Genomic DNA, 144,179 nt, shown 5'->3' on the forward strand with positions numbered 1-144,179 from the left:
ACACAGAGCATGAGAAATCATTCTCAGCCCCACATCTGCTTCTCAGCTATCCAATCCCTTCCCTAGAGGAATTCACCGTTTTACTTTCTAAATGTGCACTCCAAAGATAAACAATGCATATTCAAACATAGATACCATACATACTGTTTTTTACATAGAAATAATAATGCATCTATAATATTATAAACATTAATCTGTCTTGATTTTAACAATCTCAGAGATTTTTCCATATCAGCACAAACTGCATCTAACTGTTGTATTCTATTCTATTTTATGAATAAAGAAAATTAACTTATTTGCTAGTGGTGGACATTTAGATTGTTTTCTAATCTTTTTAATAAAGAAGGATTTTTAAAGTCTCTCAGCCTTCCTCAGATATGTGTACTTCTTTAAAACTTTTTCCCTTGAGAAATAATGCTTTTTAAATTCACACACGAAAAGCTTTATTTAATATAATTTTTCTTGAATTATATTTTTTGTTATTTTTTTTTCATCCTGCCAATTCAGTTCTCAGATCTTAACATGACAGTTGTATTGGATTTCCTTTTAAATCTTTCCAAATTATTTTATGTCTATTTTTACTTTTGTTTCTTTTTTAATTTCAGTAAATTTAGGTGGTACAAGTGGTTTTCTATTACATGGATGAATTGCATAGTGCTGAAGCCTGGGCCTTTAGTATATCCATCAACCGAATGGTGTGCACAGGACCCAATAGCACTGTGCACACTGTGTTTTCACCCCTCAGCTCCCTTCCTCCCTCCCCACTCTGAGTCTCCAATGTTGGTTATGTCACTCTGTGTGACCATGCATACCCATGACTTTGCTCCATTTATACACAAGAACATGTGGTATTTGATTTTCTGAGTCGGTTTGCTTGGGATAGTGATTTCCAGTTCCATGTAAGTTGCAGCAAAATGTATTCCTAGTAATCTTGAATGATCTTTTGTATTTCTATGGTATCAATTTTAATCTTTGTTTTCATTTCTGATTAAGATCATTTGAATCCTCTCTCTTCTTTTTTTTTTTAATTTTTGTTAATTTAGCTAGTGCTGTTTTCAATTTTATTTATCTCTCCAAAGAACTTTTTGTTTCATCGATCCTCTGTATTTACTATTCTTTGTTTTAATTTCATTTGGTTCTGCTCCAATCTTTGCTCTTCCTTATTTTCTTCTATCTTTGGTTGTGGCTATTCTTGTTTTTGTGGTTTCTTGTTATTGTTCTGTTTAGTTCATTTTTTCAGTGCTGTCATGTCCTCATTTCCATCCACGATTGTCCTCATTTGTGTTACTCCTAATCCAGGCTACATAACCAAGAAGTTATTTTCTCCCTTCTACTCCTCTCTCCTGTGCTCTGCTCATTCATGCATTGTCTGTGAGCTAAGACATACTATCCAAATTCTTGCATTTGTACTTCAACGTACTAATTTATGTTGTATTTTGTTCCATTTTTTTCTAATTAAATGATAATACATTTGGTCGTAATTTTTATCTGTTTCTTCAAATAATTTTTCTTTTCATAAGTCTTTTATGACTCTTCTTTATTTTTTTTGTTTTCTTCCTTTGTATTCTAGTATTTTCCTGTAAACATAGTGCTGCTTTCTTAATTTGACTTGAGTTCTGGAACCAATACTATACAGAAAAATTGTGTAAGAAAGGAACTTTCTTTAAGGAATTAAGACATCATTTCCTTTCTTTGTCATGGACATAAATTATTATATTCAAAAGGCATTCAATTTTTAATTATAGCATTTAAAATGTCTTAGCTTAGCCATACCTACTTGTTATCTTGACTTTCATCAAGCAATGCTATTTTAAAATAATACAAAGATGTGCAAGTGGTGACTTGAACATGTCTGAGCAAAAAGAGTTGATTGATTCTAATTCAAGGTTAACACCATGTCTCCTGACCCTCAATTAAAAAAAAAAAAGCTACGCACTTCAATGAATAAAAAAGTCTTTAAATTCAACTGGACATAAAAACATATTATGACTAAATATGTCAGGATTATTACCCACAGCACAAGGAAGTAAAATCCTCAGTAGAGTTCTAGTTGAACAAACTATATTGATGTCATTCGGTAAAAATAACTTCAGAGTTCTTATAGTACTCTCTGATTATGCTACCAGACACTGGCATGTCACTTTTAGTAGAACAATTATTACCAATTTTTGATGACCAGCTAATAGCCCTGTAGCAGAGTTCCTTACACTATAACTGTGATACTTACCATTGAGATTCTGGTGAAACATTTCCAACACACTGATTTTTTTCTATCAGTTTTAAAGATATACAGTTTATTATTTTTTTTTTTCAGGATAAGACTTTCTGGGTCAGAATCACACATAATTCCAACCTATACTTCTTTATATTTTTAAGACTTAAAAATTCGATACCACGCAGGTCAGTACCATTTGTGCTCTGTCATTTAAACTAATTGCATTCTCGGTACTGCAAACTGAGTTAGGCAAAGAGAGAGCAGATCTCTGAAGATAAATCCCAATGACCATGCTCATGTGAGTCTGAAATAACATTAAATAGAACAGATAAACATGAACTAACATGAAATGGAGTATTGCTTAGATAATTTTCTGTCTATCACACCTATCTTGCAGAAGAAAGTCTCTGGAATCAAGAAAAATAGCTTTTCTGTGGCAGAGCTCTCCACAATTTCTTAGACCTTATAAGATGTTGAATTTTCACATTGATAAATTAAAACTATATTTAAATATAATCTGTTTCTTTTCCTTTTACTTTTGTCTGGAGAATTTGACCAGAATTTTCTGCCAAAAATCTCAATGTTTATATAATACTGTGTCAGCATAGACTGATAGAAAAATAACACCTTTAAAAAGCATGACAATAACCCAAAATTATATGCTTCTGAAATTCTTTTAGTTCAAAAATAATGGGACATCTTTAGACTACTTATTAATATATGATAACTTATTTTCAAAGAATTACTGGAATTTCTGACATTTATAAAACTGTAACTGTGAGTCATAAAGAATAAATTGAAATAAGAAAACCAATATTAAATTTAAAAAAGTTATTAGATTACAATTTTGGTGATAATAATAATGGATTAGATATAGAAGACAAATATTGAAAAGAAACAAGCACAGAAGAAACATTTCTCAAATTTTTGAGGAAAGGAATATCCTGAGGAATTTTGAGGAAAGGATATTTCTGAGGAAAGGAATAATAAATAATTAAAATGAGGCTAAAGTATGACCGATTTAGGTAATAGTGCTAAGGGAGTTGAGAACAGAGCAGACAGATATGTATATATATATATATGTTGAATATATATATATTCAACACACCAAACAATAAATTTGAACCTGCAGTTTGAAAATGTCCTGGAAAATCCAGGCAAATTATGTAAATAATATTTAAAAATATCTTGGTGAAGTTATATATATATATATATATATATATGTGTTAGTTCCCATGGCTATTGTAACAACACACACCTGATGGATTAAACATCAGAAATGCATTCTTTCACAGTGTGGAGGTAGAAAGTTTGAAATTATTTTCACTGTGTTGAAACCAAGCTGCTAGAGTCAGCCTGTTCCTTAGGCTCTGGGGAAGAATTCCTTCCTGGCTCTTGTAGCTTCTGGTGGCTACCAGCCTTCCTTGGCTTGCGGCCATGTCACTCTAATCCTGGCCTCTGTATCACATTGCCTTTTCATCTTTGTGCCAAATCTCTGCCTTCCTCTTAGAAAGTTACATGTAACTGAATTAGTGCCCACCTGGATAATGCGGTATTGTCTCTCTCTCAGGATCCTTAACATAATCAGGTCTGAAGAATTCTCTTTACAATATAATATTTACAAATACTAAGGCTTAAGAGTGGGATTTTTTAGGGGAGCCACTATTTAGGATACACAAAGTACGTATATATGTATATATAAGTCCTGTTAGCATTTAAACAGAAGATGTGGGTTAAATGCATGAGAACAAAAATCCAATTGCTCTTGGATTGTGATTCTTAGAGAATTTTATGGAGTTGAGAGAACATTTGAATATAAATAAATTTAACCAAGTATTCATTTATTTGTGAAGGCAACCACAAGATATTCATTTATTTTCTCAGCTATAAAAGTATTGGTTCTACTTCCCTGAAAAACTAAATTTCTTGAATCTTAGGTGGATGCAATGCAAATTAAGGTCAGAAACTTAACAGGGAAGTTATTTTATAAAAGTGTTTAACAGGGATTTGAACATCACACTAAGGGTCAGTGCTGTGGTGCCGACGTGCTCAGTCCAGACTCACACTCAGTCTCTCCGTAATCTCTTCTGGTCCTGCGGCTTCATGCACCATCTTTACACAGGAGCCACCTTCATCTGTGTCGATGTCTCCCCTCAACTCCACTTTTATTTAATAAAGTGTTTTCTCTTCTTCTTTCTTAAATATGAAATAGCCATCTATAAGTTTATATGCTCTAAACCAAACTCTTATTTCTCTATTTAGACCTGTTGAACTTATGGCTTCTCTTGTCTCAGAAAATACTAATTCAGTTCAGCCAGTTATTTTGGCAAAAAATCTTGCATTTTCTGTTTATCTCTCTCAGCAAATCCTGTTAGCTATTGCTTACAAGTATAAGAAACGTAGTAACTCCTAATTTTTCATAGCTATAGTAGCTCAAGCCACCATCCTCTCTTACCTGGATTAGTTAAATAATTTACTCTTGCCCCAAACTTGCCCCCTTTATAGCCTGGAATACAAAGAGCCAGAGTGAACCTTCTAAAATAAAGTATGAATGTGATCCTGTGGTGGCTTCCCCCTCTTCTCCTCACCCCTGACTCCACTTCTGACATCCCCCTTCCGGGTTTCTTCCAACAGCCTCGGCTTCCGTCTATTTTCTTTCTTTCTTTTTTTTTTTTATTAAATCATAACTGTATACATTGATATGGTCATGGTGTATCATACATTCACTTCATAGACCATTTGACACATTTTCATCACAATGGTTAAAATAGCCTTCCTGCCATTATCTCAGTTACTGTGCCAAAACATTTACATTCTACATTTACCAAGTTTCACAAATACCCCTGTAAGATGCACCACAGGTATTTTCTAAGCACAGTAAGGGAGGAGAAGCCTTTGGGCTTCTCATTTGGTGCTTCCATCTGAGCTGATGCCCCCAGATATCTGTATTCTTTTCTGCCTCTTTTCGTTCCAGTGTGGCTGATGCACCACCTGTTATCAGACAGGCCACACCCCACTTGAATCTGTTTCCTTCTTCTGTCCTGTGTCATTTATGGTCCTGACAAATCATCATTTATATAGTGCTTGGCTTTTCCTTGTGTGTTCCATACTACTGGAATGTGAGCTGCAGGAGAGCAGGTTTTTTCTGTGTTGAGCACTGCTCTATCCCAAATGTCTGAACTCATGCATGGAAATAATGACAAGAGCTGTGAAATGGTAAGTGAAAATATATCGGAGTATCCTGAGACATATTTTCAAATATATATGTATTTATATCTGCATTATATATAATAAGCATTTTTATAAAGTACAGAAATTGATTAGTAAGTATATAAAGGATTGTTTCTGGTCAATCTCATTTGAGGATTTATTTCTTTTTTCACATAAGTTCTTTTCTTTTTAATCAACATATATTTTTAAAATAAGGACCTATACTGGTAACATTTCTTATAGATAAAGAAAAGAGAAGAGAGGATAATTAATTGATTACATTTACAGGGTGGTCATGAAGTTTGTGTGCAATTTAAAATTGACAACAATTTTATATAGAGAGAAATATATATTTGTGTATCAAATTATTTTGCAGATGAAGGGCTATGTTCCGAAGCAGTTCTCCTCAAAGGCTGCTTTTTTTTTTTTTATTAAATCATAGCTGTGTACAATAATGCATTTATGGGGTACAATGTGCTGGTTTTGTATACAATTTGTAATACAACAAACTGGTTAACATAGCTTTCATAATTATTGTGTTAAGATATTTATATTCTACACTTTGTAGATTTGACATGTACCCTTGTAAAATGCACCATAGGTGTGGTCCCACCAATTACCCTCCCTCCATGCATCCTCCTTTAAAAATCTGTTTAGTAGAAGGTCCTTAAATGAAAAAAGTCCAAACGATTCCACCACAGAATGCCTTTAGATGAGATCCAAGCTAGACTCGTGTTACTGAAATTCACAACCTATGCATTGGAGTGATTACAGTGATGTGATAAATCAAATTATCTTTCATTGGGCATTGGAAGGGAGGGAATGATTCTTACTCAGCTTCTTTGAAAACTTCCAAAATCTGGGAAGAGTGGCAAAACAGTGTTCTGTTAGAATTCTCACTTAATATTTAGCACATGACTTCAAGAGATAACTCCAAAGAAGGTTATTAAAATTTTATCTTTCATAGTTTCGTGAAAATGTTAATTCACTTACCAAAGAGATCATTGTGCACAGAGGGGGGTCTAAAATTGAAATGCCACAGCAGATGTTAATGTTTGAGATTTTCATTTACTTTTACCATGCACAAAGACAGTAACCTCAAAATTATTGTATTACAATGCTGTGAAACAAAAACAGCACATTTTATCAATAGAAAACCAAGGAGGTGGGGCGGCTCCTGTGGCTCAGTGAGTAGGGCGCCAGCCCCATATGCTGAGGGTGGCGGGTTCAAACCCAGACCCGGCCAAACTGCAACAAAAAAATAGCCTGGCGTTGTTCCGGGCGCCTGTGGTCCCAGCTGCTCGGGAGGCTGAGACAGGAGAATCGCGGAAGCCCAAGAGTTAGAGGTTGCTGTGAGCTGTGTGACACCACGGCACTCTACCCGAGGGCGGTACAGTGAGACTCTGTCTATACAAAAAAAAAAAAAAAAAGAGAGAAAACCAAGGAGGTATCTTTAAGAACAGTGAGAGAAGAAGCAGCTTCTAGGTCTAAAAATATTGTCCGTGCCTGGAGCTTAGACTAAGGGCACATTCACAAGGGCACAGATTAGCCAAGTTTTGTGCATCTTGAAACAAGGCCTTTTGGGAACCCTATTTATAAAAACAATGTAACATTACAAATATAAAATTTCATGGAATGCCTTTGAAAGGGTCCTTAGAAGTGAGGATCTCTGAAGTTTATGTTACATGGGCCTTATGATAGATATTTTTCTGGGAGAATTTTTTTTCCCTAAGGTCTGTTCCCAAAGGCCTAAGGGTATAATGACAATGTACATTACATATGTAAATATAATCTTTTAAATCACAAGTGACTTCTAGACTACAAAGCTCTCTGACAATGCTTGCATTAATGGAAAAAGAAAAAGAAACTTTGATGCAAAAAGGAAAAAAAAATTACTCAGAGACATTCTATAAGGAAAACAGTGTAACCATGTAGACTTAAATTTGTTTGATGTAGAAGGGAAGAACATACAAAAGCTCAAAAAAAACAACAACCTAAGAACTACTAAAAATGAAAATGTCAACAATTTAAGATTAAGTTTTGCAGCATGCAAATTATCATTTGCGGCATGCGAATTATCATCTGCTTAGGGTTTAAAATATATTAGAAAAAGATTATCAAAAAATTAAGTATTCAATCCTAATAAGTTCAAGTTCTTCTACGCATTCCATGAGATTGTCGAAGGAATCACGATTTCTTAAGGAATTCTGCTACAGGCAAATATTTTTATATTCCCAATATGGTAAAAGAAAGTTGGTAGGTCAAAGAGTACAGGGTAATAGCTTTGTAAGTGTTGGATTTTGGTTACTGTCAAAGTAAAAACTGCACCAACGTAAAACAGACAAGGAAAACTTTATTCAAGACAATTGCAATAAGAGAGAGAGAGACGGAACTGAACTCCACCAAAATAGGAGGCGTGGTTTGAGGTTCTCAGGTGAGCTATCCAGGAAGTCCTGGAAGGCTGAGCAGTGGGATCTAGGGAGGGGCACCTTGAGTTATCCCTGAGTTTGCCAATGATTTTCTGTATGATTGGACTATCTGTGTTTGGAAATTGGTGACCAGTGAAATCCACCTTTACCTTCTCACTTTAACTGGAAATGAATGTTTACATTTCAAAATGACAGTTCACAGATCTTTGAGAAAGACGTAATTGCCTGAATAGTAAAATGGGCTAGAGGCTTGAGAGAAGATTTATGTGATTTATGTGTGTTCCAAGAAAAGGGAAAGAACTTGCAAGTTAGTCATGAAAAGCCTCTCTAAACTTCAGACAAGCTATGGGAAAGGAAAATTAATGCTATCTTAGTCAAGGTTAATAATTTTGAATTTATATTCTAAATTGGTTTTGATATATTAGTAACATTCTTCTCTGTTTTTTCTTTTAATCTGCTAAAATAGGGAGTGGCTATTCTAGATAGATAGATGTTTTGTGTACTTATTTGTAATAATTTTAGAATGAGTTGAATCCTTAAATAACATGTTTAAAATTAATTCTCCTGAGTAACAAAGTAAAACCCCATCTCTACAAAAAATATGAGCCAGATGTGAGGGGCACATGCTAGTAGTCCCAGGTACTCTGGAGCTGAGGTGGGAAGATATTTGAGCCCAGGCGTTTGAACTTGAAGTCAGTTAGGTGGTGGCCCCACTCTCCAACCTGGGAGACAGAGTAACACTCTGTCCCCACCCCACCCCTGTTTCCAAAAAAAACAGTGAAAGATCTTACTTCAGGAAAACAAGGTAATGCACTTATTTTTTTTTATTATTAAATCATAGCTGTGTACATTAATGCAATTATGGGGTACAATGTGATGGTTTTATATACAATTTGAAATACGTTCATCAAACTGGTTAACGTAGCCTTCACCACATTCTTTTGGTTATTGTGTTAAGATATTTATATTCTACCCTTAGTAGATTTAACATGTACCCTTGTAAAATGCACCATAGGTGTGGTCCCACCAATTACCCTCCCTACTCCCCTCCCCTCCCCTCTCCCTCCTCTTTCAACTTCATCTTGGGCTATAGTTGGGTTACAGCTTTCATATGGAAGTGTGGGTGCCTATATTGGTTTCATAGTAGGGCTGAGTACATTGAATATTTTTTCTTCCATTCTTGAGATACTTTGCTAAGAAGAATATGTTCCAGCTCCATCCATGTAAACATGAAAGAGGTAAAATCTTCATCTTTTTTAAGGCTCATAATATTCCATGTTGTACATATACCACAATTAATCCATTCATGGGTTGGTGGGCAATTGGGCTTCTTCCATGACTTAGCAATTATGAATTGGGCTGCAATAAATATTCTGGTATAAATATCTTTTTTTAATTTTTTTTGTTTTTACATATTCATGTGTTTATTAGGTTTCCTTTTTTTTGCCTTCACAATATTAAAAAGGCTTACATTTAATAACAATAACAATGTTTAAGATAAGGGCCAGAAACAAAAACCTCCTAAAGAATGATCAAACATAAATATATTGAGAAAAGGAATCAGGCAATTGCTACATCAAAATATTAAGCAATGATAATAATAATAATAATAATGCAAAGAAAGTAACATTCACATTGTCAAATAAGAATATGTCTATTACAGAATACTTTGCAGATATCTTTGTTATAAAGTGATTTATGGTCTTCTCGATATATACCTAGTAGAAGAATTGAAGGGTTGAATCGCAGGTCTATTTTTAGATCCCTAAGTGATCTCCAAACATCTTTCCAAAAGGAACGTATTAGTTTGCATTCCCACCAGCAACGAATAAATGTTCCCTTTTCTCCACATTCACACCAACATCTCTGGTTTTGTGATTTTGTGATGTGGGCTAATCTTACTGGAGTTAGATGATATCTCAAAGTAGTTTTGATTTGCATTTCTCTGATGATGATTTCTCTGATGATTTTTTCATATGTCTGTAGGCCGTACGCCTATCTTCTTCAGAGAAGTTTCTATTCAAGTCCATTGCCCCCACTGAGATGGGATCACTTGTTCTTTTCTTGCTAATACATTTGAGTTCTCTGTGGATTCTGGTTAATAAGCCTTTGTTGGAGACATAACCTGCAAATATCTTCTCCCATTCTGAGGGCTGTCTGCTTGCTTAAGGTACTGTGTTCTTGGCTGTGCAGAAGCTTTGTAGTTTGATCAGATCCCAGAAATGTATTTTTGGTGTTGTTTCAATTTCCTGGAAGGTCCTCCTCATAAAATATTCTCCCAGGCTGATTACTTCAAGAGTTTTCCCTGCACTCTCTTCTAGTATTTTTATAGTTTTATGTCTTAAGTTTAAATCTTTAATCCAATAAGAGTCCATCTTAGTTAATGGTAAAAGGTGTGGGTCCAGTTTCTACAGATTGCCAGCCAGTTCACCCAGCACCATTTGCTAAATGAGGACTCTTTTCCCCACTAAATGTTTTTGATTAGCTTATTAAAGATCAAATGATAGTAAGTAGCCGAGTTCATCTTTGGTTCTCTATTCTGTTCCAGACATCTACTTCTCTGTTTTTGTGCCAGTACCATGTTGTTTTGATCACTATCGATTTGTAGTATAGTCTGAAGTCTGGTAGTGTGATTCCTCCTGATTTGTTTTTATTCCTGAATATTGCATTGGCTATTTGAGTTTTTTTCTGATTCCATATAAAATGAAGTTTTTTTTTTTTGAAGTCTTTAAAGTATGACAGTGGAGCTTTAACAGGGATTGCATTACAATTGTATATTGCTTTGGGTAATATGGACATTTTAACAATGTTTCTTCCCAGCCATGAGCATGGTATGTTTTTCCACTTGTTAACATCTTTAGCTATTTCTTTTCTTAGAGTTTCATACATCTCTTTATAAAGATCTTTCACGTCCTTTTTTTTAAAAAAAATTTATTTATTATTAAATCATAGCTATGTACATTAATGTGATCATGGGGCACCATATACTGGTTTATTTACCTTTTGACATATTTTCATCACACTGGTTCACATAGCCTTCCTGGCATTTTCTTAGTTATTGTATTAAGACATTTATATTCTACATTTAGTAAGTTTCACACGTACCCTTGTAAGATGCACCATAGGTGTGGTCCCACCAATTACCGTCCCTCCCCTGCCCTCCCTTTTGCTATTCCCCATATTCTTATGTTATAATTGGGTTATATCTTTCATATGAAAGCTATAAATTAGTTTCATAGTAGGGCTGAGTGCATTGGATACTTTATCTTCCATTCTTGAGATACTTTACTAAGAAGAATATGTTCCAGCTCCATCCATGTAAACATGAAAGAGGTAAAGTCTCCATCTTTCTTTAAGGCTGCATAATATTCCATGGTGTACATATACCACAATTTATTAATCTATTCATGGATTGATGGGTGCTTGGGCTTCTTCCATGACTTAGCAATTATGAATTGGGCTGCAATAAACATTCTTGTACAAATATCTTTATTATAATGTGATTTTTGGTGTCTGGGTATATACCTGATAGAGGAATTGTAGGATCCAGTGGCAAGTCTATTTTTAGATCTCTAAGTATTCTCCAAACATCTTTCCAAAAGGAACATATTAGTTTGCATTCCCACCAGCAGTGTAGAAGTGTTCCCTTTTCTCCACATCCACACCAGTATCTCTGGTCTTGGGATTTTGTGATATGGGCTAATCTTACTGGAGTTAGATGATATCTCAAAATAGTTTTGATTTGCATTTCTCTGATGAGTAAGGATGATGAGCATCTTTTCATATATCTGTAGGCTGTGCACCTGTCTTTTTCAGAGAAGTTTCTCTTCAAGTCCCTTGCCCACCCTGAGATGGGATCACTTGTTCTTTTCTTGCTAATACATTTAAGTTCCCTGTGGATTCTGGTTATTAAACCTTTGTTGGAGACATAACCTTCAAATATCTTCTCCCATTCTGAGGGCTGTTTGCTTGCTTTACTTACTGTGTTCTTGGCTCTACAGAAGCTTTTTTATTTGATCAGGTCCTAGTAGTGTATTTTTGATGCTGCTTCAATTGTCCAAGGGGTCCTTCTCATAAAATATTCGCCCAGGCCAATTTCTCTAGAGTTTTCCCTGCACTTTCTTCTAGTATTTTTATAGTTTCTTGTATGTAGTTTAAATCTTTAATCCAGTGAGAGTCTATCTTAGTTAATGGTGAAAGGTGTGGGTCCAGTTTCAGTCTTCTACAGGTTGCCAGCCAGTTCACTCAGCACCATTTATTTAATAGGGAATTTTTTCCCCACTGAATGTTTTTAATTGGCTTGTCAAAAATCAAATAACAGTAAGTAGCTGGGTTCATCTCTTGGTTCTCTAAATAATTTCCACTCAGATCAGGAATCAGGGAAGTTTGCCCATTGCCTCCACTGCTCTTTAACATTGTAATGGAAGTTTTAGCCATTGCAATTAGGGAAGAAAAGGCGATCAATGATATCTATATAGGGTCAGAAGAGATCAGACTTTCACTCTTTGCAGATGATATGATTGTATATCTGGAAAACACCAGGGTTCCTACTACAAACTCTTAGAAGTGATCAAGGAATACAGCAGCGTTTCAGGTTACAAAATCAACATTCATAAATCAGTAGCCTTTATATATACCAACAATAGTCAAGCTAAAAAACAGTCAAGGACTCTATTCTATTCACAATAGTGCCAATGAAGATGAAATATTTGGGAGTTTATCTAACAAAGGATGCGAAAAATCTCTATAAAGAGAACTATGAAACTCTAAGAAAAGAAATAGCTGAAAATGTTAACAAATAGAAAAACATATCATGCTCCTGGCTGGGAAGAAACAACATTGTTAAAATGTCCATACTACCCAAAGCGATATACAATTTTAATGCAATCTTTATTAAAGCTCCACTGTTATACTTTAAATATCTCAAAAAAAAAAAAGACTTTATTTTATATGGAATCAGAAAAAACCTCAAATAGCCAAGACCTTACTCAGAATTAAAAACAAAGCAGGAGGAATCATGCTACCAGACCTCAGTCTATACTGTAAATCGAAAGTGATCAAAACAGCCTGGTACTGGCACAAAAACAGACAGGTAGATGTATTTCATGGCCTTTGTTAGGTAAACTTCTAATTATTTCATCTTCTTTGGCATTACTGGAATGGAATAGAATCCTTGATGGTTTTTTCAGCTTGACTATTGCTGGTGTATATAAAGGCTACAGATTTGTGAGTATTGATTTTGTAACCTGAGACATTTCTGTATTCCTTAAGCACTTCTAAGAGTTTTGTCGTTGAATCCCTGGGGATTTCCAGATAAAAAATTATATCATCTGTGAAGAGTGAAAGTTTGATCACCTCTGATCCTATATGGATACCCTTGATCACCTTTTCTTGCCTCATTTCCATGGCTAAGACTTCTATTACAATGTTAAAAAGTAGTGGAGACAATGGGCAACCTTGCCTGGTTCCTGATCTGACTAGAAATTATTTCAATTTAACTCCATTCAATGTGATATTAGCTGTGGGTTTGCTGTAGATGGCCTCTATCAGTTTAAGAAATGTCCCTTCTATACCTATTTTCTTAAGTGTTCTGAATCATGAAAGGATGCTGGATATTATCAAAAGCTTTTTCTGCATCAATTGAGAGCATCATATGATCTTTGTTTTTTATTTTGTTTCTGTGATGCATTATATTTACAGATTTATGTATATTGAACCAGCCTTGAGACCTTAGGATAAAACCTACTTGATCATAATTATACACCTGCTTGGTGTATCCTGGAGAGCTGGCTTAGTTACAGCAAATTTCTTCAATATGTGAATGTCATTAAAGTATTTAATTTCTCCACCATAAATTAACTCAGTTTAGCTGGACACAGGATCCTGGGTTGAAAGTTATTTTGTTTAGGAGGGTAAAGGTTGATGATCACCCTCTTCTAGCTTGAAAAGTTTCAGCAGCAAGATCTGCAGTCATTCTAATATTCTTCTTGTAGGTTATAGCTTTCTTACATCTGGCTGCTTGCAGAATTTTCTCCTTCACATTAACTTTTGTGAAGTCAATTATGATGTGTCTGGGAAAAGCCCTATTTGGGTTGAGTTTTACTGGGTCTCTGAAACTGCTATCTGAATTTTAGAATCTCTTGCCATGTTTGGGAAGTTCTCCTTGATTACCTCTTGGAGTAGAGCATCTGGGCTTTTGAAAGCAACCTTGTTGCTTTCAAGAATTCCTATAAGACGAATATTAGTTTTCTTTTAATTATCCCAGAGCTCTCTGAGAGAATGATCTATTTTTAGTCTACACTTCTCTTCCACTTTGAGCATTTGAGAGTGTTCAAAAGCTTTGTCTTCAATGTCAGAAATCCTTTCTTCTTCTTTCTCCATTCTGTTACTGAGGGATTCTACTGTATTTCTCAGATCTTTGAGGGCTGCAAGTTCTTGCCTCAATGTGTCAAAATCTTTGGTGATTTTGTCTTTGAATTCATTGAATTCTTGAGACAACTTTTCAACTGCTCCTTGAATTTCTAATTCCAACTTTACCTCCATTCTTTTAATCTTATTTGCAATCCAAATTCTGAATTTGATTTCTGACATCTCAGCCATTTGTTTATGAATGGAATCTTCTGGTGTGTCCACCTTGTCATTCCTTGGGGGAGTTGATCTACTCTGGTTGTTCATGTTTCTGGAGGTTTTCCACCGATTCCACCCCAGGATTATTTTTCACTGTTTGGCTAGTGAGCAGGTAAGGTGAAATTGGATTGGGGGCTCCTGGAGTAGGGATTAACCATCTCTTTGGCAAGAGCTGGGACTGATGACTGTAACTTTTCCCCTATAGCTTTGCAAAACACCCACACAGTACAATAGCCTGAGACACTGCTTGGTGTGGTAGGGGTAAGTGACTCTGCCTTGTTTTCAGCTGGTCTCTGTCCAATCCTAGTGAATCAGTAACTCTGGGTTGAAGTCTCAGCTGTGGAGAAATACAAGCAACTAACAGACCCCACCCCCATGGGCAACAACTGGAAAAGGAAAATTAAACCTTCCCACAACCACAACCAGGGTACCACCTTAGATGGCCCTCAAGTGATTGGCCCAGGTTAAGAATTCCAAATCAATTGTTCCAGTCAGCACCCAGTCTCAAGTGAGAGAGTTCAAAAAGTCTCCAGCTATGTTAATCACTGTGATAAAATAAATGTGTCAAATGGTCTATGAAGCGAGTGTATGATGCCCCATGATCATATCAATGTATACAGTTATGATTTAATAATAAAAAAAAAATCTCCAGCAACTAGATAGCAAGAGTCTGCTGGCACCTTGAATATGACTCACTCCAGTGCTCCGTGGATTCAGAAGGGCCCACCCAGCAAATGAATTATTTCAGGAAGGCCTCCTTCCCAACCTTGCACCTCTGTCACACCCAGTCACTGGCAACTCCGCAGGGCTGTGACACAGTTTCCTCCAATGAACAGATGCACCATGGGTTTGCACCTGCCTGAGTTACAGGGAGAGCTATGTCTCCTTAGCTAGACCCACTGCACTCTGACACCAGGCAACAGGCAGAGCTGAAGCCTGACTACCTCGAGTGCTTAATGGAAGCTGGGGAGTTTCACTTAGTACCAGTCCCACCCCAGACTGATGTTGCTGCCACTTGTATTCTTGCAGAAATTGCTTTTCTGTCCCAGTTACATTCCCCTGCCGGCCAGGTGCTGTTTAAGTTCACAGAAACTGAGACTCAGCCTCGCCCTGTGCCAATGCTGCTGCATCAGTTCTCACATAGCTGGTGTTTCTGTCTCCATTGCACTCTGTTTTGGGGTGGGTGTGGTTAGAGTTCACAAATGGCTCTCAGGTCTTGCCCCTCACTGGACTGATGTTGCTGCCATGCCTGCTTTTGTCCCAACTATGCTCCTCTTGAGGCCAGGTGCATCTTGTGCTTACAAAAGCAGCAATTCTGACCTAGCCCTGCCCTGGGAATATGCTGCCTCTGCATGGACGTATTCTAGTCTCTGTCCCCACTGCACTCTGCCCAGGCAGGTATCACATCAGGCATACCCTTTGTTCACAGGGCCTGTGCTTCTGTCCCAGATCTGTTCCACCTATGGCTGCCACTGGAGTAGAGGCCCGGCTCCCTCTGTTTGCTAAGAGGTGGGAAGTGTTTCTCTAAAATATCATCAGGTGTGTGAGCCCTTATTGTTCCTGCCTTGCTGCTGCTGTGCTGTATGGCTCTCCCTTATGGCTCCCTCACTCCACAGTCCCTGCTTTACACATATGCCACTGATTCAGAACAGACTTCTAACAGCCCACACCTTGTCCACACTGCTCTAGAAAATGCCCAAGAATCTCCATGGGGCCAGGTTTCCAGACCTCAGGGTGAGAGTGGAGGGGAGTGCTGGGAGTTCAGAATTGCAAGTAGAGTTTATGTTCATTTTTATGACTGGTGGGAAAGTGCCATGGCACACTAGTGGGTCCTCTCTGGGGAAGGAGTTCTAGTATTTACAGGGTCTCTCCCATGGGATAATATAGGAGGAGATCTGAACTCTGCTCACTTTTTTGTAGAATGTATACTTTCAGCTGTTCTTATGGGGGGGGGGTGGCTCCCTTCCACTTGGTGATGAGTTTTGTACCTATTGTTTGTTTCCTTGAGGTTGCAACTTGCCTTAGCAGGGGTGATGTGTGCCCTTCAATCTTCTCTGTTGGCTCAGCTCCAAACCATCAGCTTACTTGTTAAACTTCTGTCCTTTAACTCTTCTTCTGGCTGGGAGCCTCTGTGGAAATCTGGCTCCCATCAGCCATCTTGCCTCCTACCTTGGTAATGCACTTATTGCCACAAGCAAAAAAAAAACCAAAATCAAAAACAAATCTGCTAATACTTTATATATGGAAAAAATATTACTACTAACATACTTAATTCTGTAATAATTAAGTAATTAATCCTAACATTTTGTTATGAGCTTCAGTAGAAGGATTATTCAAATTTATGAGGTCACAAGATAGTTCTTAACACGAGTACATGGGGAAATAGGAATTAAATTTATAATACTTTATGTTGAATCTGAATTGTTGCTATTAACTATAGTCAAGTAAGCAAATTCCATATTAATTCAAATTAAACAATGAATTTCTGTAACAACCACTATTATATAAAGCACCATAAATATTATATATGTATTTCATTTACTCTATCTTATTTTTCAAACATACCTCTCCTCAAGGCAGTAATGTAATGTAAAAGTAATGAAAAGTGGTATTTATAGTGTATAGATGTTGGAAAGTAAGTGTGTCCCTGAAATTTATTATGAGCATTCACCAATCTCTGTTACACTGTTACAGTTTTTTGTTTGGAGAAAAACAATTAGTTTCTGGATAGTGGTAATAAGTGCAATTCCTTCTCACATATAATTGCACATTTTATAGTTATGTGCTTTTGAGTACTGAAATTGTATGGATATCCCCCTAGTTCTTTAAATTAACCATCTCAAATGGGTCATTGGTTTCCAAACTTTATTGCATATTGGAACAAACTAGGGATCATTAAAAAATACTGATGCCTAGATCCCACACTCACTTTGTGATTTAATTACTATGAGGCACGGCCTATATATTGGAATTTTTAATAACTTCACAAGTTATTAACCCTCAAGTGCCTAGATAGCATTTGAATAAACTCAGTTCCAGGTAGCCACAGTGATCATCCCCCCTCTTTCTTCTCTTCCCCCCGGGTCTTCCATCTCTTCTTCTTTCACGTTCTTTTCACTTCATGTTCCCCCGAGATTCACAGTGCAATTTTGTTCACACATGGTACAAGTGGACTCAGCTGTAATTTCAGCATCCCATTTGTCTTCTCAGTCAACAAGCAAAAAACAGTCTATGGCAGCATCGTGCAAGCAGTTTCTAAGTACAAATCCAGAGGTAAATCTTATAATATCAATTGCCTTGAAAATTGATGTGTTTTTTTTTTTTTTTTTTTTTTTTTTACCTGTAAGTGTAAACTAAGCTGGGAAAATGAGCAATGTCTGGAGAAAAAAATCACCCTCATTTTTGGGAGGCGTACAGGATTTTGTGAAGTGTGTATATAGCTATTGGTGTTAGATTTACCTCTAAAATCATCATGCCTCTCCAAAGGCCTTGTGAGCTCATAAATTGGTAACTCCAATGGTGAAATTTTAGATCAGGGACAAGAGAGATTATCAAAAGCTAATCAACAGAAGCTGGGTCTAATTGTGAACAAAAAAATCAAAAAGCCTTACTTTATCTTTTTAGAAATGTGTTAGTTTTTGATGTTTCCATTTGACATAGTATTAAATTTATGGTGTGTCTTTATAGAGTTTTTTATCAGTTCTGCCCCTCCAGTACAAACCCCTAATGCCTTGTCCATATTTTGGTTGAAAATATTCTTTAATAAATTACTGATGACACAATGTAATCTATCTCTCTTAAATTAATTTATAAATACAGTGTTTTTCAATTACAGTCATGCTTGCCAGTGCCATATCAAAAATGACAACTGGCCCTCATTTAAAATATATTATGATATACATATGTCACTTTTAATATTATTTACATGCAATAAATATATATTATATTTATAAATATTTTTATTATTTTATTTAGTTTTTTTTTTCTTTTTGCAGTTTTTGGCCAGGGCTGGGTTTGAATCCGACACCTCCAGTATATGGAGCCAGGGCCCTACTCCTTTAAGCCACAGGCACCGCCTTGTATGGTTTTTAATACTTATTTGGATAATCACATTATGACCATCATAGGTTCTCCCTTTGTAGCTTTCAAAGCACCCTCTCATGTCGTCATGTAGAGAATTTCTTCACTCTAATGTCAGGTGGGACAGTAATAGACTGTAATACATGGGTGTATGATAAGTATGCTTGTGTGCATATATGTCCATGTAGTCCTAAATCTAGAGGTTTTTGATCTATTTTTTGACAATCTGAACATTCCATCAAGATTGTTTTGATAAATAAACTTCTGATTTACCTTTACATTAAGAACATTTAATTTAAAGCGCTTACATTTCTTATTTTCCTGATCATCTTCATTTTAAAAGAAGCTTTATATAAGCAAAATGCTTTTGGGAGTGGTAGATTCGTGTTGTATTTAGGTAAATGCCTCTGAGTAGATCAAGGAGTGTGTAGGTATGAATCAAGAGCAAACCAATTAGTATTATAGTGTATGGAATCTTTTCCTAAGACTGGAAATATGATGGAAGTTAAAGGGTCTGCAAATGCGAGTTCCCTTTTCAAATTCTTGATCTTACCAAGTAAGTTGTTAAAGGGTCTTTAATAATGTCGACAAGGTATCAACCTGTTATTTCATATATATCTACCTGCCATTTTATGTATTTCTAGAGACTAAAGTGATTCAGAGAAACAGACTTGAATCCTATAGAATGGCATTTGAAACCCAGCTAATGTGGTGTAATAGAAATCCTGAGAATTTATCTATTCTTTGTGTGGTTGTTTCATTTGGAATAAGGAAAAAACTAGAAAGCAAAAAACTTTATTTGTAGTAGTACTTAAGTGATAGCAAAACATTCTTTGCTTTCATGACAACTATCTCTAAAGTACCAAGAACTCTGAGACTCCTTGAGTGAAAATGGTAGACCCATACAGAACTGAACTGTAGATAAATTTTTATGGCTGTGTTCAAAGGGACATACTTTAACCAGCAGCAGACAGGCCTATAGACTACTTTGTCCTATCCTGGGTGTAAATTGTTAATACTTAATTAGCATAATCAAAGGCACTCCCCTTTCCTGAAACTTAAAATCCCCAAAGTTCTTCCCTTGAATGAAACACTCAATGAATTCATTTACTGGGATATGTCAGACATGCTATTAAACATAGCTTTGTAATTGCCTAAATTGCAAAAATAATTTTTCTGCAAGAAATATAAGCATCTTTCTCCTGGAATTAAACAATTTATTTATTAAAATTTTAATATGTAATATTTCTGGGTCCAGCAGGGAATACCCCAACCCATACAGTACATTACTTGTACCTTTAGACTTCTCCTCACCCACTTTTTTATTTGGGGGTCATAGGAAGGGTAATCACTTATGTACATGTTTGGGGAAAGTTGGAATTGGAGAAAGTGAGGAGGAACAAGAGTTGAATGCATGAGGAATAGAATGTGAGGACTCTAATCCTACATATTTTAAAACATATATATGGCTATAACTATATTATTTTATATTGTATCTCTTGGTAGTGATATTTTGTTTCTATTATAAGATGTTCCCAAGTGACTGAGTCTCTTATATTAAGATCCTTTATTTCCTTTATATAAAAAAGTGACAAAGTGACAATGATTTTCTGTGTTTATTTTAATAGCCCTTATTTACATTAAATTTAGAAGTTAATTAGAAGACACAATACTGTAAATTATGGTATCTAGTGCTCAAAGGCTTAATTCACTTAAAAAATACCTTTTTATGAGTGATGGTAAAAAGACATATGTGACTAAAAGCAGAGCACTGATAATTTTTAAGTTTTTATTTTATTTTACATTTTTTTCCTGAGACAAAGTCTCACTCTGTTGCCTTTGGTAGAGTGCCATGGTGCCATCATCACTCACAGCAACCTCAAACTCCTGGGCTCCCGCGATTCTCCTTTCTCAGCCTTCCGAATAACTAGGACTGCAGGTGCCCACCACAACGCCCTGCTAAAAGAACACTGATCATTTTTAGAAGAAAACAACAAAAGAAATAAGAGAAAAACGTAAAGTTATTCAAAGGAGAAGAGATTGAAGCAAGAGGCCATTTAATATGCATATAATTAACTGTTGAACTTTATATTGTGAAATTTAATGAAACATGTTATAGCCATTGGGCTCTGACACGCTGAGTGAAATACTAAGAGAAAGTGTGAGTGATCAATATTATCCTTTGGCATTACTATTTCAGCTGTGATCAATATTATCCTCTGGCATTACTGTTTCAGCTATATAATAGCTTTCTTTCTAGGTATGGGAGAGAGCTACTGATATTTTTACCTTAATCTACAGGAAAGTACAGATTCCAGAAAGGGTAAATCTATTAATTAGAGACCCACGCAGCTTTCTTTCTTGCTAGTGTAATCGTTAAATTGATTTTTCCAGTCCATCATGTAATTGCTCCAGCGATGAAATCCTGCTTTCCACTCCTGTTCTGCTTCATCAATATTTCCTGTAAAACATGGAATAAGTTGCATTAATCTAAATTTTAATTTCTGTTTACATTAATTGAAAAATAAATTTGATTACAGATGTCAGTTTCTCCAAGTACACTTCACAGTAAATTTTTTCTGTTTTTTTTTTTTTTCTTTTAGAGACAGAGTTTCCCTTTATCACCCTCAGTAAAGTGCTGTGGCATCACAGCTCACAGCAACCTCCAACTCCTGGGTTTAGGCGATTCTCTTGCCTCAGTCTCCCAAGTAGCTGGGACTACAGGCACCTGCCACAACGCCCGGCTATTTTTTTGTTGCAATTTGGCCGGGGCTGGGTTTGAACCCACCACCCTCCATATATGGGGCCAGCGCCCTACCCACTAAGCCACAGGAGCCGCCCAATTTTTTATGTTTCATTTCTTCTTCATTGTTCATTAACAACTTCCCTCTCTACCTGAAAAACTTTTAATAAATGTTTACATATTGTATAAAATGCAAATAGTATACATGTATGAAATATATAGGTAGTATGCAAATATACAAAAAGATAGCTCATATATTACCTCGTGTAAAATTATATTTTATTATGTTTTTCTTTAGTTTCCAAGAAGGTACTACAATAGATATCACTTTCTTCTTTTTTCTTTTTTTTTTTTTTGTAATTTTTGGCCGAAGGTGGGTTTGAACCCACCACCTCCAATATATGTGACCTGCACCCTACTCCTTTGAGCCACAGTCACCACCCAGATATCACCTTCTTTTATCCCCCCCTTTAACGTAACAAAAATTTAATTAAATGCATCTCATTCACGGACATAATTATATAGCAGTATATTACTTCTGATGAAAATTTTATATAAATACAGTTGACCCTTGGGAGCCATGGCAAATTGGTGTTGGGATTGTCACAGATACCAGAATCCCTGGCTGCTCTTGTCCTTGATATGAAATGGCATAATGTCTGCATGTAACACATGCACATTCTCCCAAATATGTTAAAACATGCCCCAAATCATTTAACCTAATATAATATACATGCTATGTGAATAGTTGTTATTTTATATTGTGTAGGGAATACTGACAAGGAAAAAAGTCTGAATGTGCTCAGCATAGATGAAATTTTTTAATCTAATATTCTGAATCTGCAGTTGTTGAATCCATGGATGCAAACTCATAAACACAGGAGGCCTGTGTTGTTTACTAAGGCATAAGGATAACTTTGTAGTTGTCATTCTATATAGATTTTTCCCTAATTAAAATGTATATTAATTCCAAACAATGCTTACTCTTTGTTTCATTCACCTACCATGCAGTTTCTTAACTGCTTGATAAAGTATGAACGTGACTAAAACAATCTCAGCTTCTACCAGTTTGCAAAGTATATGTATGAATCTGGATAAAGAAGTGATTAGCCAGAAATAATGTGAGGCAGTAAACTAAAAAAGGCCTATATCCTTCAAGAACCTTGAAAGCCTGTTTTACTTAAAACTATACTATATTAAAGAATATAGTGTGTCAGCAATAGAGACTATAAAATTACAAACTTTTAAGATATATATTTCTAGTATTTATATAAATATATATCATAAGGTTAGATAATGGTTTAAATCATTTAAGTCTATAAGCATCTTGTACACTTGTGGTTCTCTTTTAAAACTTATACAATATTAAGCTATAGTCACTAAACTAAAAACAAAATTTTAAGTAATTTCAAGTACCCTAAAAATAGGAACTTGCAATTATTTTTATAATAATATACACTTTAAACTTAATTGCAATCTTGTAAGATATTAATTTGGAGTATCAGTGATTCATTTTAAGTTTATATGGAAATCAAAATATTTAAAACTTTTGCATAGCCATTAAAATATCCTTTGTAATTTAGGGTATATTTAGGTTTGAAACATTCAAAATGCTTGAACATTGAACCAATATTTGCAAATATATATAAAATATCGCACTTTTAAATAAAAAGGTTTAAAAAGGTTAAAAGCCTTTAAAAAGGTTAATGACTATAATTTTTTATGAATAATTGAACTTTTCTAAAGGGTCAAAAAGTATTACATGTGGAAGAAAAGTGTTAACTAGAATGCCAAATTATTCATTTTTATGATCTTTTAAAATTATAATTAAATATTTTCTTGATACACAAAATAACAACTCTAAAGCTCAGGACAAAACAAAAGTATTATATAGCAAAAATTATTAGTAGTCATCATTTAGATCATGAATTTTATTATAGAAAAAATCTTATTTTTTTGTTCATGAAATGATACAAAATCTACTTAGTCATATAAATGTAGATTTATTTTCTATATGTCATAATCAGATGTCTATACAATTTAGTGTTTTTAAAACACTTTTTAGTACACACTTTATAAATCTGAGTTCTCTTCTCCTTTAGAACTAATAGTCAATGATAGAGATTATAAAACATAAAATGTTTAATTATTTTTAACAAAATCTGAAGGAAGTGAATACACCAAATAAAGAAGAAAATAAAAGTTTTGAATCCCATGAAATAAATCAAATCTCAAATTAGAAGTTTTTCTCCTTCCTCTGCTCCTTACTTTATTTTTTTCTTTAATTGTATATTGGCTTGTATATTGCTAAAGCAAAAGTTTTTCAACAGTCATTACAACATAATTATATCTTAGAACAGAAATGTAATGTTTAAATAATGTGAGTGTCCTAGACTGTAATCTTACCCTGCCATAAAATGTCTCTTCACGCCACTGGGGTCTCAAAGTTCACAAATGTAGTGATGGTCATATGAACATTGATTAATGTTGCCTGAGTGTAAATATTCCTTGTGAGAAAAGATAAAAAGATTAAAATGCTGATTAACTGAGAGAAGAAAAGGAAATGCGTAGAAATGACAACTAGAAAGTAGGGGGTTGATGCTAAATTCCACCCTCAAATATTGATCAATCTCATCAAATATAGAAGTGACATTTTATTCAATTAGATTAACCCTCGTTACCTTTTAATTTGTTTTAGAAATAACTTTAAATTATAATAAATGATCTTAGCATTATTATTATTTTATCTTCTTTCTTGTTGGTAATATTTTGTGTTTTGGACACTGTCAACAAAATAGAATGATTAGTAAAATATATTATGATTTTAATTAATTTTTATAAAGGATAATTGTGAATCAATAGATAGTCCTTTCTCAGTTCTCATATAAAGAATATATACAAGGTTGTCTTTATTCATACTCTACAATGGTGATATAATATAATGATATGTATGAAAAAGTTTCTTTTTATTTATAATATTAACAATGGAGCAAATCTAATTATCCTTTGCCCTTAGTTTATGGCTTTTAAATAGCGTATGTAACATTGACTAATACAGAAAAAGGAAAAGTAAAAGAACGGGAGCAAATATGTAGCACAAACATAAATAAAAGCATCTCATTCATATTATTTTTGTAATAAAAATAGAGCAGATATAAAAAAAGGATATTGAGAACTTTATTTATATAACTACATAGTAAGGGCTTAGTAGATTTTAAAAATATTTAAACTTACAGACAGATGATTTTACCTTTTGCCAAAAAAAAAGTGTTTTGAAAAGTGTTAAATTAATTACCATGTCCCAAAAAAGTCCTCATGTTTTTATTTTTTACAATAAGAAAGGTGTGCAATCTATTTTTATAAAATAACAATTTACATCGAATGATCATACCGATATATAAACAGAAGGTTTTTCTAATAGTTAAGATAGTGTGTGAACGTTCACAACACGTGCACAGATGTATGGAAATATTTAAAGAAAAAATTTCCCCAAAGCAAATTTCTGCATGTAAGGGCAAAGCAAACTTACAATTGCACATATTTTAGAAGAAAAAGGAAAGAAGTATATACAAAGTTGGTCCTTGAACAATAGGGTTTTGAGCTGTTCTGTTCCTTTTTTTTTGCAGTTTTTGGCCAGGGCTGGGCTTGAACCCGCCACCTCCGGTAAATGGGGCTGGCACCCTACTCCTTTGAGCCACAGGCGCCGCCATTTTTATGTGGATTACCTTCTGTCTCTCCTGCCTCCCCAGACAAGACCAGCCCCTCCCTGTTCTACTCAGCCCACTCCTTATAAAAACAACAAGAATGAAGACCTTTATGATAACCCACTTTCATCTCATGAATAGTAAATATATTTCTGATTCCTTATGATTTATCAATAACGTTTTCTTATTCTAGATTACTTTTTTGTAAGAATACAGTAAGTAAATACATATACAAAATATGTGGAACTCAACTATTTGTCAGTAAGCCTTCTGTTCAAGAGAAGGATATTAGTAGTTAAGTTTTGAGGGAGTCAAATGTTGTATGTGGGTTTTGACAGCACAGGACTTGGTGTCCCTACCCCTTTTCTGTTCAGGGTTCGACTCTGTATGCAGATTCGTGGTATATTTCCAAATTTATATTCCAAGTCATATTTATTGTTAAATACTTTCATAATGAAATAAGACAAAGTGATCTTAGAATAATTTTAAAGAATAAATATAATAAATATAAATAAAATATACAATATGACTAAAATAAATAAAAGAGAAGCTATTAAGTTTCTAATAGAAACGAATTAACAAACGAAAGCAACTGTTTGGATGAATGGCACTACTTCTGAAAACTAATTATCACACTGATAGCATGTATTACTCTTAAAAATGCTAAAGAGAGGGCAGCACCTGTGGCTCAAAGGAGTAGGGCGCTGACCCCATATGCCAGGGGTGGCAGGTTCAAACCCACCCTAGGCCAAAACTGCAAAAAAAATAAAAGAAAAGAAAAAATGCTACAGAGACTATGTAGAAAAAACTCTATTTTTCAGTGAAAACTAATACTTTTATGAATCAATCACCAGAAAATGTCAGTCGCCCATTTAAAATTACTAAATGACTTTGCTTAAGATAGAATTTAAAATCCTTATTATTACCCACAAAATAATAATCTCTGGTTCCTGCTTATCCGGCTTCTCTTCATGTTGCCTTCATATCAAGATTTAGGGCAGTATCTTCTCTTATGAGCTTTCTATTGTTCTGGGCACTGTTCCCACTACCTAACTGTATTTTAGGAGACTCTGCCATTTTTCTTTTTAAATTTAATATGAGAGTACAAATAAGATTAATATAAGAGTACAAATGATTAGGTTACATGATTTGAGTTTGTTCAAGTCCAAGTTGCAGTTAAGCCCTTCACCCAGGGGGATGTGGGGTACACCCCTCACACTGTGCCTATGAGGTAACATTTTACCAATGACCTTCTCTCCTCCTTCCTCCCCTCTTCCTCCTCCCTCCACCCCCTCACTTGAATTTAACTATGTTTTTCTCTCTTGTGGGCATGTAGTTGTTCACATGTTGGTTTCATATCATTATTGAGTACACTGGATGCTTGCTTTTCCGTTCTTGTGATACTTTACTAAAGAGTCACTTCTGTAACTTTCTTTTTTGGAATAAGGAGGAGATATTGTGCAGATGTCCTCTTCGTGAAAATTTGGCTTAGATAACATTTGAAGCAGGTGCAGGCAATAACAGCACAGGCGTATGCTGAAGTACAGTCTGAAAGTGAAGTGCTAGGAAAGTGTGTGTTCAAACAAGTCTTAAGGATAAATTTATTTGAATTATGTGTGGGTGAGAGCTAGTGTAGGCTGGCTTCCCTTAGATCTTTTGCAGGTTATGGCCCTGAGTTTCAGCTCTTCTGCTGTGATGTACGGCTAAGGTGGCTGGAGTGGGCGGATTTGGGGTGTAGCGGGATTGACTGTCCAGTAGAATAGATGAGCAAATAGTCTTGGATATGTCTAGGTAGACAGCAGCACCTTAGAGACAGGATATAAATAACACTAGAAAGGAACTGATAACTACCCTGTAGCAGCAGGTATATAACCTGTGGGCTGTCACTTTCCCTCTTTAAATCTTACCCATAGTATTCTTTGCTCTGTAGTTCAGTGCTCCTCTGTCCTCCAGCCTGACAGTTTTCTTTCTTGAGCAAAGAACGGTCTATTTAATTGAAACATGAAACTGTTACCTTTTCACTTTGCACCTTGTGTACACACGCCCCCAAGGCCACCAATAAAAGCCTTGAGTATTGGGCCGTAGACAATTGGGCCATAGACAGGCACCTGTTAGCCTCAGGAGCAGCTGACACAGTCAGTCTGTCGGTCAAATCACAGTGTGTGTACAACTTACAGCGCCTTCACCCACTCTGTCTGCCAAACCTCTGACTTTGGGTAAACTCCAGGCAGGGGGACTCATGGTCTGCCGTGCTGCAGCTGGATTCATAGGTAGCAGCAATTATATTTTACATTTACTTTGAAATTAGAAAATATATCTAATATAAAGACTCTTGTGGGAGAATTTTTTGAGAAATAATATGTTGTATATGTTGTCATGATGCACTGGAGCTCACCCCAAGCATGGTGCATGCCCAGAGGTAGGTGCACTGTTTCCATATTGCTCCGTTTCGCTTAAGCTAGAAATGTGTTTAGCATTGTACAGCATGTGCAAAAGCTGGCCCCAAACTTTGGAGTTTATTTTTCACCCTGCTCTATGGATGGTAAGTAACTCAAAATGGAGATATTTTAGAAGTACATTTTCTGGTATTCAAATTTTATTTTATCAAGGCATAAATAGCAATACATCTCAAGGACTTAGTTTGACTTGTGATAAATGAGTCATTTAAAATCATCCACTATTTTCTCTCAAATTATGACCATCATATTTAAGAATATTTTAAAAGAAGATTCTGCAGTCTGTAATATGTTAAATGGCATCTCTTTGGGAGATGAAATGAGTTACTTCATTGTTATTCACATCTGCAGGACCCACAAAATGCCCTGTTGCTCCAGCATGGGACACTCAGGCCCATCTCTGGATGTCTGTCTTATCACGGAACATTTGGTAATTTACAGAGCACTGGAAACATTTCCCAGACATGTGGCATACATAATTATACTTTTGGTGAGTAATGTCTGATAATCAAAAGGCATTTTTAACAATCAAATATATCTCTGAGATGTCCATAATTGCCTGAAACTAACTCCAGACTTCTCTAGAGACTAAAAGCATCTATTATGTTGTAATGTCTAAAACATACCCTGAAAATCACAAAGTACCATGATGAGGAAACTCTGGAGGGACTGGCCAGCAATATGTCTGACGGTTGAAAGTCAATTACTTTTATTTGGAAAACGTAAGTAGCAAATAGACTTAAAGATCCACATGGGATATAAACAGCTGGGCATTTTAAAATTAGGCAGTCAACTGGAGATGTATGTCGTTTTTCTCAGAAAAGACTAAGACAATATGTTTTTGATTACTCAAGTTTATTAAAATTATTCTTAAAAATGGATATTAAGATAATATAATAATCTGAACTAATTTTCATAATATTTACTTACATCCTTGTAAGAAATCACTTCCTGAAAATTAAACAATGAAATTAGTATTTTTATGATATTATGCAATTTATATATAAATACACGTTCTTAGATGAATCTTTTCAAGCTCAAGAATATTTAGAAATATTTGGATTGCATTTTTTAAATATTTATGCTTTGGAGTTTTTTCCATTTGGACTATGTTTTTAACATTTAAATCAGGTGTTCTATTCTCTCTAGAAACCAAGGATTCTGTTATTTATCAACATACTGTTTTCATCTATTTTTATATATCTATGTTTGGGTTATATATGTCTATTTCATATATTTCTTTATTCATTTATCCATGAAATCCATAAAAATCATCTGAATAACAGTAGGGCCTTCCTCAAAATCCCCTACTATAGTTTAGGTTCCTCAAGGGGAAAATTTATATTTTAGTTCCCTTATTTAACTACTGCAGTGCTGCTGATGGAGTAAGCTGGAGGAATGTTAATAAATGATATACTCACTGGAATCTGGTAAGTGTAAAGTCAAAGATTCCAGTATTAACACTACCATGTGCCTTAGATAGGCTGCTTTTTTCTTCTTTTACATCACCCACATATCTATTAAATAACCACCCATTAGAAAACACACACCTGTCATTTCCAAGACTTTGGGGAAGAAAAGTGTCCAGAACCGGCACTGCTGAGCTCTCAGTTTAGTGAATATCCTTGATGACTCCGTATTCAAGGTCAGGTATTTATATTCAGGGCTTTTGAAGACTGGCCATCGTGTGCTATTGTTCTGCATTCCATTTGGATTTCTAAATAAATGAGATAATAAATAAATACTATTTAATAATAAATAATTTCTAAATAAATGAGATAACAAATAAATATTATCATATTGAAATCAATGTTAGATTAAAAAAGAATATTATTCTATAAAACTGTTAATGAACGCTTTTAGGGAAAAATAGATACATGTTGATGATGTCAACCCTGGCGTCAGTGGTCTGAGTACCCTGATGTGCTATGTTAGTTAAGATTATAGGAATCGGAACGGCGCCTGTGGCTCAGTCGGTAAGGCGCCGGCCCCATATACCGAGGGTGGCGGGTTCAAACCCGGCCCTGGCCAAACTGCAACCAAAAAATAGCCAGTGTTGTGGCGGGCGCCTGTAGTCCCAGCTACTCAGGAGGCTGAGGCAAGAGAATCGCTTCAGCCCAGGAGTTGGAGGTTGCTGTGAGCTGTGTGAGGCCACCGCACTCTACGGAGGGCCATAAAGTGAAACTCTGTCTCTACAAAAAAAAAAAAAAAAAAAAAGATTGTAGGAATCTAAATTTAAAGATCGTTTTGTTACATACATCGCTACTTAACATACAGGAAGAAGCCATATTTTTACTGCAAGAAAATATTCCTCCTTCATTCACACTTAAACAATGGGAAATGTTGCTTTTGTTTTCTTTTCGTCTCTTAGCCTTGGCCCCATCTTCTAATAATGCACAAAAATGCCATCTATTCAGCATCCCTTACTTGTATTTCATTCCACATGCTCTTATCCACGCTGCCTGTGTTTCCGACTGATTACACACATCCACACTGTGTAATAACATCCTCCCTCAAAGAAACTGCTTTCTGCCTCACCGTTACTTCATCTTACATTCTTGTAATTCTGTGTTTCATTTAAAAATACTTCAATAATTCACCCACTGAGTTCAGATTAAAGTTAACGAACGTGGTGTTACCTCATTTCCAAATTTATTCTCAGACATTTTATTATTTATTTATTTATCTCTTGAGATGGGGTCATACTCTGTTGCCCAGGGTGGAGTGGGCTCAAACTCAAACTCAAGTGCAAACTCCTGGGCTCAAAGCAATCCTCCCAACTCAGCCTTCCAAAGTGCCAGGATTGCAGGCAGGCATGAGCCAGTGCTCCAAGCCTCGGAGATTTTCCTGATTAGTCAGCCCACAGGAAGTAAGCGTCCTTCCCAACTAATGCCTCCTTTATCTTCCTCCTTGCCTTCGCTACAGCTATTACTTCTGCATAAAATTTCTTTATTCCAAAATCTCCTGTATCTAAGACCAGTCAGAACCTTCATATTATTCTTGATGATATTTCCCATATTTATTGTTGTGACTTTAAAGTCAATAATAATTGACTCTATATTTTAGAAATTTATAATTTTGGGTTCCTTTATGCCTTGGAAACACTCAATAATAGACTATACTAAGGTTATAGAAACTAAAAGAGTTTCTTAACGTCGCTCTAAGTAGTCACTGACAAGTCTATGTATTTTACTATAATATAGCTTTTTGTTATTATTATGAGGTGGATGCTGATCGGGGACCCTTGAAATTAGACAAAAGTGTATATGGGATACAGTTTCTCTCACAGAATGTAAAATTGAGAACACTCATAAACAGAGAACCAACAATATAAGATAACCTGAGCCAAGTCTAACCTGGGCACTACAAATGGTCAAATTGTCAGAAGAAAGATCAATCACTGCATACCAGGAAGGAAATTGCCTGAGGAATGAGAGTCTGGCTGAGGGAAGGAAAGAAAATAAGAAACTGAACCAGAAAGAAAAGTTGAGAGATCTGGGGAAAGAGGATAGAATTAGCACAGGCATTAATAATGAGTCTGCTTCTTATTTCAAAAATGATCAAGAATCTAGTGTTTGTGGATTCTAGGATAGAAGGAGATACTTTTATTTATTTATTTTTTATTTATTTTTTTTATTAAATCATAGCTGTGTACATTGATATGATCATGGGGCATCATTCACTAGCTTCACAGACCATTTACCAATCTTCACATATACCCTTGTAAGATGCACCGCTTGTGAAATCCCACCAATCCCCTTCCCTCTACCCACCTCCCCCCTCCCTCCCCTCCCTTTCCCCCTTCCCCCTATTCTTAGGTTGTAACTGGGTTATAGCTTTCATGTGCAAACCCTAAATTAGTTTCATAGTAGGGATGAGTATATTGGGTACTTTTTCTTCCATTCTTGAGATACTTTACTAAGAAGAATATGTTCCAGCTCCATCCATGTAAACATGAAAGAGGCCCATCGATTCATGAATGGATTAATAAATTGTGGTACATGTACACCATGGAATATTATGCAGCCTTAAAGAAAGGAGATACTTTTAGAGTTATAGATTAGGATTTTAGTGTTATTACCTTAAGATCTGACATCCTAGGAAATTGGTTTTGACTTGAACTTGTATGCACTTACCATCCTTGAAAGACTTTCGATTAAATTGTTATTGTCAACATAATGTTTTAGAAATATTAATATGAAGGCTGTATATAGAATAATTAAGATACTATAAAGCAGTTTCAGGTATTTCTATCACAAACAAAAGACTAAAACCATAAGAAAAACAATTCATTTTTTTCTCTTAATTCAGTCTTCCTTCAGTAAAAACATATGAGGAAATCTTTAGTCGAACTTTTTAAAAATTCATTGCATAAAATTATTCATCATACAAATAGCTTTTTTAGACTGTTAATAGATAGAAATTTGGTAAATGTTTTTCCCCAAAGTTTCTAAATTCAGTAGTGTTTGGAAAGAGAAGTAGATACTCTTCCAGAATGATTATCTAGAGACCAATTTTGTCATAAGAACTTGTATTGAATGAGCACCAGGATTTCATATTTTATCATAGACTTGCTCAACCATGAATTGAGGAGCTTTGTAGATAAATAGTTTCCTGATGGACCAGTTGATTTTATGTAGCAATTGGATGATTTAATACGAATATTAATAACCAGAGCTATTCAGGCTAAACCAATGTCCTAGCAGGACTGAAGCCTTCTGCTTTAGGGGACTATTGGAAAGAGGTCAGGAAGAAAATTTCTCCAGATCACAGATGGCACACTCATCTAGGTAAATTATGTCTTCTTTTTTCTTTCCTTTAAAGCTTTAAATACTAACAAATACAGCTGCGAGAGGCTGGATAATAAACCAGGAGAAACCATTGGTCTGATTTGGTACAGCGATTCTTATGTTCCTGAATTGCACACTTCCCTTCTAATTTACTCATGGTCTCATTTTATCTGCACATTCCTCTCTGGCGTCTGCAGATGGTGGCTTAAATGGAATGACTTGTACTTGAGTCCAAGAGCCAAGCACTAATGACACTGTTAGTGTTCATTTAACAAACGTTGTCCTATGAAAGAACTTACAACATTTCGAATTATAATTTAGAGATAATCGAATTCCTTACCCTATAGATGTAGATAAAGTTTTCAAAAAATGATTGAAATAGATATTGGAATGAAGGAATACTTTATAATTTGAGAAAATCTCCCCCAGATATTAAAATATAATAAGAAACAGAATTCTCTTCCTATCTGTATCAATTAAAAACTTAGAAACATAACATACTTCCCAGCTACACCTTTCCAAAGTGCTATCTGATTTTGATCTCAAAATTATAAGGTAAATTGAAACCTCTTGACTTTCCTATTTCTCAAAAACATTTTCTGTTCTTGTCACACAATATTTTAAAGTAATAATGCCTCTATCTCACAAAATGGAGAAATCTATGCTCTATTTTTACTATCAGATTTTTTTCCTACTTTTTGATATGTGAAATTGCCTAAAGATTATCTGCTAAAATTTTAATCTTAGGTAGGCTTGAGAGGTTTTAAACACATTGTTTAACAAAAAGGTCACAAGGCTTCTTTCCCTAACATCTGTGTTACAGAAAATCACCCACTTTTCACATATTTGACAACTGATTTTATGAACATATTAAAAGAAGAAAATTTTAAATGCCGTAAGATGTCTTGTCATGAATAAGAAGCACGCCTCTAACTTCACAAATAAGGTTTCCTTGGGATGATAGAATCCCGGTCTGGCCTACCCAATCCTAACACAGGAAATAAGATCCCTTTTGGTTATAAATTCAGACATTGATTCCTAAAGTAAGCTATATAGTAATTTTGAAATCAATATTATTTGTCAATGTATCTTAAAATATGGTAAAGTTTCAATATTTCAATGTTTTTTAAAATCTGATAAAATGAAGCTTTAGTTAGTAATTATCAATTGAAAGGCCAGCAGAAATATAACACTGTCATTAGCGCCTTCGGAGGAAACATTGTAATATATATATATATATATATTTTAAATGTTAAAATAGTCATAGACTCATATATGAATTAATTTATTGTTTCAAGCAATATTTGTTGAGTTCCTGGTATCGAAGACATGTGAATGACAAGAGATTCAACAAAAACAAAGTAGAAATTTCTGTACCTTGCAATTTTTACGCAATGAGAAAAATAATAGAGAGTATCCATAAGGAAAATCTGTAATATGTTAGACAGCAACAGGTGTTGAAGATATTGGTAAAACGAGGAATGAGGGTATGAGAAACGGACAGTAAGTGTCGGTGTACGTGGGGAGGGTTAGCAGGAGGAGCCTAATAAGAGATTTGATTGGCCTTTGTCCCTGGTTTCTGCCAAGTAACCTGTAAACCTTTGGAATCTCACATGGTACCTGAAAGTTTATGCTAACAATGGGCCTTATGGTGGGCATCTGATAGTTCAGGCTAATAATAAGATGATTCAGGATGAGGCAGGCTACCCTGACAATTAGAGAGTGAACACTGGCCCTCCAGAGAGACCAACTATGGGACTAGACATTAGGAACCTTTAGCAGCCCGATCTCTAGGGTAGGGAGGGGTCTGAAGATTTATTTCCACTGCATGAGTAATGAATCAATTTATCATGCCTGTGTAAGAAAACCCCAACACGATTTCCAGACACAAAGCTCAGGAGAGCTTCTTGGTTTGGCCATACCCCTGTGTTCATGGCCACAGTTGACCCCGTGAGAGTGACGGGTCTGTGAGGAGAGAGAGACTGAACATTTGGAAGCCTCACAGTTTAAAATCCCAATCGAGGAGTCTCTTTCCTTGGCTGGTTCTGATTTGTATCCTTTTGCTGTTATTTAAGCATTTTTTTTCCGGACTTCTATCAGTAGTTGTAGTGAATTATCAAACCTGTGGGAGGCCCCTGGGCTCTGAATTTATAGGCAGCCAGTCTGGCTGGTCTGATGAGAAAGTAGCCGTGAAGACCCCAAACTTATAACTGGTGTCAGAAATCTGAACTGACTTGTCAGCCAGGGGGATTCTGCACTGAAATGACTTGGGCTAACTCTGCAGAGGGGAGCTTTGTGATAAGTAGAAAGGACGTAAGTAGTAAGAAAGGAACTTTTAAGTTAGACTTAAAGGAGGAGAAGAGTGAGCATGCAGTTGTTGGGGTGGAGGGGGAAGTGTTTTGGCCAAAACAATAGGAAATAACGTGTGTCTGGAGTCTTCCAAAAAAATCAAGGTGTACAGTGCCTCACCTGTACACTAAATTTTACTTTCCAAGTTTAACATTTATTTATTTATTTATTTATTTTTACACAATCATGTTTTATTTTGAAACACGTCTACACTGCGTTGAGCACCAACACAGGTGTGAACAAGAAACCCACAGTCCTGTCCCAGCAGGCACTGGGTCCAGCGTATGACTTGGGGTCTCTGCTGATTTTCACGGTGGGGGATGAAGGAAAGGGAGAAGGAAAGGAAAGAAATGAGCATTATTGCTAACTCCTGTTCAGAAATCTGAACAACAAAACTGAATTCTCTAAAACCTCAAACGGCTCGTCTAACTTCCCTTCTCTCAATCAACTGATGTGCAAATATGGAACCTCGGCCGGCGGGCCAGCTGGATTTGGGGAACACCCAGAGACACTGTTTTAAATAACATCCACACGTGACTGGGAAAAATGGGAGGATTGGGCTGTGCTTCCGACTGACGGTTACTTCCTCCTGTCTTATGCCCTCTCCCGAGTGTAAAGGCTATCAGGACTGCATCACTGTAGAGCATTTGCTCAGACTAAAAAACTTTTTATCTAGGAAAAAGAACTCAATGGGGAGAGAAGCGTTGAGACACATTTGGCCTCCCTCCTGGCCTCCTTTGGTTCGAGGACAACCCCACAGCCATGTGTGATTATATTCGAAGACTGGGGACATCTTCTATTTTTAAATCAAGTCTTTAAAATCCAGTTACTTTTTAAATATTAATATTGTACAAGATGATTTTTTTCTCCCCATATCTTTCCCCGGAGGCAGACAGCAAACATTATTAGAAAACCGGCTAGTTCCCCCATCTGAGGCTCAGTTAAGGGTTTTGTTCTTGGTTTCTGGAAGGCTGGCGTCTCCAGTACCACTGAGCCCATCGGGGCAAGCTTCTTCAGTATCTGGAGCGCTGAGCTCTCCATGTTCCAGGGCAAAGCAGCCAATCCAGAGGCCATAGGGAAGAGAAGGCTGCCCCTCTCCCAACTCCAGCTGCTCATTATCAGAGCCAGGCAGCAGGGGCAGCTGGGAGGAATCCTTGATGAATCATGAAGTCATCACAGGAGAAGGCTCTAGGTGAAGCATGCCTGTAGGCTGCCTGGTGGTGTGCTGAGAAACAAAGCGTCTTCTCCAAAGTATACACTTCCTGTTTACGATTGGAAAATGGATGTCACTGAAATGATGTATCTGGACCAGCTAAAGGCAGTGGCTCATCACGTTATTATCCAAGTTAAGATTTTTCTACTTGATTCATCATACCAGACCAGGCTTAAAAACAAAGCAAAACAAACTAGAATGGAATGTGTACATTTCAACAGATCACCAATTGCAAAATGCTGGGGGCCGCGTACTGACGTGGCACTGGATCCAGGACTCAGTCAGTTGATATAAATATTTCCAGATCCCTTTGCATTTTAACAATAACAGAATGGTCAGAAAGAAGGCATGTGATTACAGTTTCCAAGGACGACTGAGTGGTAACATCTCAGTTACAAGTCAGTCCCACATAAGTGTGCTCTGTGGTCTAGGCATTTTGTCTTTTAAATTATATTTTATAAAATTTATATATTCAAGAAAATTTGTCAAAAGGCAAATGCGTGGAGGAGCAGTCTGATAAACTGTCCTTTCCTGCGGTTGTGTGTGGCAAGGGGAGAGACCATAGCCAGGCATGGTGGCTCACGCCTGTAATCCTAGCACTTTGGGAGGCCAAGACAGGTGAATCGCCTCAGTTAGGAGTTTGATACCACCCTGAGAAAAAGTGAGACCCCCATCTCTACTAAAAAATAGAAAAAATAGCTGGTGTTGTGGCAGGCACCTGTAGTCCCAGCTACTAGGGAGGCTGAGGCAGGAGAATCATTCAAATCCAGGCATTTAAGGTTGCTGCGAGCTATGTTGCCATAGCACTCTACCCAGGGCAACAGAGTAAGACTCTGTCTCAATAAATGAATGAATGAATAAATAAATAAATAGATAGATAAAATATAATCTATGCCTAAAGAGTCTACAATGACAAAGTGAGAGGTGAAGATTTAGTACCTTTAGGAAAAATTAGGAACCAATTAGACAATATTAAACAAAAGTAAAATTAAAAGGGTACATTCGGTTGTTACCCTGATTAGTAGTGGTGGCAGAGAAATGAAAATATTCATAAGCGACTTCTCTTATTTTGACTTATTTGTTTATTTATTTTGGAGACGGGCTCTCACTCTGCTGCCCAGGCAGGAGTACAGTGGCATCATGATATCACACAGCAACCTCAAACTCCGGGGCTCACGCCTCCTGCCTTAGTCTCCCAAGTGGCTGGGACTGCAGGCATGTGCTCCTATACCCAATTATTTTTATTTTTATTTTTTTGTAGTGAGTGACTACTTTGTAACTAGTGTCAGAAATCTGAACCGACTTGGTAGCCAGGGGTGTTTTGCACTGACATGACGTGGGCTAACTCTGGGGAGGGGAGTTAGCCTGGTCTCTAATTCCTGGCATCAAAGGATCCTCCCGCCTCGGCTTCCCAAAGTGCTAGGGTTAGAGGTATAGACAGTCACCTCACACCGCCTTGTCTTGACACACTTACATAAACATAAAGAAAACAAAAAGCAGTATCACGTGTAAACAAATTTAATCTTTGTATTTAATCATATGATGAACATTAATTCACAGAAAAACCTGTTTTGGGAAAATCCGGTGGACAAGTAAAACAATGACACTAAGTTACACAAAATGTAAACATAACCTGTTTCTTCTAAGATCATGTTTTCCTCTTCTCTTTGCATAAATGTGGGCATTAAACAAATTTCAAAGCAGTTTTTTTTTCTCCTAGAGGCATTTTTCTGACTGTGACATATTTTTCAATTTGACCAAGTTCCATTATCGATTTTACTTAATTGTTCTAAAAATAATCTGCACAATCTTTATAACTGACCAAAGATGGCCTTCTTAAATAAATTATAACATTTATTCTTAATTACATACCCAAATAAAATGAGTTTAATATCCCCTGAATTCTATTAAAGCAACTCAGTATTAATTCATGAATACATTACCAATAATTTAATTGGTTCCATTTTTAAAATACAAGGCTATGATCTCGTGGATTGATTTGTTTCATGAAATGTCTCATATTGAACTTCATGGTTTTCTACAAGTTTCCAAGATTAATTTTTCAAATACATTTTTACACATGTAGACAGACACACACAAATACAACACTGGTTTAGAGTGTTTAAGATGCAATAATAGAATAGCATAAACTAGGTGCCTTATAAGTAATGGAAATTGATTTCCCACAATTCTAGAAGCTGGGAAGTTCAAGATCAAGGCACTGGCAGGTTAGGAATCTTGTGAGGGCCTTCTTGGTTCATAAACACATGTTTTCTAGCTGTGTCCTCACATGATGGAAAAGAGAAGGGAGCTGTTGAGATCTCTGGTATAAGAACATTCCATTCAGGGGGCTGTGCCCTCATGTCCTAATGATCTAAGGACCTTGCCTCCTAATATCATCACCTTGGGAATTGGGATTTTAACCTGCGAGTTTCAGAGGAGCACAAACTTTTGGTCTACAAAACACCCAAACATGAACACACACAGATATATATGTCCATGAGTATTCTGAAACTTGAAAATTGGGGAGATCCAGAGCAATTAAAGAAAATATTATTTATATAAAATTATACTTGGTATTATAATATCACATTAGTATAATTCATTGTAACTGTGCCAAATTATATAGATAACAATTATATTTTGAACGTTAGTGAAAGTCACATCTTATATGTATTTTAATGCTCAGACATAAAGTAGACCTAAAGAAATGCTTGCTGATTCTTATGTGTTAAGTTGGAAAAAGATAAAGTCCAGTCAATATCATTCTTCTAAGATTAAAAACTTGAAAAAATCACACTGATTCTTCAAGTGCCCTGAACTACTAATGCATTTGACTTTAATAGCCTGTATCAGCTGATGAGCTGTCATCCTACACGTAAGTTTCTCTTAAACTAAAACTTAACTTTAATTTTCCAAGGCCCATCTGTAGCCTCATTCTTGACTTACTGTAGTTTGTCAGGGAGGTTTTTATAATTATGTTCTTTTATTTCTGGAAGATGTAATAATGGCAAAAGGTTCATTTTATTAAAATAATATGGACTATATAATGCTTTAACTGTGCAAAGCAATTTTTGTAGGTAGATTGTTTGCAATTTAGATTCTACCTGATGCATATATCTAATTCTAGTTCACTTTTATTAGCTGCTTCTTCCCATCTCCTGATTTTTCTATCACAAACTGGGAAGATGAGAAAAACAATTATTAGAGAACAATTCCCCTGATTCATTATCTGTTGTTGTTTTCTTAGCTAAATAATAATGTTTGTTTTTCTGGGCAGGAATCTGAGTATCCAGAGGGACAACATTGTAATAACACACTATAGAAATCTGTGAACATTCAGAAGTTCACTAGTGATGATTTCTTGAGTCTAAATACACTGTTTGATTACAGTCCATGGGCAAATGCTTTATGAAGTGTTTACTGTTTTCTCATTCCTCACAAGTGAGTTGAAATACATTCCCAAGCCCACAGAGAGATGGGCCTGAGGCTTTTACGAGTGAAACGAAAGGAGAGAATCCCAAAGGAACTCTGTTACCTGTGTCGTCCCATTAATACATTTACCCAAAAGGTGAAATGCACACATGTGCTAAACTACCTAGAATACAAAGATTTATTTTCATTTCAGCACTTTTAAGAGAAACAAATTATACTTCATTTAAATAGCTCCTGGGAAGATGAAATATATTTAACTATACATCATCATCAAATATGAAGAACAATTAACAGGTGCAGGAAATGGAGGCATGCAAAATATGGGATGAAGATTCAGCCTTCGCATAACCAAAGGCCAGATCTTTGCTATGAAAGCATACGGCAAGCAAAAAGAAATGTTCACTGTAAGAATGAGAACAAACAAACAAACAAAAACAACACATAAAACTAAAAAACAACACATAAAACTAAAACCTGTACGTAAAAAGAGTAAGACTTGTGGAGTGACCTCTGATGTTAGGAAGCTTATTTTGCTCTAGGCATTTTTTTATTACTGAATCATAGCAAAGAGACTTACAGGTACTATCAGTCATTTAAGAAATAAAATGAAGTGAAAAATGCCTTAAACACACAAAAATATGTTCTCTTTTTAATTAAGATTGACCTTTTTCAATACATTTTCTCCTTTGCTGAGAGGTAGTTGTTTGTTTTTAATCCTAAATTTATAACTGGGAATAGAGTACTCACTTCAAAGCATTTTCTACATTTAGTGAAAACATTTAAATCTTAATAAGTATTTAAAAGAGGTTTGTGCACTTAAATCCACTCTCCTAAATACTTCACTAAAGCAGTTGGATGGAGTCATGAAAACAAATTGATTCCCAGTGCACAGTCCCCTTTAGTAATTAGTCTGCATTGCACATTTTCAGTTATTCATCAGCTGAAAGGGCAAAGTGTTGCCAGACAAAAGATCTCTAAGATGTTTAGTATACTGCTGGTGTGATGGATGAACAACGATTTCATGGTCTGGAAGATTATTCTTTCTTCTTTCCTCTACATTGTTTGCACAGAAGGGTTTGCATAATTAGCTGGAGAGTTAAAGAGGCACACCAGACAACACTTAGCTCCCCCGACTCTGTAAAATGAGCTGCTCTGGAAACTGGATGAATTTAAAGGAAATCAGAGATTTTTTTTCTTTCTCCCTCCCTCCCTCTTATCTTTGCTTTCTTTCTTCCATCTCCCTCCTTCCCTTCTTCTCTTCTCCTTTCTTTCCCTCCCTCCTTCCTATTCCCTTTCCTTTGTTTATGAGCCTTCTTAGACATCTTGACATCTTGCCTAATTTCTACACGGGAAGATGCTTTATTTTGGGCCCTTTTTTGTTTTCTAGTGATGGCAATGTAACTGTTACCACTGGGTGTATTGTATGAATCCTGCAGGAGCTAGAGCTCCATTATCTGTGGAAAGTTCAAGTATCCTTTTACATAATGGCATTAGAGCACTTATTTTAATAAGGGGACAGACTTTTCCTTAATCATTGACAATAAAATAATCCAAAACTCAAAACAAATTGGCTTCTCTCTCTTTTTTTTTTTTTTTCAGTTTTTGCCAGGGCTGGGTTTGAACCTGCCACCTCCAGCATATGGGGCCAGAGCCCCACTCCTTTGAGCCACAGGTGCTGCTCTAAATTGGTTTCTCTTTTAATTACTCTAAATGCTATCTGTTTTGCTCTTACTAAGGTCTGTTGTCTCTTGTCTGTGCCATAAGGTTGATGGCAACATGCCCACAATTTCAGAAAAGAACCTGGAAAATGCCAAGAAGGAGTCCTAGAGATGTAGTTTTGTAATAGCTTGTACAAATCTTAAAATAGATTGATTTTATGGGAGTACTGAAACATTAGAAAGGGTTTGGGAATTCAAATGCTCTAAGAAAATTATAGCAAACCTTAATTATTGTGATTTTTCTCTTTAATGTGTAATTTCAGCATATCAAAGAATTATTTTTGAATTTAAAGTTATTTTTTTTTATATCACTATTCACTGGAGGTCCCCACAATTGACTAATTACCTCCATTAAACCACAAGGCTCTATGACAGCAGATAGCATGTCTGATTTGTTCATTCTTGGAGACAAATGCAAAGTAAGTATTCATAAAAGGCTGCCTGGTAAAGGTTTTACCTACCAGATGATTCACAGGCATTAGACTAACTGTATTAGAATGAACCTTTATAGTTATTGGAATTATACTGTATACACTATAAATTGTAGTCTGTCTTTTAAAATGAAAGATAAACCTTGCGTTTTTTTTTCCTAAACAACTGATGTGGATGTTAATGAAGATATTTTGAGTTTATTGAAGACCTCACACATGAATGAATAAGAATGATGGAACTGAGACCAGAATCAGTCAGCATAAGCCACTGTCAAGGAGACAGAGGGTGGAAAGTTCATGCTCCCCTTTGGATTAAAAGTCTAAGAGAGAACATTGAGAATCAACAGAGAATGGAAGGTGCCCAATGTGAAGGAGAAGGAAGTGGGTGACCCACTTGGCAGAATCGAAGCTGCAGACTGAAGACATCTGCAGGTGGTAGCTGGGAAGAGGAGAGGACCCGGGGCTCCACACTTCCCATGGACATTGCCTAAAGGTGGGGAGGGGAAAGATGAGAGGCCCCAGGGCTCCACACTTCCCATGGACATTTATCCAGGTGGGGAGGAGAAAGAGGAGAGGACCCAGGACTCCACACTTCCCATGGACATTGCATCCAGGTGGAGTGGGGAGAAGGAGAGGCCCCAGGGCTCCACACTTCCCAGGGACATTGCATAAAGGTGGGGAGGGGAAGAGGAGAGACCCCAGGGCTCCACACTTCCCAGGGACATTGCATAAAGGTGGGGAGGGGAAGAGGAGAGGCCCCAGGGCTCCACACTTCCCATGGACATTGCATCCAGGTGGGGAGGGAAAGAGGTGAGAACCCAGGGCTCCACACTTCCCATGGACATTGCATCCAGGTGGGGAGGGAAAGAGGTGAGAACCCAGGGCTCCACACTTCCCATGGACACTGCATCCAGGAGGCGAGGGAATGAGGAGAGGTCCCAGGGCTCCACATTTCCCATGGACATTGCTACAGGTGGGGAGGGAAAGAGCAGAGGACCCAGGGCTCCACACTTCCCAGGGACTTTGCATCCAGGTGGGGAAGGAAAGAGGAGAGGTCCCAGGGCTCCACACTTCCCATGGACACTGCATCCAGGTGGGGAGGGAATGAGGAGAGGTCCAGGGCTCCACACTTCCCATGGACATTGTTACAGGTGGGGAGGGAAAGAGCAGAGGACCCAGGGCTCCACACTTCCCACAGACATTGCATCCAGGTAGGGAGGGAAAGAGGAGAGGTCCCAGGGCTCCAAACTTCCCAGGGACATTGCATCCAGGTGTAGAGGGGAGGAGGAGAGGACCCAGGGCTCCACACTTCTCAGGGACATTGAATCCATTTAGGGAGGGGAAAAGGACAGGACCCTGGGCTCCATACTTCCCAGGGACGTTGCATCAAAGTGGAGAGGGGAAGAGGAGAGGCCCACAGCTCCACACTTCCCATGGACATTGCATCCAGGTGGAGAGGGGAAGAGGAGAGGACCCAGGGCTCCAAACTTCCCAGGGACATTGCATCCAGGTGGGGAGGGGAAGACGAGAGGTCCCAGGGCTCCACACTTCCTATGGAAATTGCATCCAGGTGGGGAGGGGAAGAGGAGAGGACCCAGGGCTCCACAATTCCCATGTACATTGCATCCAGGTGGAGAGGGGAAGAGGAGAGGACCCCGGGCTCCACACTTTCCATGGACATTGCATCCAGAACCAGGGGAGGCCCTTCGTCCTCAGCAGGCTGCTGCACTGACACAGGGAGCTGAATACAGACTGCTCAGTGGAACTGCTCCAGGGACAAAGCACAGCTGAAGCATGCTTACTAGTGAATTCCATGTATGCTGTTGGTGCCATTTTGAGGTCCTAGTTCCATCCTTGAGTGGTGCCTTTTCCCAGAATTCATATCCATTGCTGCCACCAGCATCACCCTTCCTAAACTCAGAAGGAAGTGAGGGCACTCTGTGCTCCTGTATGTGGGTGACAAGCATCTCCACTGCCACTATGGGGCCCAGGCAAAGAATTCACCCACTGCCACCATCTGACAATCACTGCTCAGACTGAGCTGTCATGGGACTGTGGGAGAGAGTTCACCCACTGCCCTGGGTGCAGGTTCCTGCTGTGTGAGAGTTACAATTGCCAATGCTGGCTCCTGAGTAATGCCACCAGTGACAGACCTGGATGGGGAGCCCTCAGTCTACTATGTGCCAAAAAATGCTGCCACTGCCAGACTTGGACAGGGCAAACACTCAAACCAGTGGTGTGCAGACCACTCGTCTCCCCTACTACACACACATTACCTGTGGGAAGAGCAGGCACTGATGCTGTGAGTGCTGACCGCCTGCAACAAACCCTTCTCACCACAGGAGAGAAGGAGTGTTAAAAGCTGATAATGCACCCACCCCTCTGCTGCTGGGCTACCTTCTGAAGTAGGACTCTTTTCCTGGCCACTAAGCAACAGAGTTCCCAGAGAGAATAGCATACCACAAAGCTGTCTTGAGCTGAGAGAAGAGGTTTCAGATGAGAAGGAACCAGTATAAGAACCCTGGTAACACACACACACACACACCACTTTAATGACACTCCTAGAGGATCACAATAGTTTTCTAATGATGGACCATAACCAAAAGGAAGTTGTTGAAATGTCATATATGGAATTTCAAATGGCAAGTAAGATAAATGAAATTTACTAGAAAGTTGAAAACCAACACAATGCAATTAAAAAAAAAATCAGGACATGAATAAAACATTCACTAAAGAGATAAAAAATAGAATTTAAAGAAATGAAAGAGGTATTTAAGGAATTTAAAAAACCCAGTAAAGCAAGGTGCAGTGGCTCATGCCTGTAATCCTAGCACTCTGAGAGACTGAGGCAGGGTGATTGCCTGAGCTCACATGTTCCTGAACAGCCTGAGCCAGTGTGAGACCTCGTCACTGCAAAAACACAAATATTATCAAAAAATTTTTCTGCATCAATTGAGAGGATCATCATGGTCAGAACACTCACGAAAATAGGCTTAGAAGGGTGATTTCTAAAACTGATAGAGGCCATATCCAGCAAACCTACAGCCAATATCATACTGAATGAAGTAAAATTGAAAACATTTCCACTCAGATCTGGAACTAGGCAAGGATGTCCACTGTCTCCATTGCTATTCAACATAGTAATGGAAGTTCTAGCCATTGCAATCAGGCAAGAGAAAGTAATCAAGGATATCCAAATTGGGTCAGAGGAGATCAAACTCTCACTCTTCACTGATGATATGATTTTATACCTGGAAACCCAGGGACTCAACTACGAAACTCTTAAAAGTGATCAAGGAATACAGCAGCACCTCAGGATACAAGATCAGTACTTATAAATCAGTAGCTTTTATATATGCTAACAATAGCCAAGCTGAAATCATAGTCAAGAACTCTATACTTTTATAGTTGTGCCAAAGAAGATGAAATATATGTGAATTTATCACATATATCACAGAGGATGCGAAATATCTCTATAAAGAGAACTATGATACTCTGAGAAAAGAAATAGCTAAAGATGTTAACAAATGGAAAAACATACCATGCTCATGACTGGGAAGAATCAGCATTGTTAAAATGTCTGGACTACCCAAAGCAATATACAGATTTAATGCAATCCCTATTAAAGCCCCATCATCATACATTAAAGAAATTGGGGGAAAAACAAAACAAAACACTACTTCATTTATATGGAATCAGAGAAAAACTTGAATAGCAAACACACTACTCAGAAATAAAAATTGATCGGGAGGTATCACATTACCAGAATTCAGGCTACACTATAAATCTATAGTGATTGAAACAGCCTAGTACTGGAGCAAAAACAGTGAGGTAGACGTATGGAACAGAATAGAGAACCAAGAGATGATCCCAACCACTTATAATCATTTGATCTTTGACAAACCTATTAAAAACATTCACTGGGGGAAAGATTCCCTATTTAACAAGTGGTGCTGGGTGAACTGGTTGGAGACCTGTAGAAGAATAAAGTTAAACCCCCATCTGTCACCATTAACAAAGATTGATTCTCACTGGATAAAAGATCTAAACTTAAGATATGAAACTATAAAAATATTAGGAGAGAGTTCAGGAAAAACACTTGAAAATAATTGCCTTCGGAGAATTTTTTAGGAGGAGGACCCCCCCCCATGGCAATTGAAGCAACACTAAAATTATTTTACTGGGATTGATCAAACTACAAAGCTTCTGCACAGCCAAGAACACAGTAAATAAAGCAAAGAGACAGCCTTCAGAATGGGAAAAGATATTTCCAGGTTAGGCTTCTGACAAAGGTATAATAGCTAGATTCACAGACAGCTCAAACTAATCAATAAGAAAAGAACAAATAACCTCATTTCTATGTGGACAAGAGACTTAAACAGAAACTTCTCTGAAGAAGACAGGCACATGGCCTACAAACACATCAACAAATGCTCATCATCTTTAATGACCAGAGAAATGCAATTCAAAACCACTTTGAGATATCATCTAACTCCAGTAAGATTAGCCCACATCAGAAAATCCCTGAACTACAGATGTTGGGGTGAATGTGGAGAGAAGGGAACACTTATACACTGCTGATGGCAATACAAGCTAATATGGCCTTTTTGAAAACAGCTTTGGAGAATAGTCAAGAAACTAAAAGTGGATCTACTGTTTGATCCTGCATCCTCCCTATTAGGTTTTCCCCCTGATGATCAAAAATCATTTTGCAACAAAGACATGTGCACCATAATGTTTATTGCAGCCCAATTCATAATTTCCAATCATGGAAGCAGCCCAAGTGCCCATTGACCCATGAATGGATTAACAAATTGTGGTATATGTACACCATAGACTAGTATGCAGTCATAAAAAGACGGAGACTTCACATCATTTATGTTTACCGGGATGGAGCTAGAACATATTCTTCTTAGTAAAATATCTCGAGAATGAAAAAAAAAAAGGATGCAATGTATTCAATACTACTATTAAATCAGTATATTATCACTTAAACATTCATAGGAATGGTAAAATATAAGTATAGTCCAGAAAGAAGGAGGAAAGAGGAAGGAGAGGGGAGGTGAGTGGGCAGGCCAGGAGGAGGGAGGGTATTTGGGGGGACTTAACCTAATGTGCATAATACAATGACACATTTCTAAACTATTAATAATAGAATGTGAATGTCTTACCACAACCAATAAGTAAGCAATGAGATGGTTATGTTAATCAGTTAGATGTGAGCACTCCACATTGTATATCAAATCATCACATTGTACACAGCTATTAAATACATTAATGTATACAGCTATTAAATCATTTAATAAAGAATTAAAAATAGATGAATTAATTAATTAAAATTAAATTAAAATCATTAAAATTAAAAATATAAAAATAGCTGGGCGTTTTGGCAGGCACCTATAGTCACGGCCACTTGGGAGGCTGAGGTAAGAGAACTGCTTGAGCCCAAGAGTTTGAGGTTGCTGTGAGCTGTGATGCCACTGCACTCTACTGAGGGCAACAAAATGAGACTCTATCTCAAAAAAAAATACATAAAATAAACAAATAAATAAATAAATAAATAAATAAAAACACAGACAAAAGTTTTAAAAACAGACCAGAAAGAGCAGAACAAAGATTTTCAGAGCTTGAAGACCAGGCTTTCAAATTGATCTAGTAAGTCAAAAATGTAAAAGAAGGAAACAATAATGAATAATCATTCAAGGAAATATGGGATTATGTAAATTGAACAAACCAGAGAATCATATCTAACACTGAGGAAGAAGAAAAAGCAAAAGAGGCAAAGCCTATCTGCAGGATATAATTGAGGGAAACTGCTGGTATCACTAGAGATTTTAGTTTTCTTAAACAGAATAAGTGCCACCAATACTTTGAATTGTGCAAAACTAAGTTTTATAAATAGGAGAAGTAAAGTCTTCCCAGATAAGAAATCATTAAGGGATTTTTTTTGTTTTTGTATCAGTCTCACTCTCTTTCCCTGGGTAGGGTGCTATGACACCATAGCTCACATCAACCTCTACCTCTTGCCTCAGCCTCTTTAAGTAGCTGGGACTACAGTTTCTCACCATTGATATCAAGCTAGTTTTTTTCTACTTTTAGTAGAGAAGGGATCTTGCTCTTTCTCAGTCTAGTCTTGAACTCCAGAGCTCAAGCAATCCACCCTCCTCAGCCTTGCAGAGTGTTGGAATTACAGGTCTGAGCTACCACACCCAGCCCAGTAAGGGAATTTGTGATGCACTACAAGATATGCTTAAAAGTGAGCTATAAAGAGAATAAAACAATTAATAAACTCTAGTGTAAATACTTCCAAAATTTAAAATCCACAGCTCCTATAAAATTGTAAGAGAAAGGGAGAAAACAAACTAATTCAGAAACTATTAACAGGATAAGGAGAACAGTATATTAGATATAAATACTAATATTGAATGTAAACACCTTTATGCTCCACTTAAAATATACAGATTGGTTGAATGGACCAAGAAACACAACCCAGATATATGCTGTCTTAAGAATACCTTTCAATTCATGAAATTCTCATAGGCTCCAGGTAATGGGTAGGAGAGATGTTCCATGCAAATGCAAAAAAAAAAAAGCAGGCAGGAGAAGTTCTTTTCATAGCAGAAAAAAATAGACTTCAAATCACCAATGATATAAAGGGACAGAGATAGTTATTATGTAATGATAAAGAGATTAATTCAACAAGGAGATATAAAAATGTTAAATATATATGCACCTAACTCAGAAGCTCCCAGATTCATGAAAAAAATCCTACTAGATCTAAACAAGGAATGTATAGCAATTTCATAATAGCTGGAGACTGCAAAACTCCATTTACAGAGCTGGACAAATCACTGAGGCATAAAATAAACAAATATTGAACTTAAATGGGACTCTAGGACAAAGGAACCTAACAGACATGTATGGAACATTCTACCCAAAAACTGCAGAATAAGCATTCTTCTCATCAGCACATGAGACATTTTCCAAAATAGATACTATGTTAGTCCACAATATAATTCTCAACAAATTAAAAAAAAAAAAATCACACCACATATCTTCCTAGACCATGGTGGAATAATATGAGAAATCAATTCCTAGAGGAACTCTCAAAACTACACAGATACATGGAAGTTAAAACCATTGCTCATGAATGATCCATGAATCAATGAAAAAATCAAACTGGAATTGAACAAAATTTATGAATTGGACAGCAAAGGAGACACACAAGCTTTCAAAATCTACGGGATAAAAAAAAAAAAAAAAAAACAATGCTAAAGGCTAGTTCATGGTCTTAAATGCCTACATCAAAAAGACAGAAAGATCACAAATTAACATCATAACATCACAGTGCAAGGAAGCAGAAAAAGAAAAACAAACCAAACCCAAAGGTAGCAGAAGAAAATAAATAACAAAGATCAGAGAAGAACTAGATGAAATGGAAATAAATAAAACAACATAAAAATAAATTAAACAAAAGAATTAGTTCTAGAAAACCTTAGAGACTCCACTAAAAGATTGATATAATTAGTAAATAAATTCAGTAAAGTCTCAGGTTACAAGATCAATGTACGCAAGTCATCAGCATTTACATGTAATAATAATAGTCACGCTGAGAATCAAATAAATAACTCAATGCCATTTATAACAGGTGCAAAGAAAACACCTAGGGATATACTAAACTAAGGGAGTGATAGATTCCTACAAGGAGAACTACAAAACACTGATAAAAACATCATAGATAATGTAAAAATATGCCATGCTAATAATAGGGAAGAATCAAAATTGTTGAAATGTCCATATTGTCCAAAGTGATTATTAAACAGATTCAATGCAATTTGCATCAATATACCTAAGTCATTTTTCACAGATATGGAAAACAGTAATGCTAAACTTCACAAGGAAGCAAAAGACAGCACAAAAAGCTAACACAATAGTGAGTGAAAAGAACAAACCTGGAAGCATCACATATTCCCTTATCTAACTTTAAATGCATCACTAAGCTGTCATAATCAAAACAGCATGGTCTAGTATAAAAGTAGGCACAAAGACCCATGGAACAGAATAAACAACCCACAAATAAAGCTATTGAGCTTGACCTAACTGATTCTCAACAAAGCAGAAGCAAACAGATACTGGGGAAAGGACACCCTATTCAACAAATGGTGCTGGGAAAATCGATAGCCACATGCAAAAGAATGAAACTGAATCCCTGTCATTTACCATATACAAACAGTAATGTGACGAATTAAAGACTTCAGTGTACAACCTGAAACCATAATAATTCTAGAAGACAACCTAGAATTCTTCAGGAAATTGGCCTGAGCAAAAATGTATGGCTTAGTCCCTAAAAGAAATAAAAAGAACAAAAATAAATAAAAGGGATTTAATTAAACTAAAAAATTCTACACAGCAAAGGAAATAATGGACAGGTAAAATAGGCAATCTACAGAGTAGGGGGAAATATTTGTATCTATACAGCTGACGCAGGACTAATATCCAGAATTTACAAAGAACTCAAACAAATTAGCATGAAAAAAAAAAAAATAACTCTGCTAAAATTTGAGAGCTAGACATGAATAGCCTTAAAAAAAAAAATAGAGAAATGGCCCCAAAACATGAAAAATGCACAATATCATTAATCATCAGTGACATGCAAATTAAAACCACAATGAAATACAGTTTGACCCCTGTCAGAATACCCTCAGTAAAATGCCAAAAAATAATAGATATGGTTATGGATGTGGTGAAAATGAAATACTGATACTCTCTTGTTGGGAATGTAAACTAGTTTGAACTGTGGAAAACAGTACGGAGATTTCTCAGAGAACTAAAAGCACACATACAATTCAATCAGAAATCTCACTACTGGGTATCTACTTAAAGGAAAAGAAATAATTTTATTTTAGAAAAGGCAACTTAACCGGGATTTGTATTGCAACACAATTCACACATACAAAGGTATTGAACTAACCTACGGGTTCGTCAACTATCAAATGGATAAAGAAAATGTGAGCCATAACAAACTGGAGGGCTATTCAGCCATGAAGGGAACATAACAGTATCTTCTGCAGAACTCAAATGCAACTAGAGACCATCCTCCTAAGGGAAATATCTCAGGAATAAAAAACAAATTCCATATGTTCTCACAGTGGGAGCTAAACAAGGTGCATATATGGTCATAAAGTGGTTTAGCAGACATTGAAAACTAAGAAGGTGGTGAGTGGAGAGGAGTGAGGGATAAAAATCTACCTATCAGGTACAGCATTCGCTATTCTGTTGACAAGTATACGAAAGCCCCGACTTGAGCTTTACAAAATACAAAAAGTTACTTGTATGTGCTAAGATTTTTTTTTTTTTAAAAAAAGATAAAATCCCCAATGTATTTTAGTAAACATTTATTGGAAACTATATCTATTAGACTCGTTTAAATACCTTTTATGCAAATTCATTTAATCTTCACTACAGTTCTTTGAAGGGAGTTATGTGACTACTCCAATTTTATAAATGAGCAACCTGGGGTACCAAGAGTAACTTGTCCAAGATTACACAACTAGAATGCCTAAGTTAGACTTCACACTCAAAAACATGAATTATCTGGTCTCAAAGCCCATGATTGTAAAAGCAAGCATAAGTCTTGTGTTTTCCTGATGGGACCTAAGGTGGCTCTATGGCACAATGGATAGCACATTAAAATTTTAAGGGCTTGGAGAGAAGGGAACACTTTTACACTGCTGGTGGGACTGCAAACTAATACAGCCATTTTGGAAGGAGGTATGGAGAATCCTGAAAGAACTCAAATTAGACCTTCCTTTTGATCCTGCAATCCCATTACTAGGCATCTACACAGCAGAAAAAAAAATAATTATTTTATCATAAGGACATTTGCACTAGACTGTTTATTGTAGCTCAATTTACAATCACTAAATTGTGGAAACAACCTAAACAACCACCAACCCAGGAATGAATTAAGTTGTAGTATATGTATACTATGGAATACTATTTAGCCATTAAAAAGATGGAGACTTTACATCTTTTGTATTAACCTAGATGGAGGTGGAACTCTCTCTTCTTAGTAAAGCATCATGAGAATGGAAAAGCAAGAATCCAGTGTACTGAGTTCTAACATGAAGGCAATAGATGATCTAATACAAGGTGGGGGGGGTAGGGGATTGAAGGATGGGGAGAGGGGAGGTGGGAGGAGGATGGGGGTCACAGTGTATGGTACATCTCTTGGGGAGGCACACAATTATATGTGGGACTTCACCTAACAAATATAATCAGTGCAATCTAATCCTTTGTACCCTCAAGAAATCCCAAACAATAAAATGAATAAATAAATAAATAAGTTCTAAAGGTTGGAGGCATTTGTAACGGCAACTTCGTATCTTAACATGAACATGAGCAAACCAGCCTGTGTAACATAGCAGGAACCAATTTAAAAAACAAACAAACAAACACAAAACACAAAGCAGTCTTCAGGCGGTTTTTAAAACCAGATACTTGCATACAGTGATACAAATGAGGTATAACAAGATTCCATTTTCAGTACAAATACAATGACAAATAATGTAGTTTTTAGCATAGCATGTATGCCTGTGATGATCTTATTTATCTAATATTTGTTCAAATGACCTAACCCATATTATTTTTCAGAATATTTGATAAACTTTATAAATAAAATATTCTTCACCTTTTACGTTGAAATGTTATACCATTTTTTCCTAGTTTATTTGGAGTCTTTACAAAAATCCTATCTAATTTTCAAAACATTTTCTCTTTATTGAGTGTTGCGGCATCTTTCAAATGGCACAGATCTCATCGCGAAATCATGAAATATCAATGCCCTACGTATTTTTCATGCTTCCAGAAAAACTATATGGTATTTCACTTGAACTTCCTTTCATTGCACTTATAAATAATAAATCGAATTTAATATTTTTAAGATCTTGAGTACAGTATAATTTTATGTATAAACATATATAATATCCAATGTGCAACAAAAACATAGACAATATGATGAATATGTTAAATATATCTATTTGTATTTGAATTTGTATATCTATACACAAATGACTTCGTTGCAAGGGAAAGTGAAACAAATGTGCCATCGTAAGGTGTAGGAATATCAAGGACACTATTTTTGGAGGAAATTATCAGCAGAATAAGCTCTTTAAATCAGTTGCATTGCAAGGCCTGCGTGTAAAGACTAGAGCCCAAATCATGTTTAATGAATTTTCCAAAGTGAAGATCAAAGCAAATTGAATTTCTAACCATTAAAATGGTGATACATCCCAAATAATTTTACTTTATTTTAATGGTTGATTTCAGACACTGATATTTGGTGAAAATTAGTGTCCCAAATAAATTTAAATCTGTGTAATGTTAAAGAGGTAACAACAAATATGTTTAGTATCTGCCATAAATAATACCTTATTTCTTTCCAAAATTCCACTCTTCTCATTATTTAATCATTAGTTAATAAGCTTAAAATATATTATGCATATTATCTAAAATTTGGAATGGTTATGATGTGTTATTTTCACCTTTAATTATTTTTCATTGAACCATACCAGTTTCTTAGCATGTAATCAAAAGTATTTTATAATCAAGATTTTCTATTTTAAAATTGTTTCATTAAGTCTTCTTTGGGGTATTACTTTTTTTTTTTTTTTTGAGACAGTCTCACTATTTCGCCCCTCTGTAGAATGCCATGGCGTCACTGCTCATAGCAACCTCAAATTCTTGTGCTTAAGTGATTCTCTTGCCTCAGCCTCCTGAGTAGCTGTACTACAGGCGTCCACCACAACACATGGCTATTTTATTTGTTGCAGTTGTCATTGTTGTCTAGCAGGCACAGGCCGGGCTGGAACCCACCAGCCTCAGTGTATGTGGCTGGCAGCCTATTCATTGAGCTATGGGCGCCGGGCCCCTTTGGGGTTATTTCTTGCTAGCTTTTCTACTACTTAAATAATTTTTACTTTTTACCAAAAATAATATTATGCCCTTCGATAAAGTTGATGTTTCTTTGAATTGCTTTTTTTTCAATCTTTCAATCCCTGTTCTATTCTCTCTAGAATATCTGCCAAGTGCTATTCCAACTTCTTTTTCTAATGGGATGTGTGCTACATTCTGGACAGTCAATTTCAATCCCTGACAACTTTATTGATTACTAAATCTACTTGGTAAAAGAGACCTTCATCTAAGTCAGTGGTTCTCAACTTTCCTAATGCCACGACTCTTTAATACAGTTCCTCATGTTGTGGTGACCCCTAACCATAAAATTATTTTCATTGCTACTTCATAACTGTAATTTTGCTACTATTATGAATCATAATGTAAATATCTGATATTCAGGAGACCCCCCCAAAGGGGTCATGACCCACAGGTTGAGAACCGCTGATCTAAGTCCTAAGATAATTCCAGGTGCTGGGACTATTTTTAATTATTTTCTCAAAAACAAAATGACTTTTTAATGTAAAATTTAAAAATAATATCTTTTTTAAAATTTTACCCAGAGATTCTCTGCTTTAGGCCACATAGAATATAACTGAATTATCTCTTATTACATAATCTTAGTTGTTATTATAACTAGATATATTCACCATCCATTCACTAACCCTGCTTGATACATAACATTATTTTTTGTCCTCAGACTAAGACTATCCTTTCACTTGTGAACAAAATGAATTACTCTTATCTGGAGGTAGATGATACTCAGTATTCTTGTGATTTGGTCTTAAGTCCACAATACAAAACTGAACTGATTTTTTTCCAGGAATCTGTTTATTATTAATTAATTGTATTTTATCACTGACTGTGTGCCAGGAACTTGTATGTGAGCAATGCACGCAACAGCGAATGGAACTTATAAAGTCCTTGATCTTAGAGGACCGCCAACGTAACTAGTGAACAAAAACAAGAAATAAACAAATGAATGGATATAATAAATTAAGGTAGTATAATCATCTAAAAAAACACAAGCAGGAGAGCCAAGTATCTTTAAAAAGCACTTGGTAATTTGGAACTGGTTGTTGAGTCATAGAAAAGAGTTGTGAGCTGAGCTGAAGAAGGGTGTGGAAAGAAAACCTTCCTTCCGGCCATTCTTGGCTCCAGCTTTCCGGCTTGTACTTACAAATGGAAATATGAGAAAGATGAACAGAATGGACTCTGCAGCTCTCCAAGATGCTAAATATAGCTCGTGCAATTCCTTCCAGACTCTTCTCCAGGGACAGTGATGTATGTGATTTCTGAATGGCTTGCTAATTGTAGCTAAGTCAGTCACAGGATTTAACTTCTTCTGAGCAGGGAAAATTGCACTATAATGAAAACTGCAAGAATAATTACTTTACACTGACAGGTATTATTTAATAACTTGTGAATTTCAAGGCAATAAACATTGGAAACTATTTCATGAATTTTATGCAAAAATATCTATTTGAGGAATTGCTGAAGTATGAGAATCATCACGTCTTATTAGTTTTACATTGTTTTATGACTAGGGGTGCAGAAATGTTAAAATATGAGTTTAACATTTTACATGAATACATAATGATGAAATAGGGAATGTATTATAAGTGTGAAATAAATATAAAGATTTTTGAAATTAGGAATCTTAAAATGTATTTCATCTGAGGGATGGGATAAAAGTTATTTACCACCTTGAGGATGACAAATTTATAAAGATGGAAAGTATTCCTGCTGAAAATATATTCATCTTATGTTTCAAATTTTCACTCCTGATTAGAGGAATTATGAACTTTTATTTTAGTTACCATAATTTAAAAACAAAAAACGGCAATAGAAAAGTATTTATTAAAAATATTACTAGTTATATGGTCTTGGGCAAGTTTAGGTAAATTGCCAATGGCTTTATTTGTAGAATAGGAATATTAACGCATTTTACATAGAGTGGTGATAAAAAAAATACATTCAAAATCTACACAAAATGCTTAGAAGCCTTCCTAGATACTAAGGAAACGTTTAATTAATGGAAACTGTAATAATAAAGAGGCAGAAGATGAAGCCGATGGAAACAACAGCGTCGGGGCAGATGGTGATAACACAGTCCTGTCACCACGACAGCCAATCTAGCTCTTGCTGGTGATTTTTCCATGAGTATATCCAGGTTTCTGTATATCCACAATAGCACACGTACTGCCCAGTAGACAAGTTTCCACAATTTCTATGTGAGGTACTTTTTATTACAAAAATAGAGACGCTGAGGGAATAATTAACCTGGCAGCCATCTGGTAAATGTGGACTTCAGAATCCAGCTTACTTTCCTCTGATGCCATCCTCTTTCCAATGCATCATAAAATGTTGGAAATTAAATTAAAAAACAAGAATTAAAGTGAAAAATACTTGAAGAAGTGCATAGTAAGGCGACTATTTCAATTTTCAACTTCCAATCTGAATAATTTCAATATGTTAGGATTAAAATGTAATTAAAATACAATATGTCCACTCTTTACCTTTAAAATTACCAACATTGTGACCCAGTATTCCAGAACCAAAAAAAATCTTGCTAATTAAATGTGGCAATAAATAATATATCAAAACTACCCATCCAGATTCTGAGTATCTAAGGCATCTTCTTGCCAAAAATTGTCTTGCTGCTTTTATCTACTAACTTGACAGATTATTCATTCCTGGTTTAAATTGCTCTTGTACATGAAAAGTTACACTTCCCTCTCCATATTCTCTCTCGGTCCTTTAATCTTAATAGGATAAAAGACATATGAATTTATTTAACATGTATTCCAAAGAACCTTCAGTCTGAAGGGTTGGGTTGAGAGGCTCATGAACCATCTGGAGGTGACATGAAGAATGTGGTCGAGGGCGTGGGAAAAAATAGTTTATGGTGGTAACTCATTTATGGTTTTAGTGGCGTGACAGGTTATGAGAGGGAAAGGAGTAGATTTTGCTAGCAAAGGTGGCCTTGTGACAAGATGAAACCTCAAAGTAAGGAGGCCTCAAAAAGAATGGTTACTCAATGCTCCGTTTCAGAACTTTAAAGGTCTTAGATTCTCAGTTACGCTTTCCTAGGACAAAGGGTGTCCTGGATGCATTAAAATAAATTCTCTACAGATACAAATTTCTCCCACAAAAGACAGTTTTGCAACCAGACTCTGATACTAAAAACTTGTTTGAAGTTGTTTAACTTCTCCAAGCATGTTAATCAATTAATTTTTAATAAGTGGTATAAAAGAGACCATTTCTTAGGTGGCTGGAGTATAGTGAGCGGGGAAGGAATCTCCACAGAGGTTTCCAAACCACATGATATAGAGAAAATTATAATATAATTATAGATACTGAGATAATTATAATAAATTCAGATTTCATTTTAGCTAAAATCAGAAATCACTAGCGGGTTATTATCAAAGCTATGGTAAGATAGGGCTTACGTTTTGAAATAATCCCTCTAATCAGAGAAAGGAGAATTTATTACAGAGACGAGAACAGGACAGGGGAGTCTGGCCATTACACCACTGGAAGAGACAGCAGGTGGCTCAGATCAGACTTGTAGCTCTGAAGATAGTCAGAGCTGAGTTACTTGGAGATGGATTTTTAAAATTGAACTGACAGATTTTGCTAATGGGGAACAGGGAAAGGATTCAAAATAGCAAAACTTGATTATTCAGTAACTTATAAATAAAGGAGACATTTACAGAGTTACAACTTCATAAGCATATACATGTTGTTTAATATGCAAATGAATGAGATTAATTATTAAAGGGTATAGGAACAAGGAAAGGATATCTAAGAACTGAGCTCCTGGGTGATTTAGAGGTTGGGAAGGTGAAAAAAAAATCTATCCAATTATGTAATTATTCATTTATCCAATAATTATTCACTAACTACCTATTCTGTGCCCGACAGCGTTGTAGGTTCTGAGAATATAGTTTGAGCTACATAAACGAAACTCCCGATTTTTCTGTAACTTATATATTAGTGGGAGGGAGATAAGGAGGATGATTAATCAGATAAAAAATGCACCGTAAAGGGATAAGAAGAGAGGAAGGAAAAGAGCGTGGGAAGTTGTGGAGCCCTTCTAACTATTTGTTTGTTTATGCTGTCATATACACTCCAGAACATTGTGCAGGCAAGCAATTCAGTATATATTTCCCAAAATAAAGATGTAGGAATATGCCAAGAAAACGATGTATACCTAATAAAGGAAACAATAATCTCTTAATACTCGCTAAAGTCCAGACTATATTTATGACTGTTTTAGATTACAAAATGGTCATAACAATTATAAACTATGTATACTCTTAAGAAAATTCTGGCTCAGTTATTTGTTTTTTAAGGTCAAGTTGGCAGGATTTACTAATAAACTGGCTATGAGGAATGGTAAAAATGGAGGCAGCAGAGTGAATCTTGAGTTTTTTTTGCGTAAGAAAGTGAAGGAATGATGCTTTGAACTGAAATGGAAAGGCTGTGAGGAGAATATTCAAAGTAAATTATGGGAAGTTTGCGATACTTATTTGAGTGGGTAGGTAGATAGGGCCCAGGGTTCAGGGAAGAGTTCTTGGCTACAGATATAACTTTGGAAGCCATCAATTTATAGATGATCATTCAAGATGTGAAATTGGATGATATCACCTATGTAATGATATGGGAAGGAAGAGATGTTGAAGGGCTGAACTTTGAAACACTACCCTAGTCATAGAGGACAAGCAGAGAAGAATCTGTGAAGGAGGCAGACCTGGTGAGTTCAAGCAAGTTGGACAAAACCTGGTGGTTTCTGGGTGTCCATTACTCAACTGAAGAAGATGCTCCGGGAGGTGAGAGTGTACGGTTGTTGAACTCTGAGGGTAGTTAACTGACATGACTGGGAAATGGTGACATGGTTTGGAGATGTGAGAGTAATCACCAACCGCTATCAGAATAGTTAGAATGGGGTATGGGCTAGTATCACACTTTAAACACAAAATGAAAGGAGAAACGTGGGCAATCGGTAGAGATAAATCACTCAGGGAGTTGTGCTATCAGGGAGATAGAGAAAATGGAAAAGCAGCTGTTGAACAATGTGAGGTCATTTTTATTTTAAGATTAGAAACATTGCATATTAGTAAAGCTATAAGGATAATTTAGTAGAGGGCAAAAAGTTATGAAGATGATAAGAAAATTAATTTTGAAAGCCAAGTGATTGCAGCCACGAGTGGGCAGGCTGTACACAACCCACCTGTAGGTAGAGTTGGGAGGCAAGGACAGAGAGATCTGCAGCCCAGAGGGAGGTAGAGGGCATTTGGGCATGGACATGTGTGGGGGGTTGATTTAGTGAACTGATTGATTTTGTGTGTATGTGTGTGTGTGTGTGTTTTTCTCTGTGTGAGTGTGTGTTGAAAGGAAGTTTATAACTGAAGTGTGAGTGGACAAGGAATTTTTGAGCATTGAGGAGAGAGACCATGGTATAAAAATTCTTTAGAAAAGTTCAGGAAATGTATTGGCTAGAGATTTTTAATGCTAGGCAACATTACCAAAAATCTCGAGTTTAGGGCCTTGAATTTATATCTGTGTACGTGTGTGTGCATAAGTGTTTCCAGACCCTTCCAGCTGTTTAGTATCAATCATATATTTAGACATAAATAAGTTTGTGATTCTTGCAAGTGTGTACGATTGGAAGAGAGAGGCCAAAACAGGAAATAGATGGCTGGTCTGCACACAGAAATAATTTTAAATGTGTACAAGACTGATGGTGGAGAGAAAGAAAGTAAGCTAGATGCTACATCTCTCTAAAGAAGGAGTAGATCTCAGCAGGGTTTTAGCAGGTGACTGCAGTATGGGATGTGAATGGGTTTTGTTTTATGAGTGTTTATTCTGTTGGAGAAAAGAATGCTTTGGAACTGGTAATGAGCACTCAGATACACAGGTATATGTATATAATTCTCTGTTATATGAGTAGTCAAACAAAAATAGCCACCACTTGAGTGGACTGAAGGTGAAATAGAATCTTCAAGATCAGCCAGATACCAGTTACGGTCATGGTGAAAGAAATGTTCATATAGTGAGATTTTCTGCCTCAATGGGAATCCCCAAGAGGATAAGTGAAAGAGTTTGAGAGTCTGAAAATGTGGAAATTTGATTAGTGTAGATTATCAAATATATTTTCAAGGGTTTTTAAAAATGTTTCTTATTGGTATGGGTATTCCGCGATATATTTTGAATATTTAACATGACGTGTGACACTCCTAAGTGTATAAGCAAATGGAGAGAGGTTTCTTTCTTCATATGATCCCATTAGTTCTAAGTTATAGCACAAATCGATGATAGTAATGACCTAACTCTTGAAATAAAACAGTCATAATTTCAGTCTTTGCCAATTTCTTACCTTTCTTTTTGTGAAATTTACTGTTAAACAACATACTTGTCAGTACAATTTAAACAAAACCTTAAATAAAGGTGGAATCACTCTGATGTTGAACTTATTTTTATATAATTTCTTAGTTATTAAATGATCAAATAATTATTTTCATTATTTTCCTATCATAACTTTTCTTCTCTATTTTTTTTCTTTATTCAATGAATAATTTCCAGTTCTTAAATCACTAAAGATTAGAGACACTTTTGGTCTTTTATCATCTTACAATATGTTTATATAGAGAGTAGGTATACAATGGGAAAATGTACCTATGTTATTTCGATATTTTGGAATGTCAATACTAGTTTTTGCAAAATAATTTTATTAATTCTTTTCTTAACCACTTGAAACAGTGAGCTGAGAGTATACTCTGTTTAAATCATAACTTATCCTAAAAAATCCTACACTTAAATATTCCCATAATTTAAAAATGAAGAAAAAGAAAATTAAAACAATAAAAATAAATGTATGAGTTTAAAGCAAATTATCAGCAAATGTTTCAAGCATAAGAAAGAGCAAGGAAAGATGAAGTTTAATTTTATATTTAAAAGTTAATGTTTTTTTGTGTTTTTTTTTTTTGCCGCCACCTCCAGCATATGGGGCCAGTGCCCTACTCCTTTGAGCCACAGGTGCTGCCCAAGTTAATGATTTTTTTTCATTTTAATATTCTTAATGTAAGTATTACAAACATGTAAAAAAGAAATAAAAAGAAAATAAATAAAGATAGAAAAAAATTGGGCGGCACCTGTGGCTCAGTCGGTAGGGCACTGGTCCCATATACCGAGGGTGGCAGGTTCAACCCGGCCCCGGCCAAACTGCAACCAAAAAATAGCCGGGCATTGTGGCGGGTGCCCCTGTAGTCCCAGCTACTCGGGAGGCTGAGGCAAGAGAATCGCTTAAGCCCAGGAGTTGGAGGTTGCTGTGAGCTGTGTGAGGCCACGGCACTCTACCAAGGGCCATAAAGTGAGACTGTGTCTCTACAAAAAAAAAAAAAAAAAAAAAAAGAAAACACTTGATGCCACTTTACTAATTAATATAATTGAAGGTAAAGATTTTTAAAAATGGTCTTAATTTACACTGGGGTGGGGAACATTTCATGTTGGAAGGTTGTGATGATTTAACTGTAATCAGATAAGGTCACATTCAAGAAAAGGTATTATATGTTGTCAAAACCTCACTACTATGTACTGAATATTTTCAAAAAACAAACACTGTTAACTTTAACATTAACAAATGCTTTTAATGACTTTGTTTTTTCTGCTGTTTGTTGAAAAGCATTTGAATATTTGGCTGCAGTGTGGAGTCAGTCATCTGTGATCTTAAGGGCGTCTAGATTTGGATTGGGTAAGAGAATGTGAATTTGCTTCAAGAATGGGTTAAAAAGAAAGAGAAAGCATTATTCAGGCATATTGCTGAAGACTTACACATTCCACTGCATTTTTCCTTATTTCAAATGGCTCTTTCTTAGCATTAACCAATGGCTTGCAAATTTCTTCTACTGAGAGCTCAATCATTTCCATCTGTGGTTCCTCAGGTGCCTTAATATCAACTAACTGAGACTAAAATGCTTATTTGACTGTGATGACATGATTCTCAAGTCAGTGAACCTTTTATTGTATTCCCCACTTAATAGGTGGATAACCGTTGCATATTCATCAAATGATTCACATGTATCATCCTGCTCTTCAGTGACCTTTGCTAAATTTGGAAAATGTTCCTCTGAAATTTCCCACTGAAGAAATGTTTTGGGGAAAAAAACCAACTTTCTCTGAAATGCTTGGATCTTTCTGTCACACATTTTGTGCAGAGTTTGTTTTACCTTGCAAAGAAATACTCAAGTTTTTTTTTTTTATTTGACTTGATATCACTCAGAAATTCTGCATTCTCACAGAAATCTTCTTTCAGTAATCCAAACTTCAGATTCCAGTGTTCATGAAATTTAATTATCTTTCTTGCAGAGATAAAAAATTTTGACTAAAAAAAAGGAAAGAAAGAAATCTGGCTAACATCTGCCCTGTGATAGCCAACTTACTGTAGAGTGATACTGCAGATTCATGCCAAAGACCTCATCGTTCAACTTCAGCTGTTACTGAGCTGATGATGCCATGTCATTTGCATGAATATAGTTAATAAAACTCACAACTTGATGTGAAGTGTCACTTAAAATAGTAGTATTAGCAAAGAGATTTTGCTGATTCAAGGAACAATGAGAGCACCTGGACCTGTTAACATTTTATCTGTGCAACGAACTCTTTGTGTTTTCCTGTCAGGGAAGGTGCACCACATGTACGCACAGAGACTAAACTTACCAAATGCAGTCCAACTTCACAATATTTGTCTTTAAAAGTTGCTGAAGATATCTATTCCCCACGTTATATTCCTAAGTGTCCAAAGCAAGTAACTCTTTGAAATAAAGAAAATCTTCTGTTATGACCCAAATGAAGACTAGAACCTGCTCTGAGTCAGTAGTATCAGATGATTCATCTAAAGTGGTTGAATAATACATTTTTTCCTTTTGAAGTATTGCACACAGCTATTCTGTTAAGTTGAAGGATAATTCATCTTGCTGATCACTTACGGTTGTCCTTGAAAGAGACAGTTGTATTTACCCTGAAACATTCCTGTGGTCTAAGCATCCTACAACTTCAACAATGCATTCCTTCATGATTTCTCCATCACTAAATCCCTTCCTCCCCCCCACCCCCGAGTGTATAAGCTACTTTATAAGCTGCTGTGCTGGCACTATTTCCACACCTTATTGCTGCTTGAAGCGATTGTCTTTGCTTTTGCTTTTCTTGTTTTAATTGCTTCGATACAACAACCATTCATGCCTCTCCATCTATTTTAAAATACATCTGGTCCTTGTGAGTGTTATAAGGCTGGTGAGCCCTGAATTTCTTTAATGTTGATATTACAGTACCACAAAACAAGGCAATAATCTTATCTTTAGCAGAAACAATAGTGCAATTTCCAATCCTTGTTAAACAAACTGTTCTCTTCCTTCTGTGTTCTCTTGTTATTCTTGACATGATGGCTTAAGCAGACAGAATCACAAAATACTGTCAAGCTGTGCAACGATACAGAAGCACAGGGCACAGGTTGAATACCTGAGCCCCATAAACTCCCACCAGCCAGCCTCGTGGGGTAGTGGTGCCAGTCAGGTATGAGAAGTTAGAACTAAATCATGAGCACAGCAGCCGACAGTTTAGCCCTATGGCTCGTTAATGTTCTAACGGTGCTCGTCAACCTGGAAAGGTTATTTCACTGACACTTTATTCTTTGATATTCTAAATACATTAGTTTAAAATAAAAATTGAAATATAAAAGATGAACAAAAATGTGTTAATAAAAATAAAAGCATCTGTCCTGAAAATTTAGATTTAGTCAAATGGCCACACTTAAGGGCCTAGAAGGCCACTGGCTCCCCACCCATTGTCTAATATTAGCCTAACTTGTAGAACGTCTGAACCCAAAACTAATGAAGAAGACTGGGATTTGTACATCTGGAATTTTTGTCATTTTTTAATATTGTTAAGTTTCTTTCACTTCCACAATGGTTTCTTTATATTATAATACATATAGGTACTATCCCTTATATTACAAGATCGGAATAAATAGGTTCTATGTAATTTAGAGTATTGTAAACACTTATTTATAGTATAGATCATTTGAAAACTAAATCTGAGATTGAACAGTCTAGTGGTATAAATAGAATTAGTTTGAAGAATCCACAAATAGCATGTTTTCTGGTTTATGTTATTCTTCCCTCATTCTTTATTTCAGGGTTCATTAATATGATCCAAAGTCTTTATGAATAAATTTTATGAAACATTTATTTCCCAGTGTTTTTTTTTCAGTAGAAAACAATGAAATAAATGCAAGTACACATTCAGAACTTTAGAAATTTAGCATAAGGAAGAAGGAAATCTACTTTTTTAACAATGTTAATAGTTTAGTTTTTGCCCTTATGATTTTAATATTGACTTTCCTCACCTCACTAATCCTTCATGGAGATATGAAAGGTGTATGCTGAGCCCTGCCGACCCCCAGGGCCTGAGAAATGCAGCCCGTTCCTTAAGGCTCCCCATTCTCATTCCCTGCTGGCCTGATCCAGTTGCCTAACTAGCATTCACGTCACTGTTCTAATTTTTACTTCTGGTCTACCTGCCAGGATGTAGGCCCTTGCCTAGACTTTCCTTAACTTCCCTCTGACATACTCCCTAGCTTTTGCGAAACCCCTGGTGCTTGGGGACACTTCCTATACATCATAGGCCATTTACTTGCACTCAGGGTTACTAGACTTAGCAGAAGCTAAGGAAAACAAAGCACCCAGCCAAATGTGAATTTCAGATAACAATAAATAATTTTGTGTATAATACCCCATGCAGACTTATGGAGCATACTTGTACTAAAAAAACAACGAACAAACAAACAAACAAACAAAAACTATTCCTTACGCAGCTCTCCTTCATAATTAACTGAGTGTCTTGGTTTTTTGGGGGATAACCTGCTTAGAGTTACCCCCAAAAACATATTTTACACATAGTTTCTCAGATTCCCATCACAAGCCAGGACAGAGGTAATTAGCACTTTTATCTTAGACATAAACTAAACTCCAACATATGAAAATTCTAATAGAAAAACTTTAGGGAAGACGTTCCTGCATTTTTTCCATCAGACCACAAAGTTCAATTTACAACTCCAGCTTCTACCAACAGCTGTGGGAGTTCAGCAGCTTCAGCTCCGTAAGTCTCAGTGTCTGTATCACCATGTACTGATGTTGGTGAAACTTCCTCAGAGTGGGGCTGTGACCGTGAAGGTGAAGTCCTGAGCCCCTAGGGAACTGGCACATGTTGGCAGTAAACTAATTTAATTGCTGTTGTTATTAATACTAACAATACTATAGGTTTAAAATTATGAATCTGTGAACTAAAATGAAATCTTAAAGCTCCCCGCGAGAGACTGACAGACTGGACCTTCCCTTGGTCCAGTGGTTCCCTGAAATGAGTTGGTCGCCATGAGGAAGATCAGTCCTGCCTCGCCGCGCCCCCTCCCTCCTTGTTAGAGATTCCACTGTGTCTCATTACCAGGACTGATACTATTGGAAGACACACCTGCAGTTAGTTCCTTAGTAGCTGTAACAAACCACGTCAGTCTGGGCATAGGTCCTGTAGGTTGTCTCTGATTAAGAGACCCTCACCTTAACTCAAGCACTCCCTTTCACTGACTGCTGGGCTTTTAGACAAAGCCTAATTCTTTCAGCCAATTGTCAACTGAAGAATCTTTTAACCACCTATAACTTGTGGGCCCCCCACTTTGAGATGTCCCATCTTATTAAGCTAAACCAATACCTTCCTGTCTCCCTGAAACTGTAAAACCAAACTGTAACCCCAGGACAGTAAGTCCACTTGCTCCAAACTATAACCCCAGGATAGTAAATCCACTTGCTCCAAACTGTAACCTCATGATAGTAAGTCCACTTGCTCGAGGCTTCTTGGGTGTGGCTCTGGGTTATGGTCCTCAGTGTTGGTTCTTAACAAACCTCTTTAAACTACAGCTTCTTTTTCATTGGCAAATCCAAAGATGCCTTGTTCAGTACTTTCTTAGGGATATTCTGATCACATGGCAGGCTGTATTATAATATCCCTGTTTATATATTACATGAGAAGTGTATTCCTTAAGAGCTTGGTTATTTTTACTATAACAACATTCGTTTTATTTTAACAAATTAATTTTCTATTCTAGTCTATTGCAGAATATTTCCTTGAATGTTCAAGGACACATAAAGGGCAGTATGTGATGTGTTTTGTGGTCTCAGGGTCAATATTTTTTTACTGCTTAAACCTGTTTGCATATAGGAGGTTTTTCCTGGACCCCAACTCCAGCTTCCTATCCTGCTGTTAGTATGTGACATCCCCCTTCCATTGTTAAGTTGCTTGCCTCCTGCGTTATTCTTTCTTAGACAACTGGTGATTTGCCTCTCATCTGAAAAATTTCTGATTTGCCTCTCATCTTAAAAATTAAAAAAGTAATCCTCTAGAATTTAGGGCACACTGTATGTCAGGCAGTTCCAGTAGGACCTTTCTGTGGAATAAGTATAAAAAACTATTTCTGTGATCGCTATTTTTGATGTTCAGAATATCTAGTTTATTGTCATGGTTGTTTTTTTTTTCCTTTCTTCTTGTCTCCTAAATCCCTTGTTTAAGCTAGATGTAGTACATATTACCAATAGCCTAAGTTCTAACCATGAGGCTTTCATTCTATTTATGAACATAGTTCTCTAAAGAGAAAATAAATAAAAAATTTAAATAGTCATGTTGCTTACACGAAATCAGATTAATCAGATTAATTACTATACCATTACCATCAGCACACAAATATGTTGCAATATTCCTCATGAAAAGCAAAACCAGTCAAAAGCCTCTCCTGCAGCCACAGCCCCTCCTGGAGCTCCCCATTCCACTTCAGAGTAAGCCCCTCTGAAAGAATTCCCTCACGTTGCAATTTCTACTTCCTCTCTCCCATTCTCATTTGAATCTCCATTAAAGTATTAGTTCCTGCTACCCCATCAAAATACCACCTCTTTGCTACCAATAATATCCACATTTTTACACCCACAATTATACACAGAGTCATGTAGTTTTCATTGGGTTCATTCTATATTGATACATATATCCACTCCTTCTTTCTATTTTCTTTCTTTGGTCTTAAATTGATACCATGTCATCCAAATAAAATGGTCCCTCCATTCTTTATGCTGGTTCCTCTTCCTCCCCCCTCTGACTATATATGTGGTCTATCTACGACTCCCTATGAGGGATATAATCCTGTCTCCTGGCCTTAAATACCATCTCCATGCATTAGATACAATTTACATCTCTAGCCCCCATTCTCCCTTGAATTCCAGAGGTCACTGAATAACAATTTACATGCTTCGTATGTGTGCAAAATAGTCCCCTTAAATCGAAATGCCTCAGATCTCTCATTGATGACACTGTCCCAACCAAGCACATCCTCCCACGGTTACCACTGTCACAGAAAATGTCACCTCTGCTCTTCTGATGGCTCAGGTCAAAAACAACCTTGGGGAATCTTTCTCTCCATTTATTCCCCCATATCTCATACCCAATATATCAGCACATCTTGTCAGACTTTCCTTCCTAGTACGTCTGGAATCTGACCATTTCTTTGCACTGTCACCTAATCCAGGACCCCGTCATTCCTCGCCTGGAGTACAGCCGTAGCCTGTTCACTCTTCTGTCTGCTACAGCCCTGGGCACCTGTCAGTCAGACACTTCCTTGTGAAGTTTGAGTCAAATTATGCCAGTCGATTGCCCTGAATCTTTCATGGATTAACACATCATTCAGGGTACATTCCAAAGGCTCATGCAGGCATCAAATTCTGTATACTTTGGCCATCTGTACTTGCCAACCTTGCCCCCTAGCACTTTCCCTTCACATACCTATTCCAGCCACACTAGCTTTCTTGCTGTCCAGCAATATTTCCTTAATACTATAATAGAACCTTTTTTCCCCAGATATTCACATGAATTACCATCACCCTAGTCTAATATAACTCGGTCCAAGGCTTTTCATGACTACCCTAAAAATAATATCACATTCCATCCACATCATTCTCTAGGCTCCTGTGTTTAATACTTTCAGCACCTTCATCACAGGAGGACACGTTATATATGCATTGCTTTATTTTCTTTTTCCTTCCATTGGACTGTAAGGCTCTCGAAGGTGAAGATTTTCTGTTTCCTGTGTTCCCCCAATGTTTTTCATTTGCTTTTTTCTCTTTCCCTGTTTCATTTACTGCTAAATCTCCATTACTTCTGCAATGCCTGATGCCTATGGGTTTTCAAAAATATTAGCTGGATAAATAAATGGAAGAATGAATAAACAAATCACCACAATATTAGACCCAATTATAACAAATGTTTTTAACTTGAAATTAGCAAGTACTCTGTGAAAACTATCGATTTTTATTTTGAGTAGTTGGAGAAAATTTATACTATTCATGCTTCCAGAAACCTTATCAGACCACCAAAATTATGTTTGATGTTATGGCTTTTAATCATGATCTGAAATTCTAACATCACTGAGTTGTTATCTTTATATTTAAAGACTTATTAGAAAAAATGCATTTTCCCGGTCAATATTTTAACACAAGTCATAGAATATTACTATGTTGCTATGAATTCTTACGAACTGATATATCAAAAAACATTCAATTTAATGTATATAAGAGTAAAACCCTCTTGTTTTTACAGCATGAAGTTCCGTTGATAAGTTAACATTCATATTTAATTACAATGTCTGTAGATCATCCCCTGAGCATCTGGTTAACAGTACCTATTACAATAATATAAATGAGTACAGACAAACTATTAGAAAACACAGGAGTGCAATTATACTTTTTGAACTTTGATATTGAGTATTACTGATTGGGCAGAAAAAATGGATCAAGAAAAATTTCTTGGAAATCATCGATCTGAGCAAACATAGTTTAGTCATATCTAATTGAGAAGCCGTCAGAAAAAATTATCCAGGAAATCATTTAGATTTGCCTTTTGGTTACTGCATTTTGTCTGAAGGCCACAGTAAGCTGTTATCTTGTACATGACAGGCCTTTTAAAGCATGTCTGTGTATTATGGGCATTCATGAAATTTTAACATTGATGTCCAAATAATAATTGATTTATTAACTCTTAAATTAGACTAAACTTAATTTGCACAAGTGGACTGAATATTATAATTTTTCCAAATAAAGAAAACATTTAAGGAAACATAGAAGATAGGAAACGAATCCTCTAAAGATGCGTCTCCACGTTTTAATGAGCCTCTTCTACTAAAAATGCATTCGTTTTTTTCCTCCTGCACTGTGAGAGAGGATTCCGACTTACCTGGTCAAACGTATCTTAATTTTATAGCTCTCTTTATGGATTTGGACCTTTGGGGGACATCTGTTTCTCCATCTCATTTCGCTGTCATTGATGGTAAAATACTGCTGCCCTCTCAAGTGCTGCTTCCAGTGGCCCTACGCGTGCTTTAAATTGTCCCATAATGTAATTCTTTCCTTCCAATGCGTTACACTAATGCATACCAGGGTTTTTTTCACTAACATTTATATTCTGTTAAACTTGAGGTAAGTTACAGGAAAGCTGCAGTTAGCATTTCTTGCCTTATTAATTTCTCAGTGATTCCTCACTTTATTCCTAAGGGGAAAAAAAGGATTTGAATTGATAGAACATCAATGCTGTTATGATAGCAGTAAATAACTCTAGAGGTTTTGAGTCCTGACCCTTCTGCCAAGTTATCAAAATGTTCCAGTTGCGTTAATTATGATAATATAGCACAAATAATTATAGAATCAGGGGTAAGGCTTTTTCCCTTCACTTTGGAAACTATATGAACTATTATCTGTCAGAAAATCTGATTGTAAGTTTGATAATAATTGGACTAGATGGCCAGATGACAGTCCTTCACAAACTTAAACTTGTCTCTAAATCTCATGGTATCTAATTTTAGCCTTTTCTCTGCCCTTAACCTCGGTAACATTAACCAGGCAGCTATCAGCATACTAACGTGTTAAAATTACAAGTGTGCAACTAAATGGACTTTCTAAGCATACTTAATGGCTGTATTTAATAATTCATACTGAAGGCAGCCTAGCAAATGTATAATACAAAGAAATGAAAGTTAATAGTTTTGAGTCACTGTTAATCTTTTTTTCTGTCACCCATTAGTAGCAATTCACTTTTCCTCTATGGCCACAATTTTCTTGTCTTATATACTATAGTAGATAGTGTCATCATTTCAGCATTTTTTCATTCTAATAATAGAATCCATCTACTACATACCTTGTCATTTTGACGGTACTGTTAAGAGCACCTTTAACTATACTCATTTGCTATGTTAGAGAGACCTCTGAGTAAGAAATATATTACAGTGAGGTTCTAGAATATTTGTTTTATTAAGTTTTAATATAAAAGAAAAAAATTAAATTCAACTGTAATTTGAAAATTAATTTCTTGGTGGAAGTATTTGCACGTAAGCTATCTAATGAGTACAGATAGAGTCTAAATTCTAACACAGAAATTTAGAATGAAGTAGTATAGTTCCTCCATCCACATTTTCTTTAAATTTTTCTCTAGTTTTGTTGTTGCAATTTGAAAGGTAAGAATGATTCCCAGAGAGAGAGAAACAGGGTAATCAAGAAAACATACCCATTTGGGAATGAGTGGAGTTTAAATATTATTATTTCAATCACGTTTTTTCTTGTGTAATATATAAGTAAACAAGACAGTTATAAGCATTTAATGCTAAATATTATTAAGTTAACTTCATCTTGAAAAAATATGAATAATGCATTACTGAGTGCATTTCTACTTTTTTAAAGACGTTATCGCTGTCTACATGAAGCACCCTTCTCTCGCTACATGCGTGCAAGTGTGTATGCATGTCTAATTAGATCGAAATTATCAATTTTAGAAATTTGTCAAATATGCAATTTCTAGTAATTACAATTACAATTTACAGAAGCACATCTATTTATACATTTTCCAATTTATTTGTTTTAGAAAATTATATACATTTTGTTAAAAATATGGCTTAGAATTTAATTTAATCTCATCTACTCCCATTATAAAAGTCGAGACTTGCCCTTACTAATTTTATCCAGGTCAGGTAATCATGGCACTAAAAAGTTTAATAATACATTTGTGTTACCACTTAAAAAATTATTCCATCTGTGATATATTGACTTAAAGTATAACATCCTTAAAAGTAAAACCCCTGTGATATTATTCATAAATCACTCTGTTAGTAACTTTTTGGCTTTATGATACCAAAGTTGAACACAATAAAAGTGATGTGTTATAATATTTATTTCCAGCAAAAAGCATTAGAAAATACCATTTCAGAGAACCTCGGAATAAATGAATCATCACTAAAATTAGAGAAGCAATTTTTGTAGTTTACCTTTATTTGTTTGAAAACTTAATTAGTTTGAGCCAGAAAATTACACAGTTTTGAAGTTTACCTTTATTTGTTTGAAAATTTAATTAGTTTGAGCCATAAAATTACACAGTTGTACGCTTCTGAAAGGAAGGCATGTTTAATATTAGAGAGAATGTATTGAAGCAGCATGGGCCTGATAGGAAGAAGGGAATTATTTTTTATATGGAGAGCAGCCCCCATTGATGGTAAGGGATATTTTAATATGCTGATGAACTAGGTATTTGTATATTCCAATTTTACAGACAAAACAGAAATCTGGGGATTTTTTTAAATCAGTTGCCTAAATTGCACACACAAAGGATCTGTAGAAAGACCAACACTGGGCATGTTAGGGGGGCCGGGAACACTGGGTAACAGCTCCTGAATGGCTCCCTCTGAGGCTGCACACTGACAGGCTCTGAATAGAGCTGCTACCCAGGATGCCAGAAAGAGGAGACGGTCTGCAAGGGTAGGAAGCAAGCAGAGGGCTGAAATAACCATCTGCTCCCGTTTACATTATACTGCTGATTGTATTTTGACTTATTTTCTTCTTGAGTACGCTAATTTCAATTGTTAGAGTAGTGCTGACAATACATCATTAAGTATCATTTAATTTAGCCTCTTGGGCCATCAAGTTATTTTGGGGATGAATGACCAGCAGCTAACAGTTATGTTGTACTGATGTTTTAACATATGACAGGATGTTGGATATAATGCAGATATGGACTGGGTGCCATTTGAATGTGGTTTTATGTTCATTTACAGATGGGATCACAGAAGAGCAGGACCAAGGGAAGTACATATAGGAAGTAATTCCAGTGTAAAAGGCCTCAGTTGTACTGTGTCTTGTATTTTGTAAGGAATCTTAATGTAACCAAAAATAGCATTGGAATGTCATTTAATATTATCAAAGAATAACTTAATTTTGCTTGGAAATGAACACAATTTAGATGCATCCTTGACAAAATCTTTTAAAGTAACTGAAAAATGAGTTTTTGTATAACTGAATGAGATATATAAAAGTTAATATGCCCTTAAAATACAAATGGGAGAGCACTTTAAGGTTTCACCTTCCTCAATGAATGGGTGATTAAAAGAGAATCAGTACTCTTTTCATAAATGATTATAATACTGCACAAAATTATCAAGGCAGTGATTTTCAGGAAATTTGAGAGAAAGAGAACTACGAAGTGAGTCCATGCTTACTGTGTTTGTTTATGTGTTCGGAGGGCTTTTTGTATATTTTGTTTTTGTTGTAAATGGAAGATAATGTCTAAATTGCAAGGGGCTTAAGCTCAACCAAGGTAAGATAGCTTCACTGAGGCAAAGTGACGGAAATCAGAGTTCTGGGTTACAAAAGAAGCTGGAGACAAGACTCCCTGAAGAAGGGAATGATGTAAAGCGGTAGACTAGAAATCTCTGCAGAGGGATTTTTTAGATCTTTAGCTTGTGGCTGAGTTGAAGATATGCAAAGAGAGCGCTCCAGAGGCTGCACAGAGAGCACATTCCCAGGACAGAGCAGACAGGGGATGGCAACCAATGCCGAAGAAGCTGGACGTCAGGACAGAAGTTTATTATGTTGTCAGGTGGTTTGTTTTTTTACCTATTAATTATATGCCGATAATGCTTGGCAAGCAATCTAGTGGAAGACATACTTTAGAGGTAAAGGATGAGAATGAATTTATCTCACCAAGCATAAGAAATGGTCTATTAAAAATATAGACAGGTTGAAAATAAAAAGATGATGCAAAATATATTATTCAAACATAAACTTGAGAAACTCGGTGTGGCTATCTTACTATGAGACAAAGCTAACTTCAGGGCAGAGAGAGTTGTTTTATAATGATAAAATAGTCAATCAGGAAGAAATAAGTGTAAACGTGCACAGCATACTTAGCATAAGGAAAATACTAAAAGAAAAATTAGCAGGGTTAGAGGAAGAAATAATTACAGTTAGGGATGTTAACACAAGTCTCCCAGAACTTGAAAGAAGTAGACAGAATTATTAGAAAGAATACAGAAGACCTGATAACCATGAACTAATTAATTTACAGAACTCATCCTATCAAATAACACGTATTTTTAAAGACTACATTAAATATTAACCAAAATAGATCATATGCTGGGACATAAGAGAATGCTCAATCTATTTCAAAGGAAGGAATTTCACAGAGCTCTATGCATACTTGCCTACTACACCTGAATTAAACTGTAAGCCCCCAACAACAAAATGCCTAAAAATTCCCCAAATATTAGAAGTTAAATAACAGGCTGTTGACCAGGCATGGGAGCTCATGTCTGCAATTCTAGCATTCTGGGAGGCCTTAGTGTAAATATTGCTTACCCTCAGGAATTGGAGACCAGCCTGAGCAAGAATGAGAACCCATCACTACTAAAACTAGAAAAAAAATTAGCTGGGCATTGTGGTGCACACCTGTAGCCCCAGTTACGTGGGAGGCTGAGACAGGAGGATGGCTTGAACCTAGGAGTCTGAGGTTGCTATGAGAAAGGCTGATGCCACAGCACTCTAGCCTGGGCAAAGAGTGAGGCTCTATCTCAAAAAAAAATAAATGACATGCTGTTATGAACAACCGATGAACAAAATATCAAATTCACTAAAAAAAAATTAAAATTATTTTGAATTCCTTATGATAAACATACATCATATTATACCTTACAGGAAGAAGTTAAAGCAATGCTTATAGGGAAACATATTTTCAATGCCTGTATTATTTGAGCTCTGAAAAAACTATATATTCTCCCTTCTAGTATCCCTCTATTTTTTAGTATTGGGCTAAAAATCCTAGAGAATGCAGTAACAAAATTAACAATAAGAAACAACTAACAAATATTAGAAATAAAGAAGCCACTTGTCCACCACAATTTACACAAAAAATTTTTCCCTACATATAGAGATAAAAAAGTGACAAAAATTCCCTACATAGGGCAGCACCTGTGGCTCAGTGAGTAGGGCGCCAGCCCCATATGCGGAGGGTGGCAGGTTCAAACCCAGCCCCGGCCAAACTGCAACAACAACAAAAAATAGCCGGGCGTTGTGGCGGGCGCTTGTAGTCCCAGCTGCTCAGGAGGCTGAGGCAAGAGAATCGCGTAAGCCCAAGAGTTAAGAGGTTGCTGTGAGCCGTGTGACGCCACGGCACTCTACCCAAGGGCAGTACAGTGAGACTCTGTCTCTACGAAAAAAAAAAAAAAATTCCCTACATATAGATCTATAAAAGTGACAACATTTTATAAGTGAAATTAGCAAGATTGCATGACATGAGGCCAATATAAATGTCAGTTTTGTTTCTAGATATTAGCAAACAAATACATCTGAAAATGAAATTTAAAAGTATGTAATATGTTTAAGGATCAAAAAGTATATGAAAGACTGCTACACATAAATCTAAGAAAACTAGAAAGGGAAAGACATTAATGAACCTAAAACAAAGTTAAGATAACCAGTCTCTTCAAGCTAACCAATGAAAAGCTAGTTCTAACCTTTCTAACCTAAAATAGACATAACATTCTTTTTCAAATTAAAAAATTTGCTTTTGCAAAGTGTATCAAAATATCTAATTTTAAGTCATACTCTGTAGACGTACGACTGAAAACCCTCTGAAATTGGTATAAGAATAGACATTATATGTAACATTTAATGGGAAAAATAAAGTATTCTCTATCATAGCCACAAATATATGATGAATTGATTTCAAGAAAGTTGCCCAGGTAATTCAATAAACAAAGATCTTTTTAATGATTGACGATAGAATATATAAATATCTTTTTTGGATAAAACAAACCTCAACCCTTACTTAAGAAGTTCACAGATATTAATTTATATATATATATATATATATGACCACAATGTAAAAAACTAAAACCATAAAGCAAACACACAAACAAACAAACAAACAAAAGCCCACAAAACACATTTTTACAAATTTTGGTATGAAAAGATATGTTAGAAAAGAGAGAAATAAATTAATAAATTTAGTTTCACTGAAATTAAAAATTCTGCTCTTCAAAATATTAAGAAAGCATTATAAAAAACATTTTCAAAATTAAAAATCAAAATATAGACTAGGAGGAAATTTGTCAAAATGAGTAAGATTTGTATCCTAAATATGTAAGACTCTTACATTTCAATCATAAGTAAACCTAGTAAAAAAATTGGCAAGAGACTTAAGCACTTCAGGATGGAACATTTACAAATGACCAGTGAGTGTGTAAAAAGATGCTTCAGACCATCAGCCACCAGAGATGCAAAGCGGACTCACAACTCATGGCCACCAGAAGCGACACTATTTCCAAGTGTTGCTGAGGCTACGAAACTTCTGAGACTGCAGAACATCTTAGCAGTATAAAGTTCTGGGAGTATAAAGTTCTCAAACAAAGAAAATAGCTGGATAGTTTCTTACAAAGATAAATGTGGGATGATACACGTTCCCGCCACTTTTCTCCTAGTTATTTTACTGAAAAGAAAAACAAGTATCAGCAAAGGCTTTCTGTAAAAATATTGCCTGGCTTTTCCATCATTTTCCTTAGAAAAAAAAAACCTGTAGGGGATGGATGAACAGTGGTATCATCTCTCAAGGAAAATAGTACCCCTGCACTGAGTAACACGTGATCTCCTGACACATACGACACAGGTGAATTCAAAATTCAATTCATCAGCACAAAAGAAGCCAGATACAAGACTCCATCCCATTCGATTCCAATAATACGAAGTTCTAGAAAAGGTAAAACTAATCTATGATAAAAATATACTCAGTGGTTGACTGGGGATGAGGAATAAGACTACAAAGACGCAGAGGGAGTTTTCTAAGACAGTGAAATTATGATTTATTTTGATGTGCTGGTATTTAACAGGTTGCATATGTTTTTCAAATCTTATTGATCTTCAAGTGTAGGTATGTACATTTCTGTATTCAAGTACACTTCAGTAAAATTTATAAATAGCAGGCATAGATTTACTATTTAAGAAGAAGAATAATTGGTGAAAACATTTTATGAACCATGAACTTGAAAACTCAATTTGCTGAATGATAAATACAGCTCCAGTTCTGCATTTTACGTTCTTAATGAGCTATTTGGGGGCTCTGGGGAAGTACAGAGAGGAGACTTTCTTAACCGTGCATTATTAACATTTTGGAATAAATTATTATTTGTTGTGGAGTGCTGTTCTGTGATTTTAGCAGTTTATTTTATTTATTTTTTATTTTTTTATTGTTAAATCATAGCTGTGTACATTAGTGTAATCAAGGGGTACAATGTGATGGTTTCATATACAATCTGAAATATTCTCATCAAACTGTTCGACGTAGCCTTCATGGCATTTTCTTAGTTATTGTATGTAGACATTTGTATTCTGCCTTCAGTAAGTTTCGCCTGTACCCATTTCACAAAGGGCTCCAGATATTGGTAAGTCTCCCCTGGGGTAGAGGAAATGGGCCTCGGGTGAAAATCACCACCTTTGAAAGCCAAAGAAATGGAACACCTATAATATAGCGGTAGATGGATTTCCAAACACGGCAGTTACCTACTTTGTCTCACTGGAGTTCCCTTGGCCACTCCGTGTCTCTATGTTTAGTTATACATATACTTTGATAAAAGACGATGAGTGCCAGGAGTTATCATTACGTTTGCCATCAAGTCAGCTATTAGTACATAGGATGTATCGTTATTTCTATTGAACTGTGAAAATATGGACTATAAAGAAAATCACTTACTAAATACGTTGTTACAGCCTCACCAGTTTACAAATTTACTTTAACCCTTTGTGGTTTATAATCTCTATTATATACAGTTATGATTGTAATTAACATGTTAGCCTTTATCTCTTTTTAATTATAATACATTATTTATAGAAGAAGTACTAGATTACAATTCAATTATTTATTCTATTCAGTGTCAAAAGCTGTGTGTGCCATAAAGAAGATATTTAGAACATCTCGGTGCTCCCCATTGTGACACGAGAAAACATACTATAAATTCCTTAGTGATTTCAACATGCAAAAGATGAAACCCTTTGGAAATTTTCGGCATCAAGGACTTTAATAAATGTGTATATTTAATTATTTGCAATCTCCAGAATTTTAAGAAAGAATTAAAACCAAGCAAATCATTCCGTATGGATTCAGTTTCTAGGGAGAGAACAGAATGAGACAGAAGTAATTCTAATGATGCTCTAAAATTGTGATGATCCTTCTTTTCTTGAGTGGAAATTTAGGCTGATGTTGAGAAAGCACACTGGGCAACTAAGTTCATGAACTTATCCTAGAAAGGGTGCAAAATAACTCATTGCCAACTATCACATCTTCCAGGTACTCTGCTTGGGAAGCTATCACCAATGCCAGCACCCAGTCCACCCTGCAGAGAAATTTTGGAACTCCTTTTCTGCAATGGCTATCAGAGCTGTCATCCTATGATGTCTGACAAATAAGGTCATGGATTCGTCATACCTCATTGCTAAATATATGGAACATTATTCAACTATGGTCGCTTTCAAAGCAGTCTTCTTGGCCATATGGTGGCTGCAGTGATATTCGGTAATGGGGTATGTAGCATTTTTTCTAGGATGAGTTCATGGAATTAATTTTTAACCTCTTAAAATATTTCATAGCTATGTATAATAACCCACATATCTAAAACAAACAATAAACTTACAAATTTTGCTCACACCATCTTTTGCCAACTCTCATTTAATATTAGTCAAATATCTGTGAAGTACCATAAACACTCATTTTAGTACTTTAACGCATATAACAACAAAATGACAGTTTTTGTTTCTAGAACTTGTTTAGTTGAGGAAGATAAGCTTACAGTGAACTTTAGGATATAGACAAGTTACCATAAATAGCTTCTGTGAGAGTGAAAGAGGTTTGAAGAAGTTGCAACTCTGGGAATTAAAGATATGCTATATGAGCCTTTTAAAAAAACAGGACTATGCCGTTAAAGAGGTGAGGGATAGGTGTTCTAAACAGGACCCATGGCAAGGACAAAGCACTCCGGTGCGGTTAAGATTGGAACCTTTGTCATTAGAGAGATAACCAGCTTACCCAGAAATCAGTTGCTGTTGGGGTATGTGGGTTGCAGCAAGATTATAGAAGACCCCTTAATGTTAGGTGCAAGAATTCAAATTTTATACACACTAGATAAGCATTAAACAACATAGATAAGAATTACGTCTTACAACTGATATTGTAAAAATATACATACAGTAACATAAGGGTACAAGGAATTCCAAACAGTGGGCAGCAAAGGAAACCAAAAAGCAATATTACCATCAGCACTGTGTTTAATTATAAAAGGCAGTGTGAGTGGGCGGTGCCTGTGGCTCAGTGAGTAGGGCGCCGGCCCCATATACCAAGAGTGGCAGGTTCGAACCCAGCCCCGGCCAAACTGCAGCAACAACAACAACAACAAAAAAAAATAGTTGGGCCTTGTAGTGGGTGCCTGTAGATCCAGCTACTCAGGAGGCTGAGACATGAGAATCACCTAAGCTCAAGAGCTGGAGGTTGCTGTGAGCTGCGATGCCACAGCACTCTACTGAGGGCAACAGAATGAGACTCTGTCTCTAAAAAATAAAATAAATAAATAAATAAATTTTAAAAATACAGTATGAGCAATGGATTACTGCATCAAGTGATTGATATAAGTAATCCTTACAAAAATAAATTTATGAATTTCTCTGCTTTTTATTATTTCATAGGTACAAACTATTCTGATGCATTAAAAATTATTTTTGAGTTATAAATGTAGTTTTAAAGAAAGAATTTTATTTCCTATAGATGTGTGCATACATTAAGGAAATATATTCCAAATGGCTATTTTCTTCTGACTCTTGAGGGCATATTATCACAATATTTATAACATATGATGGAAAATAAGTGTTTTTATAACGTTTCTGACCATCTCATGTCAGCCGTGAGACTGGTCAAGCGACAACAGCTTATCTAAACATGAGACCCCTCATTTCTCTGGCCAAACACAAGTAATCTGAGCTCTCTGAACAAACCTATTAGCAGAAAAAAATGATAAGATGTCAAATGTGTGTTGGGTAATCTGAGGGCCCATGGCATTGACATCAGACCTTTTCATTTTCCTGAGCTGAGATGTGTTTCTTTCTGCCCAGGGACCACTGCACCAAGCTTCAGAGCAGAAGAAGATATATTCTACTATCTTCTAAATCTGTGACCATTCCACATTTACAGGTTAAACAGGGCAGCCCAATCCCTGGAGTTCTGGAGATAAGCATCTATTCCCATTCAGACTTTGGTTAACAAAGTTAAGTATTTTGAAACATTTAAAAGATGAAATAAGAAAATATGTGTCATAAGAGTTTTATGGTAATCATTTCTTTTAAGCACCAGGTGCTGGAATTAACTTATTAATAAAAAACAAAGCCAGGTTAGGTACACAGAATATAAATAATTAAAATTCTGCTGTGCTTTTTAAAAAAGTCTACATTCAAGACCACATAAAGCTAAGCAAAACCAAACAAATCAGAGAATCATTACAAAACTCAGCACTTACCCATATTTTGCAAAATTTGCCCAGCGTTTCATTATAGATCGACTCAGAACATCCTCTGCGTTGGTGTAATGAGCTCGTCTTTCCAGAGGCAAACCAAAGACAAATTCAATTTCGTAACCATGCATCACCCCCATCCATTCTGGCCAAGGAAGTTTGGAGGATCGATGTTCAAAATAGTAGAAAAAGGCATTATTTCCCGATTCTGAAAACTTCTTGGTGAACTCCAGGGCAGGGCATATCAAATTGTAATCTCCAACCACATCATCCAAGGCCTCCCGGTAGTTTTCTGGTCTCTGATCATCTAACCAGTCTGTGTAATGAAAAAAAATAGACTCTTTTCCAAATTCACTCACTCTTGGAAAAAACAGTTGTAAACCTTCTTGAAATTCTTTCCTGGTTATGATACTGTTGTTATCTTTGCTGAAACCAGGAGCACCATAGACTAGAAAAGCCGTTCCTTCATCTTTGTTAACACCCACCAAAATCTGGGTCTTTTTGAATTGTCCGAGTTGAAGCAGAGAACCTGGTGTGTCAGTGAGAAAATCGCCATCCACCACTGGACCAAAGTTGAATGACAAGGGGGCGGAAGGGGCAACAGACACTTCGTTCAAAAGAATTTCTTGGGGATCTTTACTTCGAAGACACTTTATGATTTCAGTCTCATTCTCTCTAGAGCAACCCGTTAATTTAGCTAAGGTTAGTGTTCTGTTCCTGGCTTCATAAAGAGGTGTTACCGCCCAGGCGGCGTTACAGGATCCACTTTGCAAAATGGCTCTGGTGAACAACGGGTGGCTTTTCGGAGATAGCAAATGAAAGCTAACTGAAGCTGCCCCTGCACTTTCTCCAAAGATTGTCACACTTTTCGGATTTCCTCCAAAGGCTGCTATATTTTTTTGGACCCAATGAAGTGCCATCTGTTGGTCAAATAAACCCATGTTCCCTGGTGCCTCAGGATTTCCTGGTAAAGCTAAGAATCCAAGGGCACCCACCCTATAGTTCATTGAAACTACAATAACTCTTTCAGTACGAGCTAGAAATTTTCCATTGTAACTATGTAAAGAGGAAGTCCCAGATTGAAACCCGCCACCATAAATCCAGACCATGACGGTGGCGTTTTGGGGTTTAGGCGCTGGACTCCAGACATTCAAATATAGACAGTCTTCACTGAGATCAGTATTTGGGTTCCACATCTCAGACCCAGGAAAGCCTGGAAAACTCTGATCTATGATTTGAAAGCAAGAATTTGCGTATTTTGTAGCATTCCAAACCTCAGACCACTTGGTCAGGGCTTGTGGCTTTTTGAATCGAAGTGGACCAAGAGGGGGCCGTGCATAGGGAATCCCGAGAAAGGCTGTTACCACGCCACCAAGAACTGGTAAGCTCATCCCTCGCACTTTTCCATTTCTAGTTGTAATTATGATGTCACCTTCATTTTGAGATTTCCCAATAAGCACGCAGAGCAGAAGACACCACAAGATAAATCTGATGGATGTGACTGTGCCCCGGCTATGCATACTGATGTCTGAAAGAGAGGTGATTAGGAAGTTTTATCAGCCTCTTGTGTTTAGTATCATACTTTATGGATGATAATGAACTAAAAGGTAGTAGTTATTTTGAATACTAAAAATTAGGAAAACACATAAATTAGCCACTGGTAGAAAGGTCCATCTAGAAAAAAGTAGACAACAGTTGAAGAAATTTCAGTTTTAAATTTAGAAATGAGACAAGTGACATGGATAGTAGAAAATATTTCAATGTGAAATTTTCATTGTGGAATCATCCAATATATGTAAAGAAGAACTCGTCGTTTAAAGAAAAAGTGCAAAGTGACAAGAATGCTGCCACTATATAAAGCAAGACTCGGAATAAATACCAATTTCCCTAAAATTTACCAACCATGAGGAGCTTCTCTACCTGAGTTACAAGGACAATGGCGAGAATCTTTAACTGATATGAATGAAAGATAATCGTGGCTTAAAGTTTTTCTGCATTCTGAGTGTAGTCAGTGCATAGGTGTGACAGTAATTTGTTAACTGATTAAAGTATGTGCAGCCAGTGAAGATAGATGTGTCAGCATGGTCAGAGCACTTGTACTTTTATGGGGACAAAATGACTGAAATTTCAGGATCCAAGCTGAGAAACTGTGGATACAAGTGGAGGAAGCAAAAGTAAATTGTTTACGTTGTAAAATCCTAAGTGTTTTCTATTTTTATTAAATAATATTTATTTGATAACATAAAGAGGCTATTAGGGGAAATTAAGGTTTTATCAAAAAATTATAATGCAGATCTGAGTTTCTTTTAAATACCAAACAATTTTAATAAGATTCTGGAGCTCCATTTGACAAAGAGGGACAAAATGTAATGCTTTTTATTTGTTTATTTATTTATTTTTTGAGACAGAGTCTCACTATGTCACCCTCAGTAGAGTGCTGTGAGGTCACAGCTCACAGCAAACTCAAACTCACAACAAACTCACAGCAAAGTCACAGCAAACTCAATCCCTTGCCTCAGCCTCCCAAATAGCTTGGATTACAGGCATCTGCCACAAGGCCCGGCTATTTTTTGGTTGTCGTTGTCATTGTCGTTTGGCAGGCCCGGGCTGGGTTCGAACCCGCCAGCTCTGGTGCATGTGGCTGGCACCCTACCCATTGAGCCACAGGTGCTGAGCCAATACAAGTCATTTAAAAGAACTAACATTTTCATGTACTGGAAGAAACCCAATTAAAATAGATACGAATACTGATTCTCATCCACATAAAAATAGTAAAGGTCCATAAATATACAAAATCATTCCATTATTGTCTTTTCAGATGCTGTAATCATAAATCCAAGCAAGAAACTAATCCTATGTGCATCCGACATCTGTATTAGCTGTTTGTTTGTTTAATTTAGACTGTCTTATAAGGCAGAGATAAGAAATTATCGTGATACCTATATCCTAGAACTAGAATATTCAAATTTTAAATCAGCTTCATTTGCCAATACTCATAGGATAGCTTGTGATCAAGAAGAATTTTTCATATTTCAATCAACTAATCCAGGGTGTATAGCACTTTTTCGGGGCTGGAAATCTAGTGGAATATACCTATATCTAGGTCTATATTTAACTGTATCCATATTCATATCTATGCAAATATATTTATATATAAAATGATGGCTATAATATTTATCAATCAAGTCACAATATTATTTTTTATTCTCAATTTTGATGCAATTGGATATGTAAGTAAGATCAGTAAAATATCAAAGTATATGCTATTTTAACATTATTTCTATATTCATAAAATTTAGTTATTATTATAATAAATGTTGTTGTGCCACCATGCATTGCTTGAAGATAGGGATACATTCTAAGAAATGCATCATTAAGCTATTTTCTCACCGTGAGAATGAACTTACACAAGGGTAGTGGGTATAACCTACTCACCTCACCCTACCTGGTATGTGGGTCTATTGCTTGTAGGCTATAAATCTCTACAGCATGTTACTATACTGAAGATTATTGGCAAGTGTAACACGATGGTAAGTGTAAAGTATATCTAAACCTATCTAACCATAGAAAAGTTGCGATGAAAACAGAAAATAGGGTGGATTGTTGACCAAAATGTCATTATGCAGGGCATTGCTATATTAGAAATAATATTAAATAAGTAAACTCTACCAATGATTTAAAGCACTCTAAAACCTAATATTTTATTTATTTATTTATTTTATTTATTTTTGTTTTTTTTGTAGAGACAGAGTCTCACTGTACCACCCTCAGGTAGAGTGCCATGACATCACACAGCTCACAGCAACCTCTAACTCTTGGGCTTAAGCGATTCTCCTGCCTCAGCCTCCCGAGCAGCTGGGACTACAGGCGCCCGCCACAACGCCCGGCTATTTTTCTGTTGCAGTTTGGCCAGGGCTGAGTTTGAACCCGCCACCCTACTCATATGGGGCATATGGGGCCGGCGCCCTACTCACTGAGCCACAGGCACTTATTTTTTGAGAAAGGGTCTTGCTCTGTTCCCCGGGATAGAGTGCCGTAGCAGCGTGACTGCTCACTGCAGCCTCGCAGTCTGGAGTCAACGTGATACTCCTGCTTCAGCCTCCCACATACCTGGGATTACGGGAACATCCCACCATCCCCATCTAATTTTCCTACGTTTTGTAGAGATGCGGTCTCACTCTTGGTCATGCTGGTGTCAAACTCTAGGCCTCAATCCATTATCCGGCTTCAGCCTCCCAAAGTGCTAGGATTATAGGCGTGAGCCATGGTGACTAATCTAATGAAAATTTTCATTTCTGACAGAATAGTAGTTTTGGAGACACTGCTTTTACTACAATGCTTCCCCCATCCCTGATAATTACTAAATCTTTCTCTTAAATAAGTGGAAGTGGGCATTTGTAGAAAAAGTAGTAGAACGGATTTTTTTTTTTTTTTTTTTGTAAAAACCTTTCTTTGGAAGGAAAAAAAGAATACAATACCAAGTTGGTTTGCTCTAAGCTGCAGTATAATAAATTATTTGCTACCCTCCAGTTTATAATTGTTCCTCTTTGTCTAGCCCAATCAGTTTTCTTCTGAGTCTAAACTAAGGCACATGTCATTTATTTTTTTCTCCCTTTTTTAAACATATTATTTTGTCTTTGAGAAACAAACATTAAATTTTTGGCCTCTGTACCTTTTGATATACAAATAGTTTGTTAATTTTATTGCAACGCATGTAGTATAATTACTACCAAAATATATTTGTTTTGTGTGCAGTCAGTAAGTGTCTTAATTTTCATTGCTTATGTTTTAAAACAACTGGTATAACATCTAAAAGTTTATAGCATCATTCTCATGTCACTTTGACTTAATAGCCATGTCTAACATGCTTTTATTTATACTTTGTGCAGCATAGGTCTCAATGTTATATGACAGTAATTATATAAATTAAAATTTTAATTTTTCAGTAGTGATATCTGAGTTATCACCTTGTAAATAATGTAATTAGTAACATTCAACAATGTGTACTTATAAGCATGCATTCATTGCAAAAGTGAGAATATACTTTCAACCCACATGTACCTGTTGCAGTGTTATACACCATAATATTAAATCTACAATTCAATATGAAAATAAGTAGATGTCCACATATTCCCTGTTAATATATGCTACTGTATTATATTAACATTACACAGCAATACTTTATTTAAATAAGCATCACACTGTCCTTTTCATAGTCTGATATTCTCTCTTCTAACATGTTACTCTGTACTTTTTTCCATTAAAGACTTTATAAGTTTCAACATGTTTATCATATAATTAAATAATCAAAAGATAAATGAAAAAGGGGACTAAGAATGTTGTTAGTCTGTATATCAAAATCTTTATTAATTATTAAATCATGTAATAAGACTTCATTGTTTTTCCTTCCATAAATGTCAATGGGCTACTGCACATTAAATAAACAATTAAACTCTGAAATTATGTAACATGTTTATAATAACGAATAGGGAAAATTTTTCCTACCAAGTTCAACTGGGTATCTGAATGTAGATCATTTAGCTTATTAAAATAGTATTTAATATTTGAAAGAAAGGTGGGAATTTTGTTTATAATGCAAAAAGAGAATGAATGATGTGAATGGGAGGAAAAAAAGCTGAAGAATAAATAAATACTATCATGTTTCAAGTTTATCAAATGTGCCAGGATATAAAAGTTTATCGGCAATTTGTGGAAACTCTAAACTCTCAAAAATATAATTTTTAATATAAAACCATGCAAAAAAAATTTTTTTGCATTTTTAACTAAATTTTGAAAGAAGTATCAAAATTACCCAGTCAATTTAAAAAATAATTGCACAATATTATGATTGTGTGTGCTAAAATAATTGATTAAAGAGCTATTTATTTGTCACTTGTGGATAGTAATCAAATTTTCAAAATAGCGGGTCAGATGGGAATTTCTTTAAGGATGCTCAAAAAATATTCAGAATAGTTTTTCTCTGAGCATAGAGTCATTTTATTGTCTTTTAATAAGTCACTACAAAAATGCATTTTTCTACTTAAAAATAAAGCCTCTTCAAATGATAGAGAAAGAACTATTTAGAAAATACTGATATGATCTAGAATAAGCACCCCTAAATGTACTTGGTCAAATTAAAAAATTAAGTCTTTATAACAAAGCCAGAATACTTTTTTCATTGTGGCAAGCTGAATAGGAAATTGAGGAAGTCTGTTCATAGAGTATACAACTGGCTTTCAGGGACCCTACCAGAATGAAGGACCCCGGTAGAAGACATTACTTAAGGCATGAGAAGCATCTGTCTGTATCTGGCTAGTCAGGAAGGACATTCACAAACTCTTATCCTGTGAATAGTTCATACATTAATTACTAATATTAGAGTCTTGGGTCTTCATTGAAAGATGAATCTGCTTTGGGGTCAATACTTATTCAAGTACAATTCTCTAACATCTCAGAGAGTCTAGTGTTGAGAAGAATAAGCAGATTTTTGTGAAGAGAGTATCAAAATAAAAATACATAATTCAAATTTCTATTATAGTTACAGAAGTGAATCAAAGCAGGAACAAATTTGTAGATAAGACATGACTTATGAAGATGTTATTAGTTTATACTTTATAAAAATGAAATATAGAGTAAATTTGAAGTATATTTTTATAATTAAAGAAGCAGGATTATTGCAAACAACAAAATAAAATCTAGGAGAATGAAACAGAAATTTGGAAATCCAGGAAGAAGATTTAAGTAGCATCCAAACACCTGTTATTTCATATCCAAAGATAATTCTAAAAATTTTCATTTAAATTACAAAGTTGCATTTTAAAAGCTTATGCTTTTTATTGAACAAAAGAACTATTTAAATAAGTGAACTTTAATTTTATTTGTCATAACGCTGAGGTAATTTATGTTAAAGAAGGCATTAGATAGTAACTCTTAATTGCATTTATTGCCATGAAACAGTCATAAAAATGTAGAAAATGTACTAATACATTAAAAAACATAAATCATAAACAAAATCTCTTTGCTCGTATTTCAGGTTTCTCTTAATCACTCATGCATTTTATACCCTTTAATTCTTAATTGTCTGGTTAAACTGGAACCAATGTCTTCAAAATAATGGCAGGGACAGGATGAGCAAAGAGTCAATATTTGCTTTTTTCTATAATAACAAAACTAACAGCGAATGTATGATATTTTGTTCCTCTTTTAAGACACATTTGTAAAGAAAGAGAAAAAAGGGCAGAGAGGATAAGTTTGTAAATCAAGTTAGGAAATAAATTTTCCTTTTACATGAAAGAAACTGACGTTTTATTTGTCAATTTGTTTTGTTAAAGTTCCAAAAGACAAAATGTTGGTTTACTAAGTACCCTGCTCAGCCAAACAACAAGAAAGTCATTAATTTCATGCTACTTAAAAAATAAAGATAAAAAGGAAAGAAAAGTACAGCAATGCTGGTGAAAGACTACTTCTGATGCTCTTTTAGGGAGGGATTCACTAAACAATGCATTTAAGAGTAAAACAGTATAAATCGTTTTCCCTTAGAAAGCGCAGCAAGAATGTACCTCACAGATTCCACAAGTGCCACAGTCTCTCTACGAAGTTTAACAAATTCATGACTTGCTCAGCGCTTCAGGGAATTAGGTCTGCAGTCCCAGAGTATCAGGCAGAGATGGTGCAGCTGCCTGCTCGCTTCCTCTGTCCGGTCTGCAAGGTCAGGGGCTCAACCCCACAGAGCACCCAAGGGACACAGCAGGCACTGAAGGGAACACGCTCCTTCCAGAGAACCTGGGTCGTTACAGGAGGGTGCAAAATCTGAGCAACTTACCCAACTCTGCCACAAAGATGATAAAGTTTGCAAGGAATCAAAATCGTGGAATACTTCAGAGAACTGCAGGACGCAGCTGCTGCTGCAGCCTGTAAATTGGACAGCCCTGATACTGCAATCAACTGTTAGTGACGTAGCTCGCGAGAGTTGGCAGCAGCGACTGGGTCTAGAGGCGGCAGATCTTGACTTTCTGACATCTGTTCCGAGGCTGATGGTCTGAACTCAGCAGTGATTCATGTACAGAAGTATTACCGAGTCGGATTAATGTTTTACAACTGCAGGTGCTCCTCTAAGAGTGAAGGAAAGATAGTTTAGCTTGTTTAACTAAAAGAAGTTGAAGTGTAACAAAAAATTCACTTTGGGGGTAAAACTATCAAAACTTTTAAGATTTTTTTTCATTTTTCATAGAATACACATTTTTTTCCTATCGTCTTAAGATTTAAAGATGCACACATTTTTTTCTAAAAGCAAATGCTGTTATTGAATTAATTCCATTGTATTGTGCCAATGGTGAAGTTAGAAAAAATGGTAAAAGAGAAAATAGGAATCTAAATAATTGCACCATTAGACATCAGCTGTGCAAATCCAAAGATTAGTTCTACGAACTGAATGGGTGTTTCTGATATGTATCCCCTTCGGATTCCCACACCCCAGCTTTTATTTCAGTCATGTGAATGTCAGCCAGCGTTGATAATTCGCTATCCTGGGGCCCTGCCAGAAGTCATGCCCAGGAAGAAGCCACAATTTTCCGGTCAAAACAAGAAAAATACAAGGAAGTCTATAAAGTAACCAAACTCTATAGACAGGCCCATTTGTCCATTAACTGTGTTACACACGCTTCCATATGTATTTGTCTGCCAGGCTTATTTTCCTTAAAATAGACATTTGAGAAATTGAAAAACAACAACAGAAAAAAACCCTTCCATTAACTCTTCAATGCTTCACTTTTCTAGGTGCTACATTCTTAATCTTTTGTAAATGTTACCTTTCACTTTTAAATCTCTCACTTTTGGGCTCACTATGAACTAATAGGGAGGCAAATATTTATAGGTAAGCCCATTTTTGGTTTTTATTTTTTTCTTTTTATTTTTATTTTATTTGTTTATTTATTTTAGACAGAGTCTCACTATGTCATCCTGAGTAGAGTGCTGTGGCATCACAGCTCACAGCAACCTCAGACTCTTGGGATTGAGTGTTTCTCTTGTCTCAGCTTCCTGAGTACCTGGGACTACAGGCGCCTGCCACAATGCCCGGCTATTATTTTGTTGCGGGTGTCATTGTTGTTTGGCAGGCCCAGGCCTGGTTCAAACATGCCAGCCCCGGTATGTGTGGCTGGCACCCTAGCCATTCAGGCACCAAGCCATCCATTTTTGGTTTTTAGAAGCATGTTGAAATTTCAAACAAGGAAATACAAGACTGGCTTTTGTTATAATTCTGAATTGTGGCAGTCATTATAAATGACAATTTCCAGTGCATCTCAACCTGTGGGTGGCAACCACTTTGGACCATTGGAAAACACATCCTACATATCAGATATTTACATTATGATTCATTACCAGTAGCAAAATTACAGTTAAGAAGTAGCAACGAAAATAATTTTATGGTTGGGGGTCACCACAACATGAGGAATTGTATTAAAGGATCAAAGCTCTAGGAAGGTTGAGAACCACAGATTCATACGAATGAGTTTATATTAATCAAACAAATACATGAGTTATTAAATATTATTAACTCCACTTTCAACTGTGAAAACTAAAGCTTATAAAGATAAGAAATTTGGTATATTTACTACCACCAGCAGCTTTTGGAAACAGGATTTTAGCCTTGATTGGTGTGATATCATTTCCTGTCAACTGTTTCCAAGATAATAGTCATTTCTGTGTTTTAAAATTATCTTTTCTGTGAAAATTGCTGCTTAGGCAGTATTGCCTTGATAATAAGCTTCACAATCACAATAATTTGTACTTGGGTTATACTTTCTGTAATAACCTATTACACAAAGTTGCAGAATACATGTCTAAAAGGGGCAAGACTTTTTAAAAGAAGTACTGACAGTTTCGCAATGGTTTTAAAATGCTGTATTTTTGTTTGAAATAGTTATTTTCATGGCCCACGTGAAAGTTCACAGGTTGAATCACATGAGTTTTGAAATCTAAATGTCAAAATTCTTCTCTTCCATATGAAATCCCCTGTATTGATTTCTATGCTAACAATGTGGTTGGTTTTATTGTCAAATCCTGCGATTGTCGAGGGATGCTTTTTTGATATTAGTGAATTCAGGAGCATGTTTTACACGCTTCTAATATTCACTCACAGCAGTATAAATATTTCACAAATGCATATACACATATCTAATTTTCATCATTAAACAGAAAGATAATAAGATAATCAAAAACTTTTCTTCAATTAATTCTTCCTTTCTTATTTTTGTAAGGGCAATGTATTCTTTGAAAAACATATGGATTATAAAAGAAATTATATTTCTACATTTTACATGCCATAGAGGCCAAAGATCACTTCGTATATTACATTAAATTTCTTAAAATCTATGTACATAACCATCTATTAAGTAGATTTTTATTTTTTATTATATGTTGTTTAAACTGCCTGATTACAAGAACTGGGGATTTGTCCCCTGCTCATTGTATTTACTTCAGGGAGCCACCTTTAGTTTTTTTACTCACAAGGTTTCTCAGCTCAGCTGCACTATCAGACGCCCCTTGGCTGCATCCTGACAGCAGGTCTCCTTCCTGTCTGGCTGGGGAGTTTCTTCCTTCCTTCGTGGCTGAGCTTATAGCAGCTGCTTTGCGTCTATGGTGTCAGCATTTTCTCTTTCACATGCAGCGGGAGGATGTGGGTCACACGCAGAGAGCTGGTTTCAGGGTTACTAGGCAAGCGCTATTCCATTACCTCACAGGCTGGACGTTCAGGGATCCTGCTGCTAACGGTGGAGTGTGCCTTGTAAATGATGCTGGTGAAATACCACAAGACACTTTGGGGAGGACAGCAATCCTAGTTTGGGACCTGCAATTGCTTTCAGCTAGCCGGTCACAGTGGCTTTTGCTTTTAAAGTTTAATTATAACTCATTTACCACTGGGCAGGCTCTTGTCCAGCGGACAGCACTCAAGGATACTTGAGACGGTGTGGGAATCATCAGTCTTATACATTAGTCATCTTTGGGTGCACTATTGCCACAAAACTTTTCTTCAATTAATTCTTCCTTTCTTATTTTTGTAAGGGCAATGTATTCTTTGAAAAACATATGGATTATAAAAGAAATTATATTTCTACATTTTACATGCCATAGAGGCCAAAGATCACTTCGTATATTACATTAAATTTCTTAAAATCTATGTACATAACCATCTATTAATTCTTGACAAAAGAATAATAATATGCTAAAAACAAAAATTTCACAAACATAGGAAAAAATATCTATTTGGTAAGAATTGACAATTGATGTTAAAATCACTAGGTTCATGCTAGTTTGACAATGGAAACCCAGATATTTTATTCTCAGAAGAAACCAGACAGACTACAATGAATCCAAGTTTCACAACTTAAGCAAGTGGTAGAATTTAGTCATGAATGGTGGACTTAACAGACTATTCGTTACATAACATTGTCTAGTCTATGTGTAAATTTTTAATTCAAAATTTTTGTCAAGTTTTAATATATGACTTTCATTTTATATGAAAAAGAAAATATATTTAAAAAATCAAATTGCATCACATGACAAAATAAGACAATTCTTGAAAGTGAGATATTCTGTCCTAATCATTTCAACAAAATGTCACATGTAAATGAGCAATCTTCAAAAACTTCATCCTACACTTCATGCTGACATGGTCTAGTAGGAAAATTTTACCCAAAATCATGGAAAAGATTCATTTTTGTCTTGAATTATGATTTTTTACGACCAGAAACAGGCAAACCTGCCAAATTCACATTACTGAGATAATAGAAACTTCATGTCCTAATGAGTTAAGGATAATAAAAAGAAAAGGAAGATAAGCTAAAGTTTGAAAAAGCTTGGGAAAAGAGATTTTTAGGTAGGGTGGAGTAAATGAACTAAGAGGCAAAAACAAACAAACAAAAAAAAAAACAACTTAAACAAGGGCAGCGCCTGTGGCTCAAAGGAGAAAGACACTGGCCCCATATACTGGAGGTGGTGGGTTCAAACCTGGGTCCAGCCAAAAAAAAAAAAAAAAGAAAGAAAGAAAGAAATCAACTTAAAGAAAATGATGCAATTGGGGAGACATCCTAAAAAGTAGAAATGTTGGGGATGTGGATACATAGTAAAGACTTACCGTGATATATTTGTGCTAAGGGATTTATCCGTCCTGAGAATCCTTGAATTTGTTAGGAGAGATGAACACTGTTTTTCAATAGTCTTGGAGCAGATGTGTGTGTGTGTCTGTACATACTAAAAAGACACTGGCTGAAAAAATGTACAGGGCTGGGCTCTGAAAGAAGGAAATAAAGCAGACTTTGATTTAGTATGAAGTAAAATATCCAGCATATTAAAAATAATAAATAAAATGGTCATGCTACTGTATTAGTGAGGTGGGAAATTGTCACTTTTTACATTCTTTCTCTATTTCTATTTGAAAAATGTCCTAATTTGCATACATTTTATTTAAATAAAAAGAATCTTCTTATAAAATAAATTTGGTCAGTGTAACATCACAATTGAGAGTTACTGAGTGACTCCTGAGACAAGAATTAAAGAAGAGCAGCCAGTGGCTCCCTCTACAGCAGGATCTTACCTTCAAAACCAGGATAATCTGGCTCTGTGCCCTAAGAATTTATTTTCCTTTGGACAATTCTTCTGTCTTCTATGTTTTCTTTTTCTTTATCCTTTTGCCATATTTCCAGATACATGTCTTTCTGTCGTTTCTTTGAAACTATATTGTATTACCTCAGAATGTCTCGGCAAATACCAAAATTTAATTCCTATTTCTTGGGGAGTAGAGAGAAATAAAGTCAAAATCCCCAGTGTGTGTCTTGCTGAGAGTTACCTTTGCTGGAACTGGACTGCCAATGTGATGCCAAACAGTTTGACATTTAGCTAAGCACTGGATTGCGGGTCCATTACTGCAGTTACTAAATATAATCAGGCAAATAATAATTAATCTTTGTACATCTTAGTACATGCTGTATCTTAACATTGTTTTTTTTTTCAGTCTGTCCCTATTTTGTGGTTACATTCACAGCATGATTTTATCCTGGAAAGGAGATTTACTCAGAGTGAATTCATGAACACACAAACCCTTATTTTGCTGCCATGAGAAAGCGTCACTGTAACTGTCTCCCAGTAATAGTTCCACTTTTGACTTCCTCCTCCAACCACACAGATGGTAATTTAGCCCTTTCTGAGATCATTCTGAGATCAGGGTTTTGGCTCTGCTGAAATGATCACCATGACAAAAACAAATGGATTAGTGTTAAAAATCCCAAGCTACATGGCTGGAGGGGACAACTTACTTGTAGATTTTACAAAGTATCCTTTTTAAACACACACACATATCTTACTTAAGTTTATGTGAAAATGGTAAAACTATGGCTGTATTAACTTCTGTAAATGTTTATGTCAGTGGACATGGAAATAACATGATGATTCTGTGATAATTAGTTTCACGCTTCAAATTTACTGGGTTAAGGCTGCAGTCCCCAACCCCTGGGACGCGGACTGGTCCTGCTCCGTGGCCTGTTAGGAACCAGGTTGCAGAGCAGGAGCTGAGCAGTCAGTGAGCACCCCAACCGTCATCTGTATTTACAGCTTCTCCCCATTACTCACAGCACCACCTGAGCTCCACCTTCTCTCAGATCAGGTGGCATTAGATTCTCACAGGAGCACAAATGCTGCTCTCAACTGCATGTGCCAGGGCCTAGGGTGGGAGCTCCTACAAGAACCTAATTCCTGATGATCTGAGGTAGCACTAAAGACATGAGCAACACACTTCGGATGTGACTGTCTCGTGTCACCCCAAGATAGGATCATCTAGTTGCAGGAAAACAATCTCAGAGATCCCGCTGATTCTGCATTACGGTGAGTTGCAAAATGATTTCATTATAAATTTGAATATAATAGCAATAGGAATAAAGTGCACAATAAATATAACATGCTTGAATCATCCCCAAACCATCCCCTCACCCAAGTCAATAGGAAAAATTGTATTCCATAAAACTGGTCCCTGGTGCCAAAAAGGCTGGAGACTGCTGGGTTGTGGGGATCCCTCAATAGCTGGTAGAACATTATTTCTGGATATGACCATGCAGGTGTTTCTAGAAGAGATTTACATTTGAGTGGACTGAAAAAATAAGATCTGCCTTCACAACCGTGGGCAGGTATCATTCCAGTTCCTTCGGAGCTCACCCAAATAGAGCAAAAAGCAAGAAGGGACGTTTTATCCTTCTTTTTGAGCTGAGACATTAATACTCTGCCCTTGACCAAAGGAGCTTCTCATTTTCAACTCTGAAACTTCTATCATCCCCCACCCAATCCTCAGCCCTTTGACACAGGATTGGAAATTATAGCACTGTTCAATTCCTCTGGATCTCAGAATTTCAGACAGAGAATTACACTGCCAGCTTTCCTGATTCTTCAGTTTGCTATAGAATATTGTGGGACTTCTTAGCCTCTGTAATCATGTAAGCCAATTTTATAACAGAAGTTCAGGAAAAGGGCAAGAAAATGTTTTACTATTTGTCTCACTAAAACCCACACATTTTGGGTATTAAAATCTGTAATCCTGTGTGAAGCCAGTAATCAGAGGGACAGTAAAATGTTCTTGTTTTTTTCTAGTATTTTAAACAACAGGAGGTGGTTCAACACAATTTTCTGGACAAGGATCACAAGATCATCATCACCAGGGATAAGGATGACCTAAACCACCAATTATCCAACAGCCAAAACCCTCCTTTTAAAAACTCTTCCTTTTCTGTGTAAAGCCAAGGTGGAAGTTTTAAGGTGCTAGTCCATAGCCCTCCTCATTTAGCAGCAAATTATAATAATAAACTTTTCATTCTTTTTTCCTCAAACCATTTGTCCTGTTCTTAGTTCTCACAATTTGACCTTGGGAAAGAACCAAACTTTTACTCACAATTTCCACAACAAATTTTCTATCTATCTATCTCTCTATCTATCATCTCTTATTGGTTCTGTTTCTCTGTTTCACGTAGGAGACTTCAAGAGGGAATATGCATTTCTGATTTAACAATTTCATAAAATTTTATGAAAAAAATCACTTGAAGTAATGCATAGAAAAGCTTCTTATAAACTGTAAAATTATCAAAAGTGCCATTTATCATCCATCCCTCTCTCTCTCACTAGAGATACTTTGTGATACCCATAACTTTCTAAAACATATTTCACTATCGAAGAAATTTATATTTTTGATACATAAAGATAAACTCAAGAGAAACAATTTGATAAAGAGATAGGTGAAACACACACACACACACATACCCCAAAGGAAAAATCACTTACTTCTTGTAGCAAAGCATAGCCAAGTTAAATCATCATAGACAAAACAGCAAGCACTTTAAAGAATTGTTGAAGGATTAAAATGTTACAATACATAAAATTTCTGGGGTTGTGAAGATTGTTTCCTTGGCAATTAGTGTTTTTTTTTTTTTTTTTCTTTTTTTAGTTTCTGGCTAGGGCTGGGTTTGAACCCACCACCTCCAGCATATGGGGCTGGTGCCCTACTCCTTAGAGCCATAGGCACCACCCCTTATTTATTTATTTTTATTTATTTATTTATTTGTAATTAGTGATGTTTTACAGACTAATGTTGGTCAAGGTTGCACAATCAGTAAAGGAAAGAGATGCAATTTAAACCCCAAAACCTGGGGGGTGGAGGAAGATGGCGGGCTGGAGACATCTCCTTGCCAGCTAATCATGGTGAGATGGGGAAAGTGGTCTTCAGGCACCTGTGGCTGGGGGAATCTGCACAGACTCATCATTCTGGGGGCACAGTGAAGCAGCAGGAGACTTCAGGAGCCAACGCAGAATCTGGAGCTGAGGAAAACCGATGCAGAAGGCAGGTGCTTGGTACAGTTAGAGGCTGGCCAGATGGTTGGCTCTCTCACGGAGGTCTGGGGATGGGAATGAGTTGTTCTGCAGTTTTTTGGTTTGACTGGGCTTCTCACTGGAGCAGAAGATGGACTTGAAGAGTGTCCCACAGCCTGGGTTGAACATCAGGCAGGTTGGTTTTCTCATCAGCTTAGCTGCCGGCAGGGCAATGCCATTGTGGAAAGACTGCTTGCATGGGAGGATCAGTCTGCAGGGTCTTACTGCATGGCCAGGTCTGGCCGCTGAGCTCCAGTGGCCATCCTTCGAGTGAGCTGAGTGCCGCACCCCCCCTTACCCTCCAGGGAGGGCTGTTTTGTTGTCACAGGACACACTGTCTGATGGGCCTCTGGGGAAGTCTGGTGACAGTTTTGAGACTCAAGTCTCATGGGGACTAAATGCTGACAAAGCAAAGAAGCCCAGACTGAGGACAAAAGAAGTTAGGAAGACAAGATCAGGTCTTCTATGCAAACAGAAAGCAGTTTCTGACCCCTATGTATGGTTTTACATTTATTATCTCTTTTTTCAATTTATTATTTTTTGGTTTGGTTGTATATTTATTATTTCATTTTTACTTTTCTCAATAGCAAGGGCTACTTCATTTCCTTATGGGTTTTCAGCCCTTTTCTTTCTTTATTTTCTTTTATTTCTCTCTTTCTCTCTTCTGGTAGAGATTTTTGTACTTTTCACATCTTTGTCACATACATGTTCCATACAACATATAAGATATCACTTTGTTCCCTTTCTTTATCTTATATAATTATATTTTTAAATTTTTAACTATTTTTAATTTTTTTCTCTTCTCTGAGGGTTAGAGGACACAACATTAGTCTGGCTGGAGGGTGGGGGTCATGGAATTGGTCTGGCTCAAGGAGGCCATGAGGTCATGGTCTTTTGTGTCCTTCTAGCTTTGGCCTTTGGAAAAAGGTATAGCAGTATGCTGTGACATACTGCTAATTTCTTTCTATATTTGGTGGGGTCTTACTTTTGACCAGGCTGGTATGGAGCTCCTGACTTAGAAGGACCTGCCCAGTCTGGCACCCAAATTACTAGAGCTGCAAGTGTAGTTAAAGCACCCCACTGAGGGCAGCTCCTGTGGCTCAGTCGGTAAGGCGCTGGCCCCATATACCGAGGGTGGCGGGTTCAAACATGGCCCCGGCCAAACTGCAACCAAAAAATAGCCGGGCGTTGTGGCGGGTACCTGTAGTCCCAGCTACTCGGGAGGCTGAGGCAAGAGAATCGCTTAAGCCCAGGAGTTGGAGGTTGCTGTGAGCTGTGTGAGGCCACGGCACTCTACCTGAGGGCCATAAAGTGAGACTCTGTCTCTACAAAAAAAAAAAAAAAGCACCCCACTGAACACAACTATTTATCCTAACACTGTCTTTCTCTCTTGCTATCCTTTCTCTCCTGTTGTCATTTCTTTCCTTTCACCCCCTTCTTTTTTTTTCTTCTTTATATTTTTTTTCTTTCTCCCTTCTTGCTCTTTACCCTTATCTTCCTTTTGACCTCATACCAAAAGACTACTTTAACACCTAAGCTCTGACACAAGGTAATTTAAAGTGAAGTTGATAGTGAGACAGAAAAAGTAGGGGAATGAAGTGAACAAGAAGAAAATACACATGAGGAGGAACGGAAAATTTCTGGCAACATGATAAAACAAGAACAGAGCCACCCCTCCCAAGGTATCATGAGGTTGCTACCACAAAAGATTTGACCTATAAGGAATTAATGGAGGGGCAGCACCTGTGGCTCAAAGGAGTAGGGTGCTAGCCCCATGTGCCAGAGGTGGCAGGTTCAAACCAGAACTGGCCAAAAAGAAAAAAAAAGAATGGAAAAGATAGAAAGGGAATATAAAAATTTAAAATATAGATAGCAAAACAATAAAGGCAATTGATGAGAAAGTGACAAAACAGAATCAAAAAAGGGATGAAAGATATGAAGAATATAGAAAAAATATGGCAGAGCTTAAGGAATAAAAGGAGTAGAAAGTGTCAATAATAGATTAGACCACGGAGTATAAAGAATCTCAGAGTTAAAGGATAAAACTCTTGAACTAACCAAGGCAGCTAAAGAGGCAGAAAAGAAGAGAGAGAAAATAGAATGTGAGAGAATTATAAGACTTCATGAAACATTCAAACATACAAATCAGGTCTTCCTGAAGGAAAAGAAGAACATCTCCAAAGAATTAAAGCCCTATCATAAGTGGAGGATATCATAAATGAAAACTTCCCAAGTATCGTGAAGGATTCTGAAACATTCCTTTTGGATGAATATTGAACTATTGGTAGTCTGAATAGAGCATCTCCAAGACACATTGTCATGAACTTGCTCAAAGTCAAGGTGAAAGAAAAAATTCTGCAAGCAGGCAGGGGTTAGTGCCAATTGACCTACAGTGGCAGATTTATCAGGGTGACAGCAGACTTTTCAGCTGAAAATTTCTAAGCCAGAAGAGAATGCTTAGATACCATTAACCTTCTTAAAGAAAATAATTTTCCAGCAAAGAATTCTGTGTCCTGCTAAATTAAGCTTCAAAATCATTGAAGAAATCAAATATTTTACTGGTATGCAAACACTGGAGGAAATTTGCTACAACAAGACCAGCCCTTCTGGAAATTCTTGGACCTGTTCGCCACACTGACTATCACAATTGACAAAACCCAGTTTCAACAATGACACAAAGGATAAACTAAGCAATGGATCTTCAGAAAATGAGATGAATAGAACTGCACCACACTTATCAATTCTCTCAATAAATGTTAATGGTTTGAATTCTGCACTAAAGGGGCACAGGCTGACTAGTCGAATAAAAAACAAACAAACAAACAAACAACAACAAAAAAAAAACAGCTATTCATATGCTACTGGCAGGAAACACACCTCATCTTAAAAGACAAAAAAAGACTCAGATAAAGGGTTGGAAAACAATATTGTAGGCAAATGGAAACCAGAATAGAAATGACAACTGGGTGCAATTGTATTGTCAGATAAAAGTGGATTTAAAGCAACTAAAGTTGAGAAAAACAGGATGATCATGTCATATGGGTCAAGAGACCAACACATCAATAGAACTTTTCAATTCTAAATATTTATGCACCCAACTTAAATGCTCTCAGATGTATGAAAAAGACATTGATTGGTCTGAGCAATGTGATATCCTGTAACAGCATAATAGCAAGGGACTTTAACACCTCTGTGGTAAGCTGGAAAGATCCTCTAAACAAAAAATAAACAAAGATATGAGGGATTTAAATGCAATCCTAGAAAATATGGGATTAATAGACATATATAGAACACGCCATCCCAAAGCTAAGGGATATATGTTCTTCTCATCAGCCCACAAAATGTACTCCAAAATAGATCATATACAAAGACACAAATCATACCTGTTCAACAAAACTAAATAATTAAAATTATGCCTTGTATCTTCTCAGACCATGAGGCAATAAAGGTGGAATGCAACTCCAACAAAAATTTTCATCCCCACACAAAGGCATGGAAATTAAACAACCTTATGCTGAATGATAGCTGGGTTAAGGAAGAGATAAAGTAGAAATTATTAAATTCCTCAAACTTAGCAACAATGAAGCTACAAGTTACCAAAACCTTGGGGCACTGCAAAAGGGAAATGTAAGAGGGAAAGTCTTAAGAGGAAAATTTATTGCAATAGATGCATACGCTCAAAAGAAAAAAAAAAGAAAGAGAGCATATCAACAATCTAATGAATCATCTTAAGGAAATTGAAACAGAGGAACAATCCAATCCCAAACCCAGCAGAAGAAAAAAAATAAGCAAATGTAAATCAGAAATAAATAAAATTGAAAACAAAAGTGTCATTAAGAAAATCAATGAATCAAAAAGTTAGTTCTTTGAAAAGAAATAAAATTGACAAATTTGCCAGGTTCCTTTAAACCGGAAAGTAAAATCTCTAATAACCTCAATCAGAAATGAAAAGGGGGAAATAACAACAGATACTACTGACATATAAGAGATTATTTCTGACTACTTCAAAAACTCTATACTCAGAAATTTGACAATGTGGAGGAAATGGACCAATACTGAAATTATACCATCTTTCTAGACTTAACCAGGAAGAAACAGATATTCTGAACAGACCAGTATCAAGCACTGAGATTGAAGAAACAATAAAAAAGTTTCCAACAAACAAACAAATAAAAATCCCTGGACCAGAGGGCTTTATATCTGAATTCTGTCAAACCTTCAAAGATGAGCTTGTACCCATCCTGCAGAACCTATTCCAAAACACCGAGAAGGAAGGAAGCTTTCCTAACTGATTCTGTGAAGCAAACTTTGCCCCGATACAAAAACCAGGAAAGGACCCAACTACAAAGGGAGAAACACAGAGGCATTTCACTAATGAATATAAAATCTTAGCCAGTAGAGATTACAGGTACAGATTTAGAAAATTATACATCACAATCAAGTATCTTTCATCCCAGGGACACAAAGATGGTTTAACATATGCAAATCCATAAATGCAATTCACAAGATCAATGGAAGCAAAAACAAAGACCATATGATACTCTTAATAGATGCAGAAAAAGCATTTGATAAAATGCATCCTTTTCTAACAAGAACATTTAGGAATATAGCTACAGGTGGCACATTTCTTTCCTTTTTTTGAGACAAAGTCTCATTATGTCACCCTTGGTAGAGTGCTGTGGCATCATGGCTCACAGCAACCTCAAACTCTTGGGATTAAGCAATTCTCTTGCCTCAGCCTTTCAAGTAGCTGGGACTACAGGCACCCACCACAACATTCAACTATTTTTTGTTGCAGTTGTCAGTGTTGGTTAGCTGGCCCAGGCTAGATTCCAACCTGCCAACTTTGGTGTATGTGACTGGCACTGTAACCACTGTGCTATGGTGCTGAGCCAAGTGGCACATTTCTTAAACTGATTGAAGCCATCTATGACAAATCCATAGGTGATATCCTAACAAATAGAGTAAAACTAATAACTTTTCCACTTACAAGTGGAAACAGACAAGAATGTCGATTATCACCTTTACTATTCAACATAGTTTTGGAAGTTCTAGCCAATGCAATCAAGCAAAAAAGGATATAAATGCATCAAAATAGGAGAAAACAGGTCAAACTTTCACTCTTTGCTGATGATATGATCTTATATTTACAAGACACCAGAAACTCAACCACAAAACTTCTGAAAGTAATCAAGAAATACAGTAATATCTCAAGGTATAAAATCAATGTCCACAATGATTTGTCCATTTACAATGTCCATAACCTTTGTATATGCCAATGACAGCCACATTGAGCTAATGAAAGATATAATTCCCTTCAAAGTAGCTTCAAAGAAAATTGAATACCTAAGGATATACCTATCAAAAAGGAGAAGGACCTCTACAAAGAGAATTATGAAACCCTAAGAAAAGAAATAGCAGAAGATATCAGCAAATAGAAGACCATGCCATGCTCTTGGCTGAGAAGAATCAACTTTATGAAAATATCAATTCTACCCAGAGCAATCTCCAAATTCAATGCAATCCTTAAGTAAATACCAAAATCATACTTTGAAGAATTGGAAAAAATAGTACTTGATTTTGTACGGAACCAGAACAAAACCTGTATAGCCAAGGCAATCTTTATTAACAAAACAATGCTGTTGGCATTATTTTTACTAGACTTTAAGTTATCTTTCAAGTCCACAATAATCAAAACAGCATGGTATTGGCACCAAAATAGAGATATAGACATTTGGAACCTAATAGAAAACAAGAGATAAAACCAGCCTCTTACAGCCATCTGATCTGTGGTAATCCAACCAAAAGCATATGCTGGGGAAATGAACACCTACCTGTTCAATAAATGGTGCTGGAAGAAATGGATAACCACATGTAAATGACTGAAATTAGAACTGTACCTTTCATCCACTTACAAAAATGGACTGCAGATGGATAAAGGATTTAAACCTAAGACATGAAACAATAAAAACACTAGAATAAAGTGTTGGAAAAACTCTTGATTATGTCAGCCCTGGTAAATATTTTATGAAGAAGACTTTGGTGGCAATTGAAACAACAACAAAAATAAACATATAGGAGTGAATTAAACTGAAAGGCTTTTGCACAGTTAAAGACACAATTAATATAAATAGAAAGTCTTCAGGATGGGAAAAGATATTCGCATATTATGAATCTGACAAAGACTTAATAACTAGGATTGATAGAGAACTCAAATTAATGAAAAAAAGTAGAGCAAACAATCCCATCCATTATTCAGGATACATAAACAGAAACTTATTTGAGGAAGACAGATGAATGGCTAAACAAACATTTGAAAAAATGCTTACTATGCCTAATCATCGGGGAAATGAAAGTGAAAACCACCCTGAGCTTAACCCAAGTGAGGTTAAGCCCACACAGCCCACATCATAATGTCCCAGAGTTGCAGGTAGGTGCTGGTGCAGGTGTGGAGAGAGAAGGACACCAATTTAGAAGAAAAAAAATGATTTTATCACAAAGTCATTTTTTACCAGACTATTTATCACACTTCAATTTATAATCACCAACATGTGGAAAGAATGTAAAAGCTCATCAACTCAGGATAGATTAACTGTGGTATACAAATACCATGGAATGCTATAAAGCCATAAGAAAATATTGTGAGTTGACATTTTTTATATTGACCTGGGTGGAGTTGAAACACGTTTTCCTAGTAAAGTATCACAAAGATGTAATAACAAGTCTCCAATGTAGTCAATTTTGTTACAAAGCCAGTAGACAATCTAACATGTGCCCACATAGGAGAAAAGCATACTTCTGTTCAAAATAATGGGAGGCGGAATGTGGGAAGGGGGAGATTGGCGTGTTCCCATTTAAAGGACAGAAGATAAATGGTGAATGGCGCACCTTTTGGGTGTGGGAAACAACTACAAAGGGATTCTACCTAAAAAATTCAAAAATTATGACCTGGTTATTTGTGCCTTCACGATCTCCTGAAATTAAAAAAAAAAAAAAAATGTAGCCTGCAACAAAACTCCACACATTCATATTCTCTCTCTCTCTCATATAGGTATAATTGTTGTCTAAAAATTTGCACACATTTAATGTATCCAACTTGGTAAGTGGTGACACCATCACAAGTAAAGTACCAATGTCGAATCATTAATCTACTCCAGGGTCTCTGTGTGTTTTGGTCAAGAATGACCACACACTGATAGCAAGGCAAGCATGAGGTGAAGTTTACTGAGCAAAGTTAGACACTTTTGTCACAGACAGAAAAGTAACAGGAGTCCCCAATTCGGGTCTGGAGTCTTATATTAGGGTCTGGAATCGTGTATTAGGGCCTGGGGTTTTATATTGCCTAAGCTGCGCCCTCTTGTGCTTCAAACGTTGCTATTGAACCACTTTCATGCACAGTTGAGAATTAGGGATCTCACTGAGACTCACTGTACCCGGGGACCTCCTGAAAGCCTCTCTGAAAGCATTCAGGGTATAAATTGCAATGTGGATTTGTGATGATGGCATGACACTTGGCCTTAGGTCACGGTATGTTACCCTGCAGATCCTATTGCACCTGCACGCCTAGCCCAGAGCTGGGGATCCCCTGCTTTCTTTTGCACTTTCTGCGCTTGGTTCTGATTGGCAGACTGGCACTCGGTTCTGATTGGCAGACTGGCGCTCGGTTCTGAGTGGTAGACTGGCGCTCGGTTCTGATTGGCAGACTGGCACTCGGTTCTGATTGGCAGACTGGTGCTCAGTTCTGAGTGGTAGGCTGGCACTCGGTTCTGATTGGCAGACTGGTGCTCAGTTCTGAGTGGTAGACTGGCACTCGGTTCTGATTGGTAGACTGGCACTCAGTTCTGATTGGCAGACTGGCACTCGGTTCTGATTGGCAGACTGGTGCTCAGTTCTGAGTGGTAGGCTGGCACTCGGTTCTGATTGGTAGACTGGCACTCGGTTCTGATTGGCAGACTGGACCTCGGTTCTGATTGGCAGACTGGTGCTCAGTTCTGAGTGGTAGACTGGCACTCGGTTCTGATTGGTAGACTGGCACTCAGTTCTGAGTGGTAGGCTGGCACTCGGTTCTGATTGGCAGACTGGCTGAGTGTTTCTTCCTCCCCCAAGGTCCTGGCAGCTTTTCCGCCAGGCACCGAGTCTGGGCACCGGCCTTCATCCCCAGGAGAGCTGGGTGTCCTTCACTATCCACCTAGCATTACATATATCCATCATCCCCAAAACTTTCTTGTGTTCTTGTGTGTGTGGCTTGTTCAACAACACTGAATGTGAGACCTGTCCTCTAACATGTTTTAAAATGCACACGTCGTGCTGTGACCTGCAGCTGCTGTATTGCACAGCAAGTTACCGGGACTTACTTATCTTGCATAACAGAAGTTTTATTCCCATGTATTTCTCATCCAGTGCCTGACAACCTCCGTTCAATTATCTCTTTTTATGAGTTTGACAATTATAGATGTGTTCCCCAAAATTCATGTTTTGGGAACTTAATCTCCAATGCAACAGTTTGGGGAGGTGTTTGGGCTTTGGGAAAATTAATGGTCATGACTGGATTAATGCTGTTCTAAAAGTGTGTCCCTTACTTGCCCTTTACTGACTGCTAGGTGAGGGCACAGCCTTCCTCCCCTTGGGGGACACAGTGCTGGAGGTGCCATGTGGGAAGCAGAGAGCAGCCTTTACCAGATGCCGGTGGCTCAATCTTGGCCATTCCAGACCTCAGACTGTGAGAAATAAATTCCTGTTCTCTGTAAATTTCCTGTTCTGTGAGAGCAGCACAATGGACTAAGGCTTCACCAAGTATTTCTCTATCTGTGACTGGACCATCTCGCTTATGTTGATTTACTGTCTTATGACGATTTCTCTTAGCATGACATTCAGCCACATTGACACAAATGGAGTGATTTCCTTTCTTCACCTAAACGATAATTCCTGTGAATCTATCCCGCATTTTCTATGTTCATTCGCATGTCAACGTACCTTTGAGTTGGTCTTGGTCACTGTTCATGATGCTGTAACGATCACAGAACTGCAAATATCTCGCTGAAACTCTTCTTTTCATTCCATTAGATACACACCCAGAAGTGGAATTGCTGGATCATAGGTAATCTGTTTATTTTATTTTATTTTTTAATTCTTGAGTAATCTTTGTAGTGTTTTTCATAGTGGCTGCAACATTCCACATTCCTACCAAGAGCGTACAGGGTTCTCATTTCTCCACATCATCTCCCACTCTTATTATTTATTGTTTTTGGCAACAGCCATTCTAAGAGGCGTGAGGTGATATATTGTTGTGGCTTTGCTCTTCATACCCTTGATAATTAGTGATGTTGTGCACTGTTTATATCTTCTGTGGCCATTTGGCCCTTTGCCTGTCTTCTTGGGAGGAATGCATAGTTGAGGTCTTTTTTTGTAACTTTTGTTCTTGGGTTGTGATTTTCTTCCTGGAGTGTCTCCTCTTTAATAAGGAGACAAATTCTTAAAAGGGAAGCTAATGTTGCTGACACACCTGTTCTTCCTTTTTCAATAAGTGGCTTACATGTTTTAGTATCCTAAAGAGAGATATGGTCCTTTCAGAAAAAACTATGTTACACATCATAGATTTTTTTTTTTTTTTTTTTTAATGACAGACTCTAACTTTGTCACCCTGGATAGAGTGTCGTGGCATCACAGATCACAGAAACCCCAACTCTTGGGCTCAAGCGATCCTCTTTTCTCAGCCTCTGAGCAGCTGGACTACAGATGCCTGCCACAAAACCCAGTTATTTTTAGAGGGGGGGTCTTGCTCCTGCTCAGGCTGGTCTCGAACTCCTAAGCTCAAGCAATCCACCTGCCTTGGCTTCTCAGAGTACGTCACAGATTCTTATCGAAAGATTTTAATAAAGGGCATTGATATCAAAGAAAATAATAAAACACAAGGATTGATAGAGTGAAGAAAATATTTAAATAATCTAATACAAAAGGCATGCTAGAATAAAAATTAACTAAAAAAGTGAAGAAATAATGTTAACATGGAATAATTTTATGAGATTATAATATGCAGCATTTTACTGCTGGACAACAATAAAAGGAATTTGGAAAGTTAATTGGAGTTATATTTTTGCAAGTATTACAAGATCATTATATTACTCTAGAAGGCAGTAGAGATATTAATCATTTTTAGAGTTGATCAGGTGTAGAAATATAAAAATGTAAAGATGATTATTATTATAAATGAGCAGGATATATTACTTCCAAACATTCAGGTAGAAAAATTTAACAGAAAATAAGAAACTCAGTAAAATACCAAAATAAGAAAAGGAAAGAAAAAGAAAAGAAAATGCACTAAATAGATAGCACAAAAGTAGTTCACATAAATAAAACCAAATGTAGTTCAAAATGAATGAGATTAAACATCATTTATAGGAATTAAGTGGATTACATTAAATAAATTTTAATGATTAAGTAGATTAATCATTACAATAAATAGTATATTAATCATTAAAATTAATGATTCATAAATAGAAGTTTTTAAACAATTCTTTGTATTGAAAACAGACATTCCTAAAAAAAATTAATATAAACATTTTGAAAATGCAGAATGGGAAATTTATACCAGACAAATTCTAATTACAATAGAACTACGTAAAAATAGATGCAAAAACTCAGAGCAGGTTTAGGGATAAAGAGGATTTTATAATGATAAAAGTATTGATTTTATCAGAATATACAATCTTGGAATCTGTAGGCACTAGTGACATAAGTTTAAAAATACAAAACATACTTTGATACTAGCTGTGTTATTTTACTAAGGTTCTGTTTTGTCTTCTGCGTTTTGCAGACACTGTCTCTCCTGGATTTCCCAGGCTGGTGTGCACTGGCTCTTCCCAGGCACTGCCGTGGTGCTTCACAGCCTGGACCTCCTGGCCTCGAACCATTCTCCTGTGTCCGCCTTCAAGCTGCTGAGACGATAGGTGTGCACACTCATGCCTGACTTTAGCTGCAATATGTTGACAATAACATGTTTTTATGTATTTTTTTGAGAAATTGACCCCACACAGATTTAAAAAACTAGGAATCAATATGATTTGAAAAAGCATAAATACAAAGCTTATCTAATAGATGTATAGATAAATGTGTTAAAAAATGTATACATATTTAAGAAAGGAAGAAATTGTATTAAAGTTGTAGTGCTCAAATCATGTTTGACTTCTGCAATTATAAGACATATAAGATACTATAAAGAAGATAACAAATATTGAGGGTTATCTTTTCTTTTTTCTTTTTCTTTTTTTTTTTTTTTTTTGAGACTGAATCTCACTCAGTTGCTCTGGGTATAGCTGACACACAATCTCAAATTCTTGGACTCAAGTGATTTTTTTTTTCTTTTTGCTTCAGCCTCCCTAGTAACTAGGATTACAGGTACCCCCCAATGATGCTTTATTTTATTTATTTTTTGTTGTTGTTGCAGTTTGGCTGGGGCTGGGTTTGAACCCATCACCTCGGTATATGGTGCTGGCACCCTACTCACTAAGTCACAGGCCTCACCCTGATGAAGTCTATTTTTAAAGATGAAGTCTAGCTCTTGCTCAGGCTGATCTTGAACTCCTGAGCTCAGGCAACCCACCCACCTCGGCCTCCCAGAGTGCTAGGATTACAGGCATGAACCACTGCACCTGGCCTGAGGATTGCAATTTTACTGCCATTTTTCCTTTCTTAAGACACCCTCTGTAAATTTACCATATGCCTCTATGTAAAGATTCTGAGCTTCTGAAGAAGAGAGATACAAGAATATCTTATCAAATTTAGTTCCTACTAGATTATACAATAAAACGCAGAAACATCAATAGTTTCTAGTGCAGGCCAAGTCTCTGATGGTAATTTAATGCAATTAGAAATAAAAATCAAAATAATTGACTCACAAGGCTGAGGATTTAGAAACCACTTATCAACTATTCTAGGATTAAAAAAAGATTAAAATTGATATTACAAAATGTTTAGTTATTACAATAACACTGTACATATTAAACCTTGGTAACTTGAACCTGAATTGATGTTAAAAACAAATTTATAGATATAAGTGGTTGTTGGAAGAAATACAAAATTGTAAAGAGCCACGAATTCTATCCAAGAACTAAGGAAAAGAATGATAAAGAAAAAGAAAAGAAAACAACATTCAAAGTTGTAGTAATAAGAATAGAAATTAATAAAATAGAAGATGGGGAAACAATAATGGAATAACAAAAAGAGAACAGAGTTCTTTGAAAAGTCTCTATAAGGCATCTGGGAATAACAATTATTATTAAATTATATTTTAATCATTACAATTTTATATTATAATTATTCCTAGATACTTCTATAAGATATCTGGAATAATTGTAACAAATTATAAAATTGCATAGCAAATATTTCAAAATTATTTTAAATACATAGGGGGCCAAAAACTATATACACATTTTAAGAAAGGAAATAACTGTTTTAAATATGTATTCTCAAGTCACATATGACCTCTGCAATTACAAGAGATACTCAATGTGACTTGTATTCATCTTTTGTTAGCAGTATGTATTGAGTATTGCATTTTAATACAGTTTTTTCTTTCTTAAAATGTGTATACATTTTTTGTACCCTCTGTATTTGAATAGAAGTTTTCTCCTTTCCTAAATGGAGAAACGTACTTTGTTCATATGTGGAGCAACCTGTGAATATGTCCATTCTCCCCCTAATTATTATGCAATTCCAAATAAATTCTCACCAGAAATTTTAATATATCTCAAAATTCAAAAATTACGAAGGTTGTTGCTTTTTGCCTCTGCTGACTTCTTTGGAACTCGGTCAAAGCAGAGGAGGTCGGCATGACAAATTATCACACTCGGCTATTACCAGGGCAATACATGATGAGTCTCTCCTACCAGCACTCTGATCAGTGCAAAGACGCACTGGGGAAATGTCTCCTCGTCTGAAATCTCACCAGGCCTTTTAGTGTGTTTTCAACAATTGTTTACAATATAGTATTAGCTGATTTATCATGATTATTAGGAGTCAAGGAAACAATGTCCCCACATGTGACGTAGTATCTGTGGTCTTGCTAAGATCTAAGGGGAATAAGGTGTAGGGAAGTGGGCAAAGGGTCTGGGTTAGAATTAACTTTTAAAGGAAATGTACCTTGTGGAGGGGAGATGTTACCTTTTAATCTGCACTGCTGATCTATTCTACCCTGCCCAAGTGGCTGCTTTCTAACCTAATCTTCTAACTTGTTCAAACCAGTTAAGCATTTTATTCTGGTGGCTGCATTCGGTTTGCAAGATAGGGAGCCAGGCTCTTGCTATTTGAACTACTCACAAATGCTTCACGGATTTTTTTTTTCCTTCTGCTTTTTCTAGCCTATTCCCACAGAAAGTAAGAGTTCAAAATATTAAATTTTGGAAGAAAAATAGGAATAAAAATAAAGAGAAACAGGTTGACTCACTAGATATAAATATGTAATACAAGTTTCAATGATTAAAATATTACTATGCATGTATAATGGTAAGTAACTTCATGGAAGAAAATAGAGATTCTACATCCCATGTTTTATATAAGATTACGTTATATGACAGAGATGTGTTAGAACATAACTTATTCAATAAATAAGATGAAACAATTGCTGATTACAGAGAGAATATTTTGATTTGATATCTACTTTAACCATAAACCGTATAAAGAACACATATTTCTATGTGAATTAAAGAGCTACACTTGAAACACAAAATTTTAAAATTTGGAAAAATTATGTGATGATTTCAATGATACTGTGACAGAGACTTTTTAAAAAATAAGATCCAAAATGACAAAGACTATCAGAAAAGACAGATGGCTGCGAATAATTAAAAATTTTAAATTACTAACAATATCCCATAGAATGCTTAAAATATAGACACAGACAGAAAGATACATATAACCAAGAAAGAAATATATCCACAAAATATGAAGAATTAGAAATTAAGAACAGGGAAATAACTCAAAAGAAAAAATTTTAAAAAAGTCAAAAGATATGAACAAGCAATTCACTGAAAAAGAAAGCCTACTGGCCAATGAATATGAAATATCTAAATTTTTTAAAAATAAGAGATACAAAAAAAATCACAAAAGCAAAGTAATACTAGCTCACACAAATAAAAGTCGTCCAAATTGTAAACGTCTGTCGCTACTCCGGATCAACCCAGACGGGAACTAGGGCCTTAAAATCATGCTGCTGGCTTTAATGTTCATATGAACATTTTTAAGTATTATTGAATATGTGGACTCTAAAGTCAATATTCTAGGCTATGTACTAATGAAACTTATTCATGTGCATGCAAAAATTGAGTAAAAGTCTTAGCTTTTAAATTTTTATTTTATTTATTTTATTATTTCTATACAGGTAGTAGGAAGAACTACATTGAATAGACAAATTTTCATGATTGTAGAGTGGAATAGCATGTAATATTTAAGAAAAAAGATGAACAACATTAAAAGGTGGAGTGAAAAAAGCAGTTCATGAAATGGCATGGTGGACGTGCCACTTGCATGTATTGTTTACCAAATACACTTGCTTTGGGTTGAGTAAATATAATGTTTGGGTCGTTGCTCCCTCTGAGAGGTGGCCACACACCTGCAGTCCATCTATAATGTCTACTGGAAGTGCCTATTCTTGACCTCTCACCACAGTCCTTAGGAAATTTGGGATTACAAACTCACTCGTATTTATTTATTTTTTACTGTCTCTTTATTCCAGTTGTAGACTTAAACAGAATGAGGACAAGAGCCGTGTCTGGTTCATTGATCACCTGTGCTCAGCCCTAACAGTGCAGCTCCAGGGTTCATTAAACAAGCATTGAATGGATAAAGGCCTGCATCCTACACTCACAACATTTAATATTATGTTTTTCTAATAATTGTATACCTGATTATATACAAATTATGTTCATTTCAAAATGTAAGTTATTTAACTTACTTGTTTTATTTACTTAGCTATATGTTCTGATGTTTCATTTTACCTAAATGTTTAGATATTCTATAAAGCTCTTCCTTACCTCATTTCAGATAAATGCTAATCTATATTTTCTTCAATTACAGTTTTTTTGATATAAAAATCTATATATTATTACTTTACTCCTCTGATGTGAAGTAGAGAATAATTACAAATTACTAAAGTTAATACCAGTTATAAATAATTTTCTATGATCAATTACATTCTCTTTTTTTTGATATGATACATTCATCCTATAAAACATGAATTTATCCTTTACCTTCCCTTTTGTGTTTTATTGTTCTATGTTTTCTTTTGCATATATCACATTGTGTATTTTTTATTTTTTTAATTTCTCATGGCTTTATTTACTTTGAATGACAGGCTTTTCTGCCCAGGATCAAAACAACTACATATTGTATTATACCACAAAGACTCTCTTAAAGTATAATATATTGCACCAGAGTCATGAAGTTGTAATTTAGAATATTTTTTCATGTATACATTAATGCATTTATGAGGTACGATGTGCTGATTTCATATAGAATTAGGAACGCTTACATCACACTGGTTAGTATATACCTCATCTTGCTTACTTAACCATTGTGTTAGACATTTATACTCTTTACTAATAGATCCGACATGTACCCTTGCATTATGCACCATAGGTGTGAGCCCACCATTCACCCTCCCTCGATCTGACCTCCCCCTTCACTCTTCATATGAAGAATAGATCACAAGAATAGATCATATGAAGAATAGATCACAAGAATAGATCATATGAAGAATAGATCACATTATGTATTTTAATATCTGGATATGCAAGATTTTTTCTTGAGAGCTTTCAAACAGAAAAATGAGGACTTCTTTATGTCTACATGAAGTATTGAATTTTATTTCACTTAAAAAAATCTAATGATACATCTGTCCATTAGCACTGCAGTTAATAAGGGCAGCGGGAGACCCAAACCTTATCCGCTTCAGTGATTAAGGGTTTATTTGTCTTTCTCTAATTTTTTTCAAGGCTACAGTGTAGAAAACTAAAAACATTTCACCGTTTAGTTTCCTTCCATGGTCGTGTACCTCCAGCTTTCTAATTATGTAGATAAATAAAACGCTTCCGGGCTTAAGCTCTTGTGAGTGGGGATTTTTGTTGCTCTTATGCACATTATAACTATAATCCTAATGGGTAGATGTATCATTCGATTTTTTTTAATGTAAAAGCTAATTTAATATTTCAAGTAGAAAAATAAAGAGATCCATATACTTTCATCTGAAAAATCAAAAGAAAATAATTCTGCAAATCCCGATATTAAAATACATAATGTGATATATGCAAATGAATATATAAAACCTATAGACATCTTTTCTTAAAGCTAACGTAAATGTGCAGTGTGCCTCTATCGAACAACTTCATTGTTTGAAGAGAAAGCATACTTAAAAAAACTGTTTGTCATCACTAGGGATATACTTTGAAGCCATCTGTGAGGTCCTAGCTATGACCAGGATTTGTCAGTCCCTTTCCCCAAGCGTTTTCTTAACCAGTTTTATTACAGCTGGTCACCCACTGAAGGAGTTCATTTGAAGATCTTACATGTCTTTTGCAGTAGAAGATCTGTAACTTCAAATCCATGAAGGTATTCTTGAACTATTAGACCCATACCCAGGATGAGTTATGCTGATTGCAGAAGTGGTGAAATATGATGGCAAAGAAAGACTTCGTGGAACTCCTGTGGGTACTTATGTCAAGGACAATCAGCACCTTACTGTTCCTGCTTTCAGGGAGGTTTGTGCATAATTTCACCACACTCAAGCTTCACAACAGCTTCTTGTTTATGCTCTGAAAACAATTATTTAGGTATTTTCAGAACTATTTTAATCAGAACTTAAATTTCTATTTCACTTTTACAATATTTAATGGGACAATGAGGCCCAATTCTAGAATTTCAGTCTTGACTATATTTGTCTGTGAAACTTTTTACATAAACCTACTTTCCCTGGATTTTATGATATTTAATGACAAACCATAAAGGCCACTACTGATAGGTGAAAATGACTCACTGGGAAATATGTCTAAGTGACAGAGAACAAACATGAGCTCAGAATTTTCAGAAACCTTTTCTTTTACGTCATGACTTGGCTGTTCATGACTTGTATATATTGAATCAAAGATAACAATAGTGTCTTTTTGTTGTATGAGATCACTCTGTAAACAAGACAAGATTTTCAAAATCTCCTCAGAGTGATTACTTTTCATCATATTCTCGTAAGTGAATTGCCAAGACTTTTAGTCACCTGTTAGGCCAAAGCGGTTCATGGTATTGGCCTGGCGCAGGAAGGATTTATTGACTGTGTATCCTGCTTCTTGCTACACGCCCTTCATCTTACAGTGGTGCAGCTGTGCGTAGGGACAGAATGCCAGATGGCACGGAGACATCAATTGATTACCACTCAAGAACAATGTCACCTACCAGAACAAACCGCAGACAAATTGACAAAGACAAGTCTAGGTTTCCTGGCCGGAATGAAGATGCCTTCTAAATAGATTCATGGCTGCATTTTTAAAATATGTACTGTTTAAAAACTTTGGTCACAGGATAAGGGCTAAAATTATATAGCCCTTTATGTTTTGATACAATCTTTTCTTTGGTGGTTAAATCTCCCCACTTGTGTACGTATCTAGAAAGAGGATGTGGCAGATCTAAGCTCTTTGTTGAATGTGATTACAAATCCAAAATTATCTAAACTCTGTTTTTAAAATACATTCTCAACAACCTCTGTGTGATGATCACTTACCATTATAAACTTGCACCAGAGAAAAAAGCCAGTAGAAAAACTGCCTAAAGAATTCTGGAATTCACAAGCTGTCAGCATGAGTTATCTGTCCACAAAGAATGTCTTTTATGAGTAAGCCTTGTTTTTATAGAAGGCATTTATTACCACATTTGGCACCATTTTGTGCAGCATATCTTGGATTGTTTGCACTCAAATCTTGGCTATATGATATATCTGCTGCCCTGGAATTGGGTGTCAATATTTGAAAAACACACATGCCAGGTTACTGAGCTTAGCCGTGGTAAATAAGTCCTATTGATTTTTTTTTTAAATCCCTGAGAAACTACTTGATTGCTGTAGCTTTTTCTCAAATTTATTTGAAGAAATGCTAGTATGATAGCAAAAATTCTATTTCAATAAATAACAGTTTATTGCTGTTTTTATGCAATGCAAGAATTGCCTGAACTATTGTTTCTGGTAAAGAGTCTGCATTTACTTAAGTGCAAATATAATATCACTTTGGACAGAAGATTGATCTGCTCATCTGAGCTGTTTGCAAAGCACCTCGCGTGCTGTGAGACTTGGGAGACTTAAGAATATTGGAAAAGAGAGGCCCATGGATGTTGATTCTCTGTATTGAGTTAACATGTTTCAATTTTGAAAATACAACACTGTTAGCGGGTGGCGCCTGTGGCTCAGTGAGTAGGGCGCCGTTCCCATATACCGAGGGTGGCGGGTTCAAACCCGGCCCCGGCCAAACTGCAACCAAAAAAAATAGCCGGGCATTGTGGCGGGCGCCTGTAGTCCCAGCTACTCGGGAGGCTGAGGCAAGAGAATCGCTTAAGCCCAGGAGTTGGAGGTTGCTGTGAGCTGTGTGAGGCCACGGCACTCTACCGAGGGCCATAAAGTGAGACTCTGTCTCTACAAAAAAAAAAAAAAGTTAAAAAAAAAAGAAAATACAACACTGTTAGCTATAACTGAACTCACTCTTGGAAGACACACTTTTGCTCATGGTGGTGACAGACAGTGGACCTTAAATTTGCTTATTAAATATAGTTTGATCTTATGTGGTTTGCAATAATAGTGTTTGGTTAACACAAGTTTAAAACATAATATCAGGACCATTTTCTGCTTCAGAATTTCTTTTTGGTATGACTTTCTAAAGTTTGGTATCTTTGTTCAGGAGAAGCATTCTGATCTCCATGGAGGTAATATCCATACACACCTTCTTGTTTTCACTGAACTTTTGTCCTGACTCATGCCTGCAGGTTGTGCCCAGTTCTGTCTGGTTTGAGAGCATCAGGCTGGCATTGACTGACTAGGACTGCACAGCCTCCCCTCCCACCCCACACACACACAGATCACAAAGATTCCCTGTTCCCTTATTTTAGCTTGGGCCACCTCCCAGGGTGTGGCCACAGTCCTCTTGGTATTTCCACTTGTTCAATGGAGAAGGAAGAACTATTACAGCCCTTGCTTCCCTCCAGGGAGCTTTGAGACCCCCGTGCTGTCATCCCTGCCTCTTTTACTTTACACATGTTGAGGTATTTCTAGTCTGCAGTGATTATCATGTACCTCAAGAACAAGGTCATCACTTCCAGATGCCTCTTTTCCATACCTTGAGTTTATTTTATCTTTTCTTCATCCCCAGCTGGGTGCTTGGGTCCCTGACCAGAGACCTGTTTGCTATCTTAACAAATATCTGTGTATTTACAGTCCCTGCAATGCTCACGTATTTACTTCCCTTCCGAGCCACAGTAAATCCGTCATGATATCACTTATATATTATGTACTCCACATGCTTGGACTCTGGCAAAAAACTACACGCAGACCTCGAAGTTCTACCCTGATATTTGAAAAGAAGCTTCTTCGAGGTCCAAGAGACAAATAATACCAGTGTCTGTCCATTATCTCCTGAAGACTAAAAACTATATTTTGAAGATAAAATGTGAACAATAAATACCACATCTGAGCTGTATGACCTTGCTCTGATGTGCTGAAATGCAAGCCGTCATTTCAGTGGGTGTGGAAGGCAGGACACAGCTGAGATGACCGGGAATAGAATTCTATTGCTTTAGTCTAAAAAGTACAACCTCAATTTTATCCACGCCAAATTTTAAAACTTTGCTTCCGTGTAGGACACGTTCTCTTACATAAGAATGCTATTTAATCCTAGAAACTGAAAGCTAAATTTTGCCAAACTTGATTCTTCTATCACTTTCCACCTCTCCACGTTAAACTGGGTAACGTTTGGGAACTAGCTGTTATGGTCGCATGGAAACACTAGAGGGCACTATGCCCTGCCCAGAACTGTGGCTCCCGAAGTCACTGGGCCTCAGTGTCACCCGAAGGGCAAGTTAAAGCAGATTTCTGAGCTGCATCTCCAGAGCCTGCGATTCCGTGGGCCTGGCTGGGGCCATAAATTTGCACTTCCTTTACTAGGAACCTTTCCACCAGCCCAGACAAAGCTTTCTCTGAGCAGCTATACATCTTTGCTAGTCATGAATCACCATGGCAGCTGCTCTGGAGTGATGCAGCTGTCGTCACACCCTAAATAATTAACCAACTCAGAGTGATAATCTTCTCTGGCTCCCCAAGACCTCTCCAAAGTGACTTAGCGTTCACATTTCCAGTTGTGAATTTTCTTTCTGGCCTAGATATTGAGCCCAGTCTTTTCCTGCAAATTCCAGCCTTTTCAAATATTCTCTAGGCCAGAGCGCCTACATACAGCTTGGGCTGCTGCTGTGCAAATTTTTATTCTGTGTCTGAAAATAGACTCTGTATTTTGAAAGTTCAGAGTCTAAGAGAGAATATTTTAAAAGTATTTTCTGTGTTTCTCTTTTTCTTCTGTTCTTCCTTTCCCTGAGTGACCTGGTTCTTCCTTGGAGAGTGTGTGTGTGTGTGTGTGTGTGTGTGTGTGTGTGTGTGTGTGTTTTCCTAAAGGGTTATGACCTTGGGTTCAAATGGTAATTTGATTCTAGGGATTGGTAATGACTCTGTGCTGTGGATTGAAACCCCCCAGAGAAACAGGCCTGGGACTGGACCCCAAGGAGAAGTCGTAGTTAAGTCCTTCCTGTTTTCATCACTCGAAATTCCTAAATTCTCTTGTGACACTTGAGAGACTTACAGGAGTGCAGGGAGTAGATGTTGAAGTGTCTACATGGGCAGTTTAGATTGGAACTCAGAAATATCTTGCAGCATAGGTGAGAATCACTTCCATGGGACGATTCATGACCAACCTATAAAGCCTTGTTGACGAAGGCCATTGGCAGACAATAATGAGAAGCATGACCCCTCAGCCCAACGTACATGAGTCACCTGCTCTGGTGGGAGCTGAGGCCTTCCAGCCTCGTTGTGGGTGCCCTGGTGCCCAATGAGGGTGACACGCACACACTGGCCAGGCTTACGATGCTGTGTTTGCTTCTCCACAGTTCTCCGTCAGTCTCACCCTTCATTATTGCAGATTTCATTGTCTGCTTTTAAGCCTCATTAAATCTTTTAGGGGCGAAATCACATGTCTTCCTCCACGATTTTCTTCAGATCTTAAGACATAAGCTTGTGTACTGCTAGGTTAGGTGATTTTTATTTTTTGCTTTTCACGACTATCTTATTATTATTATTATTATTATTTTTTTTTTGCAGTTTTTGGTTGGGGGCCGGGTTTGGACCCTCCACCTCTGGTATATGGGGCCGGCATCCTACTCCTTTGAGCCACAGGTGCCACCAGCTATCTTATTCTTATAACAAAGTGCAACTTTTTTAATCAAAAGTTTTCACTTTAAAATAGACTCTGAAAAAGCCTAGACTGGAAGGATTGTTTTTTCTTTCTTTTTCTCTTTGTGCCATTTCTCGAGTCAGGGTGCACAGCAGGTGCAGTCTGGAACCTCTGTGACTCAGGCACCAGGACCTTAGATGCAGGAAGGCAGGCACCTGGATTCATTGCTATGATTCCTGATAAAGAGTTGCTAAGGCACAATAATTAACATAAAATTTTAAAAAGCCATATTCAATAAACAATGTTTCATATCAGAAACACACAAGTGAGTAACACTCTGTTTTTGAACCTTTTTATCTCATGGAACACTTAAGCCTACATAGAACCTCCACACACACTTAAATTGTGTTGATCAAAAAGGAAAAAAAGGGCCGTACCTGTGGCTCAAAGGAGTAGGGCACCGGCCCCATATGTCAGAGGTAGCAGGTTCAAACCCAACCCCGGCCAAAAGCTGAAAAAAAGCAAAAAGAGAGTAAAGAAATAGAATATACTTACTGTGCTTTGAATGTCTTTCAAAAGTAATGTAATCAATCAACCAATAATTTAAAACAATAATGTAATCAAATTTGCGGCTCACCTTAGATCCTCTCATAGCACACCAGTGTGTCTCAGGACACCGGTTGAAAATCATGGGATTAGAAGAATCTGATAGTTCCAGGACAATGTCTCCTTCTGAGATAGACCCAAAGCCTTAGTGAGCATTTTTAGCCCCAATGCTTAATAGAAGAAGAAGAAGCAGGGGCTCCTGGTCACTTTGAGATTTTTACATTCATATAGAAAATGGCAATAATCTCAGTTATTGGGGATTACTGTAAAACGGACTTTCTTTGAAGTTTTGGTACTTTGAACTCTTTTATATACCTAAAATATTTTTAGGATTCTAAATAGTTTTATTTAAACATGCGAGTTCTATCTATTAATATTTTTAGTTTAGAAATTAAAACAAAAAAATTAAAATATTTACTCAATAATTTAAAAAATTTGATGATAGATTTATTGTATGTTAACATCTATGTATTTTTATGTAAAGTAATTATGTTTTACAGATCAGAAAATAATTTACTCATTGTTTTGAATTTTTGAAAATTCTTTTTAATACCTACCTTAATAGAAGGGAGATTGACCCTTATATCCAGTTCTAAACTCAATCTCTTACCTATCTTACGTCATAGACTCCCCAGAAAATTCCTTTATGCACTCATGAGATAATATGTGTGAAAAGGTAAACAAGGTATCAATATTATGAAAATATTTTGAAAGGGTCTTTGGGAAATCAAGCAGTCCACAGAACACACCCTGAAAACTGTTGGCCTGACTATTCATGAATTGCTTTGTTGATTTCTTATAGCCACTAAACACAGTACTTCAACATAAAAGACATACATAAAAGCAAATAACAAAGGGCGTGGCTCCTGTGGCTCAGTGAGTAGGGTGCCCGTCCCAGATGCTGAGGGTGATGGGTTCAAACCCGATCCCCGCCAAACTGCAACAAAAAAATAGCTGGGCGTTATGGTGGGTGCCTGCAGTCCCAGCTACTCAGGAGGCTGAGGCAAGAGAATTGCCTGAGCCCAAGAGCTGGAGGTTGCTGTGAGTTTTGACGCCACGGCACTCTACCCAGGGCAACAAAGTGAGACTCTGTCTCTAAAAAAAAAAAAAAATAAATAAACCATAAAGGAAAAGACAATGAGTAAAAGTACAGGGAGAAACTATTCCTCCTTGCCATGTCTGCTTAATTCATCAGTGCATTTTAAACTTCTTCACTAAAGTATGTTTAATTTAAAGCACAACTTAAAGAAAGAAAAATACAGCTCCCATGATGTTTGCATCAATCTAATCAAGTATTATTATATATATTTTTAATGAGAAGATGACAATGTATGGGCCACATAAGAAGAATCAAAATGTTGTGGGATTTGCAAATTCCTGTTTCAATACTATCACATATAATTATCAATAAAAGTTTATGATAATATTAGAATTTTAATAACAGGGACATCAAATTTATTGTGCCACATAAGTTTAGGTAAACTGTGCTCACAATTCTTCACTTTAGAAATATAAAACTGAAAGATGGTGTGCATAATTTAGCATGTAATTCATCAGTGTTGGTTTATACACTTAAAGTTTAATAACTACTGCCAGAATGATAAATATATAGGTATCTGATAGTTTTATGTATAACATTGAAATAAAAACTATGACATAGGGCAGCTCCTGTGGCTCAAAGGAGTAGGGAGCTGGCCCCATATGCTGGAGGTGGCAGGTTCAAAACCAGCCTGGGCTAAATACTTACAAAAACAAAAACAAACAAAAAAAACTATGAAATAAAGTCAAAGTATTTATTAATATCGGTACATGGTCCAAATGGTCCCAAATCTGCTTTCACTGAATTTCTATTCTCTTTTTTTTTTGTAGAGACAGAGTCTCACTTTATGGCCCTCGGTAGAGTACCATGGCCTCACACAGCTCACAGCAACCTCCAACTCCTGGGCTTAAGCGATTCTCTTGCCTCAGCCTCCCGAGTAGCTGGGATGACAGGTGCCCACCACAACGCCCGACTATTTTTTTTTTTTTTTTGGTTGCAGTTCTGCCGGGGCCAGGTTTGAACCCGTCACCCTCGGTATATGGGGCCGGCGCCTTACCGACTGAGCCACAGGCGCCGCCCTGAATTTCTATTTTCTTTTACTTTTTTTTTAGACAGAGTTGCACTATGTTGCCCTGGTTGGAGTTCTGTGGTGTCATCATAGCTCACAGCAGCCTCAAACTCTTGGGCTCAAGAGATCCTCTCGTCTCAGCCTCCTGAGTAGCTGCGACTACAGGCGCCTGCCACAACACCCTGGCTGCTTATTCTGTTTTTAGTAGAGATGGGCTCTTGCTCTTACTCAGGCTTTTCTGCAACTCCTGAGCTCAAGGGATCCACTCGCCTCGGCCTCACAGAGTTCTGGGATCACAGGAGTGAGTCTGAGTCCATGTGCTCAGCTTGAATTTTTAGAAATGTGTGGTGGTATTTGTGAGATGCCCACAAAGACAAAGAGTAAATAAATATAATTACATTAGGGCTCAGAATGTTCTAGAACACGTGTGTTTTTCTTAAGACATAAGTCAGAGAAAATAAATATTTTAGTCAGAGTTAAGATTCAGACACTAAGGATCAGAAATCTGAGTATTTCATTATTATTATTTTTTTTATTAAATCATAGCTCTGTACATTGATATGATCATGGGGCATCATTCACTAGCTTTACAGACCGTTTACCAAGTTTCACATATACCCTTGTAAGATGCACCGCTGGTGTAATCCCACCAATCCCCTTCCCTCTACCCACCTCCCTCCACCCTCCCCTCCCTTTCTCCCTTCCCCCTATTCTTAGGTTGTAACTGGGTTATAGCTTTCATGTGAAAACCCTAAATTAGTTTCATAGTAGGGCTGAATACATTGGGTACTTTTTCTTCCATTCTTGAGATACTTTACTAAGATGAATATGTTCCAGCTCCATCCATGTAAACATGAAAGAGGTAAAGTCTCCATCTTTTTTTAAGGGAGCATAATATTCCATGGTGTACATGTACCACAATTTATTAATCCCTTCATGGATCAATGGGCACTTGGGCTTTTCCCATGACTTAGCAATTATGAATTAGCTGCAATAAACATTCTGGTACACATATCTTTGTTATGATGTGCTTTTTGGTCTTCTGGATATATGCCCAGTAGAGGGATTACAGGATTGAATGGCAGATCTATTTTTAGATCTCTAAATGTTCTCCATATCTCTTTCCAAAAGGAATGTATTAATTTGCATTCCCACCAGCAGTGCAAAAGTGTTCCCTTTTCTCCACATCCGCGCCAACATCTCTGGTCTTGGGATTTTGTGATATAGGCTAGTCTCACTGGAGTTAGATGATATCTCAAAGTAGTTTTGATTTGCATTTCTCTGATGATTAAAGATGATGAGCATTTTTTCATATGTCTGAAGACCGCACGCCTGTCTTCTTCAGAGAAGTTTCTCTTCAAATCCCTTGCCCAGCCTGCGATGGGATCCCTTGTTCTATTCTTGCTAATCCGTTTGAGTTCTCTGTGGATTCTGGTTATTAAACCTTTGTCGGAGACATAACCTGCAAATATCTTCTCCCATTCTGAGGGCTGTCTGCTTGCTTTACTTACTGTGTTCTTGGCTGTGCAGAAGCTTTTTAGTTTGATCAAGTCCCAGTAGTGTATTTTTGAGGCTGCTTCAATTGCCCGGGAGGGTCCTCCTCATAAAATACTCGCCAACCCAATTTCTTCAAGGGTTTTCCCTGCACTCTCCTCTAGTATTTTTATAGTTTCATGTCTTAAGTTTAAATCTTTGATCCAGTGAGAGTCTATCTTAGTTAATGGTGAAAGGTGTGGGTCTACTTTCAGTCTTCTACAGGTTGCCAGCCAGTTCACCCAGCACCATTTGTTAAATAGGGAATCTTTACCCCACTGGATGTTTTTAATTGGCTTATCAAAGATTAAATAACGGTAAGTAGCTGGATTCATCTCTTGGTTCTCTATTCTGTTCCAGACATCTACTTCTCTGTTTTTGTGCCAATACCATGCTGTTTGGATCACTATTGATTTGTAGTATAGTCTGAGGTCTGGTAGCGTAATTCCTCCTGCTTTGTTTTTATTTCTGAGTAATGCCTTGGCTATTCAAGGTTTTTTCTGATTCCATATAAAACGAAGTATTGTTTTTTCAAGATCTTTAAAGTATGACAGTGGAGCTTTAATAGGGATTGCATTGAAATTATATATTGCTTTGAGTAGTATAGACATTTTAACAATATTGATTCTTCCCAGCCATGAGCATGGTATGTTTTTCCATTTGTTAACATTTTCAGCTATTTCTTTTCTTAGAGTTTCATAGTTCTCTTTATAGAGATCTTTCACATCCTTTGTTAGATAAATTCCCAAATATATCATCTTCTTTGGCACTACTGTGAATGGGATAGAATCCTTAACTGTTTTTTCAACTTGACTGTTGTTGGTATATATAAAGGCTAGTGATTTATGAATGTTGATTTTGTAACCTGAGACGCTGCTGTATTCCTTGATCACTTCTAAAAGTTTTGTAGTAGAATCCCTAGTGTTTTCCAGATATACTATCATATCATCTGCGATGACCAAAAGTTTGATCTCTTCTGACCCTATATGGATACCCTTGATCGCCTTTTCTTCCCTAATTGCAGTGGCTAAAACTTCCATTATAATGTTAAAAAGCAATGGAGACAATGGGCAGCCTTGTCTGGTTCCTGATCTGAGTGGAAATGATTCCAATTTAACTCCATTCAATATGATATTGGCTGTGGGTTTGCTGTAGATGGCCTCTATCAGTTTAAGAAATGTCCATTCTATACCGATTTTCTGAAGTGTTCTGATCATGAAGGGATGCTGGATATTATCAAAAGCTTTTTCTGCATTGATTGAGAGAATCATATGGTCTTTGTTTTTTAATTTGTTTATGTGCTGGATTACATTTATAGATTTACATATATTGAACCAGCCTTGAGATCCTGGGATAAAACCAACTTGGTCATGATGTATAACTTGTTTGATGTGTTGCTGGATTCTGTTTGTTAGGATCTTGTTGAATATTTTTGCATCTATATTCATTAGTGATATCGGTCTATAATTTTCTTTTCTTGTTGGGTCTTTCCCTGGTTTGGGGATCAGGGTGATGTTTGCTTCATAGAATGTGTTGGGTAGTCTTCCTTCTTTTTCTACCTTTTGGAACAGGTTGAGTAATATAGGTACTAATTCCTCTTTAAAGGTTTGGTAGAATTCAGACGTGAAACCATCTAGTCCCGGGCTTTTCTTTTTAGGGAGGTTTTGTATGGTTGATGCTATTTCAGAACTTGATATTGGCCTGTTCAACATTTCCACTTGATTCTGGCTAAGTCTTGGAAGGTGACGTGCTTCCAAGTATTGGTCAATTTTCTTCAAATTTTCATATTTCTGAGAATAAAGTTTCTTGTAATATTCATTAAGGATTTTTTTGATTTCTGAGGAGTCTGTTGTTATTTCATCTTTGTTGTTTCTGATTGATGAGATTAGAGATTTTACTTTTTTCTTCCTGATTAGGTTGGTCAAAGGTTTATCTATTTTATTGACCTTTTCGAAAAACCAGCTTTTTGACTTGTTGATCTGTTGTATTATTCTTTTGTTTTCAATTTCATTTAATTCTGCTCTAATTTTGGTTATTTCTTTTCTTCTACTGGGTTTGGGGTTGGAATGTTCTTCCTTTTCCAGTTGCTTGAGATGTCTCATTAAGTTGTTAACTTCCTCTCTTTCCGTTCTCTTGAGGAAGGCTTGTACTGCTGTAAATTTCCCCCTTAGAACTGCCTTTGTGGTGTCCCAGAGGTTCTGACAGTTCGTGTCTTCATTGTTGTTTTTTTCCAAAAAATTGGCGATTTCTTTCTTAATCTCATCTCTGACCCAGCTATCATTCAGCATAAGGTTATTTAACTTCCATGCTTTTGTATGAGTATGCAGATTCATGTTGTTACTCAGCTCAAGTTTTATTCCATTGTGGTCCGAGAAGATGCATGGAATAATTTCTATTCCTTTAAATTTACTAAGGTTAGACTTGTGACCTAAGATGTGATCAATTTTAGAGTAAGTTCCATGGGCTGATGAGAAGTATGTGTATTCAGTTTTGTTGGGATGAAATGTTCTGTAGATGTCTGCTAAATCCAAATGTTGGATGGTTAGGTTTAAATCTAAAATTTCTTTGCTCAGCTTCTTGTTGGAGGATCGATCCAACACTGCCAAAGGAGTGTTGAAATCTCCGACGATTATGGAGCTGGAGGAAATCAAGTTGCTTGTTTCTGTTAGAGTTTCTCTTATAAATTGAGGTGCATTCTGGTTGGGTGCATAGATATTAATAATTGAGATCTCATCATATTGAGTATTACCCTTAACAAATATGAAGTGACCATTCTTGTCCTTCCTTACTTTTGTTGGTTTAGAGCCTATCATATCTGCAAATAAAATTGCAACACCTGCTTTTTTCTGATTCCCATTTGCCTGAAATATGGACGACCATCCTTTCACCCTGAGTCTGTATTTGTCTTTTAAGTTAAGATGTGACTCTTGTATGCAACAAATATCTGGCCTGAGTTTTTGTATCCAATCAGCTAACCTATGCCTCTTTAGAGGACAGTTTAAGCCATTCACATTAATGGAGCATATTGATAAGTCTGGTGAAGTTTTGGGTATTGAGTTTTTCAAAAGTCCAGTGGGCATTTTTAATCCTGTCGCCAGTGTGGAAATTGGAGTTTGATCTGAAGTTTCTGAGTGAGTTTACTTTTGTGGTGTAGGATTGGGTTGGTCATTATGGAGGATAGGTCTGAGAATATCCCGAAGAGCTGGTTTTGTTATGGCAAATTTCTTCAGCACATGAATGTCATTAAAGTATTTAATTTCTCCATCATAAATGAAACTCAGTTTAGCTGGATACAATATCCGGGGTTGAAAGTTATTTTGCTTTAGGAGATTAAAAGTCGGTGACCACCCTCTTCTGGCTTGAAAAGTTTCAGCAGAGAGGTCTGCAGTCATTCTAATATTCCTCCCTTTGAAGGTAATGGTTTTCTTTCTTCTGGCAGCTTTGAGGATTTTCTCCTTCATATTAACTTTAGTGAAGTTAATTATGATATGCCTGGGGGATGTCTTATTGGGGTTGAGTCGTGCTAGTGTTCTGAAGCTGTCTGCTATCTGAATTTCAGAATCTCTAGGCATGTCTGGAAAATTCTCTTTCATAATTTCATGCAGAAGGGCCTCTGTGCCCAGCGAGGCCACTTCATCTTTTTCTGGAACCCCTATGATTCGGATATTCACCTTCTTCGAATTATCCCAGAGCTCTCGGAGAGAATGATCCGTTTTTGCTCTCCATTTCCTCTTTGAGAGTTTGGAAGCATTCAAAGGCTTTATCTTTGATGTCAGAAATCCTTTCTTCTGCTTGCTCCATTCTGTTGCTGAGGGATTCTACTGTATTTTTCATATCTTTGAGGGCTGCAAATTCTTGCTTCAGTGTGTCTAAGTCTTTGGTGGTTTTGTGTTTAAATTCGTTAAATTCTTGAGACAACTTTTGAATTTCTCCTTGAATTCCTAATTCCACTTTGTTAATCTAGTCTGCAATCCAAATTCTGAATTCGATTTCTGACATCTCAGCCAGTTATTTATGAATGGGATCTTCAATTGCATCTACCATATCTTTCCTTCAGGAGGTTGATCTATTCTGGTTATTCATGTTACCAGAGTTTTTCCACTGATTCCGCCCCATGGTTGTTTTACTCCCTCTGATTTTTTCCCCTGGGGCTTTTTTGAGGGCCTGTACAGTGTTGTGGCCTGAGAAACTGGGGCCCTGTCTGGTGTGGTGGGGCTAAGTGGTTCTGTCTTGTTTTCAGCTGGTTTCTGTTCCACCCTAGTGAAACAGATACTTTGGATTGAAGTCTCGGCTGGGGAGAAATATCAGCAATTAAGTCAACCCGCCCCCCACAGGCAAACAATTGGAGAAGAAAAATCAAACCTTCCTACCACCGTCCACCCAGGGCACCACCTGATTTGTCCTCAGGTGATTGGTTCAATTCAAAAAAGTCCAAATCAATTGTCTCAGTCTGCACCTGTCTCGGGTGAGAGAGTTTAAGAGGTCTCTGGGAACTGGATCACAGGGGTCTGGCGACTACTCTGGTGTGGCTTGCTCCAGTGCTGCATGGAGTCAGGAGGAGCCACCCAGCCAATAAATCAGTCTGGGAATGTTGCGGCCTCCTTCCCCACCTTGCACCACTTCACACCCAGTCACTGATAGCCTTGCAGTTGGCTGACCCAGTTGCCTGTAGTGAATCGGTACTCCAGGAGTTTGCACCTGCCTGAATCACAAGGAAGTCTGCCAGGCCGCTGTGCTCTGCCTCTCTCCAGCAGGAGGAGGTGAGGCCTGACAACCTCGGGCGCTTGATGAAGGTTGAGGGGTTTTCACTCAGGTCCAGTCTTCCCCCTGATTAACGTTACTGACAGAACAGAACAGAACAACTCTGCGGTTCCCCTGCAGAAGAGAAGCTGAATTGAGTTCCAAATCAGCTTGTCTTTACTCTTGTATTGTCTATAGGCTGACGATCCCCTGAGGGCCAGGTGCGTCTTAGGTTTAGTAAAGCATACCTCTGGGTCAGCCCCACCCTGGGAGTTTCCCTGGTTTGCAAGTTGGAGTTGCCTAAGGCAAACTCAGAGTCTCTGGTTGCCCAGGGATACAGAGGGTGTGGCTTCAGAATATTCGGTAGTAAGCCGTATTGCTAGCAAAAGAGGGCCGCTGCTTTATGGCTCAGGCATTGGCTGCTCCGGTGTAGCTACCCTCTGGCCAACCGTCTTCTCTCCACTCCCATACCTCAGAGTCTGCACCGACAGGCTGCAGCCCAGCACTGTCTACACCCCTTGAGCAATTGCCCAAGAGTCTGGAGCCATGGGGGACAGGCCTCCAGACCTTGGAGCCACAGCAGAGGGGAGTGCGGGGAGCACTGGGAGTCTGGGGTTGTGGGCAGAGAACACACAGAGCTTTACACAGTTTTATGCCTGGCCGTATTGTCACCAAAAGACGGCTGTCGCACTGTGCCTCAGGGAACTGCCACTCCGGTGCAGTCCCCTCTCCACCGACTGGGACTGGCCTCCAGACCCCAGTGTGAGCGAAGGGGAGTGCTAGGAGCTCCGAATTCCAGGTAGAGACTATATACAGTTTATACAGTTTTATGCCTGGCAGGAGGACGCCATGGCACCCTAGTAGGGGAGTTAGGTCCAGTTTAGGGGGTCTCTCCCGTGGAGTGTAGTGGGAGGACCTTTGAACTCTGACCGGTTGTTTGTGGGGCACTCTGAGCCATTCTCATGGGGGAGGGGACTCCTGTCTGCTTGGTGATGGATTTTGTACCTTTTGTTTATATCCTGGTGGTCGCAGCTCGCCTCAGCAGGGTTAACGTGCGTTCTACAACCTTCTCTCTTAGTGCAGCTCAAATCCACCAGGTTACTTGCTGAATTTTTGTCCTTTAACTCTCCTTCTGGACGGGAGCCTCTGTGGAAAGCTGGCTTCAGTCAGCCATTTTGTCTCCTCCCTGAGTATTTCATTATTAAAGAATCTAGCCGATATTGTTACAATCTGTGCTCTGTCAGTTATTCACATTCACATTAGGTGATGTATCTGCCTTCCTTGGGAGTCATGATTCAACACTGCACGCCACCAGCTCCCTATTTATATTACCTTATATTTCATTACAACTCACATTTGATTAGCCTTGTGCCTTTGAATAGCAGATTTTTTTCCTGAATTGTCCATTTTGACCATTCCATAACCTGTATTTAGAAGAGAATTGATACAGCACTATAATTCATGCATGTCCATATCAACATTTATTTTCTCCCTTGAAATGGTTATGTTTTCTTCATATACAAAAAAATGAAGCTTTTTCATGTTTTCCTGGAGATGTCTTCAATTGAAGATTAAAATTATAGTAAGATCTGGAAAGGTAGTTGTGTAAGTACCTTCAAGTCCATAGTACTTTTATCCACTTTTATTAAAATGAAAAAAAAAAACTCTAAATTGATTTATTTTATCAAAATCTCTTATGTGGATAACTCAATTATCCTAATGTGATTGAATACATTGTGTGCCTGTATCAAAATATCTATGTACTCTGTAAATAATACACAACTATTATGTACTCATAATAATTAAAAATTGAAAAATAATTTAATCTTAGAAATATTTTGCCTCAAAGTTTGAAATTACTTAAATATTATAAATAGATTAACTATAGAATAATATCATCCTTAAAGCAAAGCAGCATCATTCAAAATTACAAAAAGAAATTTCCTGTATACATATCAACTTTCACAACAGAAGGATCTGTCATCCTTTGAACGTACAAGTGGTCTGTGGTCATGAATATCTCATTATAAGCATCTTGCAAAGTTCCCGGATTCACGCCATGGTTTCTACATATTGGATAATTTATCACAGTGCCATCTGCTTTAAAAACATAGTTGCCAAAGGATGGATTATCAGGAAAATAAATTATTTGGTGTTATTTATGTAAATGCTTTTGATGATATACACATAAAAATTCTGCATAGATCATTAGCTTTTAAAGGCAAAATAATACTGTAAATTTGGAGTAACCACTGAAAACAAATTAATTTCAATAAAAATAATAACTCTTAACCAAAATGATAATCAAGCATCATTTTTTGATTAAGTTAATTTAAAATATGCCAAATAATAGCAAAGTGATAATTTTTTGGAAAAAGAATTCTATCTCTAATTATTTGTGCTGGTCTCATATAGATTTTCACAGAAACATGATACATACAGGTGGTTGTTTAATTGTGGCATGAAATTTTCTTTTAAAATATATGTAAATTACAAGTATTGTCCTTCAACACTGACTGAGGATTGTGTTGTAAGTGACCATTGGTGGGAATTATGTGCAGCTCAACTGTACTGTTATGTCTCACGGAACGTGGAGAAATGACTTAAAGTTATAGTCATGGAATATCTGGGCATAAGGGATTTTGGAGTCACCTATTCCAACTCCTATTTTATGGATGGGAAATTATTATTCAAATTAGTAAATTGTTTTTCCAAGTATTCACTGTGACATAACTAATTGTATTAGTCATAGTTCTCCAAGGAAACAGAATCAATAGAATCATATGTGTACACGCAGACACACACACACATACGGAGAGAGAGAGATTTATTCTAATGAATTGAATCACATTAATGTAGAGTGCAAGTTCAAATTTGCAGTGTTGGCTGGCAGACTGGAGATTGGAGAAGATTTGTAGTCCAAACCAAAGGTAGTCTGCTGGTTGAATTCCTTCTTGCTCTGGGAAGTAAATGTTTATTCCATTAAGATCTTCAGTTGATTGGGTAAGGCTCACACGTATTATGAAGGCAATCATAATTAATTAACCACTGATTTAAAGGTTAATCTTATCCAAAAAACATTTTTACAGAAACATCCAGAATGTTGTTTTACCAATGACCTGGGCACTATGGTTCAGCCAGATTCATAAAAAAATTAACCATAAGATTAAGGTTTATGTTGCACCTTCAATGTCCTATTAACAATATTCAGGGAATTACTAATTATATTTCCATAGTCTTTCCTAGTCTTTTATATACATCAATCTCCCTTCAAGGAATTCAACATAAATACGTATTTTTAAATATGTGATAATTACCTGGCTACCCTGTCAATTAGACTATGATGTCCATTTGTATTCAATTACAAATTTTAGGATGTTATTTAGATATTAGGCAATATATTCTTTTAGAATTTTGTATACTGGTTATAAAATGTTAGTAAAGCTTAACTCTAGGTCTATTGGGAAAGAAAAAGGTGCATTAGTATATAAGAGTAAAAATAATAGCCAAAACATTTGCATCATGAATGTTGAAAAGAACCTTTGGGAACAGACTTTACAATGCAATTTTTTAGGAAAGCTACATGCCATCCCATAATATATCACTCTTCTGCACTTCTGGGTCTTTATTTCTGCCATTCCTTCTGTGATTTTTGACTCATTTTCATTCTCCACAACAAAATCAACGATTCCCTACTCTCCTAATATTTTCTTGGAGATCTCTTCCCTGTGTTCATGGAGCAACTTGTTTGTACTTCTACTCAGCAAACTTCCTGAATGTATTCTACAAGTGTAAGTGAATCGATACTGCTCTCTATAACAAAATTCTAACACACTTAGTTCCCTTTAGCAAGGGTTTATATTCTAAAGGTTCTAAGTCAGAAATTCCTAGAACTATGTAAGGACATCTTCTAAGCCTTAAGGGTTTGTTATTATCTGAAAGGAAATTCAACTCACTGATGATTTTCACCATCATGACCAGCAATTAGAGATTTATTAATATTTTTTCTTTATTCAAAAATGTACTGTCCTTCATGGATAACTTCAAGGTTTGGCTCCTGGGATGCCTGTGGATACTAACATCCACGGGTGTCCAGCTGCCCACCTCTGGCCCCCTTGTATCTGCAGATTCCTCTTCTGTAGCTGGGGAGGGTCCGTTGTCATACATATTTTTCAGAGCTGGCATCAAAATTCCTTTCCAGGTTTTTTCATTTACTAATTTTTGAAGTGCGTGGCTTTTGATTGCAACATTAATTTTAATCAGGGCCAAAGTAATATATTTGGGATATACTATATTTCTATGGGGGTAAAATATTTGGCAAAAGGTCCGGTGCTTTATTCACCTCCTTATCAGTGAGACCTGACATCTTCAGTAATACATGAAGTCCTGCTCAATAATTGCTGTAATAAACAAGTCAGATTCACTCTGTGACTGCGATGAAGGAAATCGGATTTTGGATTTCCGTAAGACCAACCACCATAAATTTATAAGTTTATTTTTCTGTACCTTCAAACACCATTTTTATACACCTATTTCACTACAGACACAACTTTACACGTCACAAAGTTTAGAGACCCCACTCTGTTTTTGCTGCTTCTCATCACAAAGAATTCTGATTTTAAAGGAGTTCTCAGTAGAACAGTGTAATAATTTAAATGGACACATCACCAAAGATTTTTTTTTTAATCCACCTAACATAGAAATATCAACATAAACTGGTAAGGATAAACATATATCCATGGTGACTCTAGTTGACACTTTTTTATTTTGAAATCATAAGTACAATAAAATAGTAGTTACTGACATGTGACTAAAGCCACATTTATATTATTGTAAACCATATACTCTCAGAATGTAGCCTCTTCCCCCAAATCTGTGGGACTTTTAGGGCACTTCTTAATTTCAACTACATAAAGAAAAATCTAAGAAAAAGAAAAATCTGATTCAATTTTTAAGTACAATCACCAAGGTCAGAACATCACTTAGTTTAGGAACCTGTAATTTGCCAATTCTAGTATAATAAAATATGGCTGAGAAAGTAGGAGAGATGATCTTACCTGGTGGGTTTCTGTTGGAGATGTATCTGTTTTTTATTTTTGGCCAGGGCTGGGTTTGAACCCACCACCTCTGGCACCCTACTCCTTGAGCCACAGGCACTGCCCCTCTGTTGGAGATGTAGAGATGACTTTTTTTTTTTTTTTTTTGGCATCGGGAAGCCATTATGTCTTAATTCTCTGTGTTTATGTAACAATTACCGGAAAGAAAATTACTAGGAGCTCCCCGAAACCTTAAAACAACATAAATTTATTATTTCAAAGTTCCTGAGGTCTAGATTCTGGGCCTAATGAGGCTGGCTCGTTTTCTTGGAGTCTCATAAGTTTTGGGTCTCATAGGTCAGCAAGGGCTCCACTGCCATCTGTGGGTTCGACCAGAAAAGGATCTCTTTTCACTTTCACTCAGGTTGTAGCAAAACTCATCTCCTTGCTGCTGTAGGACTGAGCATCCCAGCCGGAGTTTGCAAGATGCCTTAGCCAACCCGTGGGCTTTCACAGCATGACCGTCTCCTTCATTAAGCTGATAGGAATGTCCCTGAAACAGGCATGTGGGCAAGACAGAGGGTGACACCCAAGTGACATCCCGTGGCCTCCCTTTGGCACACTATGCATTAGAACCGAGTCACGATCCCTGCCCATAATGAAGGGAGCAGACTTACACAGAGGTGTGGACCCCAGGGACCAGGATCACGGCAGGGCGGCAGGGGGGTGTCCCTGGGCTGTGTGTGTTCAGCATAAACAGGTTTTATCAGTCCCAGATGGAAACAGCAGAAGTAAAGTTCTCTCAAGGCCTAACAGCACTAGCAAATGATGACACTAAGACTTAAAAATAAACTGTTCTTGTTCCCAGAATTAAAACCTCAATATGACAGAAATTTATATCTGGCTCTTTTTCTTGGCTCCTTGACTTGCGTTGCCCGGCTCAGCCGCACGAGCCAGTCAGCCTGGCTCCGTCCCCTCCCAGCTTCACCGCGGCCTCCACTCACCATTCACTACTGCAGCGTTTTGGCAGATTATACATTTCGTATGCCCGCACTCCACATCTGCTTCTGAAATTCAACATTCAGAGAGGTCAGGTGTGGGAGACAGGCCTCCAGCTCCCCGTCTGGGAAGACCCCAAGGCAAGCAGAAAGTAACTCAGTAAAAGGCAGAGGAAAATCAAATGGGGAGGAGAGAACAAACGATGACAAAATGAAGGAAACGCTCTATCTGAGATTTAAAAAATAATCCATACATGGCAGCGAGTACAAAATTGTAGGTGGCAAAATGCTACTCTGCGGCCTGAGTATTTTAGGAATATAAATGTGAAGCAGGCTGCTTTCTGCTCCTCCTCCCTAGGAAGGATGGCGGAGGTGATTCTGGATGGTTGGTGAGCACAGGTGAGCAATGGATGAGAGGGGAGAACTTCGACAGCCTCCCGAACTCATCATCAACGTGAAGGGAGCTTGAACCTGGGGTCTGGTCCAGAGATAGAAGGCCGCGGACCAAAGACACAGACTCAGAGAGACAGCCAGGCAGGAAACTCTCTGGAGTATCACGGAAGGAAAATAACTAACAAAGGGGTTGTTTTGAGGCTAAACCCTGCAGGGCTGCAAGGATCAGGTGTCTCAGAGGCTGCAGCAGACAGAAGCCCTGCGCCGTGCAGGACCAGGAAATCCTGGATGATGTGAGTGGCTCATCCATTCATCAGGAGAGCAGTGAACAAAAGAGACCAAAGAAGTTGGGCTCATGTTTTCATCAGAGGACAAAGAGTAAGATGGCGCTTGTCATTGCGAACGACCTTCTAAGCCATTAGCAGCAGACTGGCTTTTACTCTGAGGGGAGTGAGAAACTGTCAGAGAGGTAGACAGTTAACAGGAGGCCGGGAGGTCATTAGGGCTCAGCTACAACTTGACTTTACCTTAGTAATGAAAACAACATGAACTAAACATTTGCACCCTCATAGGAAACGGAAATTTTTAAGAAAGGAAAAAAGTCAGGTGCTGCGCCTACCAGCAGAATTGAGCGTCCTCCCCACGACTGGCTTTTGTCTCTCTACTTCTTATCTCCAAATAATAGTGGTTCTGCCAAACTTACAGAAGTCTCCTTTAGTCCCAGCAGCAGATAACAACTGTGTTCTTTTAACATGGTCTAGAAAATAATGTCATAGACTGACAATCACCCGTTAGCCAAGAAGTATCTGAGAGTTATACTTTATACTTTTATTGACTTTTCACGTCAATGTTTTAGTATTGTAGGAAATGGAAATGAGAGAAAAGCAGGGGTTTATTTGCAGGTACAGTTGGATTTAAACCAATAAAAAATACGAAACGACAAGGATGGGTCCTACCTATTTGTCAAGGGAAACCCTCAACGTGAAGAGATTTCAATAATTAACATTTTTGCGCATTTCTGATTTTAATGTTCCTTTTACTCTTTCTCCACCCCTCATATGTTTTATTTATTGATTGAAAATTAATTTATTCATTCAACCAATTTTTCATGTTATTTTAGTTGGCACCTAATACTGCACCTATGGGGGGTAGGGTGACCTGTCAATGCGTGTACAGTGTGTACATTACACCAGAGTAATTGCCATTTTCTTCATGTCAAACATTCATCGTTTATTTGTGTTGGGAACAAAATCCTCTCTCCTAGCAATTTGAGAATATAGAATGAATTGTTAACCATGGAGAACTAGAAGTCTTCCTTCCGATGTGTACACTACCTGCCTCCAACTTCTGGGACGAGTCACCCCATCCTTCTTTCTTCATTCCCCACTCTCGACTTTTATCCACACCGTGTAAGCAATTACTTGGTGGCTAGACAGAAGCTGTTTGTGTTCATTTTTCTACATGACAGAGCTAATCTACCAAAAGATATAAGTGCTGAGAATTCTGTTTCTTCTTCCATCTCCGTCTCTCAGGGTAAGTAAGACAAAGAACAGAAGAAAGGTGTCTGCTTTACAGATTTCCACTCTTCCCAGTGGGCTCTGCCTGGCCTGGACTGAAGGTCAAGCGATAATAAGCTCATACGGCTATGACTTAGAGTGTGTTCGTCAAGCTTGCCCTGTAAAACTGGCATTTTGTCCTTTTTACCTTTGCCTCAATCTACTAGGAATTATGGGTGCGGTGAAATATGTTTTTTAGGGGCCTTCAAATTCTATGTCTTCTTCATAGATTATATCAGACATTGATCTAAGATAGTACCAGAATTTGAAACTGGTAATTAAAAGAAGGGATATCTATATGAAACTATGATTTTCCACTGCTTTCAGCTTTGTGCTGGAATTTTCCTTATAAAAGCTATTCTTGCATTGCTGAGATGCTGTTACAAGGGGATGCTGGTGCCTGTATTTCAGACTTGAGGCTGCTGTGAGCTGGGCCGCGTTGGCACTCTACCCAGGGTGACAGAGTGAGACTCTTGAACTTGATCAATCCTTTGCCTCGGCCTCCCAAGTAGCTGTGACACTGCGCCCAGCTAGTGTTTTCTATTTTAAGTAGAGACAGAGTCTCACTCTTGCTCAGGCTGGTCTCAAACACTCCACCTGTTACGGCCAACCAGAGTGCTAGGATTACAAGCATGAGCCCAGCTGCTTAATCCTTTTTGATTTAACTAGAAGTAACCGTATCTTTATGTCTCAAGATAACAACAACAACAAAAAAAAACCAGTGTAAAATTCTACCTTAAAATGAAAACTTAAAAACATTAACATAAATCTCCTTTTTTGAATTGAGGAAAATTTACATAAGGACATTAACGCATGGTACTAATTGTATAGTTACGAATCAGTGGGTTTTGACAAAAGTGCACATCCCACAAAACAACACCCTATTAAGATAGAGAACATGTCTATTACCTCAGGATGTTTCAGCTGCTTTTCACAAAATGTGATTTCAAAGCAGATAGGGTAAAGACGTAAGTGGGAAAACTCAGTTTAGAGGAGTAGCGGGATAGCCAGGTTTAGTGATAGTTCAAAAAGCAGCTCTCATCAAAAATCACACGGGCAAGTGGGAGGGTGTGTCTTACCTCTGCCTTGAGTGTGTCACTTGTGAGAGCCTGTTGTGCAAGTGAATGCCTAAAGAGTAGAGAAACGTGAGGGGCGGCGCCTGTGGCTCAGTGAGTAGGGTGCTGGCCCCATATACTGAGGGTGGCAGGTTCAAACCTGACCCTGGCCAAACTGCAACCAAAAAATAGCCGGGCATTGTGGGGGGCACCTGTAGTCCCAGCTGCTCGGGAGGCTGAGACAAGAGACTCGCCTAAGCCCAAGAGTTGGAGGTTGCTGTGAGCTGTGACTTCACAGCACTCTACTGAGGTTGACAAAGTGAGACTCTGTCTCTAAAAAAAAGAGTACAGAAACGTGGATTAAAAGCCAAGAATGTTTGATGAATTGAGCATCTAGAGGCAACATGGTGCCTACCTCAGGGCTTCCCCCACGGTATACCCCTTCGAAACATACATCCTAAACACCCATTTACCCATTGCTGATTTGAAGGTAGCAGTTTTCCCCAGAGACCTGTGGTTACGTTCACTTTTCCCCTTGTTGGTAGACCAAACTGCTGGATATGTACATGTCACTTCAGTCAGCGCAGTATCTCTGCAAATTTTTTTTTGGATTTTTGGCCGGGGCTGGGTTTGAACCTGCCACCTCTGGCATATGGGACCGGCGCCCTACTCCTTGAGCCACAAGCGCCACCCTGCAAATTTTATTTTTCTTTTTAAATGTCAGATTAATATGAGAGTACAGATGATGAGGTGACAATGTTTGCATTTGTTAGGTCAGGTGTCTGTTGTAGTTGTGACCTGCCTCACGTGTAGTATAAGGAGAAAGCAAAGAGCTCTGTCTCTGAGGGCCCTGTAGGAGAGCTTCCACCAGCCTGGGAATGTTTGTGTTTATCATAAGAAAATAAATACACATTTACTCCCAACGATAAGTGAATTACCCAAATTCAGCAGGATTTTTCCAGATAGATGTTATTTTATTTTTTGCTCCCCTGAAATGACTTAGCAATCTGCAACATTTCCAAAATGCAAATTGCTTAGTAAAATGGCTTTAAAGATGATATGTCTTTAAAAAAAATCTACCAAAAAACAAACAAAACATAAAAGCAAATGAAACTTTAAAAAATGTTTTCAAAATTTAAATGAAAGTTTAAGCAGTATATTATCAAAAGAAATAGTAAGCATTAAGAGAAGCTTCTTAAGTATCTTTTATATGGAATTTTATATCCTGCCTATTATTCTGTGATGATGATGATGGTAATCATGGTGCAGAGCCGAGCAGGTCTCTTCTAGTGGTGGCCTCTGAGCTAGATGCTGTACAGGCATAACCTCACTGCAGCCTCACTATAGCTCTAGGAATGTGGCCTGTGGTTACGTGTGCTGAGACTTATGTCTCATCTGAGATGTAAATAAGTTGGCTCATTTGAGAAAAATGGCAGACTCAGGGTTCAAAACCAAACAGTATGAATTCAAAGACCCCAATTCAGCTCCCACAGCAATATTTCTCCAAGTATTAGCCATGAAACTTCTATGTCACAGTCAATGGACCATGTAGGTCTTGATTCTCTCATCAACCCTTCTACATGTATGCTAAGGCTAATTAAATAATTAAATTTGATCATACCTATGATAATTCTTAAAACACAATTCCCTTATCTATGTTTTCCTTATAGCCAAGCATAGCTGTAAAAGAAAAGAATGAATAAAAAGAACAATGTTGCCTATATTATCTGTTTTTGGTAAAGGATAAAAATAGTTTGCTTCTACTTTTATTATCTGTGAAAATATTATGGCATAATAAAAGGCTGATTTATGTTTACCAAAGGTGAAATTCTTCTCAGTGTATTATAATGCAACAATCCTCAGGCATTTGCTTGTCTCTTTGTACAAAACAAGTAAGAAACAAAAGGCACTCCTGTCAGTAAGAGTGTCTGAGCAAAGCAGTGATCGAAAAATGGGAAGGAAAAGCAACGGGTAGTTCGTTAAAAGATTCTTAATCCTTGGTTTAGTTCAGAATCCTTACTGTCATTTTTTTCAAGCATTGCTATTGCTAATTTCAACAACATGCTGTTTTGAGACTTGGTAGAAAAATTACAGAGTATTATCACTGGCAGGCCTCATGGTATTTTATTTGTCAATCAAATTATCATGGATAGATGATAGATGCCAGGTCAATGAAGGCACACGATCTTCAGAGAATAGACAAGGGAGTCTATTGTTTCACTAAAGAAGAATAAAAAAAAAAAAATAAGTGCAATTCAGTGGAGGGAAAGTGCATTCTTTCAACCTGATGTGGGTAATGCATTTTATTGTACAGACAATGCTATAAGAAAAAAGGCAGTAATATACTGCCCATACAAACATTTTGATGTTAATATATTAATTATAGAAAATGAGTAAATTATTCCAGAAATTATTTTACATTCCACCATTATAATCTCTAAATATTTTGAGGCTGGAAAATCAATTATCAATTCTAGCTTAGACTGACAGATGTCCCCAAACTAAGACATCAGACATTTGAGTTATTTATTCTGAATAAAACCACGATGCCAAATGTTGCTACAGAGTGTAAAGGGAATTGTCACATCAAGTAAGATAAAATCAGTAATGATCCATATGTTAAAAAGTCATAATTGTGAAGGCTGAGTCATTATTTAGGAATTTAAGTTTTATTATGTTCATGAAAACATCGTCGAAATATTAACTATTTCTTCTTTCTACATCTATAGAATATAATGACAGAAACTTTTTTGTCATTAAATGTAAGCTTTTCTTTTTCAGAAAATCACACACTTATTGCAAATTGATACCCTATACACACCCCTCTATAATCATGGTTCCACATCTTCATGATTGTGCAAAGACTGTTCCAATGGACTGTTCAAAACCATTGTCTCCTTTGTATCTGTTGTGCACACACAGCCTCTAAATCGTGTCTGTCCTGGAGCTCTCCCTGTGCACCTTTTATTATGCGCCTCAACGACAGCTATTTGAAGGTACAGCCAGGTCGTTCTTCTTTGCTTCTACACTTGCCAATTAGAGGTTTAACAATAGTAGATTGTCAGTACAAAAGTTGTGTTTCCCCAATTCTGCTCTTTCCTTGAGTGACTTGAGAAGAGAGGTTGTGGAAACAGGTTTTCCCTTTGCATCCTGTAAACCATGGGAGCACCAGGACCCCCAGTTTCTGCAGGCTCTCTCAGAAGTGGGCTGTGTGTCACTGTCATAAACATGTGTCTCAACATCAGAAAATTTCAAAAGCATTTTCTCACGTGGATATGACTGAAGTATGATTTTACAAGCCTCTTTTCACCCATACATTATAACAATTAAAATTATTATTTATCACCTGATACATGGTGTTGAGGGATGTGGGAGGCAGGGAGGCAGAGGAGTGGTAAATCATCTGATGTCTCTCCTGATGATGCTTCTGTGTATCTGAAGTCAGGTGACCAAGCCAAGGCAGGAAATCTAAGGAGATTCACATCTCTACAGCTCGTTCAGAGATATGGGATATGTCATTACAAGATGGACTCAATAGATAGTATAAATTATGTAAATATCCTCAAATTTCATTAATTTAGCTATATCATTTTATTTATCAAACCCAAATTAGACTAAAACTTTATATGCTGGTGATCTCAAATTATATTGCCATTCTATGTAAATAACTGTTAACATAATAATCAGTTATAACTGTTCATAGTAATCGGTAAATAACTGTTTAGATAATAATCAGTAAACAATTAAGATAAATAATCAGTATTTAATAATCATAAAACTTTATATGCTGGTGATCTCAAATTATATTGCAATTCTATGTAAGTAACTGTTAACATAATAATTAAAGAATCAGTATCTTCTCATATTGATTGAAAAGTGTGGAGAAAAAATATATAATCTTACATCTCTGTTAACAGGTATACTTTGAATAGTTAAACTACAACAACTAGATATTTCTATTAGATAAAATTTTATTTCATTCACAAAAAAGACGTCATAAATATACATATAATAAAAATACATGCTTTTAATACAAAACCATTAAATAATTTTATATTCAAAATTTGCTAAAATTAATTCAGAATGTGGAAGGAAGTGCTCAGAAATGTGAACCTCTGCTGTTGCTATAACCTAAATTATAATATATAAACACACTTTATTCACAATATTTTACCTACAGAGATGAAAATGTGGTTTGACATAATTTAAAGGTATGTTTAATGAGGATTAAAACAACAAAAATTTAAAGGCAAACGTAAGTGTTTCCAGAAGGAAAAAAAGAATGAGATTATTTTCTTTCACAAAGAGGAACTAGAGGAGAAAATGTTTCTAATGCTGCTCCTAGGGCAAGAACTCACTTCATTTATACCGATGGTTTTCCATATTGATTATGCGTGATGTGTCTGAATGCAGGTAAGAAAGACATAATATTGAATTTCTCTATGTATCACTCTTAAAGTTTTCCATAATTTAAAATTTTAAATTTCCTCTATTAAAATTTACCTTTTTGTCCAGATATCCCATTTAACTAATTTAACATTTTATTATTAATACTTCACTCCTTTTACTATAACAAATATTCCTTATATTCCACCTTTCTCTTCAATGTTGTTAGTATCTACAAGTCAGAATGAGAAGCTGTCTTACTGTTCCTTATATGTTTTACATAATTTATTTTGGGTACATATGAAATGTCATAATTTTTAATCTTAATTGAAAATATTCTCAATAGTCAGGGAGTGTGGGGACAAGGTGAGAGGTAAAGAAAATAATACTCTCATGAATTGAATGGTTGTTATTTGAAATGATCCTCAGTTTTCAAAGAATTAAAAATAAAAGCTAACAAAAAATTAAATTGAATTTTTTCTCTTTATTTAGAAACAGAACCTTAGCATGAACTAAACACAGCCATTTAATCTTTGAAGCTTTGATTATTCAGTAAAGGTTTATTAGGAGACAGACGCTGTGACTTTACTAGCGAAACAGGCTATTCAGCCAATAAATACACAGTCATGCTATAAATGAGTCTATATTGTCTGCATTGTAGAAGGGTCAGTTTATCACAGCATCTCACCTCTGTGTTCCCAAGATGCTTGGCTGGAGAATGATACACATATTGAAAATGTTTAAGCAGATTTAAAACTTAGATGATAAAATCAGTCTATATTAGATGTCTTCTGTTGATATGGGTATTTTCATAAATTTGAACACTAAAACAAAATTATCACCCCCAGTCAGGTGGTAGATTCCAAACACACCAAATCAAAATAAAGTTATGCTGTTATCTTAAAAGGGAAGGGCGTGTCAAGGTCTAGTGACCAGATTAAGCACAAATAAAGAAAAAGGTAGAAGGTGGCTCCTAAAGGAAGAACAGAAAATCACCCAAATTGATTAATTCATTTATATTTTCCATGTTCTAAAGACAGTGCTAATTTCTGAGAATATAGCAGTAAATTGTATTTTTGCACTTCTTGAACTGGAAAACAAAACAGAATGATTAAACAAACACAATTAAACAAATACATTAATAAAATATGAATATGTGTGGAACATTATGAATGTATGTAATATACTATATTCAAACACATTCATGCATATATGCACATACATCAAGGCAATGTGTGTGAAGATAAGAGCAACTGGTGCTCCACTTCAGCTTGGGCAGTCAGCGTCACTCCTCATAGCCCTTGGGGGTCACTATTCATGCCAATGTCTGAAGAATGACCTAAAGGTAGCCCAAGGCACTGGGAGAGCATATCAGACAAATAAACCAGTAAGAAAAAAAGCCCATTTACCTGTTGGAAAAATCGAAAGCTGCTTGGCTGGAAGTGTGGTTAGAACCTAGCAAGTAAGTGTGAGACAATTCTATGATACGTGTACAATAGCTGATGGACACTTCTTTCTGTCCACCTTGGGTTCTGCTGTCCTCTGCCTTGGCTTTATTTTCAGGCAATTTTCCACACATGGCAGAAAACACTGGAAGCTCCAGTCTTTAGGGTTCAGACCCTCATGGACATCACCTACCATCATAAATATGTTCCTTTGAAGTCTTTCCCATTCAGGTTAAAGGGAATCCCCTCCGTCCACTTATATGGAGGCAAAGACACTGGTGTCATCTTTGACTCTTCTTTTCTCCCATACTCCAAATATAGCTATCAATAATTTTGTGGGAGGTATCTTCAAAATATTTCCAAATATCTGACCATCGTTATAACATGTGTCCCATCTATTGTCATCTTGGACTTGGGTTATTACACTGGCCTTCTCAGTGACCTCTCTGTACTTGTACTACTTCAGTCTATTTTCTTTCTTTCTTTCTTTCTATTTTTTTTTTTTTTTTTTTTTGTAGAGACAGAGTTTCATTTTATCACCTTTGGTAGAGTGCCATGGCATCACACAGCTCACAGCAAGCAACCTCCAACTCCTGGGCTTATGCAATTCTCTTGCCTCAGCCTCCAGAGTAGCTGGGACTACAGGCGCCTGCCACAATGCCCGGCTATTTTTTTGTTGCAGTTTGGCCAGGGCCAGGTATGAACATGCCACACTCAGAATATGGGGCTGGTGCCCTACTCACTGAACCACAGGTGCTTCCCAACTTCAGTCTATTTTTAATGCAAAAACTACTCTGGCCTCATCTCTACCATATATATTATCTTTTCTCTTTACTAATATACCTCCAGTCACAATAAAACGTCACAATAGTGGCAAGAATTTTTAAGCTTGATTTTGTTGGATCTGTCTTATGAAATTATTTAAAGCATTATATGAAAACATGCATGAAAATGTTCTTTATCATAATTTCTAAAAGTTATAATTCAATATTAGTGGGTACAAATATTGTTATTGTTGATTATCATTTTGGCATCTCAGTGGAGGAAAAATACTATTAAAATACTATTAATACTCTTAATACTATTAAGAAACTTCTAATTTCATTGTTTTGTTTCTAGTTGTCAATGTAAATTAATACAATACCTACACAGTGCATTTTATTTTATAGGGGATCAAGTCTAAAAAATAGTTGTTGGTGGAGAAAGATGGTGGACTAGAGGCAATTCCTTTGTAGCCACTTGTGGTATGATCCTAGAGGAAGGACTCCTGCCTCCTCTGCCTGGAGGGCCTTCGCCTGAAACTTTGCTTCAGAGATACAGGGAACAGGAGACTCTAAGAGCCAACCAAGAGGTCAGAAGCAATAGAGAACTGGTACAGAAGGAGGGTGCTTGTGTGCTGACAGTGGGAGGCCAGTTCAGTCGCAGATTTCAGAAAGAGAAGGCCTTCCTTACATGTTTTTTGTTTGTTTGTTTGTTTTTGTTGTTGTTGGACCTGGACACTTGATGGAGTTGCCTTGGGAAAGCTTAGGCCTGTGAGTGATCTTGAACAATGCCAAGTGGCTGGAATTGAGACACGAGGCAGAAGAGAGCTCTCAGTTCCTTGATTGCTGTCTGAACACAGCCATTGTGGAAGAGCTGCCTGGAAGGAACAGCCCACAAGGTTGGCCCTATACCAAAAGGACACTTCAACACTTAAGCACAGAGACAAGGTAATTTCCAGAAAAGGAGGAAGTGAAAAGAAATGTAGGGGAAGGAAGCAGGCAAGAAGAAAACACACATAAGGAGGAACCAATGGAAAAATTCTGGCAGCATGAAAAACCAGAACAGAACAACTCCAGCAAGGGATCATGAGGTAGCTACCACAGAGGATTACACCTATAAAAAAAAATGATAGAAATGACAGAAAGGAAATTTAAAATATGGATGTTAAAAACAATAAAGGAAATTGCTGAAAAAAATGGAGCATACTCAAAAGAAAATCTGAAAACAGAATCAAAGAAGGAATGAAAGATATAAAGAATATAGAAAGGAGGTAGTAGAGCTTAAGGAATTGAAGCAGTAAATCAGAGAACTTAAAGATGCAGTAGAAGGTATTAATAACAGATTAGACCATGGAGAAGAAAGAATCTCAGAGTTATAGGATAAACTCTGGAGGTAACACAGGTAGTTAAAGAGGCAAAAAAAAAAAAAAAAAAAAGAGAGAGAGAGAAAGCAGAACATTTGCTCAGAGAATTACGGGACTTCATGAAACATTCAAACATATGAATTATAGGTGTTCCTGAAGGGGAAGAATAATAATCCAGAGGAATGGAAGCCCTACTAGAGGATATTTTAAATAAAAATTGCCCAAATATCATCCCAAAATTCCGAAAAACTACTTTTAGAGAAATATCAAACTCTGAGTCATCTCAACACAAAGAGAGCATCTCCAAGATATACCGTCATGGACCTGTTCAAAGTCAAAATGAAAGAGAAATTATGTAGGAAGACAGTAGTAAGTGCCAATTGACCTACAGGGATTCATCAGGGCGACAGCAGTCATCTCAATCAAAACTTTGCAAGCTAGAAGAGAATGGTCATTTACATTTAACATTCTCAAACAAAACAATTTTCAGCACAGAAATCTATATTCTGCTAAGCTAAGCTTTAAAATTGATGGAAAAGTAAAGTTTTTACTGTTATGCAAACTATGAAGTAATTGATCACAAGACCAGATCTACAGGAAATACATAGTCCTATTCTACACACTGACCACCGTAATGGACCATCAGAAAACTGAACACCTAGAAACTAAAGGACAAAATCTAGCATCCATAATGATGCTGGAGATCATCAGCAATCACTACACAATGAACTTCCACAAAATAATATGAATAAAACTCCACCATGCTTACCAATATTCTCAATAAATGTTACTGGCTTGAATTCTCCACTGAAGAATCACATCCTGCTGATTGGATTAAAAAAAAAAAAAACACAAGCAATCCACATGCTGCCTCCAGAAAACACACCTAGCCTTGAAGGACAAAGTAAGACTCAGGGTGAAGGGATGAAAAACAATATTCAGTGAAATGGAAATCAGAAGGAAGGAGATGTCACAGTAATATTTTCAGATACAAGTAAATTTAAAGCAACTAAAGTCAAAAAAGACAAACATGGTCACTTCATACTGGTCAAGGGAACAGTACAACAAGAGGATGTGTCAATTCTAAATATTTATGCACCCAATTTAAATGCTCAGGTTTATGAAACAGACGTTAACTGGTCTGAGTAATATCTAAACAGAAACTAAACAAAGATACAAGGAACTTAAATGAGACCCTAGAACAAATGCGCCTAACAGACATATACAGAATACTCAATCCCAAAGCTAAGAAATACACATTCTTCTCTTCAGCCATGTAACATTCTGTAGAATAGATCATATCCTGGGACACAAATCAAACCTCAATAGAATTAAAATAATTGAAATTATATCTTGTAATTTCCCAGACCACAAAGAATAAAAGGTAGAACTCATGTCCAATAAAAATTGTCATCCCCACACAAAGGCATGGAAACTAAACAATCTTATGCTGAATGAAAGTTGTATGAAGGAAGAAATGCAAGATGAAATTATTTACATTCTCTAACATAACAACAAGGAAGACTGAAGCTATCAAAACCTGTGGAAC

The 144,179-nt window shown here is 36.7% G+C and overlaps 1 protein-coding gene across 3 annotated transcripts; it reads right to left on the reverse strand.

Annotated features, from left to right (window-relative positions):
- Window positions 1–20,163: 20,163 nt before the first annotated feature.
- BCHE (butyrylcholinesterase) lies at window positions 20,164–87,317 on the reverse strand. Of its 3 annotated transcripts, XM_053599900.1 has the most exons (4): window positions 87,120–87,317; window positions 79,304–80,825; window positions 29,015–29,181; window positions 20,164–21,022 (listed from the first exon to the last, which is right to left on the reverse strand). In XM_053599900.1, exons 2-4 carry the CDS (start codon window positions 80,815–80,817, stop codon window positions 20,898–20,900), a joined length of 1,806 nt encoding a protein of 601 aa, XP_053455875.1. In that variant the 5' UTR covers window positions 80,818–80,825; window positions 87,120–87,317; the 3' UTR covers window positions 20,164–20,897. The 3 variants fall into 3 exon arrangements, with proteins under 3 accessions (XP_053455875.1, XP_053455877.1, XP_053455876.1); XM_053599902.1 differs by lacking the exons at window positions 20,164–21,022; window positions 29,015–29,181 and adding an exon at window positions 57,912–58,005; XM_053599901.1 differs by lacking the exons at window positions 20,164–21,022; window positions 29,015–29,181 and adding an exon at window positions 75,995–76,239.
- Between the last annotated feature and the right edge of the window lie 56,862 nt (window positions 87,318–144,179).

This window comes from Nycticebus coucang, chromosome 8 (assembly GCF_027406575.1).
Source record: "Nycticebus coucang isolate mNycCou1 chromosome 8, mNycCou1.pri, whole genome shotgun sequence".
Taxonomy (NCBI): Eukaryota; Metazoa; Chordata; class Mammalia; order Primates; family Lorisidae; genus Nycticebus; species Nycticebus coucang.

What these genes read in the sequence shown, in the direction of transcription:
- BCHE (XM_053599900.1), bottom strand. Translation starts at nt 80,817, where the DNA reads ATGCATAGCCGGGGCACAGTCACATCCATCAGATTTATCTTGTGGTGT. An exon ending in GCAAATTTTGCAAAATATGG is followed by an intron (nt 29,182 to 79,303) that starts GTAAGTGCTGAG and finishes TCATTTATTTAG; the next exon opens with AAATCCAAATGGAATGCAGA. An exon ending in CAAAGTCTTGGAAATGACAG is followed by an intron (nt 21,023 to 29,014) that starts GTGTGTGTTTTC and finishes CATGTTTTACAG; the next exon opens with GAAATATTGATGAAGCAGAA.